At 41.4% G+C, this 144,179-nt stretch overlaps 1 protein-coding gene and 1 long non-coding RNA gene across 13 annotated transcripts; one reads left to right on the forward strand and one right to left on the reverse strand.

Moving 5' to 3' along the window:
* Window positions 1–8,620: 8,620 nt before the first annotated feature.
* On the reverse strand, window positions 8,621–15,745 carry LOC142361167 (uncharacterized). Of its 3 annotated transcripts, none has more exons than XR_012763745.1 (3): window positions 15,632–15,745; window positions 14,366–14,734; window positions 8,621–9,925 (listed from the first exon to the last, which is right to left on the reverse strand). It is a non-coding gene; the product is annotated as an uncharacterized LOC142361167 (long non-coding RNA). The 3 variants fall into 3 exon arrangements; XR_012763744.1 differs by having other exon boundaries at window positions 14,366–14,758; XR_012763743.1 differs by having other exon boundaries at window positions 14,366–14,730; window positions 15,632–15,743.
* On the forward strand, window positions 14,722–108,675 carry SATB1 (SATB homeobox 1). Of its 10 annotated transcripts, XM_075419043.1 has the most exons (13): window positions 32,775–34,423; window positions 34,516–34,585; window positions 37,287–37,522; window positions 41,317–41,493; window positions 42,291–42,417; window positions 43,145–43,268; window positions 61,163–61,274; window positions 63,917–64,371; window positions 73,069–73,281; window positions 81,674–81,829; window positions 103,599–103,802; window positions 104,299–104,394; window positions 106,962–108,675. In XM_075419043.1, the coding sequence occupies exons 3-13, from the start codon at window positions 37,312–37,314 to the stop codon at window positions 107,439–107,441; spliced, it is 2,355 nt and encodes a 784-aa protein (XP_075275158.1). In that variant the 5' UTR covers window positions 32,775–34,423; window positions 34,516–34,585; window positions 37,287–37,311; the 3' UTR covers window positions 107,442–108,675. The 10 variants fall into 10 exon arrangements, with proteins under 10 accessions (XP_075275160.1, XP_075275156.1, XP_075275161.1 ...); XM_075419045.1 differs by lacking the exons at window positions 32,775–34,423; window positions 34,516–34,585 and adding an exon at window positions 14,722–14,849; XM_075419041.1 differs by lacking the exons at window positions 32,775–34,423; window positions 34,516–34,585 and adding an exon at window positions 15,748–15,945.
* Window positions 108,676–144,179: the final 35,504 nt, after the last annotated feature.

A 144,179-nucleotide genomic window follows, 5' to 3' on the forward strand; every position in this document is an offset into this window, starting at 1 on the left:
CTGTATTTATGACCTCTCCTGCCTTTGTATTTTAACTGGCCTCGCTCTCAGGCTGTAGGTGGAGTGAAATGTGTAAAACCACCTGGCCATGATGCTGTGTTTCCATTCAGCTTCAGGAAAAAAGGTTTATTCAGTAATTAAAAACTCTTTTTTGCCTTTAGATGTGTCTAAGCGTTTCTAGCTGAAACACAAGTCATGCAAACAAATCCATTCCTCATTCATCTTCCTGGCCCGCCTTTCCCTTCTAAAGACATGTAATTCTGTTTGAAGGTGATCTTCAGGGTCCTTAGTCCTTTCATGATACGGCCTTTCATTGCCCTCCTTACCCTTTAGCATTTTCAAGGAGATCTGACAGCAAAGGCTGTTTCAGATACAGAATGTGTTCATGATACTAATAGTGTTTAACACATAGTCCAGTGGAGATATTTAAAGCATCACATGAACCATAAGGAGTTAAACTAAACTGGCTTCAATATGAATCAGCTTTATGTGCAGATAAATTGCCAGGCAAAGAGCAAACTGCAAATGTTGCTCCTGATTCTGTGTATACCAGCATTTTTAGTAATTTTTAAACATCCTATATTATCTTTTAAACAACAGATGGTGTTAATAAAATTATAAACCACACCCCATAAAATGCCAAACAGCAATAGCATTTTCCATGGAAATAATACAAGGTATATTTCCGCATTTATGAAAAGCTGAGCATGAAAAACATTCACGTTGCAAAAGATAAGACCCAAAATACTCCTTTTCATTTCTTGTTAATGCAGCTTCAGCATTTTAATTAGTATCAATTACTGCAAAGAGAGTTTTGGATGTGTTTTAACTTGTTCAAAAGTTTGAAAAAAGAAAGTTTTTGTTTGTTTTGTATTAGTCTCTCTCACTGCAAGTTCAGATGTGCAATGTGGAAAAAATGGATCTACTTTAAGAAATGGAGTTTGCTTTGAATCAGTGAAAATGGAAGAGATGGATGACATGTTAAGTTTTCTGTGAGCTCTGAGTATTAAATTACCTAATAAAGAAAAGTTAAATTTGGCAATGCTGGGTAAGTAATCAGAAAATAATGAAAACACTCTTATATAGGTGACAAGTCAAAGCTCTAGCAAGAGCCAATTCTTATTCCAGGAAAACTCACATTAACTTTGATCAAAGTGAGAACTTTTGGTACTTCCACAGATGGAAAAGAATGCAGACTAGTTAACGTAGAGATCTTTATTCTACTGACGTTTTTCGAAAGTTTATTAACTAGATGGAAACAGACTGGCTTTCCCCTTCAGACTGAACTCGCAGTGTGAATATCACTCCAGGAGAACACTACAGTATCTTCTCAGCTACAGTATGGAGACATATGGACAAAACAAGTGTCTTCTGCACATGCAGGAGAATGCCACCAAGCCTGTCATCACTTGGGTCATTCAGCACTTCCTCTGCCTATTTTGAGCCCAGCCTGCTGCCTTAATCACATTATGCTGGAGGGAGAATCTGTTTCTTCTCCATCTATCTTTTTGATATTCACAAGGCAATCCTCTTTCCCTGGAGAAGCCCAACAATCATGGCAGCTCAGCTACTTCTCTTAAAGAAATTAAAGTGAAGTGTGTTTGTTAGAGAGCCGGGCAAGAAGTCCGGTATTGAGAATCTGAGACCAGCTAGACTACAGCACAATGAAGTGCGAACCCAGTCAGACTCTGCACTTAATTATGGAAAATAGTGATTATGCGGGATGAAAGTCCCGTCTCAGCCAACTGCTGCCAGGTCTACCTGTCTTAAGGTGTTCCAGCAAGGTGTGTGGTAAATCTTCATAGCTCCACCCTCCTTTTGCAGTCTCCCGTGGCATATGTGTGTGTCTTCATTTTGTAGTCTTCAGGGCTAGTCCTCTGAGTGCAGTTTGTATGAGTCAAGAGACTCACACTGGCGTTACCGAGATCAGAATCTAGCCATTTGTATGTCTGAGCACATATTCTCCTTGAAACAAGTTTGTGGTAGTATATTCAGGAATGTTTCGCACTCGGGTTCAGATCTGGTTCCAGCTGGAGTTCCCTTGCAATGTTCCAAATCTCATTAAGTTAATGAGAGGTTTTTTTCCAGCGATTTCAACGGGATTCCCTGTTTCTGTGCCCACATCCTCGGCTCAGCCCTGCACATGGGAAGCCATGTCGAGTGTCGTGTCGGGAACAAGAGGTCAGGCTCCATCCCTGCCGCTCCCTTCACAGCAGGACGGGAATGGGGGCGGTCAGGGCAGATGTGCCAGAGGTGACTGGGAACCACTCTCACCAGTCTCCCTGATGCCTTGCCTTTCATTCTCGCCTGCCTCCCTCGTGCTTTACCTTTCCCTGTTCCCCAGTTTTCTCTGTGTTCTGGTGTGGTCAGAGAGTTGGATTTAGGAACTGGACAAGGAAAGCTGCGCAAGTAAAGAAAGGAAAATTAAACAGGAATTGTGTGTGTTACCAAGCTTGGGGAGTGCATGCTGACATTACAGTGACGGGCAACGGTGTGACCCCCACCTACAGGGCAAGTTCAATCATGTAACACGTGCTCTTTTCCTTTCCAAGTGTATTATCAAATTGACCTGCCACGTCTGGCTACCTTGCTGACCATCCCCAAAAAAGAGATTGCAGACAAAAGAGCTTGCCCTCAGATGAACTGAGGGATGGCTGGAAACCTTGCACAGCTGGTAACAAAGCTAACTTATTTTCATGGAAAGAAGACTGCAGCAATCAGGACAGTCAAACCAGTACCTTTAATGAGAACTAGATTCACCCACACCAACAAGTTGCATGGACTCTGAGATACGTATCTTCTCATATCCAAATCATATACTTCCTATTAGCACTACAATTATTGTACAGACTCACTAAGAGAAGACAATCTTCCTAAATATTTATTTAGTGTTGATAGAATTGCTTACAAAACCTCTCTCTCATTCTGAGAATCTCTTACAAGACTCCCTTGTTCCCAAGTTCATTATAGCTACTTATATTATTACTGTAAATCTTTTTAATGCCTCAAATGTTTGGCTCTGAAGAACATTTTTATAATGAGGGTGGGGCAATGCAAAACTTTTCCTCTCCTAATTCATTGCTAAATTGTATTTGCAAGTTCAAATGCCAGAGTGATGAAATCACAATATTATTCATTGGATTTTGTTTGATTATTTCATAGTGTTGTAGGGAACGTATCTATAAAACAACATGAAAAGCAAAGCAACAGAGCTGTAGGGGTTTTCCGGAACTTCTCTTCCGCACACATCAATTTTACTGTATGACTGTCCTGAAAGATTTATGCTTTGTGTTTTGAGGGCCAGGTTTTAAATGGCTTCACAGAATAAAAATATTAAAATTTAAATGCAACTTTAAAAATGTGTGTTGGACCTTTGGGCCTTCTGAAGAGGTCAAGTTCAAGACACTTCTAAAAAGACCATTCCCAGAGAGACTGCATGGGAAAGCCTATTAACATTACTACTTTCCCTTTATTTCCCCTTTGATCATAAAATAAGGTTACGGGTGGCAAAAGCTGTAATGGTGGGAAGATCCCAAATAGGATAGTATGATTTAATCTACTGAATACAAAAAAACCCAAACCACCAAGAACAATATGGTGGGTTACCAAGCAAGACTATGACTACAAAGTGCCTTTCTAAGGAGAAACAAAAACAAAACTAAAAAAACAAACTAAAAAAGCCCTGTACAAGTCCACAATAGGAATTACATTAAAAAAAAAAGGGAAGAAGAAAGACCGTTTTCATTCTGCTTCTTCTTTAATTAAATCTCATTTTGTTCATATGAAAAAAAACATAACACCTATTATTTAAAGAGTTCCTAAATCCTGAGTAAAAAGGAACAAGTTCTGCATCTAGCATAAGAAATAACAAAGGAGAATTATCTGTTCATGCCACGGACGTGCCTCAAAATCTCCATATTCTATACAGACAATGTCGAAGCCCTCCTTTTCCTACTTTTGCAGGCCTAATAGTGACAGTGACTGATTTAAGGGTAGAGAGGGAGAATATACAAGTCTGCATGAGCACTTCTGGGCTCATTTTCATGCAAAGAAACTGGCTTTTGTCTTGTTATATTTATTTTATTCTAAAAGCTGGGGTCTTTCTCTCAATTTTACTGTATGAGGTAAAATTTGGAAAATATACTGTATGAACTCTCTTCCATTCCTGCTAAGGCTATTTTTTGCCATGTGGGTATCAAAAGGTCCCTAGCACAAAACAGACTCAAGCTCATTGATTTTAAACAGTTCCATATAAATAAAAGCAAAATTTGGCTCTGAACACTTCTAGCAGAAAACTCTGTTATTGTCATGAATATCTTACGTGTAATCATTTTTCTTTTAATTAACATTCTAAAGAGAAGAGGAAGTTGGAAATCCAGATAAATCTGTTATGAGTCAATCAAGAAGCCAGGATTAGCATATGCAATCAAGATGGGTGCAGCAAGATTCCATGGAAGAGTTCATGAGGAAGCAACCAGGATGTATCATTTGCATGGGCAACCTCTTTGGTTTGTGTTCTTCTCAACCTCAGTATGGTTGACTTGACTCACTGCATAAGTATTGCCAAGCAGTAGCAAACCACGATTTCATTTTCCTGCTTGCATGGATACAACTTAGCTTGACACGCAGTTTTAAAAAAGACAGATCTTCTGAACTGTGGCAAGCAGTAGTGGTCCTTTTCTTCTTTCTATAGATATCCTTTCTTATAAAATCTCTTTCTAAACCCCAGTTGCATAAATATTATGAGTAGATACTGCAGACTGTCCTACTCTTCCTTGATCAGATAGATCGTATTGAATACCCCTCAGGGATTAGAAGTGGGATACTTCACGCATAGGTCACCTGAGCAAGTGAAGCCTTTATCAGGGGTTGACTGATTAATGGAAGATATAAACGGAGCTGATGAACTCACCTAGTTACTATCAGATGAGTATTTATATTCTAAAGCAAATGCAAAATTTACAAGAGAAGGCAGGGTTTTTTGTAGTAAAACAAAAAAATACATGAGCTTTATGGGTACAAAGCCTGAAACCTTCAACATTTTTGAGCTGATTATTATAGAGTCAGGTCATCATGGAGAATCTTAGAAGTCCATTATCTGTGGTGTATCTTTTCTACAAATAAACCGAAGGCGTAAGTCTCCTGGGATAAAAAGCCAATGTTTTCCTAAATTCACATTTCACAGAAGGAAGAATTCAAGGCTTTTTAAATATGACACTCAATGGAAATCAAAATAATTTAATATATATCTGTGATCTCAATTGTCCTAAAAAAAAGCTGTCCATGGCACTGCAGAACAATGCAAATTTAGCATAGCTGCTGAAGGACAGTCACGACTAGAACTCATTTCCAAAACACAGCAATGATTTTGCTTAGCTTTAAAGATTGAGGGAGTTTCATGAAAACTAAACAATCATTCATGTATCTTAAGCCTCAGTTACCATGGTTCATGGGAAGCCATACACCTAATGCCAGTTAAGAAGACCATTTGTTTTTTAATTACTAGAACAAGAGTATAGAACATGAAGACATAAGAAAAACTGAATTTTCAGCCACCAGAGATAAAGCTGCGTTAGGAGACGCTCGTGTCTGTTTTTGCTGAACTTCTTATTTGGTAGTTATGATAGACTGCGCACAACACCACTTTTCCTCACATTGACCAAGATTTGTATTGATATTAGTTTAACACAAGACACCATCCCTTCAAATTCAGCCAAGAAAGGTAATACTACTTCACAAATGTACTTTCCTAATTTGAAGTTTCCTAAAATAAAATACAATACTGTTTGTTTGGTTGTTTTTACAAGATGCTGCACAACTGGAACTATTTCAAGGAATACGAAAGATGGCATGGCCCTGACCTTGCAGTAAAGGCTGAGCACTGTAATCACGGCAATGATAAGCCCTTATTTTAAGACAGAAACTTCAAAGTATCAAAAGAAACAAGTCTACTGGACCTTTTATTCTCTTACCGAATCTTCCTCCATTATATTTCTCTACATCATAGTCAACCTAAAAGGAAAAAAAGAGTGAGGAACCCTGCACGTCAGAATTGCTTTACATGGACTACATTTTTAGAAGGTGTAAATACATTAAAATATATCAATGTGTATGAACAAATTAGGGTAGAAGGGTGTGTTTCTGTGGCTTTTCAATGTGTGCACACTATTAAAATCTGTCTGAGATCTGTTTGGAGAAAGCAACAATTATATTTCTTATTAAAGAATATGCAATTACAGCCCTCTCTACACTTCCTGCTTCCTTCAACAATGAAGACCTGTCTGCACTGAAGATTATGAAGTCCTGCACTGTTTCACTAGGTCACCAGGCTAAACAGGCCAATCCACTTTCACGGGAATTTATTCCAGATTTTCTCTTTCGGGCCAACTTATTTTATAATAAAGCTGGGCCTATCTGGAGATCTACAGCATTGTCACTGCAGGAGAGCTAGCCCCTGTAAAATTACACAGAATGCTTTTTGAACTTAAAAACCCAAAACTTCTGTGAGGTCCCTAATGTATTATTCTCACATCTATTATCTTTAAAACCTTCACCAGACACTGAAAAATATGATCTTCAGAATTCCCAGTTTTCCACAAAAGTTACCACAGCCATAGCTGGTGCAAACGTTTTGTGTACTAAATCATTATTTTAGTTCCATTTTGTTTATGGTGTTTGTCTGTCATCAGAAAAACCAGAAAGTCCACAGTTCAGATTTCTCAGGATCATAAATGGTTTGATTAAACTACAGATGTTAATTAAGACCCAAATCTGTATCTTCATGCATAGCCAGAATAACCAGCTTGTTAGCTAAGGAAAGGCCATGATATTTAGAATATTCCATATTGTAGGATGCAGATCACAAGTGGAAAGGTTCCAGGGCAGCTTTGTAACCTCCTCTTCAGCTGTATCAAGCAGGTTTGGAAAAGGAAACATGCATGGGACAGACTGTCTGAACTGTGCCCATACATCTTACGCGTGGCAAAAGCAGTCAGTTACACTGTGGCAGGGGAAATCTGTGCACTGGACTGCTGTCATGTTGATGCATTTTTTTGGAGGAATATATCGTCCCCTGATTTTGGAAGTTTGCAAGTAGGTAAAAGGAAATTAGTTTTAAAGGAGAAATAAGCACCTTTGAATATCATTACATTTTTTCCTAAAAACGCTCAAAATTTTAGTATATATTTCCATTTTTCTGTAAAAATGGAAAATTAAATTCCATTAAAAAATAATTCTAACCTTGTATCCCACAGGACTCAAACCAATATGAGTCTAGCCATGCTAGCCATTACAGCTTCTAATGGGAAACACTTACAGTGAGAATTTTCATTATAAATAATATGCAGTCCAGCAGTTTCCTGTGCTGTCGTTTGTGATACAAAGAAAAAAAAACAGGACCAGAAACTCTAATGAGAGAACTGTTACCAGCAGATACTAAGTGTGAATAAACAGATACTTATTTATATGGCTTATAGCCTAATCCTATAAAGGATTCTGGTACTCCAAAACCTTTGGTGCTCCAACATCAAATTTTTCAGCCCATGGTCCCCTACCAGGTGTCCAGAATCATGTTTTAAAAGTGCAGCTTTCCTGCAGTGTACATGGAGAGACACTTGGGTGGCCTGGAAAACAGCCAGCACAGCATGCCTTGACCTCAATATAAGCTGACTGGAATTAACCAGGAAAAAAATGTTTCAAATCTAAAATCCTGCCTCCCTCTAAAGCTGGGGCTCTACCTGAGGGTTACCTGTAAAGACAGGGCTCTACCCAGGGCTGTCTGAGAGATGCCTCCATCCACTCAATATCTACACCCTGATTCTTTTTATGAAAATAGGTTCCTGTGATCTTTCCTTCAAAACTTATGTTTTATTAAAACGTAGCTGGAGGAGAAGCTGGCTTCCCATCTCCCTCTATATAACAACTCTGTGATTAGAGCACTCACGCAATCATGGGATTCATCTCTCCTGCCCTGAAAGGCCCCAATTCACAACTTCTCTCACCCCAGGGAGGACTCTGACCATCAGGCTGATGGCTATTTTAGAAAAGGCAGTCTTGACCCTTCTGCTGAAATAGTGCCCTTGAGCACAAACAAATTCAAGATTCCTTAGATCATAATCTAATATTTAGGTTATTCCCAGGGCTGGGGCATACACTGAGTTTTCTTGGGATTATTTCTGTCTTCACTATGTTAAATTGTTGTGCAGTACCCACAACACACCCATAAAACAAAAAAATGTAAAAAGTCCTGGGAGTAAGTACCATGATTACCATTGCAAGCCTGCTGCATTTTGTCAAGAAGCCAGCGGTGTCAGGGAGTCTGGGGCGTGATCCGGCAGTGGCCAGGAGGTCAAGCTGACCAGGACACTTGGGTGTAGGAATGTTGTGGTCCTGGGACCAGAGGACTTGGGCATGAGCATGCCTGAAAGGCCACTCGGGAGTCCCAGGTGGAAAAGGAACTAACTCCAAGGATGAACCACGAGAGGCAACGTAGTACTTTCAGGTTGAGGCAACTGCTTAGCAGAGGTTTTCTGAGTCACACCTGCTTGTTCACATGCTTAAATTCCACCCAAGTCCCACATTTCACACCGCCCAGACCCACTCATTGACCGAAACACAAGTATTGACAGAGACATCTTTGTGCTCAGCAGAACACCTTTTTATTTAGGAAAAAAACCAGCAGCAGTTGCCAAGGACAGTTAACATTGAAAGCATTGAGTTGTTACCTTAACAGCATAATCCTTGTCACAGCTCAGCTGACAGATTGATTATTTAAAGTATGGTGCACCTATAGCTGGGAATCATATTGCAAGGATTAGGGCTTTACAGTACAACTGCCCTGTCTGCAGATAAACCCCAAAGGAAGAATTGTGCTACATCCTATTTTCACTTCACAATATTCCTAAAGTGAAAATATAATTTGGCCAAAGTAAAACATTTATTTTTGCCATTGTGACTAATGTCTTCCGCTCTGTGACAGGAGTATTAGCGGAAGGCCGTACCAACTAGATGCGGTAAACTCCAGACCAAAGACACATTGCTTTAAAACTTCCTTATTTTAGGCATGTTCTGTTTAGGCCTTTACAAAGTCTCCACATTTTTAATAACAAGATGTACTTGTGTCTCTAAACAGCTCAGTGGTGAGGTGTTTATATTATTGCCTATACCAGGAAAAGCCTTGCCACTGGACTTACCAGGAAGACAAGAAAAAAAGGCGATTGTCTCCTATTTCTCCTGTTTTCATAAGCTTATTTACTAAGATCTATTGGCACACCTTGTAACTCCTAGTTAGGTATTCAGAATAGCAACATGACTATAAGTTAAATATAATTTGTGAAATATATGCCATATTTGATAAAAAATGCATGTAGTCAGAATCATATGATGATTTAATTTGCATAGATGTAAAACCTGAATTTATTATACACAACCTATATTTGTAAAAGTAGACAGTCACCTGGTTTCTCTTCACTGGTATAATCTGGCAGTCCCTCACTAGAGGCAACAGAATTTTTAAAAGCAGCCTAGACGAACCAGACACCAAGGGGAAGGAGAAAAGAAGAGCCAGCAATATGCAGGAAAAGTAGTTCACACAAATATTTGTACAACTCCTTCAGTACTTTCAAAAATGATGATTTTAGACTGACAGAAGATGGAGAGGGCAGTCAGGCAAAACAGAAGTGAGTTTGATGTCATTGATGCACCTGCACCAAGTGGATCTTCTCTTCCATAAAGCAGAAGTTTTAAGGGGAAACCTACAGGAAGCAGTTCACTTTTTTAGGTAATCAAAAGATCTCCTGTAACAGAGGTGTGGAGCAGAAAGTAGTTACTGTCTTGGAGAGAAGCTGAATGGACCGAGGTACTGCATTAGCATCAGGGCCTGGAAACATGGACCTTCAATGAATGATTCGAGGAACCTTAAGCCAGCCTGCAGACGGACAGATTAATTAATTATTATTGACATGACGCCCATTTCAGTCAACACATTTTTGGGAGGGACATTCAGGTAGTGAGGTAGCATAGACCTAAGCTCAGGAGATTGGTGTCTAACCAACAAAGAGCAGAATAACCAAAAGACTGCAGAGATACACTGAAAGCAGCAGCCACATTCAGAAAAAGTCACCTGAGTGTCTTCCACTGAGACACCAGCGAGATGAAACATCAGACAAGGTTATGGTACAGCTGATAATCACAGAATCACAGAATCACAGAATAGTAGGGGTTGGAAGGGACCTCTGTGGGTCATCTAGTCCAACCCTCCTGCCGAAGCAGGGTCACCTACAGCAGGCTGCACAGGACCTTGTCCAGGCGGGTCTTGAATATCTCCAGAGAAGGAGACTCCACAACCTCCCTGGGCAGCCTGTTCCAGTGCTCCGTCACCCTCACAGGGAAGAAGTTCTTCCTCATGTTCAGACGGAACTTCCTGTGCCTCAGTTTGTGCCCATTGCCCCTTGTGCTGTCACTGGGCACCACTGAAAAGAGCTTGGCCCCATCCTCCTGACACCCACCCTTCAGATATTTGTAGGCATTTATAAGGTCCCCTCACAGCCTTCTCTTCTTCAGGCTGAACAAGCCCAGTTCCCTCAACCTCTCCTCGTAGGGGAGATGCTCCAGTCCCCTCACCATCCTCGTAGCCCTCCGCTGGACTCTCTGCAGTAGCTCTTCATCTTTCTTGAAGTGGGGAGCCCAGAACTGGACACAGTACTCCAAATGAGGCCTCACCAGGGCAGTGTAGAGGGGAATGAGAACCTCCCTCGTCCTGCTGGCCACACTCTTCTTGATGCACCCCAGGATCCCATTGGCTTTCTTGGCAGCCAGGGCACACTGCTGGCTCATGGTTAACCTGTCGTCCACCAGGACGCCCAGGTCCCTCTCTGCAGAGCTGCTCTCCAGCAGGTCCACCCCAAGCCTGTACTGGTGCATGAGGTTGTTCCTCCCCAGGTGCAGGACCCTGCATTTGCCTTTGTTGAACCTCATCAGGTTCCTCTCTGCCCAGCTTTCCAGCCTATCCAGGTCACGCTGAATGGCAGCACAGCCTTCTGGTGTATCTACCACACCTCCCAGTTTGGTGTCATCAGCAAACTTGTTGAGGGTACATTCTAACTCTTCATCCAGGTCGTTGATGAAGAAGTTAAACAAGACTGGGCCCAGTACTGACCCCTGAGGGACACCACTTGTTACCAGCCTCCAACTAGACTCAGCGCCGCTGATGACAACCCTCTGAGTTCTGCCATTCAGCCAGTTCTCTATCCACTTCACCGACCACTCATCCAGCCCACACTTCCTCAGCTTCCCTAGGAGGATATCATGGGAGACTGTGTCGAAAGCCTTGCTGAAGTCAAGGTAGACAACATCCACGGCTCTCCCTTCGTCTACCCAGCCAGTCATGTCATCGTAGAAAGCTATCAGATTGGTCAGGCATGATTTCCCCTTGGTGAATCCATGCTGACTACTCCTGATAACCTTCTTTTCTTCCACTTGCAATGGCCAATTGTATTTAAAATACGCACAGAAGGCCACTCCAGCATGGTTGTATGTGTTCACTGCCATTTTCACTGACAACAGATAACGCTAATACTGGTTGGAACACAGTTACTCAAACCAAGTCTTAACATTTCATCAACCTGCTGAGACAGCTATGTGAAGACCATGCTAGTAATCAGGTTTTTTTGCTATGTTTCACAGTTACTAACATATAAATAGATGACAAAACTTAGGCTGCTGGTTTTGTATGTTAAGAGGGGAAAAATGACTCAAACACTATATTCAGTTTCTGATGTGCTTAGCTTAAAGAAAACCGTGAAGAAAGCAAGCAATTGTAAGAAGTGCTGGGTGGCATGTAGTGTTTTTCACTGTTACAGCATTAGCCATATACTACAAACTGGAAATAAATCATACTTGATAAGGTACATATTACTTAGGAATGACAGAAGTGTCTGAGCATTACTGAGAGTTCTGTTGATCATCTGTAATTTCAGGCGGAAGATGGCCTTCTCTGTCAACCGTGGGTCAAAATAACTCTCACATGTTCATGCAGCGTTTCTTCTTAATAATGAACATTCCATTTCAAGACCCAGCTAACATCAGATACAGAAGAATAACGTACATATATTTGTTTTGATCCTGTATCTACGTGGATGCTTTTAACCCCACTCCACTCCTTGCTCTGTTTTGCTTCCCACCCCTTTCTACTCATGTCTAAACATAAAAATATTTATGCATCTGAAAGGAACTGGAAAGCATCTGTGATATTTGCCAGAGGATCTGATAGCTTTTCTCACACAAAAGTGTATTTCCACATCATTATGTCAAAGTAGCACTTCAGTAAGGGGCACCTCAGGAAGGGCCTCTGACATAGTTTTGGTTTGCAGATTCGCCACTTTCACTACCTCACTTGAAAGAGAAAGATGTGGACAGAAATATTTTCAGTTAATATTGTCCTTAACTTGAATCAGGTATGTCTGTAATCCTTGTAGGGTGGGTCATCAGTAAGATGGTATTTGGATAAATGTACTTTTACGCATTGTTCGAAGTCCCTAAAACTCATGGGACTTTGAAATCTTGTGGATTTCTGGTGTTCCTTGGCAGGCTCTAAATCCACAAATTCATGCGTGGCATATTGTGATTCATATGCCACTTTCATTTTTGGCAGGTAATGCTAATGGTATGGGAGAATGATTATTTGAATGAGATCTGCACCCACTTCTCTCAAATCAGGACTCTAAAAAAGCTCAGAGTGGAGCTGTTGGCATAAATACATAAAAATTTGTGTGAACACACTCTGTGTAGGGTTTTGACTGTACAATTCCAGCCATCAGGGATGAGCAGGATGAGCAGGACTTTCTATTGTTCTTGCAGAAGGCTGGGCAAGCAAACATCTGGGGGTGGACATTGAGGAAGAGGAAATACTACGTGTCAGTAATAGGAAAGTTGCATTGTACACCTGCTTTTTAGGCATGCCATCTGCGCTCAGTCATACCCTAATGCTGCTTTGATGACACGCCGCAGCTGAAGGGCAGGCAATACACTTCTTGCTTCATCGTCGTGAATGACACCACTTGGTAAAACTCACTGCTTAATGGTATAAATCCTAACTCTCAAACAGAGTATATAGTTGCCCCGCGTGTTTTTCAGCGTTTAGACCCACCCGAAGTATTTTGGTGCTGAAAGCGCTGAAGGAGCACCATGGTGAAAACCGGTGCACAGGAGGTAAGCAACAGCACCTCATCCACCCTAATGCCGGGCTTCGCATTACATTTTGTTGGCGTGTAACTACACCATAACATCCACTGCACATTGTTTACAGTAACCTAATAACGAGCAATTCTGTTCCCATTACAGCTCACAACCTCAGATTAAATGTTTCTTGTTTCCAAAGTAAACTGCCCTATGTAGTTGAAAGATATCACCACATTTTTTAAAGAGGTGGATAAATCTTGTATTTCGAAAAAGAAATGGGATCTAAAAAAAAAGGTGTGTATTTTGAATAAGATACTAAATTGATGGAAAATAAGGTTTATATTAAATTTGTTTTCTAAAGAAGCATTTTCCATAATGCATTTGAGGATCATGAAGACAGAGCTTGGTCTAAATTCAGTTCCAGTCCTGGAACTACTCTTAAATCTGTGTCTGGCCTCAGGCAAATGTGTTCATTTTCCTGTTTCAGTTTCCCTGCCTTTAAAGTGGGGATAACGCGACTAACCCAAATAACTTAGCTGCAATTTATAAGAATGAGTAACTCGATTATTAGATTTCTGAGACATGAAACGTGATTATTATTAGGATACACTGACCAGCCAGCCAGAAGAGTGATACAAATAAAGGAGACCGGTCTTTGACGACAGAAGGACGCCGGTTAGTCAGTCAGCTACTCTGAGTAGCTGAGCAAGGGGGCAGCTCTAGGCAGCAGGTAGTTGGAATTGTAAAAGTGAGAATGCCCCCTTTGTACTAACTTTCTAGTTATTACCCCCTGGTACCTAAAGACCATAAAAAGCTAAGTCCTCTCTGAGAAATGAATAGGTCCAAAGCACTACAACAAATCAGCTGCAGGCAAATAAATTTTTATCTATGTAAGACAGCTAGATGTTATTTTCTAGTGGAAATGTCAGAATTGATTAAAGACTTAGCATTTCTATTTAAAATGAGACAGTAGTAGATGATACGTTTTAAAGGGAGCAAAAGTCAGAGGCCTGATAACATGGAGATAATGGGCCAAATTAATTTCTGGTGTTGCTGCAGTAATTTGCTACTCCACATATCGGGTCCAAATTTACACCACTGTGCATAGGAGCGCCTTTTAATAACCATGACAAAAAAAATCTCCCCACCGGCAAGGTCAATATTATTAATTGTTATTCCTATTATTAACCTTTGGGCTTGCGTATCCTCCACGGATTAATGATTATTCAATAACTGTGCTACGAGGTTGCACTTTCTCACAGCAATTTGAAGAAGGGCGTACTGTACCACTGGTTAACTAGGAAAAGCGGTGACATATCATATTCGTGGTCTTGGTCTTGTTTCCGAGACGTGCAAAGATGCCCACAGGAATTGTAGCTGTCAGTCCCCGGACCTAAACGCGGAAACCTGCCTCAGAGTCAAAACAAATAAAAAAAAGGGAGACGGGGCTGACATCCAGGGTCCCCTCTCTTCTCGGTCTTCTGGGGAAGAAGAAACAGCCTCGGCTTTCAGGGAAACCTGCGCTCATCGTCAGGTTTACTCCGCGTCCAGGTCCTGCCTCCGCGAAGATGGGAGAGAAGATCTTAAAAACAAAAGGAGAGAGAACACGTCCCTCCCCGCGGAGAAGTTACAGGAATAAAGGCAGCCCTCAGACAGCGTTACCGCCGAGCCAGGTGAAGCACCGGGCGGGAGGACCGGGGCGATGCGCGGCGGGACCCGGCCGCGCTCCGGCCCCGACGGGCGGCGGCAGGCAGCGACCCCCGGGGGATGCCCCCGGAGCCGCGGCCCCAGCTGCCGGAGCTCGCCGCTGGCCCGGGAGGGGCGGGGGGGGTAAAGGAGCGGGGAAAGGACGGAGGGAAGGGGGGGGAGGGAGCGGGGAGGCGGCCGCGGTGCCCGCCGAACGCAAGGCGGGGGCGGAGGGGGGTGCTGGCCCCTCTCGCAGGGCGGGGGGGGCGGAGGGCAGGGATGGCTACCACCCCCCCACCCCCCCCCCTTGGTCCCCCGGCACTGCCACCGGGTCAGCCCCGCCGCCGCGCGGGGCCGGGAGCGGGCGGAGCGGAGCGGAGGAGACGCCGCGCACACACGCGCAGCCGCCGCGCTCCCGCCGCCGCTCGGTGCCCCCCCCCCCCCCCACGTCCCCCCCCTTCAGCCGCCGCTCGGTGCCCCCCCCAACCCCCCTTCAGCCGCCGCTCGGTCCCCGTCCCCCCCCCCCCCCCCCTCCGCCGCCGCACGCACAGGCAGGAGGCAGCGGGCGCGGAGATGCCCCCGCGCAGCCCCCCCCGCCGCAGCCACCGCGCTGCCCCGACGGCCCCGCCGCCCTCTCCCCGGGGGCAGCGCGCAGCTCCCCGCCCGCAGGGGCCGTACGAGGCGGCGGGCGCGGGCACAGGCAGACAGACAGACGGACGGACGGACAGGCAGACGGACAGACAGCGGCAGGGCTGCCCCACGCCGGTACCTCGCTGCCGCCCGGGTGTTTTCCGTGCGGGCTCCTCCTTGCTGAGGCAGCTCGGGAGCGGGGCGGGCGTGTGCGTGTGTGTGTGCGTGTGCGCGCGTGCACGCGTGTGCGTGTGTGTGTGTGCGCGAGCGAGCGAGCGAGAGCGAGAAAGGCTCTCCCCCCTCCCCCTCCCCCCCCCTCCTCCTCCTCGCTCTCCTTCCTTTAAACGCCCACTCCTGATGGGTGAAAAGACAACTTGAACTTCGGCGCAATTAACTTCGCCGGCGCCTCGGAAGCCGGAGGTGTCGCCGGCCTCGCCCGCCGCGCTCCCATGAGTGAGTCGGTCCCGCTCCTTCGGCGTCGCCCCTCGGGGACGGGGACGGGGACGGGGAGGGGGGGGGACGCGGGGCCGGGACGGGGGCGCCCGCCGCGGGGGTTTGCCGAGGGGCCGGGCCGGGCGGGGGTGCGGGGAGGGGGGCTCAGCTCGGCGCTGGCGGAGCCTCCCGGCTGGGGCGGGCTCGCACCTGCCGCCGCGCCGCTGCCCTGCCCGCCGCCGCTGAGGCGGGGGGGAGCGGGGTGGGGGCAGAGGGGGAGGGGGGGAAAAAAACCCCAAACCCTCAAAGTTTGGCAAACTTCTTCCCCGTCCCCGCGCGCCTCCCGGCAGCGGCGGGCGCGGGGCGGCCGCAGCCCCGACGGCGGGGGTCGGAGCGGGCGCGGGGGGCGCGGGAGGAGGGGCGGGGGTTGCCGGGGGCGGTGGGTGGCACGTCCCCGTCCGCGACCCCCCCGTCCCGCCGGTCCGCGGCGCGACCGCGTCCGCGCCGCCGCTGTCACGGGGAGTGGTGCCGGGAGCTCGCCCCTGCGCTCCGGGATTTTGGGGCGGGGGTGGGGGGGTATTGGTTTTTCCGCTCCGTCTCCGAAGCCGCCACCCGAGGTTTCTGCTCACTCCGTCGCCTTTTTTGTCGCCGTCTCCGCTCGGTGCCCGGGGGAGCGATCCTGCCCGGGCACCTGCCCGCCCCGGAGTTTCCCCCCGCCCGTCCCCAGGCTTCGCTCACGGCGGGAGAAACTTCGTAAAAACCCAAGTTTGATGAAATACTTTGCACCGGCTCCGAAGCTGAGATGAGTTTAAACCGACGAGAGCTCTCGGCTGGCTTTAGTCAGTCCAGCCGAGCGCAGCGCTTCTGCGAAAATAATTGACAAATGGAGATCCGGAGAGTCCGGGGCGTGAGACCCCTTCATCCCGGCCCGAGCTGCTGGGGCGGGAGTTAGCGGCAGTCCCTCATTTCTACTTGGTATCATTTTGGTACGGTGCATTCGTATATTTGTCTGCTGTAGACTGCTGGCAAACATTAGCATTCAAGCTTACATTTTTGACAAATGTGCAGACAGGAATAGCATGAATAGGCATCTTAAATATTAACAACCTAAGCATCTGTTGTGAAACAAATTTAATATATTTACTCTGTTTTTCTCACATTGTTAGAAAAGGTTACAATAAGTGCAAAATTTCAGCTGTAGTTAGCACAAGGAGTGCCTGGATATTTCACTATCTCTTCAAGCGTTTAACACAATCACCGGATAGAAATGTGTCAAATCAGGCGCACTATTCAAAAACAACTTGAAACAGTAAGCGTAGAGTGTAAAGACGTGAATGTAGGATGTTCTCTGCAATTTGTATCTTCTAATTACTCTGCAGCACTATTTGTAGAATTTTAGAGTGCTCTTTTTAGTCCCATATTCCTGTATGCTCTTTAAAATATTTGTACACGCACATATTTTCTAGTTCATTTTCTATGTGAGATTGTTATTGGCAGTACCTTGCTTTTCAAGTCATTTTCAAGAAATGTGTAAGAACGTAGAGTAGGTAACAAAACAAGCAGGCAAGGAAATGTAACGTGTTCACGTATAAGCATGCATCTAAACAGAGAGCACACACACATAGTAAGGCAATAGAAGATAAATTAAAATCACTGGCTAGTATGCTATGTGTGCCCACTCCTGAATACAAGCAGCTAGTGGAAAAGAAACAACTGACTCCGAGGAATTCCTCCGTCCCTGGAATAAAACTGTTCTGAGCAGAACAAGTGCACAGAAGAGCGAAGTCTCCAAAAAGACCATGGAGTTATTTCAGGAATCGGTGCATTCCTTCCCTTTTTCCCACAAGTTCAAATATGTAATAAATAAGTCCTTTGTATGCAAAAGAGTTTACTGCAACAAAAAGCATTTAAATGGAATGCTTTTTGTGCATGCACTTTGAAAAACTGGCCGTTTCCTTTTTATATTCTTTGTTCTTCATACTTTGACTAGGCGAGTAACTCCCGCAGTTTCTCCCCTCCTGCTATTTCAGCGATACGCATGAATCCTGTCCTGCTGCTGCTGCGCGCTCCCGAGGAAGGACTGTAAAGCAGAGAGGGCCGGTGTGTGGCTCGCTGATGGGACGCACCACTTCGGCACAACGAGGGGCAGAGAGGGTCAGCCACCCTGGCCCCGGGGTTGGACAGGAGCGGGGCACCTTTTCGGTTTGCAGCATAGGCCCAGTGAGCGGGTCAGCTGGTGAGCACCTGCCCTCGGCTGCTGTGCTTCCCAAGGCAGGGCAGGCAGCGCCAGCCCTGCCTGCAGCCCTGCCTGCAGTCCTGCCAGCACCCCAGGGGCATCACCACCACCTCCCCTCCTGTCGGGAACGCGGCCACGTCCGCCCCTTCAGCGCAGGAGCCTCTTCAGAGTAGGAAAGTCCTGGATAAGCACGAACCCATCCCACATTTCAGGTTTGGGGTGGAGAGGGGTTTAGACGCCTGCGACTGCGGTTGAGAAGATGATGTTCTGGTGTTCTTGGAAATAAAACCCCAAAGCTTTTAATTGTATCAGCTACTCAATTTTTTGAAGCATTGTCACCTTTTTATAGTCACCTATTTTTCAGTCTAAGCATTGCCAGACAAATTTAAAGTCCTTCTTAAGGTTTCCAGCTGTTTTTTGGGGAAAAAAAAAATCATTGAGACTATTTTATTAATAAAATAGTTCACAATATATAGAAAAAATATATTAAAGGTAGATTTCTGAATTAAAACTGGGGGAAATATGGCTTCTGAAATGTTTTAGTCATATTTCTAGGAACTACGCTATTTTAACATAGATAGTACTGAAGGGTTTTATTGCCTGCTTGTATATAACTACCACTGCGCTCTCTCGATATATTTAACATATATCCAAAGAAGCCACAAACTTTCCTTCTACAACAGTTTAAACACATCTGGAACATTTTACTTTCTTATAATTTATGTTAATAGATGTAGAGTGTATATACAATCTTCTTAGAAATCATTGCTTTTTCCAAAGGGGATTTTTTTTACTTTCAGTCAGGGAATATATTTATAAGAACAAAATAACTCAAAGTATAGGCAATTCTATATATCATTTTATTTTCTGTTGTATTAGGTTGATTATATAAAGCTTTCATTTAGAGCAATGGGATGATGAAATTACAGAGGAGTGACTGGCTTTTGTTTTTTCAAATGGTTCAAGTTGAGGGCTGCAAAAATGAATGTTTTTGGTTAAGCTCTTTGAGTACATAATATTTTTTGTAGAATTCTGACAAATTAATTTAGTAGAAAAGCCACAAGTCTCTTAGCACAGGAGGCTATATTTTCAGGTAAAATGGAAGTTCTGCTTTTGCCATTATAGGCATCAGGCTTCAGTAATCTGCTCCTCTTGTGGAATGAACACTTTCTACTTAAAGCTATCATGCACCTACTGTTTATTTACGCTGCATTAAACTGACAGCACAGCAATCAGAGGAAAAATATGACTTACTTTCCTGAAGTAAACACCAGTTTATAGGTTAGTGCATGTATTTATATTCCTGTCGCCACTAAATAATGGCTGTCTCCATTTTAATATCTACCTGTGGTGTTATCCAGGGCAGCTGGCTCTTCCTTGTTTAAAAAGAGAAAAAAAGGAAGGGGGAGGGAGGGTGAGCAAGAAAACAAAGTTTTGTTATCATTCCACTGTGAGAGGAACTTCGTAGAAAAGTGACTCGGTATTCCTTTCTGTGGCATGCAGAAGCCAGTTTTAAAGACATAGTATTCAGTTTTACTTGGTGTATTTGAATTGCATCTTGAACAGGGAAAACAGAATTCCTTAACAGTATTTGCTTATCCAAGTCACTGAAATTGTATATTCAGGCAACGGCAGATTAAGGGCAGAAGCATTTTATTAATAACTGAAAGCACATATGTGTGTGTGATGAAAAATGTTCTGCAAATCTGTCACTATGCAATCAAGTGCATTTTTTAAACTTTAGTTGTCACAAAGTTGCTACTGATTCTAAAAAAAAAAAAAAAAAGTACAACAGTTTGTCGGTTAAAGAGTAACTTACAGTTCTTATTGCTTGTTATACTGAAATTTTGCAACTTGATAAAGTCCATGTCAGAAAACCCTGTTATGGTACTTTTCATCTTGGGCTAATGCGTCCGAGTAGCTGGCATTTGAACTGAAGACGACCGTGGTCGGAATAACTCACAGTTTGCAGAAAGCTTCCCTAAATCCTCTGCTGGAGAGTTCCGTGAACAACCTCTGCCTGAGAGGTCCGTTTTTAACTGATTCTGAAATTACTACAGTTGACGTTAAGTTAGCCTGTATGTCAGTTCCCATGTGAGCGGTATCAAGAACTCTCAACAGCCCCAACCACAACTTGTAACTGTTACTTCAAAAAGGATATACTATAATGTTCCCTTCAAAAATGTAGGTGTTTGCGAACATTTGCCATCCCGTGGCATCTAAGCTTACCACAGTTATCACCAACACTTCATGACTTACTTGATACCCGTTTTGTTTTGCAAATGTCGGCTTCCTAATGGTTTCTGCACTGCAATGGTCTCGGTAGGTATAAATCTTGACAGAGATTAATTTGAAGAGACTTGCCAGCACTGATCTTGTTCTTATGCTCTGAACTGGTCCCCGTGCCCTGTACCAGCTGTAATTTACCCTTAATCTCTGTAGTCTGGTGCAGTGTAGTAGGAATGGCACAGTAATAGTAGAGTACTGTAGTAGAGCATAGTAACATACCTCAGGCACCATCTGAATTTTAAACTTGCTGGGCCTGACTTTCCTCCCATGCACGCTGCTGTAATCCTGCAGAGGTTGGTAGACCTTTGCTTTTACCGTTCTGGTAGGGGGTCAGTGTTAGGTGTTCAGACGGGCCGAGGGACACGCTAACACTTGGTATTTATGCCAAGGTCACCTTTTAGCTACTTACTTAGAATACCGATACACAGCGATCTCTTTGGAGATCAATTTTCCTGTGAGATTGTGTGTGTTTGTGTACACTGGGATCAGGACGGGCTGTAAAGCGGCTTCCTTTCACCGGAGCGTAGGCCAGCTCCTCTCTCTGAGCTGTTGTAAAGCATCATTGGAAACACGTCTCTGCAGCTGCAGGTTGACAAGAGTTAGCCCTCGCCACCTCATGCTCTTGTGTTATGAACTGCAGGGTGGACGGGCAGAAGAGTCTGCTCGCCTGCAGGTGGACCTCCATCACCCCAGCTGCACCTGGGTGCAGAACATCAGGACGAGCCACATCTATCAGCTGTGCTGGCCTTGCATAACTCCCAGAGACTATCTGCTCGATCTCTTTCCCTTGGCACATTATGACATGATATGACCTGAGGAGATGAGGGAGGTGCTTTAAACCTCGAGTGCATCTCATCTTCCCAGGATCCTGCTCTGACAGGATTTATTTGCCCAGCAGCAATCATTTGTGTGTCGTTCCACTTGCCGCTCGCTAGAAGAAGTGGTGATGCACTCAGATCATTTTTACCTGGAGGATTGTCCCATAAACTTTTCTGGTGTCTGGAGTCCCAGTTCTGATTTCAGCCCTGACAAAAACGTGTGATAGCGGGTAAATAACTGACCGTGCCGTGTTTGCAATCCTTAATGCCGCAAGCCCAATTCTGAAAATGCTCAGCACTCGCAACTTCATATGAAAGAGGAGGAAGCTGCAGCACACGATCCCTCTATAAACGCGGCCTTAATATGCCCCTGATTTATTTACCCAGCTATAAAATTAGTAATATATATGTTTCATAGAACATTGAAGGATTAATTAATTCTTTATATTTGCAAATCAGTCCTAGAGTGGAAAAACATTGTACAGCACAAGTGCAAAGAATTGCTGCTCTGAACTCAAACCCACATGCAAAGGCATGACAAAGGTATTTCCTTTTCAGTAACTGCACTTAGAATATATGTCTGTTTGTAACAGCCAGGTAATTAAAAACATTTGCAATGAACAGGATAAAAATTCTAAGTATCACACACGCCCTGTATTCCCAATTCTAATGCGTTAAATAAGAGACAGAAAGAAAGGAGGGGAGAGATTGAGCAAGAGAGTGAGTGTGCATGCAAACTCACAGAAGAACCAAAGGCAAAAAATGAAGTGGAGAGAAATTGCACAGTGAGTTTTAAAATGTTTATAATCAAAGATGAAATTAATATTTTTATGGAGAGCTGTATCAGAAAGATTTTAAATCCTTAACTCTTTTCATCATAGGTGGGCTTCCTTGTAAGAAATCTCAAGAATAATTAAAGGCATCTTAAAATTTAAAAAATGACAGTTTCAGCTTCTAAGGATTCATTGTAATATAATAATACTGTATGCTTTTTAGCGTTACTTCTGCACTAGACATTTAATTACAGTCTTTGTGAGACATGTTATCTGTATAGTAACCAGTGCATAAAAAGAAAGATATATACTTTATCACACAAGCTCTTGCTTGCCAGCTTTCTTTCTAAGGTTACAGATTAAGATCTCCCATCCAGAAGGTTCATGTCTGCAATGAAAACAACTTAATTTTACACAATTTTCGTGAGGAATGGGGCATTTATTCTAACAGTATTTCTTCTGTAGTTACACTTCTTTTTGCAGTAATACTTGAATTGTTGTTTAGCAGCAGGTTTTCTGCTGTGCAAGGGCCCAAACTCAGCATATCTTTGCCTGTTTAAAGGATGGATTTTAGAATACCAAAAAAAAAAGCGTGTTGAAGTTGTACATTGAGAAGTAAGATTAAAAAAATCTAAGAGTAGTTTGGTAGGTTTTTCACACGTACAGCTTAATGGTCAGAGGAAATTTGGAGCTTGGCTTTCCCATGTCAGATATCGAATATTGTCTGAAACATGTTCTGGATAATGTAAATTTACAGGATTCGTAACTTAGCCCACACGCTGCCACGGAAAAGTGAGTACCTTTGCAGGAAAGATCAGGTGCATAGGTCAGAGTTTTTCTTTTGGTACCTTTGCAGATTCCTGTAATCATGCAGCTTGTGAAAGGTGCTCCTTCACATACCGAACTTCCCACAGTTCCCCATCTTTTGCACTGTGGTCATTGCTGGACGAGGCACAATGAGAACTGCATCCAACCGTTTTAGAGCAGAGCTTGTCAAACGATCATCTGTATGTCCTGTCTCGGTTTTGTTTTTCCTTTCTTAACTAGCAGTATTGTGCAGGAATGGTACAATATTGGTGTTGAGCCCCTAGTTTCAGTATGCTTTGTAAGAAAATCGCACAGTAAAATTAATCAATCAAAATCAATCTCTGTTCCATTGACTGTTTTATTGACTTTCTTCTTTTTTTTTTCTGCACTTGACTTGCTGAATACCGTAATCCTTTTGGGCCATTCCTGAAGAATTTTGCTATAATCTTTTTAAGATAAAGGATGTAATAAGTTTATAATAACATTTTTATATTTGAACCTTGTGGTTCCACTCCTTGCTTTCCTGGACTGTATGTCCTACGGGAAACTGACTTCTGCATTGCCACTTAAAATGACATTTAGGGTACTGGTGTATCCTAACAGGTGTAGTTTTTATTTTCTAAGCATTCCAGAAAAAATTTTATAAGATACCATGCAAGAAAATTGAACCAGTAGAATTTTTAATGTGTGGCATGATGACAGACATGCCTTGAGAGGCATTATATTGTCTGATAAATTGCATTTTCAAGCAGTATTTCATATAGGTTCTGTCTCTTTAAAAATGCAGTCTCCTCTATTTGCCCTATTAATTGTTGATATGTTGCCATCCATGAGACAAAAATTAGAGCTGTAATTAAATAATCATGTGATGCTCCTTAGTGCCAGTGAGAGCAAACTCATTTTTCCAGGCCCTGATGGTCACTGATTATTGTATTACTACTGGCTTGCTTTATTTTTTTTTTAATGGCTTTATATTGCTGGGTTACCTAACCACTGCCCTTCTTTTCAAAATTAAAGGAATTGAAGAACATTAAGTCACTTAATTGGCCAGTGGTCTACGGGGACACAAAGTAGTCATACCTTCTCTGCTTTTTGGTCACTCAGTTGGTTCTACTGGGAGAACTACATCAGTGGTGTGGTTGCGTGCCATTTAATTTACACTGGTGTTTTGGCTGGGATGGATGCATATAGGGAATGCCAGGAGAATTACAAAAGGAGCAGGGTATTAAAATTCAGAAATGATTAAAATTGAAATAAAAGGATGCTGCTTCTTTGCCAGTACTCTGGCAGTCATAATGACACATAGAGATTAGTTTCCACCTTCATCTTTTCCTTCTTTCTCATTTCCTCTTGTTTATTGTTGACACATTTTCCTTATGTCTCTGCTTCTCAGCGCTTTTTTTCACTGTTACATATTCCTACTTTTTCTCTTTCTTAAGCATGGAGAAGCTTACTTAACCTTATTATAACAATAACAGAATAGGTTATTAATATTTAATATGCACATGATTAAAATTTCCCTCTTAAACATAGGTCAGCTCTATTATTAACTGACATGTTATTTTCCATTAAAAAATTTTTATTCTGCCCTTACGGTTTCTCAAACACCCTTTACTTTGGTGGTGATTTAACACATAATGTTTAGAAAACTGTGTTAGGCTAGTGAAAAAAAAGAACTTACCAGTCATGGATAATCAATTATGCATGAATTCAGATATAACAGATGGAAACTGGTGAGTTAAAGTTTCTCTTTAGCTTGGTGGTTTTTTTGTTTTGTTTTTGTGACACCTGTCTCTTATGTATAGATAAACATCTAACATAGCATACTGCTTTTCATGCATCTTTGTGTTTTTTGCTTCTTGGGTTTGGGTTTTTTTGTTTGCTTTTGGTATTTTCAGTGTGGCACAAACTCATTTTCCCGTGTTTCTAACTTACTATTTTTAATTTGTTTGTTTGCTGGCGTTTCTATATTGCCTGCCTTTTCTAGGGCTAAATTGTCCTGTGATAAAGCCAGCATTTAATCTTCTAAGAAATTACACAATGTCATTTAACCTTAAAATTGTGTCGGCACAGTATTTTAAATTGTATGAGTTCACTTCTGCCTTCAGCTGCTCATGGCCTGTAGTGTTACGACATTAAAGCAACAGGGTGGACTGTGGCTGCGCGTGTGTATTCATATATGCATAGACGCACGTTCTTGTGATCGTGATACTTATATAAGCGTTCCCTCCAAAGGCAGTAATTAAATTTCTTTCAATCATTTGACAATGAAGCAGATTGCTTTACTGCTTCTTATTAAAAAGTTCAGTATGGACTGGGCATAATATTTCTTTTGGTCATGGAAAGATTTTCACAGACCTAAATCAGGCAAGAAAAGACGACAACCCGTTGTGATACGCCCACAGCAACAGCCCATTGGTATTAAGAAGAGCTCAGTATGTTTTCTCCCTCTTTGCACACACACACAAAAAAAAATCTGAAAGCGCTTTAAGCATGGTCTTGGATATGAGATGACAGTTTTTTTGTGTCGTTCATTCATGGCAGTATACTGGGAGATGCTTATATTTGAAGGTGTCCCTAGTTTCAGAAACACGGGGGTAAGTTGATGCGGACATTACTTTTCTATGACCGGATTAATTTGGAGCATTTCTTCACCTGGCTCCACCCACCTTTGAAGCTGCACATTTTCAGATGTGGCACAGAGAGATTTTCCATCTATACCTATAAAAGAAAAATGAGTTGAGAGAATGCACTGCATCTTTTTCATGAGCAGAATATTTCAGAATTTCTCGTGAGCATCTTACCGTCATTTCTGAAGAAAAAATATAATACAGGAAGGAGTTTGTAGTATAACCTGCCAGAAACCAATGATATAGAAAAGAGTGCCTAAGGAAATGAACACAGAGGCTGTGAAAATAATTTGTTTGAAATGTTTTTTCGTTTATCACAGCTGAAGCTCTGCTAGGAAACTTCATGTGCATGCCTCAGTTTCTTCTTACTCAGCTATTATTATCTCAACATAAAATACAAACTTCTCCCCAAAATTTTTGTGTTTAATGCAGGAAATAATTTTTACACACTTATTGTGACATTTCCTACTAGTGCTTGCATGAGTATAAATGAGCTATCATAAACATTAACCTCATTTTTCCCTAAAAATATCTTATGCCAGTGGGTTCCCAGCCGCTGCTCTCCATCTCAGTTCGTTTCCAGTGTAGCCACTTAGCCGGAAATCTAGAAGTGTAGTTGGTTTAGGAAATAAATACGTTAAATACTTGAATACATTTTTGTTAGTTTCTCCCTTTTTTTCCCCCCTTTTTTCTACATCAGGACAAGTATTTTGAACATTTACAGGGTACTTGGAGTAACATTTTGAAGTTACTTGGTTTTGCCTTACGTTTTGTGTTTAAACTAAACATACTGTGACAACTGTATAAATGACCTTTATCTTAGTGACACCGCATATGCTAAACCTTTTTTGTTTTAGTGCCTGAATATTAACAGGTACCTTGTTCCTTAAAAGAACTGTGAAGATTAACAGCTAATTGTTCCTGAAAAGAACTGTGAAATGCTCATTCATTTAGTGTTTCTTATTGTGGAATCATCTGAGTTGGAGGCTGGAACCAGCCCTAGAAGACAAAGCGAATTCGGCCAAAACCACCAACTTTCAATTTGTTTTACACCAAAACCACACATTTTGCATGTATTTTATGCACAACGAATATTGACTCCTACCAAATTTGGCCATATTTAGATGCAGAGTTTTACTTAAAAGGTTTTGAACCTTAGAAAACGTGTAGCAGAACCTGGGCAGGGTTCTGAGTTAACAGTGAAACTGGAAACAGGACATTTCATGTGGTTTTGGGTTTCATAATGAAAGTTTGACATAGTTCAAGTCATCAATCAGTTCTAACCATTTCCTTAGACTTAAACTCTTCCATGTTTTCAGTTTTCATCAGTAGATTTTATTCATACTAACAGGTCAAAGAAAAAGACGATTGTCCCATTGATGAAGTATTCCTGTGTAACAAGTCACTGCAGTTTGAGCTCAACTGCGCCAGCATCTAAACTCTAGCTAATAATGCTTGAATAATCCTTCTGTAGTGCTAACCACAAAGGTTCAGACTGTTTTCTGCCATAATGTGCAGCTTTGCCTGGGCTATGTGAAATTCATCTTCACCCAGAACTGTTGGATTAAACGACTGTATTCCTAAAAGCATCTTTTTTTTTTTTTTTTTTTTTTTAATTTGGAAGGAAATGCACTGGTTGGAAGGAGTCAGGAAAGGGAAGAGAAGTGGAATCAGTCAACGCTGCAAAACACTTTGGAGATAACTTGGTGTTACTTTTCTTTTAAGAAGTAAAAATAGCTGAAACTCTACTGATTTCTGTGTCCAGGGATCATGCTTTACATACTATTAAATTAATAGAGCTTCTAATCAGAAAAAACGCTAAAATATCTGCGCATCAACTGACTCTTCTCTCAGGTAGCGATTATATACCCGTCTTATGCCTAGGAGTTATCTAATGCTGTCACCATCAGGGCTTCATCAGGAAATCTTTTTTCATCTCCCCATGTCCCACATTTAAAATCTTCACGATAGGCCTAAAAATTATACCTCTGGGGAGAGAACTGTGAAATTAGTGACCTGCTGAACTTACACTTGGGACATAGATAACTTGGCTGATCCTAAGATGCCAGATTTCCTCCTTTCTTCCAGCTGCCTAACTGCATTAAATACTATTATATAGAGTTCTATTACGTTTTTTAGTTTGTTTGTTCTTTTTTGTGGAAGCAGTTGGCTGTAGCTGCCACTTGGATATTACGAGCATGACTCATCAAGGATCTAGTCTACTGTTACGGATGGAAGAGGATATGGTCCACAAAATGCTTTTCTTTTTTTAAGTTGAATCTTTTTATCTGAAGTAGTTCTGAAATCCATAGTCATAAAAATATAGGCTTATATTAAATAACATATACATAGTGTTTGTGGAAGTTCGCAATGCTGATACACTTGGGAAGTGAACTCTTCTTGTCCACGTAGCACATAGAGATTGTGCAACTACAGAGTAAGATTTATGTGATTAATCCGTTAATATTCATCGCTGGTATCTTTTATGGGAAAGTGGACACCTGTCTATTACAGTTTCAACCAGCTAGGATTTCTCATGGCAGCCAGAGGTGAAAGGCTCTCTATTCTCCTGAGCAGTCATGTTCACCCTTCACTTCATCATGCCAAACACTTTTGTTGGGTGTTACTCCATAATTTTCTCCCAGCATTTTGCCTCTCTGTGACTCATTTGGCACCAAGGGGCGAACCAAAACAACTGCTAGGGCCACATCAGCAAATGTACGTTTTTACTTCAGTTGTACAAGCATCTTCTTCAAAACAGGCATACAGCTATGAAAGGGACTTAGGCAAAATGGTGCAGTAGTTTGACTAAAAGTAACTTGTTTTATCCAAAATCATATTTTGCATATTCTTGTTCTTTTAAAAGAAGATTCTGTGATTGAAATACACTGCAGAAAATGTTTGCAGGAGTAAACGAGCCTCGTCAGAGAGGCAATCAATAGGGAGATGTCTGTTTGTATATGATTTTACATATCTGCAAGCTAGCTGAGACATCCAACTACAAAATGCTGCGCCATGGGAGACCGTGTAGATATCTGATACTTTCCAAGGGATTTGGGGTCCGTAAACTAATAAATGCACTACATGTAGTCATATATGTAGGTTTTTCACCTCTGACGAATAAGGTAAGGATAATTTACTTCACTTAATAAGCAATTAAGTGCAGTTCAATACAGCTGACTATTGCAAGTTAAATATTCATTTTACGTAACTGTTTCAGGACATCGTGTGTGAGAGAACACAACCGAGCAGAAATTGCTCATGCAAAATGTGAGAGGGGACGACAGCTTGTGTGCGATGCCTCTCAGTGCTATGAATTTCATTTCATAGCACTTTTGCTTTTTGACAGGCATCCTATCCAGGCTGGGGCAGGTTGCAGTCAAAAAAATCTAGGTTGGTATGTAACTTTTGAGTTCAGCGTGGGGGATGTCGCAGAATGCTGTGATTCACATCAGTGCGCTTCAGATTCTTGGGTCGTATGTAAATTGAGATCGCCGCAGTCAGGTCGGTTAAAGTGTTTGAGTGGCGTCAGGCGACTGTTGTTGTTCAGGGCAAGACGGAGGGGAAGTCAGTCTGAGGAGACTGGAAAACACCTTCAATCAGAGGTGCAGAACTTGTAGGGCTGCAGGACTGCCTCCGCAGCGCAGCGGTGGCTGTGCCGAGGCTTGCACGGCGAGATGTGGGGAAGGACAGCAGGGCCCATCCTTCCCCTTAACCCACCCTTCTGTCTAACCCATGCAGCAATTAGGCAGGAGCCCGCCAGGAGCCATCCACCTTTTTGGCCCTAGATGTCTAGCTTCAGAAAGCCACGGGCTGGTATTTTCATCGCCTTTCTGCCCAGCAGTTACCACTATCCCTAAATGTGCACCCATCACCCCTTGCAGCGGGGAAAACACACTGAATTCCCCACCCAAGTGAGCTTCCCGGCAGTCCCGCTGCCGCCGCACAGCTCTGCATCACCTCCAGCCCGGGCTGGTGCTCACGAGTTACCCAAATGGCCGCAGAGTTGCCAGAAGTACGTACGTGTAAAACCCAATCAGCCTGACCTCCCCAAAGAAATCTGATAAAAGAGAATACGCAGCCATGCTGGTTTTGCTCTGCTGCCAGGTCATTTCTGTTTGTGTTGCACAAGAGCCAAGCCTCAAGATTTGGGCCCGTATTTCCTAATTTATTTTGAACAAGAAAAGATTGGAATAGAGACCTTAGGAGGCACCAAGGCAGCGCGCTACACTGGAGAATTCGTTTTGTTTTGCAGCTACTGAGAGTGCTGCTCGAGAGTTAATTCACCGTGGGGTTGAAAAAATGCAGTCCAACTTTTAAAGTATTTGTCTTATTTCAACACAACCTAGTGCAAAATACGTTTATATAAACACAGTGCAACAACTTTATTAAGGATTAGTAAGCTTTATTAAGCATATATTTGTCTGCTGTATGTTGACTAGCAGCTATGACAAATGTGATGTTACTATTGCCTTATGTTTAAATGATTGCCTGCATATGTATCCATGACAATATCTATTCATCTTCTGTTGTTTATATATGCTTTTATTATAAATATCTTTATTCTAGTGGAACATTTTAATATCAAAGTTGACACAGTGAAGTGCAAATTGGAATAGGTCAAATGAATATCAGATATCTTTATCTTGAATTTATTCCAAGTAGTTTGGTATTGATAAGAGAAATCTGATTGTTGTCTCTACGTCAGGACGTAGCAGCCTTCAGTAATTCACGCTTTCTAGTCAAAGCGAGTTCCACGCTCAGCCTTCCAAGTCTGTAGTAAATACTTTACCAGGCATAAGTGATGTACAGGAATTAGATTAATCCATGTTGCAGGGAGTTTATAAGGTTTACTACATATATGCAGCTTCAAGAAGAGAGTTATTTTCCACAATCGTTTACCTCAAGCATAGGAAGCGTATGCATGATTATATAATTAACAGAATATTTGTTTGTCAGTGTTTGGTTAGTGCGCATAATAATATCATTATTAGGCCTTCTGTGCTCTTGTATTATCAGATTGTTATCTCCCTGCTCCTTTAATTCACTGTCTCTGCTTTTCAGATTAATCACTTTGTTTTAACCTGAATATTTTAAGGGTTTTTTGACCATGAAGGGAATGGCTTGTGAACACCAAAGCAAAAGTTGTTTTAGCACAGATTTTAATCTTCTTTTTTTGTTGTTATTGTTGTATCTAGTAATCATTTTTACTAGGTGGTGTTTTAGTCCCACATCTTGTTCCAAATCATATTGTAAGATATCTGCTCTGCATCTCTCAAATTATCTTCACTGTCCTGTTCCTCCATCGCGCTGCAGGCAGCTTTCTGCCAGCTGCAACTCCCTCATCCTTCACGATTTTCTGCTTTAGCGGTCAGTCTTGCCCACTGCTAAAGTTTACTGTGTCAGGCTTTCCTGAGAAGGGTGAAAAATGATACAATATTGATATTTTCCATTGTGCCTGCAAAGTTTGAAATCAACTAGCTAACACGATTTTTCCTCCAACTATTAAAACGTATGGGGAAATAATAATTCTTTTTTTCTCTATTTTTTTTAGAGGGAAAAAGACTGGTTTCTAAATAAACAACCTGCTAGACAGTTATCCCTTGATCATATGTTATGGAAGATGTCATCTACATTTTCCCTTGTTTTTCTTCGCGAAACGTGTTTCTTGGGTTTGTTTTTTTTACTTTTCAGCACTCTCGGTAACAATCTTAGTAACCTTTTTCAGGACATGCAACTCAGGTACAACTTTTCATGTTTCCTATGCGTTCCACCTCCACTTGCTCCCCTCTGAAAAAACGGTGTTATGTAACCGCGTGCTCATTTTCCAGCGTCGCGTTTCTTTGCTTTCTGAGATTATAATCTGTTTTGTGCGTTGCTGAATAGGATAAATATTTCATATCTTTCGCCCTATGACCATTTGCTTTTTTCCTGCATGCCCTGTATGCTGTTTGCACTTATTTCGGTAAAACTTCAGCTTGTTTCTTTACCCAGTCGTGACGCGTTCCCCTTCTTTTATTGTAAGTAACATATGCGTAGCGAGAATTCTGCTCTTCGCAGATGTACTGATTCGCCTTTTCTCTGTTCAGAGGCCGCGCTATGTTGCGTACCGCGGAACAGGCGCTGGCCTCCCCGCTTGCCCACTCTCGCTGCTGCTTCGAGTTTGTGTGCGTGGTTTGGTGCGGGGTTCTTGGTGCCTTTAAAAGTTTCTACCCTCAATATCCTGGCTCTGTGTCTGCCTGCCCAGTAATTCACCTTTTCTTTGGCTGGCGGTGCCACTTGCCTTTCAGACACGGCGTATTCACACGCTACGCATTTTATCAATCGAGAGCTTTAATTTTTCCTCTTATCTCGTAGCTTGTACAAACTTGTTGCTTTCAAGTTTGTCTCGTTGGGTGACTTCTCTCCCCCCCCCCCCCCCCCCCCCGAGTGCATTGTGGGAAAAAGCTCTGCCCGCCTGGTAGCAGCCGTTTATTCTGCCGCTGCGGTACCACCTTTCGCCTCTTCCGGGCCCCGCCAGTCCCGCTCCGCCGCCACCGCTCCGCGACGCCCCGCACCGGGCCGGGCCCCGCCGCCGCCAGCACGGAGCCGTCCGCCACCGTTACCTGCGGTGCGCGGCGCCCACCGCCTCACCCCTGCCAGGGACCCTGCCACGGACCCAGCCGCCCCCCGCTCCGCCGCCCTGCACCTGCCCGACCCGCGCTACCTCCGCGCGGAGGGGCGGGGGCGCCGGCAGGATGTTGCTCAGCCTTCACCCCCGCCCCTCCTCCTCCTCCTCCTCCTCTTCCTCCTCCCGGTGCCCCCCCCCCCCGCCACAGGCCCCATCTGCGCGGGCGGCGCTGCCTGCGCGGGGCGGCGCGGCGGGCATTGTGCGCGGCGCAGGCAGAGCCGCCTCACCCGCACCCAGCTGCCTGCAAATTCGTGCGCGCCCGGAAGCCGCACGCCCTCTTCCCCCGGCCCCCCCCTACCCCCCCCCCCCCTCACCTACCGCCGGCAGCCGCCCCCCGGCCCGGCTCGGCGCCCCCTCCCCGCTGCCGTCCCCCTCTGCCACCTCTCCTCTCCCGAACCCCCCCGCCCTGGCCTCCCCTCCCCCACGCCTCTCTCCTTCACCACCTCCTCCTCCACCTCCTCTGCCACTTTCCCTCTCTCCCTCCCAGGACGCGTCGGATGATCCGGGGCCGCCGGGGAAGGGCTCCGGGCAGCAGCAGGCGGGCTGCGTACTCCTCCTGTCTCGGGCTGTAAAAAAAAAAAAAAAAAAAAAAAAAAAAAGAAAAAAAAGGCAAAAAAAAAAAAAGCCGGTGGCCTCGGTGTTATTTTGTATTAAAATGAGGAGGAGGAAGAAGAAGCGGCGGCAGCGGCGGCGGCGGCAGCGGAGAGGAGGCTGCGAGCGGGGACGGCGGCGGCGGCAGCAGCAGGAGGAGGAGTAGTGATGAGTCAACTAATAATTTAATGGGGACAGAAACGGGGGGGGGGAGAGCAGAGCAAGGCAGCTCCGTCCGGGGACACACACACACACACACACACACACAGATATCCATGTAACATCCAGCAACAACCACCAAACCGGCCTAAATAACGACCATACTCAGACAGCCAGGGGAAACGAGAATTTAAAAAAAAAAAAAAGAGACAAAAAACCAGAGCCGACCATTACTATTCTTTTTCAGTTATTATCGTGTTTTTTGCTGGCTTGGTTTTTGTTGTTGTTGGCTTTTTGCTACCTTTCTATTTTATATTTTTTACCCCTTCTTGCGAGTAACTCTTCTCGGAGTTCCCAGATTTTCTTTTTTTTTTTTTTTCTTTTTCCTTTCCAGAAGCAGAACGAGGGTTTTGTTGATTTTTTTCTTCTTCCCCTTTTTTTTTTTTTTTTTTAATAGAGAGGGTTGGGTTTTTTAAAGAAAAAAAAAATTACAATTTCTCCAGGTTTTGGACTCGGAGGGAGTGAAACCTCGTCACTTTTTGTAGTGGTGGTAGTGTGCCTTGTTGTGTGTGTTTCCTTCCTCCCCTCTGTTCTTTTTTCTCCCTCCCCTCCTCTCGCTCGCTCTCCCCCCCTCACTGGCACCGCAGCCCCCGGTAAATGAGAGGAGACAGGTCCTCTCTGCCGTCTTTTTTTTTTTTTTTCCCCTCCCCGGACCGCACAGGCGAGATTAAAAGTGGCGTTTTAGTGCCTTTTCCTGCAATTTTCTCTGAACTTTTTTTTTTTTTTTTTTTTTTTTTTTAGTCTCCAGTAGCGATCGCTGGGGCTGAGCTTTCCTCAGAAAGTTTGGGGGCTGTTACGGTGTGTATTTTTGCGGAGGGGGAGGGGAGCGGGCTCCTTCTGTGTGTGCTGCTCCTCTGGGTGCCTATTGGAGAATAATAGTGTAAGTGACAACCTAGAAGTAGACTTTCTGCTCTTCACACTGGATAGAAAAGCTGCCTTTTTTTTTTCGCTTTGCTTTTTTTTTTTTTAATAACCCCCTTTCTCACTTGCTCCTGTACTCATGGGCTTTATTTTTGAAAGGATAGCTAGACTTAAGTCACCCTCCACCTCAATTTAAACCTGCTACTTTTTTTTTTTTAAATTATTATTCTGAATTCTTCGTTTTGAGCGTTACACTTGTCTGGTCAATTTGATCTTCAGCTCCTTCCGTTGATAAACCTCGAAAACTGCCTCTCAAAAGATATTTAATCTGTATTTTTTGTCCATTGCCATTTTTGCTCATGGCCACTCTGTTTCTCGCTATCTATTTTTGCCCCTCCCCGCCTAGAGGAAAATAGCAACGAGAAAAAAAGACAAAAATAAGAGAGTATTAGGGGAAGTAGTCCTCAGGTCTGCTGCCCCCCCCCCCCCCCAAAAGGGGGGGGCCGAGAAAACATCAGTGTTGAACTTCTTCCTCTTCAAGAGCTCGGGCTGCAAAGGAAACCTCCTTTGTTTTTGTTATTTATGTGCTGTCAAGTTTTGAAGTGGTGAGTTTCGGGTCGGTTTTGCTAATTTCACTCAGAAAACTGCAGTGTTTCTCTTTCTAGATAAGTACTTTGCTTCTTTGTCTCTTTAAAAGGTCACAGGGAAAGCTTGGCCTGGATTGCGAGAGCCATATGGAACGGATAAGTGCGGAGCCTCTCTCAAATGTGATTATGGGTTTTTATGGGGGAGGGAGGGAAGAGGAGGGGAAAGGCATGGGGAGGGGGCTGATTCAGGAGGAGAGAAAGAAATAATATAATACCGGCGGCGTTACATCGCGACAAAAGGAGATACCGCACCGACTCTCATTCAGAAATTGCGCGGTGTGCCCGTACGTGTACGCCGTCTCTGGGAAACGGTGCCTGGAAATTGTGCTCTTCTCTCGGTGCCTGTGATGAAAACTTGTAGTTGTGAAAAGATGCCTAAATGCGAAACCCGGGGCAACTCTCGGCCTGGAAGCGGCGGAGAGGGTGGCTCTTCCCTGCAACCCTCTCCCTGGGCAGGCCACGCTGGGTGTTGCTCATCACTATTCCAAACTGAGGTTTCAGTGAACTTTAGCCTTGGGCATGGAGTTTAAATGAGTAAATTAGGTGTTTTATGTGCATGTAATTTTGCTTTGTAGCATAAAGCCTTTTACAAGATGACTAAGCGGTGAAAGGATGCCGATGGGTGGGTATTCTCAGGCCAAGCGAAAATGACCGGTTTGGTGTTTGGGTTGTAGTCAGCGTATTAACTAAACTACGATCTATCACTTTTATTCACTATACATGATGTAGTGCGATTCTGACTCATGATGACTAGATACTTTTTGTAGCAAAGAACCTCAGTGCCTTAGAGTACTTCTGAAGTTGCTAAAGTGACAGGGATTTTCTTGTTTGAGGCTTTTTTTGTTTTGTTTTACCCACCCCCCCCGCCTTATTTTTTCTTTTTTTTGTTAATCCTCTTATTCTTGAGAGAGACAAGTCTCAGAAAAGCAGCCTTATAGTGTGTTAGCATCATCAGGAACATCAGAAGATGTTAACGGTTTGAGTCTGTAATTCTTTGCTTAGGCTGCAGTTAACACATTAAAAAAAAAATATCTTTTGAAAAAGTGGCTAAAATAGACACGTTTACTGTTAGTGAGGCACACGACCTAAAACAGATGGGATCAAGATGAATGGTAAACCTTAGCCTGTCAACTTACAGCATAATGAAAAATAACATTTTTCTGAACTTCAGTTTTTCAGTGGCATTCTTGAGGCTGCTTGTAAACGCTCAGATTAATATATATCACCTCTTTCTTCATCGTATCGGGAAAAGCAGCGTGGTGTTCAAACAAGAAAAAAATAGTTTTCAGGTTTGTCATTGGCGTACATACCAGCGACATAGAAGTATATAAAAAAATCCCGAGATGTTTAGGCTTCAGTAGCTTTCCTGTGAAATGTGCAGAAAATGTACTGAATTACTAGGCAACTGAAAGAAAGTAGCAATTATCAGATTCACACCGGTCTTTCTAAATATGACTTGCCCGGTATTAGTATTTGTACTTGCTGATAATGTAAATACTAGCTGGTAAATTAATGTCTAGTCACCTGTCCTCAGTGATTCTATTATATACATAACGTTATTGTCAGTGTAGTCTACCTTCTCAGTCAGAGAAAGGTAGGATAAAATACCTAACAATCACAACAGTATTGATGAATGAAGTCATAACCAGAAAGAAGTCTCTGTTCTCAACAACTGATATTTTTATTTTATATATGGTTGGTAAAACAGATTTGAGGATTTTTGTCACTCATCGAAACTTACTCCGTTATGTTCTAGGCTTGGGAGATTTTTAGTGACTGAACTGGAATTGTTATTCATGGACAGATGTTTCAAAAGTTTATAAAAAAGGAAATACAACCATGATAACATATACCTTTTCTTAATCTGCTGTTGAAATTACTTCTGTTTTTTGGTTTCAAATACCTGTGTCAGCACGTAACTTAGCATCACCTTTTTTTTTTCTGTTAATATTTAAGGCCTTCAAAAGTACTAGAGAAATTGTGGGTTTTTTTCCCAGAATTATGTTTTGTGAGATGCTACCTTCTCTTCTCAGTTATTTTTCTTAATTCAGTAAATTACTCCATTTAACACTTCAAGCTTAACATCTGAAAAATTTCATATGCATATTTTGAACTTTGCAAAAGTTGATAAAGTCTGTATAATACTGGTCAGGAAACTCAAAAGTAGCTATCTCCCACCACTGCTTTGCAAAGTTAAATGTTAAATTCTCTTCTAACTTTTGTTTTTAAGAGGGGGAGGAATTGTAAATGGGTAATATTCTACATCTCTAGTAAATCTTTTGCTCCCTCAACTGAAGTTTTAACAATCTCTCTATTGTTCATCTCCATTTTTTAATCAAGTAGATTGAGAAGTGTTTCACTAGAATCTTTTTCTTTCTCTGTCTCTCTCTTTCTCTCTCTTAACGCAATAAAAACACCCAGGATTAAGAACAAACCTTTCTGTGAGATTTGTAACAATAGCTGTGTTGGAGCACATACCTTGACAAGCATCATCATTTATATGAGTCTTAGTCTCTCTCAGATTTAGTAGAATATCTCTGAAGATTTTTTTTTTAAAGGGGTACTTTGGTAGTTGGCTTTTAAAAAATAATTCCAGCATATTATGATGCGATCTCTCTGTAAACTGGGGTATGAGGTCACTTTTGAAGAAGGTTTCTTTTAAAGAAGGCATCTTCTTTCCAGTTAAAATAGTTTTTTTTATTCTTCTTTATGAGCTTACGATACATATGTATCTCTCTCTTCGTACATGTGCAGGCTGTGTACGTATACATATGCGCACACGTGTACAACATATATATATTTTTTTTTTTAATCATGGCAGGTGATCTTTAGAGGCGGGACTGAGTATGGATCATTTGAACGAGGCAACTCAGGGGAAAGAACATTCAGAAATGTCTAACAATGTAAGCGATCCGAAGGGTCCACCAGCCAAAATTGCGCGCTTGGAACAGAATGGGAGCCCATTAGGAAGAGGAAGACTTGGAAGTACAGGAACTAAAATGCAAGGAGTGCCTTTAAAACACTCTGGACACCTGATGAAAACTAATATTAGAAAAGGTAACACTTTTGATAATTCTGCATTAGAGAAATACGATTTATAATATTTGGGGGGGGGAAGCATACTTTTGCAGACTCTACTTCATTTATATTTCAGGATTAAATCTCCATTCTAAAATACTATATATTACCAACTCCGATATAAATCACATTTGGGAAAAGTAAGCTTCATGCTTGGGTGGAGCATCTTGCTTTACAGGGTGGAGTCTGATTTTTGTTAAGGTAAAGGCTAGCTGCCTTGATTGAAGCAAATTCCTACATTGAAATAGAAGTAATGTAATGTATTAATTCTTTGAGCAAGTGTTGGGCTAAGAAATGCAAAACTGTGTAAGAGTAAATACCGAACCCCCAAAACAAATTCTCGCCTTTCCACTTAATGATGGTCCAAGCTTGGAAGGGCAACAGTATTTCCATAACAGTTGCAAGTTGGTTTAGAGGAGAGAGTGTAAATCTTTAGGTATCACATTGGAAAAGTCATTTATGATGTCAATCTTCGCAGTTTATTTTCTTAAGTACAATTCATTATTGAACAATGAACAACTTGGGTGTCATATTTTTCAGTGGCTGGTTTGCTGTAATTAGACATTTACACAAGGAAAAGGCACATTTAGAATCATTGATGTTTGTATATGGATGGCTTTTGTTTGCATTGAAAATACTTCTAATGGACAATAATCTGTAAATTTTGCTTATCTAAATCTGTCTTTTCGACCATGTCCTGCAGGCTTGCTAATTTAAATCAAAATACGCTGCATGAAATTTGGCATTTGTGCTAAAACAGCCTCTACTTTTCTCAGTATAATCGGTGTATGTTTATAATCCAGATTTTTCTTGCATTTGCTAAGCAAAGTGCAAAATGCAACCAAGACTATTAAACGCACAAAGTTAGAAGGCAGAGGAATTTCATTGTGTCTGATGCATAACATTTATCGTACAATCATTTATTTTTTCCTCGGTTTGGCGAAAACAAAGAATATATTGATCCTGAAATGAACAGACACAGCAGTCCGTATTGTTAGATCTTTATCTATTAAAAATGGAAAAACAGCACTTCAGCAAATTCTTTGGCCTCTGCTCATGATTACCCTATTTATTGATTGTTTGCCAAGAATGTATGCATCTTAAGAAAGCCAGGGTAAGAGCATTAAAAATATAATTTATTACGGCTTTTCAAGCAGAGTGCATTAATATTGTACAGTGAAGCAGTGGGGCTACATAAAAAGGACTTTCTGACGCCTGCAAACATATAAGTTCCATAAATTCCTAAATAGGAGATTTCAGCTGTCTCTGGTATTATGTGATATTTGCACAGCAAACTTTAATGCCAGGACAGTTTTAGACAAGGATTCTACAGACTTCGCTGCTCCTTATGGCAGACGTGCTGTTTACACAGACTCGTAAACCTTCAGCAAAAGCTCTAACATTGCCTTCAGGTTTAAATCATGCTGTATTTTTAGCAGCGAGCACTGACCAATGCTCTCCCCTTTAATACTAGAAGGTTATGGAGTGGCTGCACTTGGAGGTCTTGCCAAGTACTAGCAGGAGTAATCAGCCAGCTGAGATTGTGCTCTCCTGTATAACATTTTTCACATTAACGGAAGGACACCAGTGACACTTTGCTAAAAGATTTAGTGGCTTGATCTGTAGTCAGATGATACCCTGTGTCGCACTACCAGGATCCACCTCTGATAATCTACACTGAACTTCAGAATTTGGCCAGGAGCTTCTCCCATGTTGTTTGAAGTACCACATTTTTCAGAATGCTGCAACTCATGAGACTGTGTACCTGGCAAAAAGTGTGCTGACGTGCAGCGAAGTACCTGCGCGTTGCTAGTTTTGTGTCTGATCATAGCTTAATTTTTAGGAACTGACAAGGGGAAAACCGTGTACGATTTAGCTGGATTTGAATGTATCTGCACCGTTTGTTAAATTGAAGCTTTGTTTACATTTTGTCTTCAGGTATTAACGGTGAAACTACTTAAGAATTTTGAGCCCTTACTCGGAGTCAGATGGTAGTAGGTCAAACATCAGTTGTGAGAGCCTGGAAGGGAAGAATAAAAAAAACCCCACCACCTTTTTGCAGATGAAGTGTGTGTGTGGTTTAGAAAGCTCTCCACAGCTGAATTAAAACCGATGAAGAAATCATCAATTTGCATGTGCTACTTTTGCTTTGGTCTTCTCTCCCTTCCTGACCAGTCTCACTTAGATTAAAAAAAAAAAAGACAAAAAAAAGTTCCTTCCTGCACTACATAAATATTGGCAAGCTTTTAGTCTTGTCTTTCATGCTGAGCCTATTGGTCAAACCGGAGTGAGTTTGTGAGCTTTTCCAAGCGAGCCTGAAGGGGTTTGTTTGCCAGAGAATGACTCTCTGGTGAACAGATGTAGTTCAAATATACGTGCTTAAGAGGTATCTTTTTTTATCGTGATTTCTTGCTATATGTTAAAGCACAAATCAACAGACGCGGTCTTAAAGCGATTATGTATTGTCAAGAGTAAATCTTCTTTTTAGAGTACAGCATGCCTGGTGCACCTTAGCAGGTTAGGAGGTTTCCGTAAGTCTAGAGGGCAGTGGTTATAGAGGCATTAACATTGTAGGACTAATTGGAGTTCCTGGGTGCCCTGTTAAAATAACCCTTGTCATCATTTATGCTAAAGATGATACCCTTCTGGCAGGCTGCCATAAGACAGTTCTGTACATCTGCTTTTAACCCTTTTGCTTTCTGTCATTAAGAGCTCCCAACCTGCGCCGCTGGAGACAGCGGAACAGGGCCAGGGCCCTGAACCGTGGGTCCGAATCATCATGTCATCACATCAGTCTGGGAGGCCGGGAGGGATTTTCACAAAGTCTAGAAATCTGGTTGCCAGGAGAGACTTTGTCCCTAAAACAGCTTGGGCCATTTGTTACTTCTCTGTTGTCAGAAGGGAGGAAATAAACAAAAATAAAAAGCCAAAGGAAAAGGAAAAAGATTTGGCTTTTTTTAAGCAATATTAAGAATATTGCATAATATTCTGTGCAGCGTAGGGGAGGGTTTGTCGTATTATGCTACACGACTAGAAATTAGTAATTACTTTCAGGCATACCAAAATAGCAAGGAATACCAGAAATGTGGAATGTAAAGTGCAGGAGCCAACAACAAAAAAAGCCCGAACTGCAGGTACACTTCTGAAAATGATAGTGAAATCATGATTTGTTTCTTAAAGATGCAAGTGAAAGTAGAGCTCAAGTGCACTCAGTGAACGAGGCACGAATTAGTGTTAACTTTTGCCTTGTTTCCTTGTGTACTCTTTCCAGAGCGAATGTGTAACTCACAAGGTGATTTGTTGTTTATGTTGAAGGCAATTAAATATTTTTGGCAGGACTAAGGAAGTTTTAATGTTAACAAACAAAATTATGTAGCTGCTACTAAAATGGCTTACAAGTGAAGACATCTGCAGTATGTATTTAGGTTCTCGTGCTGCCTGCTACTCACAACAAATCAGGCAGGACAGAGAGAATCAACTTCTCTTCAGTCAACCTTGTTGTTTCTATAGAAGGTAATTCTTTAATCTGTATCCGATCAAGCGAGATAAATTTGCATTTCTGCTTTTCAGAGAGATGTATGTTTTGTAGAACTTTCTCTTTTTTGGGGAGGGTGAGGGGAAAGGGCTCAGGGAATATGTTTATCAAATATTTGTGATGATTCTTGATGCCTCCTCTGCCTGTTTGTACAGGTTTTATTTACATAACACTGTGTAGACCCACGTACTCTACTATAACTCAAGTTTAATACGTTAAATTTAATTTTTTTTAATAGGAAGTATGCTTCCAGTTTTCTGTGTAGTGGAACATTATGAAAATGCCATTGAGTATGATTCTAAGGAGGAGCATGCAGAATTTGTGTTGGTGAGGAAGGATATGCTTTTCAACCAACTGATTGAAATGGCATTGCTATCACTTGGATATTCTCACAGCTCTGCTGCCCAGGCAAAAGGTAAATAAGATAGCGAAACTGTACGATGAATTATGTTTGTTTGTGGGGTCTTGGGGGAGGGGCAGGATTTCTTTCAGGAAAGCGATGAAGGTTTTACTTCTTAAACTTCTTGCAGATTCTGTCTCTGAGTTTTTTATTTTTTTTCCTTAGCATATTTTTGTTTAGTTAGTGCACGTTTTGTTCGTGGGGAATGTGGAGGTAGATTCTTTTTTTTTTTTTAAAGAAAAAAAGAGACTTCAACTGAATCATTAGTATGCTTATTGACCTTAATAATCTGCTCCACTGAGGATCCACAAGGAAGTGTAAAGCATATTTGAGCAGATGGACTGTTGAGAGTCAACTTGCGTTTATGACTGAATATCCAGCTCTGTTTCTTTTATTTTGTTCCTGATGGTTTTATAGACTGCAAAGTATTTTTTTTTCTTTTTTGTACTCAGCCCTTGCATTGCAAAATCCTTTCTGATTTAAGAGGAATGCTAACTGTTATGTCCTGCTGAATTCATGGGAACTTAGGAAAATACACTTCTATACATATTAAAAAAATCTCTGCTGTAATGCATTTGTATGATTTCATAATACAGATAAAGCATATCCCTGGTGGTGTGTGGGTGGGGTTTTTTTGAGGGGTGTTCTTTTGTTTTGCCAGATTTAAGCAGCTAGATACAAAGGTGGTGATCTTGTTAAAATCAGGTATTTCTTTTGCCCCTAGGAATTAACAGGTAAATTAAGGTTTTTTTTCAATTTTTCCTGCCCTTCTTGCCCACTCTCCCTCCCCTCAAAAAATAAAAATCCCACAGGGCTTATCCAGGTTGGGAAGTGGAATCCAGTTCCACTCTCCTATGTGACAGATGCCCCTGATGCTACAGTAGCAGACATGCTGCAAGATGTGTATCATGTGGTCACACTGAAAATCCAGTTACACAGGTAAGTTGCATACCAGTTCTGGGATGTGAACTGTTACTTCTCTGCTCTTACTGTTAATATTGCTTGTATTTAATTCCCACTGTGCTGTGTGCTCGAAGTACAAAGGCTTATCTAAATTCCTTTTTAGTTACTCTAATTCTTTTTAACTTACAGTATACTGTTGCAGAAAACTTTTATAGCTCTGATACATAGATTTTCTTTGGATATCTCATTAAAAGTATATTGCATTTTAGTCAATTAAATGATGCATTGCAAGAAGGCATTTTACATAAAGTTTACTTAAGAGAAAAATATTTTTGCATATCATGAACAGTACCATCTGTGTGCATTTTGTAAAAGAATGACTTGCTCACACTTATTGTTGCTGTCTAGGTTCTTAAATTTCACAGTAACAAAAAAGAAAAAAACTAGTTAATATATTAATGCTTTTCATGATCAGTCGTGAGAAAGCATTACACCTTAAATTGTTTTACCAAGCGCATCAGAGCAGGAAGGTAGAAGTAACATGAAAAAATAGTCGCCACATGCAGCTGATGTATAATTCATGCATCAATACAGCAGATGTGTTGTATAAAGTAATTAACTAATCGGAACAATCAGGAGACCGAGAGCAATCTCCAGATGCATCTGCTTGATGCGCAAAATGAAATCTGTCTGTCTTAAAGGAATGTTCTGCAGCAGGATGCAATCTTGTAATAATCCCTTTTCTAATCTGTGTTTCAAATAGTTGCCCTAAACTAGAAGACTTGCCTCCTGAACAATGGTCTCACACAACAGTAAGAAATGCTCTGAAGGACTTACTGAAGGATATGAACCAGAGTTCATTGGCCAAGGAATGTCCCCTTTCACAGGTACTTAGCATAACATGTAATAAATAATAAAGCACTATAGGCAATGCTGATGTGAGATTTGAGATTTCTACAGACTGTAGCAAGTAGTACCCGTGGAGTGAATCTGCCAAAAATGCAAATTCATTTGACCACTTCATGATCTTTATAAATACGTCTGATTCATTTTGAACATAGTCTCACAACGTTTCCCATGGGGAGTCGTGAAAGGTTGTTTACACCACACTAAAATTGTCTCACAGCAAACTGGATTTTAACTGGTTTTTTTCTTCAGTCTTTGAACTGCTTTGATGTAACTACTTTTTTCAAGAACATGTGTTCAAGATGTTAAAAGGCTCTTTACTTACTGCTGTCAGAAGTACTATTGAATCTGAATGCTTGTTAGATAACCTACAGTAGTTTTAAATGCTAATTCATAAAGTGAGACAGTCTTTGGCATGCTATATGAGAAGGGAATAAAGAATAAAGCTCTCTGGATAATGTGTTGTTGTTGCAAACAACCAAAGGAAAATCAGCCATTTATTAGTTCTAATCAAAATACACCTAAACAAAAATGAAACCTCATTTTATGCATTGCTAAATATTGAACGGATGCTTTTCTCAAGCCTTAGCTGTATTGTTCGTTTTCGCCGTTCTTTTTGTCATTCTTTTGTCAAATTACTGTGAAGGCGCAATTTATTCTTCTATGCAGTACGGCGTCCAATGAAGCTGTGGTGGGAACATCGTATTTATTTTTACCTTGTAAATTTTAAAATGTGTTTTGTTGTGGTGCAGTGGAGACAAATTCAGTATACAAATAAATGATGCTAGTTGTGGTAGAGAGGGGAAAAGGGAAATTAAGGAAGTCAAGGTATTTTTATGGGGATTTTATTTCTCTCGCTGAGAATATTGGAGTCTTTGTCTCTGAAAGACTTCAGCAAATCTATAGCGCACTACTCTCTTCCTCTGCCTGTCTTTCCAGCGGCTATATTAGCAGGCAGTTTTCCCATCACTTTTTTTTCCCCTATGGTTAGATTGTTTTCCGTGATGTGGCTCCAATATAGGAAGTTTTGAAGTGGAAATAATCAAAATTGTCTTCACTGGTTGCAAACCATTCCAGTAATATGCCTGTAAAGTTATCTTGTACGTACCTACTACAAAAACATGTGAGCTTTTGCACTGCTGGCTTATGGAGGCTGCAGATAATTTGGGATTTTTCTCCATTTTAATCTAATAGTGCTGGTTTTTACTTGGTACTGATGGAAAGCAAGTAAATTCTATCGAGATAGGATATTTCATTTCTGTTTTGGCATCGTGTTTCACATAGCAGCTTCTGTATATATGTAGATGATGCAATCATAAAGGAGAAAAAAGTTTTTAAAAGGAATACTGCACTAGAGACAGTATCATGGTACTTGGAGAGAAGTCAATAATTACACTATTTTAAAATGTTTTTAAACTATGCTGATTTTTCAATAATAATTTTCATGGAGAAGAAAACATCTTGCCTAATAACAGAGCCTGAAATTAGCACTTGAGATGACCAAAACCCCAGATTACAGAATACTGATTAGGTGTTGTTTGTTTACTGTTTTGCACTTCTTTATCTGTAAAACAATATACTTAAAGCTGTGAGCTTCTTGCTGTTGTGAAAAGCATGCTTGCTCGTTTTTTCATCTATTTCTTCACCAGTGCTGCGGTAGTTGGGTTGCAGGAATTTAAATAGCTTCTCCTCTTCCTTTTTCTTTTAAATACCAAATCATATTAAGCTTAAAATACATTTATTTATTTGTGACTTTTGGAAAAACAAGCTGTTACAGTGGTTAATCGAGAGCCCATCAGTCAGGCTAAATCTTCCCATTTCCATCTGGGAGCTTGAGGGAGGACACATTGATCTGACTGCGTCCTTTTCAGATGACTAGATTGATCCGAATGCTTCCCACATTTGCCAAACTGATAACTACTCGTATATCGCTCCTATGGCAAGGACACTGATTTAAGAGTGTCTGTGTTTTGTTAAACATATTAAATCTGGAGGATTGCCCCTCAGTGGTGCGCTTCAGCAACAGAGGTGAGAAGTAAGAGCAAGTTGGAGGTCGGGAGGCAATGTTTTCTTAGAGGGTCAGTCAAAATGCCAGCGTGGGAGACTCTTCTGAGAGCAGAGAAGTGGTCTCTCCCGTTATGTACCTCCACGGGCACAGGTAATGCCCTATGAAGTGCTTCATCACAAATGCAAACTAATGCAATGACACCGTGCCATAACTTATTAACACTGTTATGGATATAATTTATTAACCACAGAAAAATGACTCAAAGTGGAAACGAGAGTAGTTATCGTTTTCTGTCAATGTCATTAGCAGTGCTCTATTTGTGTAGGTATGGAAGGCTTTGTTGTAAAGCATTTAAGTTGCTGTGCTCAATGTGTGGCATCTCCAAAGCCTCATCTAAACATGGAAGACTGAGAATCATCATCCTCACTTAGAATTTACTGTATTTTCTTAATTAATCTTGCATTTCATGCAGTAAAAAATTGGTCATATTTATTCAGAATACTGACATTCTGTGTACTGCAAAAAACCCCAAACAAACTATTTTTATAGTGCAGATATATTTAATAGCTTGAAAATGCGTGAGCAAATAAACTCTGATATCCAGTTTGTCTTAATTATAGAGTCTTGGAAACTTAACAGCATCATGTACTTGAATGGGTTTTCTTTTTTTTATTTTTTTTTTTTGCCATTTGCTTTCTTCTCCAACTAAAACCTTGGGGTGCACAGGTATGAACTCTGCATGCCTTCCTCACTAGAATACCACTGTGGCTCTTGCTCTCATTAGGAGAGCTGAATACACGGTCTCTTTTGACACTGCTGTAATTGCCTCACTCTGTGACTGCTGTGGCCACCCCTGAAGGCCAGGTCTATCAGTTGCTGTATGAGCCCGCATCACGGGGCATCCCTGTTAACATGGCTTGGAGTCCTCGGGACGGACTGGAACAAATGCATGGCTCTGAATTGCCATGGAATTGCAAGCATCCGTCCAGAGGGTTAGCCTCAAATTTTTTGGTATCAAGCAGGCAAGGTAAAAGGACACTGCAAATTTCACATGGAAAAGCCAGATCTTTTCTGAATTGTGTGCTGTAGTGTGTATTTTCATGCTTTACCTCAGGTTTGCAGATTTTATTGCTAGAGACTAGCAGCATACATAGATGCTGGGTGAAAGACTTCTTGCGTTTGACACGCACGGCTCGCTTCATTCCTGCTTCCTCTCCAGCCCTCCTTTGATGGGGAAGGTAACTTAGAATTTAGTCTAGGGCTCAATTTTGGGCCGTCTTGTGCATTCCATTAAATTGATGCATCTCACTAGTGGCCTAGATCTTGGTTTCCCCCTGTTTTGGCTCTTTAGTCTCCAAAAGGTTGTAAAGAAATTGTTCTACCATCAATTTTTATTTCCAGCCCCTTGCACAGAAGCTCTACTCTGCCTCACTCTGTTGGAAGCTGCTCAAAAGTGATCAGACAGGAAGGCCTGTTGCATTTATTTCTTTAATCTTAGTCCTTCCGTCTCTCTACTCAGGCTTAGTTGTAGCGTTTTCATACTTCACTTTCACAGTTTTGCTCTGTTTTGGTTTTTAGTGTAGAAGTCTCTATTACTTCCACAGTTAAAATAACTGAAATATTACAGACTGTATTTATATTAATATATATTTACATTAAATTGTATTAATATACATTTAGGTAAGCTTTTATGAGGGAGAGGAGAGCAACAAGGGCTTTTAGCCTCAGAAAAAGCTGGAAATTCTTTCGATAATTCTGGAACAAACTCACTGTGTGCTTTTGAACATTTAGATGTGTTCCTTATCTTGAGTTCCTGTAACCTTTTCCATGAAATGAAGATAGCAAGTCACCTACCAAACGAAGAGATTGTAGAGATTAATTAGTATCTGGGCACTGCTTTGAAAATATGGCAGTGATCAAATGACATTGACTTTTCTACTGGTATTATCTCACATGATTTTTTTTCTCCAAAAAGATTTTCTAAATGATTGTTGTTAGTATTCACAAACAGTCTTGAGGGTTTTTGTTTTTTTGGGGTTTTTTTTGCACTTTATCAAACCACTGCAAAAGCACTCTGAAGCGAGGTATTCATTCTTTTCTCTTCCCCCATAGTATAGCCAGCATAACTCTCAGGACAGCCAATAGCCAGTGCATTATAGATGAGAAAATCCAGGCCTGATGTATAGTAGGATCTTGAATCTCATGTTTTATTATATCTTAAAATACTTTGTAGGGCACATGCAATATTTTCATGGAATACATCCAGAGTCTGTGATACTTACGGACATAGCCATTTACGTGCATCGTGTTACTATTTTGAATTTTTTTGAAGATATTTGTATGCACCCCACCCCCCACCCTGTCTGTAATGTCTTTTACATAATTTTGCTCTTGATGATGAGGAAATTGTATTTTTTCAGTTAGAGGGATACACATACGCATTCCACGAAACATATGCACACACAGAACGAGTGCTGATACGGTACTGAAATCTGAATAGTATTATGCTTGTGATATATATAGCTATCCTGACTGTATTTTGATCAAACTTCTGTGCTGTAGTGAATCAGTGTCTGCATCTGACATGGGCACAATATAGATCATATACTTTCTTTTTTGTTCAAAGATCCTTCCCTGAATTTGCATGCTGTTTTATGCAGACATCGTGCAGGCTTTATGTGATCTGGCAGAGACTCCAGACAGAAAGCTTGCTCGGAACATCAGTGTTTCTCAGTTCACCTGATCTGAAGGCACCTGGCCGTCATAGCAAATAAGCGGCCTAATGGAAATCGTCTTGTGTTTCCCTGCTGATGTCCTGACCCCCCGCTCCTCCAAAATGCCAACAAAAAAAAGTTGCATTTGCTAAAATCAAAATTTCCAGATCTATAAATAACCAAGGAATTAGCTATTAAGAGTTGCCAAAATGCATAATTTTTATGAGCAATTTTTAATTCATGCTTTACAAAACTGAAAGATGGTTTTTTGCCCTCCTCTTTCAATTTTACCTGCCTAGACCTGAGATCAAGCCCTTGGATTTCTTTGTTACTTGTGATTCTCTTCTCTCCTTTCCTCCTTCTCCTCCCCCTCCCTTCCCCTCCCCCAATAACTAATAACCTGAGTAAGGAATGCAGCTCCTTTTTCTACTTTAGAAGTTACTTTACTTTAGATTTTAAAGATGTCATTAATTATTTCAGGGAAGTAAATCCTTGCGGGCCTGGGCTTAGGTTTTGGCAGGCAGGGCCTTTCAACCCACCCCTCAGTTGCTCAAGAGCATTCACTCTGATGTCTTTTCAAGCTGACATGCTATCTGTTTTTTTAAAACATTTTCAATTAACTGTTAAAGTTTGTGCCCATGATTTTTAGTCGTCCAGATAGAATGGGCAGTACAGAGCCTGTTGCTGGCGGAACGGGAAGGATGGGATACGCATGTTGGTAGAGCTATGTGAGGACATTCCCAGAATGCTCAACTTTTCAATTGCTTCATATTTTGATCCCTGATGTGTGTTCTTCAGATGCATCTAAACACTCTCAGTGTTGAAGCTATGTCAGTCTACAGCTGTTTCATCTAGGCAGCACCCTATTGAAAATTTATAGGTTTTTTTTCTGCCTCTTCGTTACAATTAACTATAATGAGGAAGTCAAAATCTCTATACAAAAAACCATTGTGGGGACTGGACTTCCTGTGAGAAGGAGGGGAATGTATGTAGTTTCTCAGATAAATGCAGTTTCTGACCTCCGAGTACTTTCTAAGGTGTCAGCGTGTCCCGTAGCATCTGTGCTGTCATGCGGTCTTATGTTTCTGCTTCTGAAAAAGTGGACAAGAGTCCAATAGAGGGATGGTGCTAGCAGGTTTTTTTGTTGAGTGTCCCCCCCCCCCCCCCCCCAGCTCCGGTCAACTGTGTGGAGATATAAGCAGCTGTCTTCCGCCAGGCTCTTCTGTGAACAAAGTACAAAATACATGGTTTGTAAGGGAATAGCTTTTTTGGGACTGTGCTCCCCGCTTTGTGTGTTAACCACTTGGCATTGCGTCTCTACAATTTTGAGAACTGTGTCATGTGAATGATTATCTGCATCATATGGACTTCAAGTTTTAGGGAAGTGACAGAATAAAAAAGGAACACAGTACACTTTCTTCTGATACGTTTTCCTTCTAAAATGTGCGTGTGTTGTAGAACTGAGCCCTGCTCGACTTCTGTTTTCACTCAGTGGTCCTGAGAATGGTATAAAGAATAACTCGCATTTTAAATATTTGCAGTGATGTTCTTTTATATATATATATATGTATGTATAACGCCATGCTTTTCTTCTTTTTACATTTAGTGGGTTAAGAGGCAAGTCAAGTAATGCTCTGCTACAAAATTCTGTATTCATTCATTCATGTTTCTCGCATAATTCTTAATGCAGTCACGGCTGAGTGCGAACCCTGATTTGTTTTTTTTTTTTTTCCATAACTTTATTAGAGGGTTAACAAGCCACTCCTCCAGCGTTCTTTAAAGCAAGATTGCAAATAAGTCTTTTTCTTCGTCTTATTGGCAAATTGTTAGCTGTATAGTACTGCACAAGTATAAACAACATGAGAGATCCTTTAACATAACATGAGAGAGCCTTTAGTCGCTTTGCTCCCTAGCTTCGGAACTCATTGCCAATTGAAGTAAGGAAAGCTCTGGCTGTTGGGACTTTTAAATCTAGACTTAAAAGTTATTTGTTCTGTTTAGCATTTTTAAAATGATTCTATTAGGAATTGTATGTGCTTCAGTTTTAATTTTAACTCATAATGATTGTAAAGCACCCTGGGATGCTTGCATGAAGGGCGCTACAGAAACCCAAGATTGTATTGTACTGTGTTGTAATGTATTGTGTTATTACATGGTGCTGGAGTTGGACCACGGACAATTCATATAGAAAGCATTTGAATACTTAGCTAAAGATAAGGAGTGCGGGGGGGACACACTGTCTCTTCTTGCTTCTTTTCCCCCTTTTCTGTCAGTTATTTTATTAAACTAAATTAACATGGCAGTTATTCCCTAAGAAATGCCAGCATAATTTACTGCTGCAAAGGGGCTCAAAATGTAAACCAGATGATAAACTAAAAATAAAAAAGTCCACATTAAGATTTAATTGCACTTCCCTTTCTATATTACGTTCTTATGTAAAATACATTACAAAACAGTACTTTCTTTATCACTTCCTTCACTTTTAACTGAATTTCATTAACAATAAACAAATATATTGTCTCTGTTTCAGTAACGTCACTTGACAGTTAATCCCTTAACTTGATGTACGTGTCTTTAAGATTTTTTTGTTAATTTTTTTTATTTTTTTTATAAAGAACATGATAGCACTGACTGGAGCCAAGTATTGCACAACCATGTGATTTGCAAGTTTCCCAGCTCGCAGCTTTGCCAGTGCAGGTCAATTCACACCTGCCACACTTATGCCATTCTGGTCCTCATGTTGCTTTTCCTTGGTGATTGTCAGAGGTAGAGTGAGTTGTGCGTGCGGCTGCTTCCTTCCCCCCTCCCTCCCCACTCCAAATGCGTGGTAAACCTTGTGCATTGGAAGTGTCTGCTCAGGAATTAAATGGAGTTTAATTTCTGTCCATTAGGAAGCTGCTATCCACATCGCCATTTAAGCCTTCTATTTAAAGGGCAAGGAGATACACGTATGTCTACATCTTAATCACTGCTGCGACTGGTTTGCAGAGACCTTCTTTGACTGGTTCAGTTATTACTAGCAGTGGTGGGAGACTCAGAAATCAGTGTGGTTATAAAACCTACCCAAAAGCTGACCAAATTCTCTAGGTGCTGTAGCGTCACTGTCAGCAGATTTGAAGCTGAGGTACGTGTGTTAGGGGACACAGGGGTGTAGGCATAAGGATACGTCTGGAGAGAATTACTTGAATTGGTAATAGTCTTTTACCTGACAGGAATGAAAGCAAAGCAGGACCCACTTATTGAGAGGCAATGCTAAGAGATGAGCAACTCTCACCTTGTCAGACCAGACTGCTTACAGTGCTTGGCTCTGATCATCACAGAAGAAAAGATGTGTTTCTCAGACAGTCCCTAAGCAAAACTCTCAAAGCTTGCTCCATCCCCGCCTTTTTTTTTTTTTCATTCTTTTTAAATTAATAATTAGCTTTTTCCTTTTTATTTCCAAGAAACGTGGTAGGAAAACCTAATATGAGGGTGAGCTTTGTCTCTCTTTCCTTGGACACGTCTTTAAGAACAGCACAAATAGTATCAGATTCCCCTGGTGCCTTGCAGCAGTGATCAAAGGACAGGTTTTTCAGGACAGCAGCAACCTCCGACCTGCCTCACTCCAAGCCATGGAATAAACTACTCAAAGGAAAAAACTTTTGTTCCCCGGGGGTGGAAACACATGAAAGGTTCTTCTCATATGCACCTGTCTTTTAATTATTTTAATTTTATTTTTTAAGTACTAAGATTTCCTACACTGAGAGTTGCAGTTCTTTTGTAAGCTTGTGCCAGAAGAAGGGGAAAACTGCACTAAAGCATAACCTGTGCCTGGTGGCTGTGCCACCTTTCCAAAGGATTTGATACTTCCTAGCAAACTGTTGTGGAAAAGAAGAAGTTTTGTGATGATGAACAACTGAGGCACATGCGAAGGACTTTATTGCCAATAGCCTTTCTAGGGATGGAAAGATTTCAGCTCCTGAAGTTTACCTAGAGTGTTTGTATATGAATCAGTATGTCTACGCTCTCAGAATTGTGGAGGTTTGTTTATATATACGTATATATGTATCACAATAAAATCACACCAAAATATACTTGCCAACTAGTATGTCCCCAAGCTCTTAAAGCTGTGTTCTTTATTATTCACTTTTTGTAAGGAGAAGTTTTGTGTGCTAAACCTAATCTAGATACATTTTTTAATTTATATATTTTAATATAAATGGTAACTAAGAAATTTTTTTTTAATAAATAGACCCTCAAAGTGCATGTGCGTATTCCACGTGGAAAGCTAGCTGGAACATTTCTCTGTCAAGATATGTTCACTGAATCTTGCATCTTTTTATGAATTCTTCAGAGCATCTATACTTTTCACAAACTCTTGTCAGTGAAAGGCAGCAACACAGAGGCGAAACTAGCATCTTGGCTAACATAGCTGCCTAAAATGTCAGCTTCGTATGATTTTATTCAGGAGAAGTTAAGAATCCATAGCAAATTTCATACTATAAATAATTTTTCTCCTGACAAATTTTTACATTTTTCTCAGGACAAAAATAATTTTTTCATGTGCTTTTAGCAGCATAGATGTCCTCATAGAATTTGGGTCTATATGATTAAGAATAATCAGATGTACAGGTGGCTCATAAAGAGGCACATGGCCTGAAACAGTAGATCTGACACTTAACCATTTAAACAAAGGATAGGCAAGGGATGTTACATTTGGCACTAGAAGAGTATTTAAGCAAGCAATCAGAGGCATGAGAGATGCACGGACTAGGAGCGGAAATCAATGAAGTTCAAACTAAAAGCTAGTCATACATCTTTAAAAAAAAAAAAAAGGTACGTATCTAGTGAAAGAGATTACCATGGGATGTGGTGAAAGATCCAGCACAAGAAGTCTTCAGATCAATATCAGATGTTTGCTCTAGCTCAGCCACAGGTAATTGGCTGAATTCAGAAATTGCTAGATGAACTTCTAGGGTCTCTTTTTATGCAGAGTCCAAATAGATGCTCAAAATGGTCCCTTTTGGCTTTAAAAATCTGTAAAAACTTGTGTAGAAAACTGAAAAGAGATCAAAGAAAAGGCTTATCCTAAACAGCAAAAGAAATTCAGCAAGACAACTGTTAGTGCTACTGAGTCTGATGACTTCTTGTCTGGACATTGTGCCTTAGGGCTCAGCTTCATGCCAGATATCTGATGCTTTGCCTAGCAGAACAGTGGAATCCGAGAAGAGACTTGCTGAAAATCATGTCCTATTTCCCAGCAAGGAGATTTTCCTTAACGTGGTGGATAATGCTAAGCAATTTTGAAGAGCCTTTTACGAAAACTGTAGTGAAAATAATCATTGTGGCTGGTTGAAGATAGAGCAGTTATCAACATCTCTGTCAGGAGAATGTATATACTTCATATTTGTGGAGAAGTTTTATGTACCCAAAGATGAATTTAATGCATTAATAGATCTAAAATGTTCCCTATCACACAAAGCATTTACATTAGGACAGCATTTGGCAGCATGTGCGTTAGGATTAGCATTTCCAGATAAGAAACAAGTCGGAAGCATTCTGACCTGCCTGGAACAGAGTGGTTGAAATTAAAAGCAATCCACCTGAGAGGAAGGCTGAAGGTGTCTCTTACTCCAGATTTTCACCATTCTGTGAGATCTCCAAGGTCCCACCTACCCCAACCTTTATTCCTGTACAAGAAATGCTGGTTTGCCCTGTCCGGATCCATTGCGTGCAATCTGCATTGTCCTCCTGGCCTCCAGGTTCCTCTGGTCTCATTCCTTGCATCCCGAGGAGAAGAGGTGAGCGTGGGCGCGCAGACTTCACGTAGTGCGTTGCCCAGCATAGGAACAGCAGCAGCCTGGAGAGGGAAGTGGTTGGGGCTGAGGACCCTCTCTCTGCATTACAGGACTGGGAAGGAGGGATGGAGCATTCCCTGGAGTAGCTCAGCTCTCGTCCTGTGGCATTGAAGTCCTGCCACAGGTGGAGCACGGCTTCTGGGTTTGGCTTCATCCAGCAGAAATTCTGCCTGTGCGCCTCAAGATGGCTTTGTAATGGGCACCAAAGTAGGAGCAGTGGGGAGAACCCTTGAAAATGGACATTCTCAATTCACACTAAAAGAGCAGTTTAAAGCAGTCCAGTTAGTTCATAATAGCTTTTTTGAGCAGATCCTGGCTAAAATGGATAGTGCTTTTGTTACCCATCGAGTCTTGGGTTTCAGAGCTCTTCTGGCAAGGGGACTTGCAGAATGAAAATCTTAAGGTGTAATAAATAACCTCTTAAAATATAGGACCATTTTCATTCCATGAATAAATCAGGAATTAACTTACTAAATGCTGATTATTTTGCACTTTAGGTTTTATCCAGGTTGATTTTAGGAAGGATTTAGCCAGGAATTCTACGAAAGTACCTGTCATTTACAAATGCTGTGCAATAAAGATCAGGATTCTTAAAAAGATTCATGTTGGACATCTGACAATGAAGGCAAAAATGTGTTATGTCTCCTTATCTTTTATAGGTTGAGGTTGTGACTTATTGTTCTTTGGGTGGTTTTTTTTTGTTTTTTTTTATGTCTCAGGCATAATGCCATAAAGCTGGTAAAACAGTTACGAAGTTCTTCAAATCTGACTTAACATTTCCCACCTACCTGTCTTTCTTTCTTTTAAGCTTTTAACCTTTGTAGATAGAAGACTAGTATCTTGGGAAGCAGCTTTTTATTTGAGATTTATTTATATCTGTCAGTGGGAGATGCTCGGAAAACATTGGGAGAATGCTGCTCTGTCATGCAGCAACTGGGAATTTACATTACAAAATGGCAAAGATAGTACAAGGATCAGTTCCTTCAGATGCTGAATCTTCATTTCTGATTTGAAAAATCTTCTGGTGTGGGGGTATATTTTTATACATATATAAATATATGTGTATATGTAGGTATGTATGATTGAGGTTCTTTTTGTTTTGTATCTTCCCTTGTTACATTTGATGTAGCTTTATGTTTAATATGTACATTTCTAATATTTAAAGACAACATAAGGCAGAAAAGGAGGAGGAGATAACGTCGACTTTATGAGGGTAGGAGGAAAGACATGCTCATGTATTGGAAGAAAAGCTCGTGCCATCATTTTAAATCTGCCTTTAGGCAGTTTTAACGTAAATGACCATCATTTGCCATGCAGATCCTTACTTCTCCTGACCCTGGCAACAGTGTGGAGGTCAGATAGCCATCCAAGTGCAATGCCAAAGGCACAAACAAAAGTTTTTTTCTTCTCTGTCCATCTGTGGGTTTTTCCCTTGTCCTATGTGTTTATAGGGCATATGACAACAAATTCCATTGCGTTACTTGCTATAGTTCAAGGTAATGGACCAAGGAATTAAATGTAATTCTTCATATGCAATTAAACTGTCCATTTTGTGATTCCTTGTCCGAAAAACAGCTAGTGGCCCGATATATTTGGTCTGCTTTTATTCAGAGTGGTGGATGATAATTCTCTGCCATACCAGAATGCTAGGAACAGCATTTTGCCCTGGTTCGATTTTTGCAGTACATGGGCTGGCGTAGGCTCAGGCAGGCCAAAATCTTTGATTTGGGGATAATGGTGTGTTATCTGGTTGGGGCTTGAGTGTTCCCTCCTCATTTGAAAAATGTTAACGTAGAGTCACCTGAGAAATAAGCACTACTAAGAGTTTGGCTCCTATTAAAACTGGTGCTTGCGACTTCTGTGCAAACAAAAGCCACTGATAGTGGCTAGGATCAAGGAAACAAAGTTTCTCTGTCCTTTTTGAAAAGATCTCTCCTCCCCCCCAAATCTTTAAGTTCTGTTCTGCAACTTTATCCTATTCAAGCTAGGTCTAGGGAGAAGGGCTCATAGATTTTCTCTTTTTTTTTCTTTGTCTTTTTTTTTCTTTAAAGGCATTTTAGGATTGCAGCATTGGAACATGCTACCCTGCTGGTGTCTAGGGATGTAAAGTGGAGGATTTACGGAAGAGGAAATAGAATAGAGCCTTAAAAGTTTGGCTTTAAAAAATGGAGCCAGTAGTTTGACAGATTGTTCAGTAAATGTTCATTTTATTGAGAATTATAAAAAAGGTGCTTAACGCCTCTGTGCCATTAATATAATACATTAAAAGGTTACTGTCAAGATTAGTGTTTCAGCTCTGAAAATTGACTAGGGTTTATGGGCAGCACTGTTCATATTCTGCTTGGAAGACGAGGTATCTTCTACTTACCACTTGACAAAACCATTATGTAGTTACAAGGCTTTATGCTGAAAAACTTGATAAATAGTAAAACATAAATCAAATCTCATTTGAAAAGCGGGAGAATAGTTCCTCTCTGTCTTATACCCAGATTTAGCAGATGCGGGTTTGAATGTAAAACAGTTGTGAAAATAGCCAGTGTCAAACTAGTGCAAAATTAAACTTGTGGGGTGTTCTGTTTTCAGTGTCTGTTATTGTTGAAGTACTCCATTTCAAAAGCATGCATTCCTTCCTACAGAAAAAAAAATCAGATTCCTTAGTTGAAATTAATTAGCATTCAGAAACCAGATAGCATGTTTTTGGGTATTCATGAGATCTCTGTTTGAAAAAATGTTTTTAACTTGTAGAAATGTGTTGCAACACACAGATGGGAAGAAAAAGAAAAAAAAAATCTCTTTAGCAAGCACTGTGTGTAAAAGGAATATTACATTTTGCACGCTCCTGATTACCCTGTGTAAACAGTTTTTGACATCTGTCTTTATAGTTTTCGAGGAGAGGAAGACTTTGTTAAAAGAACCATTTTTATACAGCAGTCACCATTTCAGTCTTGCTTTACCTGTATTATGAAAGCAGATGGTCTGCATGTCTTTTGAATATTTATAACTATCAAAAACAATCTCTTGCTATTCACCCTTAGGCTTATGAGATGTCAGGACTGTTCTGGTTGAAAAAAAAATCATCTTGGGTGTTTACAAAAAGAGGATTACATTAAGCTGAAATGACTATACATTTTCCAGTTTAATATTTGTCCATCAGCTGTTTAATCGTATTTAGATAATTGTGTAAATAAGTTGTTGCAGCCCTTGCCCCTTCCACTGAGCAGGCTTGAAGCTTTAAACACCGATGAATGAGTTGCAAAAAAGCTTGGATTTTTTTTTTTCCTGGTTAAACAACCTGGAAGGCCTAAATAAGTTTTGGTTACAATGCTCCTTTTGAGGGAAATGTTTCATTTGCAAAGGAATCCCCAATATCTAATTCAGCTGAGTTGTTTTGGGAAGCTGCTGTGTCTGTTACTCTCTGCTAAGTCTGTTAGCAAGTATTTGTTCTGTGTAAATACTGCAGCCCAACTACCCCTTCATGAGGCATGAAAACAACCTCATTCTGCCCATATAAAAATAATTTTAAGGTTATTTAGGGGAAGTTTTGGGACTGTGGGGGTTAAAAGCTTTTTTGACTGGAAGCTGAGCAATCACTGATAACAGATTTTGCTGTGGTTGGTTGATTTGGCAGAAAAGCATGAACAGTTTTGGTTTAGATGATTGAATTAACCTGATTAACATTGTTTTTGTTGTTTTGCAAAAAGGACAACAGTATACTTTTAGTGATGATCGAACAACACTTCACCTGGTTGGAGAGCAGTGTTAGAGGCAATGGCTCAGAAATGTCTCCCTTGTAGCACCTGCAGCGGTGGCTGCAGCGACCAGCCGGCGTGAAGGGCTCGGGTCCTTCCCGCAGGACTCACCTCGCGTTAGATGCCGGCACGATACAAAAAGTGTCTGATGCTACCATTTTGTCGGGTTTTATTTGATGGGCATGCGAAAAGAGCTCTGTTTGAGATTCGAGATGTTCCCCCAGAGAGTTCTCCAACTTCTTTGAGAAATGATGGTGCCTGGTTTTCAAATCTCTGGTATTTAATCTTCCTGAGAGAATGGGATTTGATTCAAACTGTGCTGGGTGAACCTCAGCTGAACTTCACAACGATTTCTATCCCTACCTCCACACAGTTGTTGGATGCCTAATTATAATTAACTTATTTGGCTAAAAAAGAGCACTTGGGCTGCAGCAGATGGTATCATTCCAGAATAGTGGGATTTCTGTGAAGGTGGCACCATTTCAGATGACATCTCCTGATTCTCGGAACAGGACTGCAAGTGATGTGGTTTGGGGGGGAAAGGGGGGTAGAGAAGGGGGAAAGAAGGAAATTTGGGATCTTGAAGTCTCGCAACTTACTTTCAAGGATAAACTTCTAGGAGATAGGTGAAGATTGCGGATCTGGGACCAGTTTTTGCCTTCTATCAATTTTCTTTGCAACGTGTGAAAAAGAAATCAGATCATGAGATAAACGTAACACATTTTAATATGTGTGATATATTTATATTTGTCATGCTTGTACATGGAAAGCATCTGCTTCTGTGCCTCACAAATAAGGAGTGCCCATGTACAGTAGTACCTGAATAAGACGTGCTTCAAATACAACCATTTTCATTTTGATTATTGATAAGTATAAGACAAGACATGGGGAGCTCCTCATGTGTAATGACCCGAGAAATAAGAAAAATGTCAGTATGCCTCCAGTCTAGGTTGTGGATCTCTGAAGACCACTAACTAATAGGGTTAATCTTCAGTTTTAGGCCCTAGGCATAGTGGGCATTCTTATATGTAGATCACCATTAAAACATAGGAAATCTACAGCAATAGAAATTATATAGGAATTTCTATAGCAAAGTGCATCTCTCTGCTCTGACATGACTTCAGGTTTGATGACAAGATAATAAATAAAGCATAGAAACAATGAAATTCAGTGTTGTCAAGTTATTTTCTGAGTTAACAAGGTAGTAATATTTTATCTGGCTTGTAAAATTTTGCCTTCAGTGAATTAGTAAATAAATCATTGATTCCTCCTGATGAGGATTCTTAGCGTAGGTAATATCACTTGAATGTTTGCATGAAGTGTTCTCGAAGAAAAAGCAGGATAATTTTCATTTTAAAATCTGTTGATAATGTCTGTGGGTTTTTTTTTAATCTACTTTGAAGAACTGGAGAAAAATCCCAATATTAGCCATCAGATCCTGAACTTCACATTGTGTCAAAGAAGCTAAAATACCTAGCAGTGTTATTTAAACAGATCGGTCCCCTATTTGGTTGTAAAATAGTGCAACTGCATTAAATTTATTCCTGAAGAACCAGAGGATGTCACAAACTGCCATGTCATTGGCATATCTTCTTTGATATGACATGGAAATGAGGACTAGGAAATCCTAGACAAACATCTTCATCAATAGTAGGTAATTTACTAAAATTATTATTAATTTACATGTTTTCATACTTACTGTTGGGCAGCAGAAGACATCTGAAAGGGGCAAAGTAAAATGAGAGAAAACCACCTTGAAGTCTAAATGACATCCACAAAATACGCACAAGTTAATATGGGATGGTGGCCCATTATACGTGCAGTTCCCCACTTTGCACAGGCAGATCTGCAGGTTTTGCATGTGCAGTAACTGTGCGTTCATATAATTCACCAGTCCAGATCCAAAGGACTTTTTAAATCATGCCTTACATATCATGTGCCCATTTTTAAATGGTTTAGTCTGTAAAAGAGCTTAAACAATAATTTTGTGAGTATTAGACATTAATGGTACTGTTATTATATTGGAAATTGAAATTAGGTTAAGCTGAACTTGGTTCAGGTCATTCAGGCTAGAGCTGCAGTAGTCTATTTTTATACCACTGACAAAAGGCTTCTATCTAATTTCAGAAATGCCAGATTAATATCAAGGAATGGTAAGAATTTTGGTGATTCAGAGAAATATTAAAATAGCTGCCTGGTGAGTAGAGGCTGTCCATGTTTGGCGTAAATAATACCGCCTCACTAGCAGTTCTGAGCCTCCACAAATACCATGTTACTGAGTAATACATTAGCAAATGGTTATAATGAACTTCACTAAGATCAATAATCAAGATACTTTCACTAAGAAGCTGAACTAGCCTTATAAAAGAAGACTTATAGTAATATCTATTGCATTTTTACTCCAAAATTTCTTCTAGTGGTTATTGCAGTTTGTGTAACAAAGGGTTGATGCTGTACATCGATTTTACGACAGCACAAATATAGCTAAATGTTACATGCTGAATAGTGAAGAAACGTAATAATCACAGCTTTGTCTTCTCGACTGTCATTGTTTTCTCAATATGCTGGACAATTGCTGTAGTTAAGCTAAAAGTAACTACTTTCCACATAGAAATCCAAGAGTGGCAAAGTTCAGTCTGTTGAAATTACATTTGCTAATTTTGTTGTTCGTACATCATATGCTGAGTATAATTTTCAAGTTGGAGCATTATCTCATTTTGCAAGGCTTAGTCTTAATTGATTTTGTAAAAGAATGTACTGGAACTGAAAGTTTTATGCATTGTAAATTCCACTGTTTTAAAATTGGTCAAAACTGAGCAGAAGGTAAATTTCTCACTGTAGCTATCTGATATCTCGAGAACCTTTGAGAAAAAATTGTCTCTATCATCTTTTGGTCTATTTTACAGCTGATATTCAGATACAAAATTAGACATGACAATAAGAGCTTTTCATAAGCCTGTATTTGCAAATCACTTATAATACCCTCTTCAGGAAAAGCATCTCTGGGCTCATTTTGGCTTGTTGCATACATATTTTATTCTGCTGTAACCCCCCTTATTTTATCCTACTAATGGGTCATTCAGATAAACTTTCATCCTTCGATTTTCTGGGGTCTGCCCTGTGATAAGTGGCATAAAGGGATTGGGCAAGGATAACTTGGGGCATTGCTTGCATTTTTGGAGTCAGTGCAGGATTTGTATGCCTGTAACCTTGTGTGGGCACGTGAAGGGTCAATCAAATTTTAAAACAGAAATAGTACAAAGGAAATGCACTTTCAAGATTAGCATCATCTGTCCAGAGCCCATCCCATTGCCTGATGTTTCTTGGTCGATAACTTTTGTTCTTCCCTTAGTACATCTGCTTTTTTTCTCCCATTTACAATATACCTTGGTTTGTTTTTATACTCAATTAATGAGTTTTTTAAAAGGCTTTGGATGATAGGATTAAAAATGCAATATGGTTCTCAAATTCTAAAAATATAATGGTTTCAACAATTGAAATAATTTGTGCTGTGACTTGTACTGCTCTGTATTACAGATTTTTTTTTCTTCTCCCCTTTTCACACAGAGTATGATTTCTTCCATTGTGAACAGCACTTACTATGCAAATGTCTCAGCAGCAAAATGTCAGGAATTTGGAAGGTGGTATAAACATTTCAAGAAGGCAAAAGATATGATGGGTAAGCAAAAAAAAACCCAGAAATTTGCTATGATGGTGGATACATACCATTATGTGTCACATTGAGGTCTGTCACAGTCATATGAGAAGCCAGGTCCTTTCACGATAAGTTTAGGATGCTTTTGATGAGTAGATATAGAAAGTACATATATAGTGAAAGAATTCATTTAAATAAATATTTGCTATTGAAACAGCCAAACTGACTTGGGTTGCCAAAGATGTAAAGCTGTCATTCTGTAAATCTAGAGATCTTCTACTGCCCAGAATAATTGTTTAAAAAACCTGTTTCTGGAACTGTGATGGACTGATTTTTTTTAATGTGTGTATTTTTTTTTATTGCTCTGACTAATGTATATTTAAAGAAACAGGCTTCTATAACTTTCACTGCCTTCCAACAAGAATGCTATAATTTTATAAATTCATATCTTTCTCTAACTTTGGGACTCTTGATTTCAATTCATTATAATAAATAGTTGTGACAATTTTCTGCGTGTAGTAAGCATGAGTAAATTACTGGAGAAAAGAATCCGTCAGTGGGACATACTAATTCTGTAATACCTTTCATCTTTCTGTATTGTCCCTTTTTAAAACTATTTCTTAAACCTGTTAACATAATTTTGAACACTTCGTGTCAGAAAATTTTTACGTAGTTTTTACTGAATGAAGAAATGAGACCTCAATTTGGATTGAATTTTGAGCTTGACTTAGCTTTCAGTATTTGAAGCAAAATCATTCATCTACCAAAACGGGTTCCTTGCCTGTGATAGCTTAAGGCTGTAATGAAGACAATGCATCACTTTTGTGATAATTGCTTGAATTACTATTCCAAGTGAATGGCCCACTTGGGTTGATCTCTACTTTCCGCTAGTGAAAAAAGGCAGCTTCTTTCCTTTATCTACTTTGTACCTTCTGTGCAACATTGAACCCTTCTTCCCAGACCACCGAAGTCAGTGGTGAGAATTCACTTGGCTTCAGGTGGTCTGTGGGCAAGGCAGCAGAGCTCCTTCATGGGGGGGGTGACTTTTCCACAGCCTCCTCTCCCACCTCCATTGCTGCTCCTGCATGGGGCAACCCCTGCAAAATTTGCGTTACGTGACCTGCAAAGGCAGGTTCGCCATCCATTAATTTGGGGACAGTGAAGCCAGTGCACAGGACACACACGTGTCTGTGTGCATGTTTTCCTAATGCTGGGGGGACAGGCCATGCCACATGGACGAGGAGCAGCGAGTGCTCTGCTGGGGCGTTGATCCAAGCTATGGGCACCAGACCTCTCTGCAGAACAGCCCTCTTTCTTTGCTTTTTTTTTTTAAATTTCTGCCTATGATAGGACAGAGGGGGAAGGCAGGGCTGCGAATGGAAATCCAGGTGCTGATTGCTTCTTCCAGCTCTCGTCCCTCTGTAGGAAAGGGTGGTCTTGCACTGAATGCCTGTTAGTGAAGATCATAATTACTATGAAAAGATCAGACACTGCCTTTTTTAAAAAAAATATTATGTTTTACTAGTGTAAGAAAAAAATTGCTTCGACACTTTTGTGAAGATACTGGAGTTTTGGTTTTTAAATAAAGCATATTTTCTCAAAGCTATTTCCAGACCAGCGTTCCTAAAGCTCTAGAACTGAGATTGCTTAAAATGAAAAAGTGGCATACATTGATAAAAAGGAGACTCCTTTACATCAGCCTAGATATATTTTATATTGTCTTATCATGCACAAGAGGGGAGCTGGAAGCACTCTTGTAGTGTAAAAAACTGTGTTGTTAATTAAAAAGGAGGGTGTGTCAAGGCAGATGAGTTAATATAAGAAAAAAAATCAACCATGTTGCAAGTCACTGAAAAAAACCATGCATACATGGTTGCAAGATAAAGCAGCCCATCTGTGTAATTTACATAAATTATACTAGTTCCTAGCAGTCCCATACAATTGGTGCAACATCTAGAAATTAGCAGAGCATGGGGAGGTCCACACCCCACCCTGCTTGTTACAGATTTCCAGTGCCTGGGAACTGCAGATGTCACAGCAGGGACACCACAGGAGGAGCAAAACCGGTCACCGGGGGCTTCTCTCTCTCTGGTCAGGGTGTGCCTTCCCATACAAGCCCTCCTTAGCCGTTGTGTGGATGCACTTGCCATTTCACCCGCATCTTCTGCAGTGCACAGAGTGGTTTCCCATCTCTTGTCTTTGCCCTCTCTCCAGTTACTTGCTGCCTTGTCTGCAGTCCCTCGCATCCATCGCTGTGGGGATGCGCTCTGCAGCCGCATGCTTGTGGTTTGGTTGCGTTGCGACTTTGCGAAGCTCTCAGGAAGTTACTGCTTTGCCATATGTGGTTTCAGCACATGGTTTTGCCTCTGATGTTCTTCTGCTGGTTCCTCCAAGGGCCCAGTGATGATGGTGGGCAGTTTGTTGGATGTTTTTAAAAAACAGTATTCACTACGCCATTATTTGTGGGTAAATTTTGAAGGCAAATAGCCGCAACAGTGATGTTATGAGCCTGCTGATCTAGGCTGGAGAGTACAGTAAGCTTGAACCCGAATGTGCTGTTTTATATTTATTTTTGTTAGCACGAAACAAAACATTTTAGTGAGGAGCGTGAAGTTCGTGATTTTCAGTCTTATGTTGGCTTTTTCAATGTTTCTTTTCCACCGTAGTTGAGATGGATAGCCTTTCTGAACTATCCCAGCAAGGTGCCAACCATGTCAACTTTGGTCAGCAGCCAGTCCCAGGGAACACAGCCGAACAGCCTCCGTCCCCTGTTCAGCTTTCTCATGGTAGTCAACCATCAGTTCGGACCCCGCTTCCAAACCTGCACCCTGGACTTGTATCTACTCCCATTAGCCCTCAGCTGGTTAATCAGCAGCTGGTAATGGCCCAGTTGCTGAACCAGCAGTATGCAGTGAACAGACTTCTAGCCCAGCAGTCCTTAAACCAACAGTACTTGAACCACCCTCCTCCTGTCAGTAGATCCATGAACAAGCCGTTGGAGCAGCAGGTCTCAACAAACACAGAGGTGTCTTCCGAAATCTACCAGTGGGTCCGTGATGAACTGAAACGAGCAGGAATCTCACAGGCAGTATTTGCACGTGTGGCTTTTAACCGAACTCAGGTCAGTCTTCTTTTTTTCTTCTTTTTTTTTTCAGTCTAAGAGTCCCTCCTTTCTCTCTGTTTAGTACTTGTCACCTTTTAAAAGTCCCCATTTCTGCCTTGTCGCTCAACTCCTATGAAGGAACCACGCTTCCTTGCAGGACCGGCGTCCATGTTGATACAGTACAGAAATCTTCAATGATTGCTTTGTGGCAGTACCCACTGTTCTGACATACACCTTGGTTTCTCTCCAGTTATGATGGCTTATGAATAACTTAAACTTCCTGGGAAAGGACATGAACAGCTCTGTGCTGAACCATTCACAAAGTCACCCAACAGATTGCCTTTTGTGTTGCACAGGTATACCCATACTGACCACGTGCATGCACTGAACAACCTGTCTTCTTTCACAGGTGTACCTGAGGATGGTCTTTTTGCATTTATTTTTATTATTTTCTATTGTAAGTCTTAATAATAACATCTTTTCAGGCTTCTGAAAAGATTAAAACAAAAAAAATATTTTTAGATTATCTACTCTTTTCGTGTGTTTCTATAGTTTGGTGCAAAAACAGTAGCTGCTGAGATTGCCAATGTCCACGTCAGAACATATACTTCAGCTCTGCATTGCAGAAAAAACTAGCCTTAGCAAAGCTGATAAGTAACACTAAAATGTGTTATTTTTTACACCTGTTTTAGAAGCTAACCCTGTTATAATTTATTCTGCTCTATGAATTTAACTTAATACCATGTTGCATGGAATTTAATCAAGCAGAAATTATGGAAGAAATGTCAGTATATCTAATGCAAATAATAAGATCTCAAAATTTTAGAAGTCTGTTTTAACAGAAAATAAAATAGTTGTGGTTTTTTTTTAATAGGGTGTATTTTTAAAAGATGTAGATAAATTTGCTTTGGATTCCACATTTTTAAACTTAACGAACAAGTATTTGTCTGTTGTAGAATATAGTAAAAAAATAACAATGTGAGCTTCTCTTGAAATGTTGATGTTTCTCCCTGCATAGCTTAGAGAATAAAAATTCTGTTTCAAATGCACAGGTACCAAGTTTGAATCCATATGTCATTTCTAATTGTTCTGAATTATTATTGCCTTAAGCTAGAAGAAAGTAGAATCATTGTGTGAATTCTCTGCGAACTCTCTGTGAATGTGTCTTTCCTCTTAGCAGCAGAGGAGGTTTTCAAGATCTGGGTCTTTCAGACCAAATTTCATGGGATACATGAACTTATTCAAGGATTACTTATGTCAGTTGGGTTCAGGCAGTGTCAGCTGTTATATTTACAAATAAGTGAGATAGAGTTTCCTTTAATATTTTAACTATGATACTGTAAAGTATTGAAATATTAACAGTAGCCTCAAGTTACCATGATTTGTAGCTTTCATCTTACCTGGACAAAAAGCTAAGCAAATATTTCAGAAAAGAAATAGTTTATTAGATATTTACTTATTTGTCAGACTTGCCTAAAAGCAGCTTGTTTTCTCTCAGCTTTCTTCCGCCTCTGAAGTTGTTTGTTCAGCTTTTGTCAGCTAGTTTTCCATACAGCTTTTGGTCTGTCATTTGTTCAAGGGCAGTATTTGTTACCTGAAGTACAAGGACGATTGGTTCTGACTGGATGTTGAATTTATATGACACAGTATGAGAAGATGCTCTTGAGATGTGATGAATGCAACGGTAGAACTAGATTTCTAGTGCAAAAATAGATTCCTGATTACTATAAATTTTTCTTACTACAAATGTTATTAAATACTTGTTTAAAGTTCAATTCTTCCACAGACGTTGTGGTTAACCAGCTTGGTAAAATGTGTTCAAAGTGACCCAAAACTGGGAGGAAACCCCAAAATGAGTGTTGAAAACAAATCACGTGAAGAGATAGGAAATATGTATGTAATATATTCTGGCAATTTGCAACCAGATCTACTTGATTGAACACAGAGTTGTATCCCTATATCCTACAAGTTGTGTTAGTGAATCAAATTAGTATTTGCAGTTAGCTACATAAGATTTTGCAGCATTTGTTATGTAGCGAACAGAAAGGAAAGATACTAGGAGCCTAGGCGATGTTAGCCTCAGTGTCACCAAGAAATATCTCAGCATACTTTTAATATGAAGTGAAGCCCCATTGAAATCCAGAGGAGTTTGTTGTGGGCACATTTCACCTTTGCAAAACTGAAAATTGTTAATTGTACCCACAGTAACAGCTAATGTCCAAGTATAAATACATGCAGAGATACCTGTGATTCTTGTATGAAAGCACTTAAATTTGTTTTGCTTGCTGTACTTTGGTGTTTATCTCGGGTTCTTCAAGGATACATCACATTTAACTAAAATTAGGGCAGCACTTAAATGACTGATGCTACTTAGAAGTTATTTTCTAATATTGATGTAATATCTTTTGTCTTTTTTTTTTTTTTTTTGGCTAGAGCAAGTGAAAATGCTTGTTTAAATTAATCTACTGTTTTCAGAGATAAAAAGCTAACTCAGGCTTGCCACTGACATTTTTGAAACTGTCATAGGCATGTTTGAGCCGTGTCCAGGGACCATATCATGCCATCAATATCTGAAGGCAGCAGATCTCACTGAAATCAGTTGGGAGTTCTGCACAAAAGACCCCTGATGTCGAGATTTGGTCTCAGATGAGGGGAGAGATAAGCTCTCAGCGTAAAAGTTAACGAAGGAAGTGAACTATAAACTAAGAGTAATTTAGCTTAATGTTTTGGCAATAAGAATGGACTTTGGTGGAACTAGCTGAAGATACTCTTGTTTTATAGACTAGTGCTCTGCAATATGAATACAGAATTTAGTGGAGGTTTTTGGGTGGGAAGAGGGAGTTCTACCAGCTTAATGTGGTAATTCAACACTTGGCTCTAATTTCCAGGAATTTTATATTTTGGGAAAAAATGTTGACTAGAAATATTTCAGCTTCCTCCCAGCCCAAAAGAAAGAATTTGGTAAAATTACTTCTAAGAACTAGGTTATCTTTTTTTAAAATTATTGTCTATTTATAAGGCAGAGAAAAACCCTCCGCCACACCTCAGAAAATTGAAAGGGTGTTCTTAATATCTTCTTGCATAACTTCTCCCCTACTCTTAACTTCAAAATAGTAGTTTCAAAAATGTGTAGTTCTCAGCAATGTGTCTTGCAAAGTGTAATCAAAGAGAAGTCCAGATAGCTATGACTTGAATGAAAATTAACGTCTATGCAGGCACAACAGAACAATTGTTGTGGGGAGCAGAAGTGGTTTCGGAGGGTGAAGCACTCTCCCCGCAAGAGATTTCACTGTAGTCCTTCTAGGAAGGCTTCAGAGCCCAGTGGGGTCTGAAGCGTCGTTTGTTGCTCAGCAGTTGCGATTCCAGCTCACTGGCTGCGAAGAAACAGATTGAATCCTGTTAGCCCCTCTTCGCAGCGCACCGTGGAAAAGTATGTTGAGTCAGGATTTGTGATAGCAGATCCGAGTTTTGCCTCAAGCACGGCTACCAAATGTGTCTACCGGTCTCTCTGTTCACTAGGGTAATTTCGGTAGTGTTTCAGTTGCCGTTTTAACGAATTAATAAATGGAATATATTTTCCAGCTGATGTCAGTGTGCTGTGCAGACACCTCTGCTCTCTTGAAAGAGCAAGTTCATTTTTTTCCTGCGCTTTCTTGGCCAGAAAATGGCATTTCTGAGCAGCTCGCTGGCCTGGGTGGCATGGAGCGGTGGTGAGGGGACATTGCCGATGCATCAGGGCAGCCCCCCAAAGCGTGGTGCCCTCCGCCAGCCCCCACCACAGTCTCCCAGCACAGAGAGGCTCAGCCTGCCCCTGCAAATCCGCAGTTGAACTGGGAGGCCCTCCGCTCTGCTCTGTTCTTCGAGAGAGAGCTACAGCAGAGCGTCGGCATTTGTTCCGCTGAACCACCTTTGGAGCCCTAAACAAATAAACAAACTCCTCTTACCATTTCTGCCTGGCGTTTGTAAATGTAAATATGAGTCAGGAAACGGAAAGCTTGGGTTCCCACAAGTGAGTCTGACATTTGACTGGAAGGCGTAGCTTAACCTGGTGCGTGGCGGGGTGACATGTACGTACTGCGCGAGCAAGGAATCGTGTTAGTCATGGTTGTGGTTGGAACTGTAACTCGGGGCTGCCTGTCGCTGCTTGTGTACACTTTCAGCCATAACATTTGCTGCATGAACTCGGGCGCTGCTGTACGGAGGTGACCTCTTGGCTCCATGTTCGCAAAAGCAGGGGGAGTGCTTTTTGCTGCTTTTGCCATGTCTGACTATTGTCAATTTTTCTTCTTCCCACCAGTGACAGTTTTTCATCTCAAGGTTTTTTGAGCACTTCTCAGTGTTTCTGCCAGATACCTTTTCTCTCCACCTCCTTTCTGCTTCACCCCCATGCTTGTTTAAAATATTAGCTGCCAGGATACATTGCCTTTCGTTCATGTATAGCGCCCTTTCTCATATGTGAAAACTTCTGTGTATTTACGGCTGTGCTCATGCTAATTCTGGGCAATTGCTATTTCGAGGGAGAATGCTTGGATGCAGTAAACGGCTCCATGTAATTTTAAAACAAAATCTAAGTTTACACAAACCACCTTCTCAGGCATGTTTTTTTTTTCTTCCACTTTGTCTTTGGCACACTTTATTTTCCAGTAAAATGAAAAATGAAGATGGATTATTCAAAATTGATAACAGTAATGGACCATCATGTAATGTTTTATTGAATTTGAGTTCTGTAAATTATGTGGTAGAGAGAAATTTGCCTGCTTAAGTATAACAGAAATTGCCACTGTATTCATATAATTCTTCGTAGTGTAATTTAAGAAAAAGCACACTATCCATATCACTATTGAATAAAAGGTAAAAAGGTGCTATTACACTATCATGACAGCTCTCCTCTTGCTACTAAGCGACGTAGATAAATGTGTCTGCTTATAACTTACTTGGCAGTGATCCAGGCTTGTGGGTGGAGCTTGTGAATAATCCTCCACCTGGACATGGGATGGGAGCACCCTGCAACGGAGAGGGATAGGATTCGAGGGTGTTCTGTGTGTTTTGGGGAGGTTTGGGCAAATTGCATTTTTCTTCTAGGAGCTTTGAAGTTCTATCAGGCTGATAAAATCTATTCGAATCAGTGATTATGTTCAAAGAGGAGACAAACTGGGGGCCAGACAGACAGTGTTTTTGTTCATATTGGCAGACACTTGAGTTTATCTCCAGTTTTAAAAAATTCATAATTAGCTTTTGAAAGCCCTGATAATATTTATTGAACATTTTTGTGCAATTAGTAATGAATTATACTTGTGATGACGTGTAAACTTTCTTTTTTTCAATGAGACCTGGTAACATTTTAAGAAAGTACATTTCCAGTGCAAAAAGGATACAAAGGAGGAACAGAGAGGAGGACTCTGAGCCTGGCATCGTTTATAATCTGTGCAAAACAGCATTTAGCTTTATGCAACCTGAGGTACAATATCAGGGAGTCACACCAAGACTTGTATCTTGGCAAACCAGTTCAAGCCTGGTAAAATGAACAGTAAATCTCTGCACGTCAGCATGGGGCAGGATGTGAGAGCTGATCTTTTCTTTCTAGGGTTTTCCCATTTTACATCTTGTCCAACAATGTTTAGCTGAAGTTCAATGCTTAGAAAATTGAAGCAGTAGCAATAGAGCTTCATATTTGAAGCAGGCAAACTGTATTACAAGACTTTGCCTGCATCTGGTACCACACTGTTTTTTTCCATGTTTTTTCCTTATATATTGTATATTCTGACCCTCAGGTTCAAAGCTCCTAGAAGTAAACACCGCCTCCTTGTCTTCTCCCCAGTCTCATCTCCCCTGCTCTCTTCACATCTGTATCCTCTGCTCTGTTCCCAGCTCATGCAAAGAGTCATGGCAGTGCTGGGAGAAGGAGAGGGGAATGAATACTTAATGGCATTTCTAATCACCAAGAGGTGTCCTGCAGCAATGGTTATACTGACAAACACAGGAAAAATACAAAAAAACAATTTTCATTGTTTACTCATTTCACTAAGGGGGAAAAAGCTGTACAAGAAAAACAACCTCTTCTGCCTTTTTTTAGTTGCCCACTATGTGGCAAAGGCTTATATGAGCAATATTTTCTATTACGGGCTAAAGTGTTTTTCAAGGACATTTCCTGTGGCTGACAGTGGGCTGGCTGTTAGTACGGAGTCTCCTCTCCTGCCAGTGATCAGTCCACTTCAGTGTGTGTTTCTTCTTTTTAATCCTGGTGCGGTTGTTTTCAGCACCGTAGCAGTCAGAAATCACATGTTTTCACACCTTGATCATACATCCTGTGCTCTGCAGACAGCTTTGCATTATGCTCCAGTGGCACAAAATCATTTGTGCCTGCCTTGGAGGATGGGTCATGTAAGCCTACCACTGACAAACAATAATAACTGCGGGTTTGAGTACTTAGAAGTAGAAAAAAATGGTAGACAAGAATTTAATTTCCATATTTGCTAATAAGTAAATTTATTGTTAGACTAATCATTAAGAAAAATTTTGAAACTTATACTCTACCCAAATGCCACTTATGTCTGTAACTCGTTTATTTACCTTCTGAGTAGTTTCTACCTGGATACCAGGAAAGAGGAGGGATGAAGAATAAGTGGTAAGAAAGTATCTCCCAGGATTACTTTTGTTTTTTAATCCTCTTACAAGTTATTTTTCATGCTTAGTCCTGGAAAGACTGTTTGTGTTTTCTGTCCCATTTCCCTCTTACATGTGCAGGCACAGGCAGGGCCATGGGGACCACTGTGGCCCCAGGGTAGTGGTTAGCACCTCTGCCCTCATCGCCCTGAGAGATGGAGAGGCGATGGGGCAAATGCAGAGCTCAGAGCTGCAGCTTTCTGTACCACTCCCTTAGGAAGGGATATCTTCAGTCAGGATTGCCACTCTCAGTTTTAGCTCTTTTATTGCCCCTAGCCATTATCCCAAATAACTTACAACAGTTTTTTAGGAAAAGAAACATTGGGTTGTGTTATTTCTTTAAAATCACATTGATGCTCCCTTGTTACACTAGCAATAAAAGCCTGTCATGTCAACGCTCTTCTTATCCCAGCATGGCAACAGCATTCATTCTAAAAAGAAGTTCATGTTTGGTTTTGCAAAAGTTAGTTTTCTTATCACTGCCTTTTTACTTCAAGACAGTAGAGTGTTTTGTATGCCTGACATACTTAAAAGGAGAATTTGGCAAGGGGGGGAGATTTCAAGAACCTGTTGACATTAAAGTTCTAGTTGCGCTCACAGGTTCATATATATTTCATCTTTTAGAGTAATTAGGTGTCCCAGACTGCCAGGCCTGCTCCACTCTGAGAACCGAGATGAAATGATTACGTAGGAAACCTGGTGTGGTCTGTACAAGCAGCTGGCGGCATGCTATCGGCTGCAGCCTGCCCATCTCTGGCTCGCTGCTACTGATGCCCTGGGTGCTGTTTTCCTTTCATGCCCCTGTGCTCACTTTTCTCTGTCGTTGCTGGACTCTGAAAGTGGTCAAAGGACAGGAATGGTAAATGGACTTAGGAAATGGGACCAGCATGGCAGGTGCTCAGATAGCCCAGGCAATCACAGAATCACAGAATGTTCGGGGCTGGAAGGGACCTCTGTGGGTCATCCAGTCCATCCCCTCTGCCGAAGCAGGGTCACCTACAGCAGGCTGCACAGGACCTTGTCCAGGCGGGTTCTGAATATCTCCAGAGAAGGAGACTCCACAGCCTCCCTGGGCAGCCTGTTCCAGTGCTCCGTCACCCTCAGAGGGAAGAAGTTCTTCCTCATGTTCAGACGGAACTTCCTGTGCCTCAGCTTGTGCCCATTGCCCCTTGTCCTGTCGCTGGGCATACTGAAAAGAGTCTGGCCCCATCCTCCTGACACCCACCTTTGAGATATTTATAAGGTCCCCTCGCAGCCTTCTCTTCTTCAGGCTGAACAAGCCCAGTTCCCTCAACCTCTCCTCATAGGAGAGATGCTCCAGTCCCCTCACCATCCTTGTAGCCCTCCGCTGGACTCTCTCCAGTAGTTGCTCATTTTTCTTGAAGTATGGACTGAGTGAGGATTAGGGTTGTCCTGGTGAGGAGAGAGGGAGTGAAGGAGGGGAACCATCCAACAGAGAGTTTCCTAGCTTGTTGTTAAACTCCAATATACAAATCTCAAAAGAAAATATTGACTTATAAAATGACGGACCTTAGTCAGTTAAGCAGTGTTTTAGCAACGTTGGGAGTTTATTGTCTCAGATTAGTTGTGAAATATCACTTCCTTTCAAAGAGCTGTTTATGTTGCTAGAAATGTGGAAAACCATTTTTTTAGGTTGGCTACACATTTTGTCTGGGAAGCCTGAGAACACCCCAGTGTCATTCCTCTGGACTGTCTGTATTTCACTTATTCTTAACATCTTGTGATTGTCTGTCGACTGTGAAAGAATTTCATGGCAAGTTAAGCCAGTAAAAGGAAAGAGACTTATTAGGCAGATTCAGTTTATGTGGTGTGTAAAACAGATGCTTAATAAAATTAAGGGTACAATTGAGGCTCTCTTTTCTGCTACCTAAATTGCCATTAATATATTCCTGTGTTGAGTGAATAGTGCATTTGCTGCTCTCGTTCTCAGCCCAGTGGAAGGAAGAACGAGGACTGGTATGCGGTGGCATGGTTTTACAGGTGCTCACCTAAGCTAACTCTCCAGGGTATTTTTTTCTTCCCTCCCTACAGGGCTTGCTCTCAGAAATCCTCAGAAAGGAAGAGGATCCCAAGACTGCCTCGCAGTCCTTACTGGTAAACCTTCGGGCTATGCAGAACTTCTTGCAACTGCCAGAAGCCGAACGAGATCGAATTTACCAGGACGAAAGGGAAAGGAGCTTGAATGCAGCCTCTGCCATGGGCCCCGCGCCTCTCATAAGCACACCGCCTAGCCGGCCTCCACAAGTAAACCGCTCTCGCTGTCTTTGAGATGTGCTTGTTGTGTTTCCTCCCTGTCCTGCTGGGCGATGCCTGTCTTAAAAAGAAGAAAACTTTTACTGTTGCATGTTTTAAACTCTCGTAGAATCATTATTTGCAGTCTGTATTACAAATTAAATTTAAGAAATATGATGGATGATAGTAGCAGTTTATTACTACCTATTTTCTAGTTTTAAGATAAATTCTATCCATTATGGCCCCTACAGAGTTTTTTTAGTCATTTTTTTGAGATACAAGCTTTACTGGGGAAGATGCTGTCTTTTAGCTGTCTTTTTCTCCTGTATTTCTCAGGTGGGGTTTTTAATGTTAGAGATTCAAATAGAGATTTTGAAAGATTTGGACCACTAAACTGAGTGGGAATGGAAGCAGAAGTATGAGTGCGTTGTATTGCCTAAAAAAATTGTCTTCCAGAAAACAAACAAGTAAAAGGAAAGGGATGGGAGAAAGAGGACTCCATCCCAAAATGCTGGGCACACTTTCTACAGGTCAAGCTACTGACAACAGGATAACGTAACAGACTTACTATATCCATTGCTCTGAAAAATTTGGATATGTTCATTTAAGATTCATTTAGTATTTGTTCAAATGAAACTCCTATTGATTTCTGTAAAATCTAGTGGGACTATTGGTTTAGTTCTTTCAAAATTACGAAGTTATGAAGTGGGATCGAGAAATTCAGTGGTATAGTCCTTGTGCCTATCAAGGAAACGCTGATGCTGATTTTAGGGTACATGAAATATACAGGTGTGAGCCATAGAAGTGCATGGGATTTCCACAAAGAAGCATCATGGTTGTGAATTAAACACTCAAAAACCCTATTTTTTTCTGAAATACCCTGCATTGCTGTGGCTCGAGGTTGTACCTATGCAAGGACAAAAGAAACTGATGTGCAGTTATGTGGGAATCATGTTGTATATGCAGTCTAGATTTGCAAGGCTTTGGGATTGTGGGAATTTTGTGATGGATGAGTATATAAACATAGCAGTTTTTCACTAACCAGACTTAGGCTTGTGCTTATGACTATATTCTGTGCCCATTCTGAATGCTATAAGTTCCTCGAGATTATTTTTTCTAGTTTTCCTGCATCTAATGGATACTAAGGACCACATTAAAGAAACGAATAACAAAATGGTAGGAAAAGGGAGGACAGAAGATCACTGTGACCTTCTGCAGTACTTTTCACAAGAAGAGAAAAATTTCTTAAGAGAAAGAACAAACTGTGCTAACGGTCTAGTTTGGTTATCATTGAGTTTAGTCTGTGAAATCCACTACAGGTACTCTTCAAGATAAAGGATGAGAATCTATTTACACAGTAATGCTTTAGTGGGAAATAGTTAAATATAGGTAACTGTGTTTAAAATAACATTTAAGTTGTTTTAATATCTGTACCTGTTCCCACAGCTGAAGTAATTCAGAGCAAAGGCTAACTCTCCTTCTTAACTTATCTGTTTTTGCCAAGGTAATGTCTCACTCTGTCTCAAGTGGTCTTGGGCAATTTCACAGCTAAAGAACAGAGTTAATTACAGGACCTTCCAGAAGGATGTCAAGTCAGAGGTAGTCCTTGTGTTGGTTTAAATTCGCACTTTAAACTGCATAAATCCCTTGCAGCCAGAAAGAAAGTGAGACTTAGGGGTTTTCTTAGCTGACAAAACATACTGTAAGTCCAAATTTAGGGGTCGGGGGCAGGGGGGAGGATAAATCTGTCTCTACTCTGCTCTAGTTTATAATTACATTTCATTTTTTTAGTGGGAGTCAGGAGTATAGCTAACCTAATTGCGACAGTTCAAAGTGGAAACAGCATACGGTTTTGTTTTGATCCTTTCTGAAAGGAAAACAGGTCAACAAAGAAACCTTATAGACTAATACTTGAGGTCTACAGGAAAAAACAATTATTTTTCTAGTTGTTATATTGTTCTCTGTCATTCAGCGAAACATATGCGCTTTACCAAGTGGATGGACCAAGGATGTAGAAACCTCTGAGTTGGGATTGTGTGCGACCTTTTTATGTGTTGCCAGAATTACCCACCTATAAACATGCGTAGCAATTGCTACGTGCTACCAAGTGTTCAGAGCCCTAAGTTTAAAAATTGAAATGTTTGTGTTGGCAACGTAAGTACAATACTTAATGCTAGAAATAATAATGAAATTATTCTATTTGTTGCACTGGCAAGTATAACTTTACAAATCATAGCAGAAATAAATTATAGTCAGGATACTGCAAAATTATTAATGCAAACAACTACTGGTCTGATACCCCACCAAATGTCCACAGTTTATTGAATATTTGATACTAAGGAAATAAAACTACTAGCGTCCTTACTACTATATTTATTATAAGCAATTATTTAAAGTTCACTATACAGGAATACAGCATAATATTTTTCTAGCTTAGCTATGAGCTTCTTGGATAACTATTGAAAGACAAAACAGACCATTTATCCCGACAACAGAATTTACACAAGAGCCAAGATATTTAATATTAAATCTTTAGACCAGTGTAACATTTGAAACAATTAAACTATGAAACCATGAAAAATAGGAGCTAATATGCCACACATGAAGGTTTATTTTGCAATTGCAAGTTATCAGTTTCGGAAGGATGTGAAAATAAACATCCTGAAAAGGATCTATTTTGCATTTTTGTGTTGCCAACTGGTGGCCAGACAGTAGAGCGGACTTAACCATTTAGCAGCTGAGCTTGTTCTGTATGAATTTTGCATACTGTTGCATACAAAAACCAGAACACGTGACCTTGGAGGTCTGACAGGGTGGTAGGAACTCACCAAGCATAAACCCTGGTGCCTGAGTTAGAAGGATCTGTGTTGAATTTATCTCATTTTTACAGCATTCTTACTAGTTGCTACTTGAGCTAATGTATCTGGATTGTTTCCAATTCTTTTTTGAAATCCTTTAAGAAGCTCTTTGTCCCCCTTTCTTCTCCCTTTCTCTCTGACTTAAACAAAAAAGCAAAATCTTACTTTTTTTTTTTTAATTGAAATCATTAGCTTCTAATGTATGAGCTTTTGGAATATGCGTATAGCCCTCTAAGCTGGTCAAGTTGTAAAAGTCTGCTACTGTCTTCCACGCTGGCGGACTGAGCGTGGGGAGACGGCATACACAGGAATTTTTCCCTTGGATGTTGTCCATCTTGCCGTCTCCTGGGGCAGAAGCCTGTCTGTCAGGCTCTTTCCTGGGGCAGCAGAGCTTATAAATGTTAGCATCTCCATCAGGTAGGTACTGCATGGAGACATAGTTGAACCTCTCCAACCTAGAACGAATTAAAAAAGATCCTTTCTTGTTCTATTTCTTCTATTAACTTTTTTTTTCCCTCTTCAACACCTTCATCTTGCAGATCGCCCCACAGAGTTCTTTTCTGGGTATCCCTAAGTCAGGTTCAGAGGATGAGTCTATTACACGTTGTGTGGGAACAAGATAATATGGGGATACTTCAGAGGATGCTGAGAGTGGAACTATGTTCAGGGTGGATGGAGTTCCCAGGGAGGTGCTAGGCATGGCCTCTCCCTCTCATCGGCGCAGTTCAGGGTGTGGGGAGAAGTGGATTACCTCCTCCATAGTATATCTTGGGAGGAGGATGGAGACAGGTGACCAAGTCACAGGTTTTCTTTTCCAAAATATTCTGGTTGAAGCTTGTTAGCCATCCTGCAGTTATGAACACTTGCTTCTCAAGGCAAATAATCTCCATTCCAGCAGAGCTGAGGAGGAAATCCTTCTTGCCCCTCTCATTCCCCAAAGAAAATTTGTGGTAACTCTTGGGGTCCATCATCATTCTGTGTAAAAACAGAGTACGTGTAATGTCAAGAGCAGCATATCATTTTTACAAGGCAACATTTTAAGAAGTAGCCACAAATCTTGCATGAGTCGTGGTTCTGGGTACTCAGTTGACAGATTTCCTGGCCTTCCTCCGACTACAGATAAATTACAGTTTCTTCATGCTAAAGCAGTTTCAGCTTGGGTCCTAGAGATAGGATGTCACTCTTGAAAGACTGGTCTTGAGGAGGACACTGCTTTGCTGATGTTTGAGGACCAGTGAACCTCCATTGCAAGGAACTCCGGATAACACCAGCTCCCATGAAATTTGATGGTGGAGCCCTGGAGTTCAAACGTATGCACACCCCATACATCAGCAGCAAAATTTTTATTTGTAAGTCTGAAAAATTTGAGATTTAGGTTGATAGTGTTTGTGCCAAGCTGCATTTTAATGAAAGTAAAAAATGAAGAAAATAATAAATGCAACCCTCTCACCCCCCTGCAAAAACCACCATGGAGAAGAGTTAATAGAAACCCTGACACTTAACTATAACTGCGCTTCCAGGCGCCACTGTAATAATGGAGTAGTAAACCTTGTCCTGATAAAAGCTGTTCTGAAAGCAACAGCATTTATTGTACCTCCTGTGCTATTTGCAGAGCAGAACTGAAAAGTAGTTTGTTTTGCCTGGAATGAACTACTTTATGAATTTTAATGTACGATGTATTACTAAAAGCTAAACCAGGATTAAAGAAGATTTTTGTTCCCAAGCTAAAACAGTACTTATAAGAATGTGTTATAAAAGATTTTTTTGTTTCAGTTTCAGTGGGGAGGGAATGGGTTTCCATGTTTGTGAAAACCTCTTCAGATTGGTTATTCTTTCTATAACAACCTCTCCTTTGTTTAGCAAATTGAATTAATCCAGAACTTCTTGCTACTGTAATCAGTCTTATTTGATAAGATATATCTGGGCAGGCCAGAAGGGGGTGGACATGTTGGGGTTTTTTTTCAAGTATTTTTAAAAGACTAAATTGATTGGTGGTAGGACGATGGCCAAACAAATTTCTGATTCTCAGTGTGTTACATTTGTAAAAGAATGCTCCCCTGTTCACTAGTATTTGCAAAATTTAGTTACTGTCAAAAAAAAAAGAAAATGTAGCTGATCTATAGCTTCTTTCCTAAACAGAAAATGTGGCTGTAAGTGTGGGCGGGGTGGGAGGTTTTGCTTAAGTGTGGATGAGATGAGAGATTATGTTTTGTTTTGGTTTTCTCTCCAAAGTGAATACTTTTTCCACCTCCTCTCGCAAGTCCTGAAGTTGCACCATTGAGGGCTTTTTTGTTTTCTGTTGGGTTTTTCAGAGGAGGAGGGTGTTTTTTCAACCCGGCTTCAAACAGCGTCTGTCTTGAACTCAATTCTAAATTCAACACAACAGCCTGGATGCTAGCTATGGATAAATTATGAAACAGTTTTATGTATGGATATTCTCCAAGAGGTTAATTAGCATTATTGCATGGAATTCATCAGACCAGAGCAGATCAATGGTCCATCTAGTCCAGCCACAGTCTATACCTGATCTTTGAAGAGAAATTAGTAAGAGGTGGGGGAAGAATTTTTATACTTGGCCAATGATGTAAATTGGAGAGGGAGAGGGCATGGCAGTGAACAACAACTCTTGATAATCCCCAAACCCATCATATTATAACTTTAAGACTTTTATTCTCCTGGAGCTCTTTGGGTTAATATGGCTTTTTGATGCCCATATTAGTGTTTTCTGCTGTTCAGTTCCTAATTCAATCTCAGCAGAAGGCAAAAGGAGTTTGTTTGTTTAGTTTTTTGTTTTAACTTCAGTGACATACTAGATGCTGCTGAGTTTGTTGTACCTGTATAAAGATGGAAGCAATTTGCCAACCAGAATGAGGATGTTCAGTAATTCCCCTGGGTTAAATGCATATCAGTATTAAACTGGGCATTGAAAAGTGTGGACCAAGATGCAGTTTAAATTATGTCTGCAGTGTGGTGTGTGAGTCTTAGTTTCTGATGATCTGGGTGTTCACAGCTCAGTTAAGTGGTCTGTGAAGTACTGCTACAACGTGAAGCTGTCTTTTGAAGCTGAGTAGCAATCAAACAGGCGGTGTGCTTTCAGACAAGAGACATTTTGATCAGGATCACAAGAGCAAACTGCTTCCTTTCCAGACGATGCATGGACTTGTGTATGCTAGCTCAATAACCTTCATCTTCTCGCCTTCCCCTCAGGACCCTCAAAGATTAGTTACAAGTTAGAAATACTTCTTTGGGAAGGACTGAAATAACTTTGCCAAAATTTAAACCCGAGGTGCAAGAAGGTGTATTGCCAAAGCCGTCACTTTTTCATTTTCTAATTTAGCTTAGCCTGATTTTTACACACAAGCAGAGGCTGTCTCCATTTGTATATTCAACAACCCCATTAATTGTCAGTTATCTTTTAGAGAGTCCTTTCCATTTCAAGGTTACAAAATTGCTGCTGACTTTGTAATTTTCAAATGATTTCACTGTATGGCGCTCAGGAGATGCGCCTGCTCTTGCAGCCCCATGCTGATGTGCCCAGTGCGAGGCATGCGTTTTCCTGCTCTGTGATGGGAAGAAGGGACATTTGTGGTGCTGCTCCTCACACTGCCCACTGCCAGGTGCCTCAAATGTTTCTGAGCAGCCGTTGGCCCAGGCTTGGCCATCCTCTACTGCAGTGTCGCCTGTGAAATGTCACACTGCAGGAGAGGATAAGCCTCACTCTCTGGGTCTCAGCTGCGAAGTACCAGTTGTCTTCAAATGAAAGCAAATCACCCGATAAACTGTATGCCACATTCTGGGGTTTGTCTCCTTTTCCTTTTTCATTTAGGACTCCTGTTTCCGGACACCAGAAAGTGCTAATGCCTGCCAGAAGGAGGCAGGCGGAAGTATGTGTGGACACCTTGTTCTTGCTGGGGTTTCGCCCCTTGCAGCTAGTGGGCATGTGTTAGCACAGATCCTGAAAAGCCCGACAGACAAATCAGGCTTAGCAAAAGTGGCATGCACTCTCAGTTGCTGGGCGAGATTATTTTATCTTAAAAGCACTAGAGAGGATAGTTAACACAAATTGAGCGTGACATTTCTAGGAAAAAACGGGCTGATGATTTGCCTAAGTATGTCTCTTGCCCAAACCCTTTGACTCTCATATCATGAGACCTGTGACATATGAAAGCTCACAGAGAGTGAGATTAGAAGGTGAATTATCATGTTGTCATAATTTCCCTTTGAACCTTGAGGGATTTTAGAGCGGAGGAAAGTGCTGACTTGCACTGGGTTAAACTGATAGTGAAAGTGTGGTTTTAGACACATACTTCAGAGTAGGCTGAATCACCCTCTGGAAGTGCCAAGCTGTGTCCATTAGATTTAGAGGTAGCCTGAATGACTAACTTAGGCTAGACGTGTAACTTCTGAATGGCTAAATTAATTGAGCTCTCAACAACGTCAGCGTTAACCAGTAGGTTTGAGTTGAAATCTAAAGGTTTGATTTTGCATCATACCTTGTGGGTTCTTGGCAGAAATCAGTCTTTCCCTTCCTCTGGTCCACTTTAGGAGTAGTGGTCCATTAGGTCCACTAATCTTGGGCAAGCATTGCCAGAGTAGCTGCTGAAGAAAGGCGTTAACATCAACTATTGAGAATATTGTAGGACAAGCTGAGTACCTGCTGATTTTTTGCACCTCTCAACTGACATTGCAGAAACTGCACTGTAACCTTGGTGAGAAGATTCTTGGTGTTGAACCCTGACTTCCATCATTTCCAGAGGATGGAGGAAAGGATAGTCTTCTGCACACCATGGCACAACTGATCTGGTTTTTGTTGTTTTCCTTAATGCTGCAGATGCAGCATACAGGTGGTAGTGTAATCATTCTGTCTTGTTTTCATATGTTGTGTTTTTTTTAACCTGAGCTGCAAGAAGAATAAATATTTGATGTACAGAAGTGAAATACAACTAGAATTAATAGTGTTAAGAAAGCCCTGTCTTGATTGCATGAGCGAGTGGTTAAAATGTGCCTTATTCTGAAGTATTGTTTTCTTAAAAACAGCTTAAGAATTAAAGTAATAGTATTTTAGAAAGTTAAATCTAAAGCCACAACTTTTCTACATTATCATACATTTGAGAGTACTGAACACAAGGCATGAATCAAGATATATCTGTCAGTTTTTTGTTACGTTAGAGATTCTTTTACGCTGCAGTTACAGTTTTGACTTAATTTACATGGAGCAAAGAAATCACGTAAAGATTCACAAGTCTCTACAAGAATGTTTGACAGGTTTCCACCTAATTTGTGTTATGACATTGAAATTCACAGTGGTCAGTTAACAATAACTCATATTTCAGATGCACTCACTTGTTACAATGTGCTAGATTTTCTTGTTTCCCAGTTGCCTAAACCATGGATAACTTACAATGCCAAGTCTCTGAAAAGCTGAAAGAATATCAGAGCAAGATTTAATAAAAGGAATAAAATGGAAAGGGGAACTACTTGGGGAGGGAAGAAGAGGAAAATAACTTTTTCATAATGAAAAATGTCTCATAAAATATATTTTCTAGGTCAAAACTGCTACTATTGCTACAGAGAGGAATGGAAAACCAGAAAATAATTCCATGAACATTAATGCTTCCATTTACGATGAGATTCAGCAGGAAATGAAGAGAGCTAAGGTGTCTCAAGCACTGTTTGCAAAGGTTGCGGCAACCAAGAGCCAGGTAAAGTTCCCGGGGCGCAATGGCCTCCCTGTCCTGCGTGCTTTTCCCCCGCTTTTGATCTGTTTCTGTGTGAGTTACAACGAGTGGCCAGGTTAGCTCACCAGCCTGGTACCACAACTGAGAGCTCCTTGCTGAGTCCAAAGGTAATGCCTGGTTACCCTAGACCGGGCAGGGTTGAGAAGCAGCTTCCCGAGATGCATCCCTCCCTCTTTCCCACCAGCGAGGTGCCTTCGCCGTGCACCCGTGGGTCTTGCGCGGCTCAGAAAGCATCAGGTTCATCAGTTCCTAGCTGGCGTGGACATGGCAAAAGCTGTGTGCGAGCTATATGTACTGCTGCTAAATTCATCTCGAGGTTTTGGTCTTTTGCAATTATACATGCTGTAGCGAGGAGTGCTGGGGTTCATTTCTTTGCGAAAATATTTAGTTGGGAACGGGCTTGGGTGCAGCAGACCAGCTGGTGAGGCTGTGCATGGCAGGTGGGGCAGCAGTGTCCACGTTAAAACCAAAAAGAATCCCCCAAAATTCAGTTAAACAAGTTACATCTGAGAAAACATGTATAATCTTTGTGGAATACAATGGCTGCTTGGTTACCTGCGCGTATGCTTACATATATATTGCATATTAAGTTTTAAGCCTTTGTTGTGTGGTTTCCTGTTCTGTTTTCTTCGACTGAAGAATTTCTGTCAAGTTTAGTGGCAGGAGAGGGAAATCAGCAAGCATTTGTTAGGTATGATTATCATAAGTGACATGTCTTCTGAGAAAGATCACCGGAGTATGCAAAAGCATGGATTTAAGTGAGAATGTACTCAAGAAGTAAGGGAAAAACTTATAGAAAAATGGGAAAGACTAGAACCATGGTTGTACCAATGCTTGAAAGAAATGGTAAAGGCACCAATTCTTGTAATGTTGAATCTTCACAGTAGATTAAATGCTAAGTTCACTTAGTCACTATTCCTTTACTTTTCTAAAATTGCTTCACAGAAAAATACAGCGTCTTCCAGGGAAAGCTGATAATGATCTGTTAGACCAACGTTTCTTGGGCCGTCAGCATTTTAGTGCTGGTTTTCTTTTTAACAGTCCTTAACTTTTGACTTCTGCGTTGTTCACATTTTGGAGTTTACTCCATTTCATTGTACAGAAAGGATGTTGTCTCTTAAGTTATATGCTGTAAGGAGCATTTAAAGGGATATTTTGGAAATGTTATATCAAAATGATTAAACTCAAGCTGTGGACTGTAAAAATTAGAGCTTTATAGGCCACATGCCTGCCTACCCTTCAATCACTGTCAAAGTGATAATTTCTACAATAATATGTTTCTTTTATTGTGGGATTCTAAACACCAAGTGCTGTTTAAACATTAAACTGAATTGTTTATGTTAGTGCTGTACTCAGTGTGTCATACATCAGGCCACTATAATCTCCCATGGAATGTAAAAATTCTGTCATGAATCATGGCTTGTATATCGGAAATTACTGTAATTTTGATTGGAAATTACAGGGCTCTTGAAATGTTTCTAATTATGATAGAATGTTACCGCAGCTTCCAACCTGTGTGCTCCTCAGATGTCTTTATTTACCTGTCAAGACTTGGGGTTAGAGAACTGTCCGTTTTCTCCACCTTCCCCTTTCCATTGCAGTTCTCCGCAAAACTAAGGTATGAAGCCTATCTGTCGGTCCATATAATTTTGATCTGATCTGATTTCTGTGATAGTATATTTATTGAAGTGCGTAGTCTTAAAGTTTCTAGGCAGGACAGTTCTTCCTTTAAAAGGCACAGGTAATAAAAGTGAAGCACAAAAACTTCCGTAGGATGTGGTGCAGGTTTTTTAGAGTACTGGTATAAAATTTAGGTTCTTGTACAAACTTTGCTACCAAGTATAGAAAACAAAAAAACGCCAAATGTGTAGCTCTTTTCCTTTTTATTGTGGAGAGTATGCCTGTATTCTCAGAGGTTATTTTTCTTCCCAGTTCAAGTAATGCAATGTTAATTTATGTGTTAAGCAAGCTTTCAGGTCTGTAGTTAGCCAAAGTGCCGTTTGTAGTGGAAAGCTGCTTTACAGAAGTAACCTCTTCGGTAACCTGGATATGTTGGGTATTTTCTAACCAGTTGACTACTAGTCAGCCAATTCATAACATTTAAATATGTAGCAAAGCCACGTATATTAAAGGAGATACCTGTATTGTAAAAAGATCTGCACTGGAGCTTGTCAACATTATAGAGGAATATTTTGTGGGGGGGCAAAGAAGTCTCCCTTGCACAAAAAAGAGGCTTGCTCAAACATGTTCTGTAAGAGAAGCTTTCTTGAGAGAAGTCCGTTGTGGGTTTGTTTTTTTTTAATTTGGGGTTTCCTGCTCAGAACTGGAAATCCTGGCATAATGACTTCCAGTTATAGTGAAAATTCTGGAGGACACTTATTAGAAAATGATGCGTTGGTTAACAATTCTTTTTTTTTAAATCAGCAAAAATGAACGTTGCTGCTCTTACCTTATTTTGGATATAAAAATTTGCTTAACTCCTGACTGTAGTCTGGAGTTCTGGTATAAAGCTGTATGTGACCTAAAACAGCTCTGCCAGTGGACAAAGATAGTTGTTTGCTGGAGGGCCTTTTTGTTTATATTTTTTATTTTAAAGACCTGATTTGGGTCAATGTTAGATTGGGCGTCTAAGCAGCCAGCATCTGCAAGGTGCCTGGGCTTGCCTGAGCTGGTAGACTGCAGATAATGTTCTGCTGACTAGAGCACTTTGTACAGAAAAGCTATTAAATGATGTGCTACAGAAGTTTCTATTTAGGTAGCACCGAGGTAGAAAAGGAGCATCTTCCCTTGCGCTATGTTAATGTCTTTGGCGAGAGTTACCTGATTGATGGAGGACCACATACGGACCTGATGCTGAACAAACCACCTGGCTCTAGGGTCTCGGAGTGGCAAAGGTCATAGCACAGGGCAAGGAAGGGGTGACAGGAGCAGGAGAAGGTCACAATGAGATTAGTGAGACTGTGCTCCGGCTTAGGTGAGTGATGATTTGCGTACTTGTAGCTTCACTTTGCTGGTGGCTTGTTGGCTTTCCCAAAGAGAAGGGACTATCTGGCACATCGGTTTGAATGAGTTTGGGGACTTGGCTAGAAGAGTCCTTCAAATGTTGAATTCTATTCCTGTATAGAAGTGTATGCATTCTGTCGTTAAGGATCTATGTATTATCTGCAGAATAGGTCCAAATTCTGTTAAATTCAAAATATATGCTTTAAAAGTTACTATGGTTATAATGAGGAGTTAAGGAAGACCTTAGAATTCAAATTGCTCGGATACATCATATCTCTGGGGAATTTTAGAATTGTAATTGGCAAAACACCTAACATCAGTATTTAAAATCTTAAATACTATTTTAAATACTATTTAATCTTAATACTTATTTATAATAGGCCTACGCATTTTTTTGTTAGGTTATGTTGAAAAGAGAGCTTTAGAAAAATACATGCAAACAGAAGACAGAAAGGTTTGCCAAATGCTCTGTGTCTGTTCCCAGGTTGTTGTTTTTTAGTGGTAAAACAGCTATACTAACAATATTGTTTACTAAAATTTAATTAGTGCACCTGAATGAGTCAGAATGAAAAGAATCCACACATATACAGCTTTGTGTGGTATACATTACTTTTGCAATTTAATCATACTGGGTTTTTATTAAATTTATAACCTGACAGTCTGATTCAAGTAATTATGAAAGCACATTCTTAATTTCGTTATTTCAAACAAAAAAAGTTGATTTGTATAATGATCATTAAGGCATCATGGTTCAGTAACTGTGCATTGGTTACAATGTTTTCATGTGGGAGCCAGGGATGAGTTTTTTCTTGATGGTGACAGATGCTGAAATCTAATTCTATTCCACAAAAACAAACTAACACACAAACAAAAAAACCCCAAAAGTAAGAGCCCTGAGAGATAAGGCAAGTAGAGACTTGTCATGTTTCTGTATGTTTGCTGTGTTTTGAGAAGTTACATTTATGTTAATGGCTTATCCTGAGAAGCTGTGGCCTGCACGTGCTAGTATGAAGCAGGGAAGAAAGCAAAACTTTGCTGAAAATCAGCTTACATTGCTAAAGCTTTCTTAAATTTAGGAAATTACAGTTTGCAAAAACCGAAGTAATATCAACTTCCGTACCTCTGAGAGTCTCGTGTGCTACGGTGTAAGGCCGTTAGCCTACATTATTATACCTAAATAAGTTTGTTTTATAGTAGAATGCATAGATAAAATCGATACTTTTCTGCAGCGTCAATCCTGTCGATTGCTGAATTTGGCCGGATAGGTGCCAAATGCCCTCCCTTCTCACTGAATCAAGACGCCTGTATGTTGAAGGCGAGACACTTGGCTCTCACAGAACCATGCTCCAGTTTTAACTTTAGTATAAATCTAATGGAGTACTGCCCATACCTCCAGAAACCTCATCTAATTACGGAGAGTTTTGACCCGTTACTTCTGAGCTGTTGCACCATGTTGCCCAATTTCCGGTCCTTCCGTCCCTGTCTTTCATTTCAATTAGGCAGTTAGCCCCTTCGAAATGAGTAGTTTCGCATGCTGAGCACGGCGGTGAAATCAGTGGTTCAGACCATGTTAGAGACTCCATCCTAAGCCATCACGAAAGTATTTTGTGTGGTGGAATTTTATTAGAAGCGTTCAACTTTTTGCCTTAGGATGCACCTGGAGCGTCCTTCTCCGAGAGGCTGCACAGGGAGGCGTGCTGGATGGGCGTTAGGCAGAGCACCTACCACTCTCGAGGAGATGGGAAGGGGTTAAATGGGAAGGGAATGCTAAGCATTGGCACTAAAACTGCTTTTGGCATGCAAATACCATGCTTTTCCTGACATAAATATTTTCAGAATAGGCCATTAGAGTTCAGGTATATAAAACCTTGCTTTTACTGGAAATTTTAATGTTGTAGTAAACCCAGAGATTTATAGTGAAAAACTGATGTCTGTTATCTCACTTTTATCTTTTTAACCAGCAGTTTTATAAATGCTATATCTTTGATCTGGCTTTTTCCATCTAGAGACTAAGCTATATACTCTAATAGGAAAGTATTTTTAAACAGCTTCCCACACCGAACAAGCATGGTATTGTGGATCTGGCATGAAGATGTAACATGCCATTACCGCAGATATAAAACGATCAATTCAACCGTTTTCCAGTGGGGGGAAAAGAAACCTTTTTATCACCAAGCGTAACCCTTTGGTAACAATGTGGCTTCAAGAGTGGAGTCTTGAAATTTATCTCCAAAGCTGTTTCCTCAGGGCACTGAACCTCGAGCTGCCCCAGCGGGGTCCAGCCTGGTGGGCAGGCGTGGGCTCGGTCCTTCGCCCGTCACCTCACTTCTCCTCCATGTCGTCTCCCACCTTTGTCTCCCTCAGACCAGCTGAGTCACTTCCTGGGTTTAAATCTTGACTTAAAACCCTTGTTTTTCACCCCCCTTGGCATACAATGGATTCTCTGTGGAGCAGGGAGGGACACTGCATGAGGAGATGCGAGGTGGAAACAAAACGTGCTCTGAGGTCTGCTGTCATTTCACGGGTCCACCTGGAAATAAACCCTTCGCCCTCATGGGAAGGCAAGATACTGTAGTTAAAAAAACACTAGCTGCAGAAGTACACCACACAGCAGCCTCTATTTATTTTATTTTATGTTATTTTATTTTATTTTATTTGTTTTGTTTTGTTTTGTTTTGTTTTTTAATTTTCCTCCCCCCTCCACTACCCGGGTATGCTTGCTCTGGCAGTTGAAGAGGTGCCTTGAGCAGCCGGAGTCGGGACGGGATCGGGTGTCAGCGGGGATGGGAGAGGAAGAGTGTGAACTGAGAAAGCAAGATGGGCTTCTGCACGCGATCAAGAATTGCCCCATAAAGCGGCATGTCATTCAGTGAAACTGTGAAACTTGGCAGATAGAGCCGATTTGTTTCTTTCACAAAATATCACGTTGCAGAGTCATAGTGTGTTCTGTCTCGCCTGGGTGGGAGGGAACGAGATTTTCATGTTTCTATTGCGGGAACAAAATGAACCCTTGGAGCACTCCAGGTCCGTCCTCTGCCCCCATATCTTAATTTATTTTACGACATCTCATTGCAGAAATAAAGGTTAAAGCCTCAGGAAATTTCTTTAGGATTTTTTTTTCTTTAATTTTTTCTCAGAAAGAGGGTAGAGGAATTGAGTTAACTCGCTTGTCGCTCTATCTGGATAGACCTGGAGAAGGGCGAGCATTGATCCTGGCTGTATCCCACATTGTTGGTATGACCTTGGTGGAGTGGGTTGACTTCAGGGAGTCTTGGGTTCCCGCTAGTAAAAAGTAGGCAGCAACTTCTTGAATCAACAAAAACGCACTGAAGAGAAACCGCCTTAAAACCTCCGAGGTGGTTCATATCAGTGTGCAATAGCCCATGGAAATCTGCATAGAGGGGGGAAAAAAAACCCATTAAAACATGAAATAGTTCAAGCCAAAAAAAAGGTACAAAATGAAAAATACTTCACTGGTAAGAGGATTATATTGACCTCTTCAAACAGCTCCTTGGGGCCAGACAGCCCTTGCAACAAGTAAGGCAAGGGCTGGATGTGTTGACACACCGATGAAGAAGTGTGCTGCCTGAGCGTGCTTCACACCTGGGGTGAGATCGGCTCCGGCTGGAGGTTCCCGGCCGGGCGGGCTTGCAAGCGCTGCTTACAACCTGCGTAGCGGCCCCTTACAGGACCGGTAGTGTCTGTGTACGGGAGCCCTAAGTAGAGCTTCCCCGGGGGGACGCGGAGCGTGCCTGCCCGGCGTTCCGCTGGCCCAGAGCGAATGCTGAACGCAGTCATGGCCTCGGCCAGCGGACCGCCGAGCACCTGGCGGGATGCAGCCCCGCAGGGGGCCAGAAACAGCAGCGGGGGTCTTGGTTGGGTGGGGGCTTATCTGGTGGAAGGAGCACGAATGGGTGGGAGGACCTAGGAGGAGTACAAGCTGAAGTCATCAAATGTACAAATGAAAAAAGAGAGCCAAGTGGAGAAGGCTCTTTACAAAATACAAAATTCTGTTCAAGCAGCAAGACGGCACAACATAAGGAATGTTTGCTACATGTTATCGAAACTGAAAAATCAGAGTATGGAATGAATTATGATTTAGCATAATCCATAATTTTACAGTTTTCATTTTGAATTATTTATCTTATATGATTTGATTAAAGATAAAGCTGACTGACAAGATCTTGCACATCTCTGCATGTCTTAATGACAGATGAAAAAAGCCCTCATTATAACGTCACCATTTTTAAATTTTTATTTGTATTGTTTCTATGTATCTCCCTTTTATTTTTAAAGCATATTTCAGAGACGCATTGTGTACACGCGATTCCATAGCCCATCAGGCTTCAGTGTTGCCTCAGTACCTCTGATTCAGTAAATCAGATCATAGGCAGCATGCTGTCATATAATAAGGTGTCTGATCCTTATTACCAGTTTGTTGATGCACAGACTCCTTCAAATTGACCATTGCAACACATGGTTTCCCCTGAAACTAGCTGTGATAATTAGCGTGGCTCTAATGAGACAGAATGTCACTGATCTTGTGCTGAACTGTCGAGTATCGACGCTACGGATGGGAACTGTCAAAGCTTGCCATCTGTGACAGAGCTTGGCATATTCCATTTGCAAGGTAGAGCATGCTCAATAGACTGTTTTTAAACAAATGGTCCATTTCTTGATTAGGGCTCTGTGTTCTGTTACCGTGGAAGACTTTATGTCATAGTTAAACTTTTTTCTTTTTTTTTCCTCTTTTTTAGCTGGGGTAAGCTTGTTAGGAAATGAAAATGTTACTAACTCTCAAACCGCTGCCCTCGATCTTCTGTTAGCTTTTTGGGGAGACGTGGGGGGTTGCTGGTCACATACGTGTTCTTCTTCCTTCCCCCGGTTATCTTAATGTAGTTCTTCTAAGGCTGGCGCTTCCGCAAGGCTCTTATCTGATTTTTTTTAAGCAGCGAGGGATAGGGACGGCGTAGTTTTGAAGGACAGAGGAACGAAAATTAAAAAGTCTGGTGTGACACACAGCGGGAGCACGTGCGCCTAGGATGAAAGAGTGAATCGGTCAGGAGAGCCGGGCGCCCAGGCTCCCGAGACCGGCCCTGCAAAATGCCGTGCAAAAAGTCCAGCGCTGCTTATCATTCCAAAATATGCTTTGTTGCTTTTTATTTCCTCCTTCTCTGGCAGACCACACAGGGCTTGTTCTGAAGAACATTTTCACTAATCTGATCAGGCAGCCAAATACGCCGGGAAAACTGCTTTAATGATCCCACTAATTACCTCAAGTCAATATGAACTGTATTATTAGACTGAGGGAAAATATTCCATTAGGTCTCCCCCTTGGGAGTTTCTCCGCTTTGTGATGTCACTGAAGCCTTCGCCCTCTCGCTTGTAATTAATTTTATTTACACACGCAGGCACGCACAAGGTCACACCTGCACAACCGGAGCTGGCCAGGGAGCTAGTGGCACTCAGGCTTAATCAGATCTGTCATAATTACCATTCTGCATGTTTCTGACACACGCTGTGAAATATTTCAATTTAACTGCCGCTACCAGCACAACCAGATGTAGTGTGAGTGTGGCTGCATTGGAAATATTATTCCTCAGGATAAACTCTCTCCTCCTCCTTTTTCCTCCCACCCCCTCTCCCTTTTACAGCTAATGTGGCACAGAAGCTGATGTATCCTGTAAATCTTGAATGCAGCGCTAGATTGATAACAGCAGATTAGACAGTTTAACCACAAACAGCTTGTTCATTTTTCACAAATGAAAACCACATGTGGTGTAACTAAAATTTCAGGCTCCTTTCCCCCCCCCCCCCCCCCTTCTCTTTGGTTGTTGTTTCCTTTTGTGTGTGCATGTGTGCGCGCGCATGTTGAGGTCTGCCTTTCACTGTAGAGGAGCGAAAGAAAAGAGTAAACATATAGGGGGAAAGAGACACTGCCGTCTTTGGAGATTATTTCTCCACGACCTTTATTAAAAACCCTCCTTGCTTTGGCAAAGAAATCAGATACCACGCGGGGATTTTGTCTCTCGCTCTGAGACTTTCTAATCTCTGGGTTTTATGCCCACTTATTAAAGAAGTCATCCTACTGTGCTGTTTTTCAAAATAACAGGCCAGCAAACACCTCGTTTAAGAACAGCTTCTAACCAAAAATGTAGTCTTCACTGCTACCTGAATTTAGAAGAAATAAAATTTTCTGCCAAAGTTTTTCACCATGAATTTTGCGTCTTCGCTAACTCTTCCCTTTACCTTTTCCTTTGGGAAAAGATTCTCTTTAAAAAAGAATCCTCAAAGTGTCTAGAATTTGGGCAAATGGAAAATTGATTTTTTTATGAAAACATTCTGGTATTTCTTACGAAAACAGATTATGGTTAGTTTTTAGGAAACTAAATGTAAATTGTTTTGCTTTTTTTATAAATCCATTGTTTTAGTTAAAGGGTTCAGCTTGCCCTGATTAAATAGCCTTCAATACTTAGTAAGGTTTTTCTTTGAAATCATCTACTCTTCAGTAGATCATCGTTGGCTACTTTTCCTACACAATGAAAAAATTAATGCAATTTTGATAGAAAGTTTTAATTATAAGGTTTTATAGCAATTCTTACAGCCAGGAAAAAAATGTAGGTGTGTGGAATGCAACTGAGCAGGTTTCCCAAAAGCTGTTGTGGATATTGTCAGGCGAGAGGAGTGGGGCAGCACATCTGATTGATAGAAATTCATCCAATCTCATCTGTAATAAGACTTCCAGGGAAGGTTTAAAAAAAAGTAGCTTTAGTAGGAGATTGTTTTATCCATTGCTAGTGATTTGTGATGCAGTGGCAATACTGGAAGTGCAGGAGACAGGGAACTAAGACTCGGTGTTCAAAGTCAGTCAGAAGAAGGTAAGCAGGAGAGTTTTTGAAAGCCACTAAAGGCGCGATTTGTAGCAGAAAATTTGACCTCACAGATGGCCCCCCAGACTGCTGCAGAGACGGTTGAAGACCCACGCTCGTAGCACTCGGCCAGCAGTTAGTGACTGCTTACTAGTCCCCCGGAGCTGGGCTGCAGTAGGTCAGCGTGGCTGTGCCATCAGTGTCCCTCACTCCACGCCAGTGCCACCTGCATTACTGACTCGCCCGGGGTCCGTGCAGACCCCGAGCAAAGAGGAAATCTCGTGCTGGAGGTGCAGCCGAAGCCCTGGAGGTGCTGTGGCTGCAGATATCTCAAAAATGAGTCTGGAGTAAGGCGAAGAGGAGGGCAGGACAGGCTCGCATTGGAAGAGATAACGCTGAAGGGAACCGTGAGGATTCTTCAAGGCTCCGGAAATCCAGCTCTCGTTTCTTCACAAAACTATTCGAAAAATGTCATGCAATCAGGAAGCACCGGGTTGCCAAAAGAAAGGAAGCACGACACCCTCTCCCACCTCCTTTGAGTCTTTTATTTTTAGTGTTTCTTTCTTAGGTAGAGGTGTTCTGGTTCCTACCCTCCAGATGCGTGAATCAGCTCTTCCTCAGGCAGCACCTGCTGTCTGCCTGACAAGAGGTGCTGTTTCTGGCAGGATGGATTTGCTTAATCTCTCTTCCCGCTTTCTGTATCCTCACCTTCTGTTTTGTTTTCCCCTCACTGCCTTCGCTAATTCCTCTCGTTACAGCTCTCCTCTTAGCCCTTCTTTGACTTTTTCCCACCCAGTTCCTCTCCCATGTGCACCCTCACTGTCTGCTCTGGCTCCATCTGCCCCATTCTCCTGTCCTACTGCTGTGCCCTGCATGCCAGAGATGTGCCTAGGAACATCACCCTGCACACCGTCATGTTACACCAGCATCCCCCTGCGTGCGGGGCACGGCATGGGCACCCCGCGCCCTCGGGCTTCGCCGGGTGGTGGGGAGCTGGGGGCTGGCTTCGGGGGTGAGACATCGCTCCCTTCCCCGCCTGGCAGCATGGGGCTGTCTGGGAAAGGAGCTGCGTTCTTGATTTCTCAGGTTTCTTGTGCGTGCTGTGGGCAGATCGCTGATTTGGGAGGCTTTTGAAGATTCAGTGTATCGGTGTTTTAACACGAAGAAACTAAAGCACTATTTAAAAAAAAAGGGGGGCGGGGGGGAGTGAGGCTGAGCAAGCCATAGGAGAGTTAATGATGTACGGAGATGAAAACAAAGCTGTAGTGCCAGAGCCGAGAGGGAGGGTGAGGAGGCAGCGAGCAGCCCGTGGTTCCCAGCGACGGGGGAAGCAGGGTACCAAGTAAACAGCACAGAAAACAAAAGCGAGCTCAACCCATAACTAAACAGGAAATGACAGGGCAAAATTCCTCCTGAAAAACCCAGAGCCGCTAAACATGTTACTGCAAAGAAGAAAGGCGTCTTGTGCAAACACAGATATACAGTAACGGTCCGAGAGGCGGATGGTTAAAGGAGTGACCGATCACGATCCAGGTGCAGCCTTGTTGGAGTAAGAAAGAATAGAGAAGTGTTTTCTCCCATAATGTTAAACTGGATAATTCAAAACACACAACACCTGAAAGAAGGTTTCAGGATTTCTAGGTGCAAGGTGAGAAAGGAGACAATATTTTGTTCCGGATATTTTTTAATTTCACTGTTATTAATAATTTCTCATTGTGTCCATTTTTTTTATTTTCCTCAAAATTAACCTCTAAGTCAAACTTCAGATTTTTGGTCATGAATTGCCCCAAACTGTTGGCAAGTAACAAATAGGGCTAGGGCAAGGACACAACCAGCTAAGTGGGGAAAAATTCCAATTTGCAAATATTTATCTAATTCAAAATCTGCCAAGTTTTATCTGAAAACACATTGTTATTCAGTGTTCATAGCATTTTCATTCCCGTGCAGTGTCATGTTCCCTTACTTCAGGATGGCATTTCAGAAGCATATCAAAATAGTTTTCAGGATCTTTGTAAAGCGAAGATGTTTGGACTGAGTGGTTCTTAGCAGAATTCCCTGAAGTTTTGGACCGCAACTGAGCAAGATTTGCACACGTAGCAGTTACATCTGTGGGTTTGCTGAGGTGACTGGGTACTTTGCTGAGCCAGGTGCTTAGCACCGCTAGTGTATGTAACAAGCAAGAGAAAGCTATACAGATATAGGAACTTTCCACTGTTTATATAAAACCTGTTATTTTTTTAAAAAAAGCTATGAAGGGTTTAAATGAGATTCTTTTTATTTTTGCTTTCAGGCAGCCAGTTTGGTTTACCTTTAAGAAACCATTTACTACTCATATTTAGTACAAGGAGAGAGCCTAACTAACGGGCTTGATGCCTTTCGAGCCGGAGGGATCAGGGCAGGAAGAACTTGGCAACACCCTTGGCATTATCTGAGCATGAAGTGTTTTTCACTATGAAACAGAGAGCCACAGAAGCCAGCTGAACCGCAAGAGAAAAGTCAAAAGAAATTTCCTCAGAATATTTAAATGTCCAGTTCAAATCTCAATGAAAACATTTATTTAGGCCGTAAAAATGTGAGGGGATGTCTGAGAATGGATTGGAGCTGTGTATGTTTTGGAATAATGTCGCTTGTTGGAACATCTAGTCAGCTGAACTGAATTTACAGTGAAGTCCGTGTATCTGTGAGCCTGTGATTCCTCGGTGTGTGGCAGAACTTCCTCTGATCCAAAATGAATTCTGGGAAGAAAAAGCAGATTACAAGAAGCTATGGATTTAAATTACTCCCTCTGGGAAATTATAATCTTTTCTAAAAAAATAAATCTAACAACGTGATATACACACATAGAAGTAATTACGGAAGTGACACTTTGGCCCTATGGGCTCTTTACTAGAGGTCTTTGCCCCAAAGCAAATGTTAGATCTCTGTAAGCAACATCATAATAAACATTTGCTCTTCACTTGTAAAATGACGGTAGTAAAAAAGATATTTAAAATTGCCAGGCTCTTTCAGTTAAAGACTTTTCTCTAACTAAACTGCAGTTACAGCTGCCATACAAAAATTGATTGCGTGTTTAAGAATAAACAAATACGGGATATTAAGGGTCATGGTTGGATTCGGGGTTGTATTTACTTTTAAGGGAAGCCTTGGTATCGCAGTGAAATCAGTACTTCTCTCTACTTAAATAAAAGATAAAGGGCCATATATTACTAGTCACCCTCTGTGAAACCCACTGACCCATTTTATATGCCTGTATTATAAAAAGTAATGTACCAAAGGCTGACTTATTTCATAATTAGCAGTTGTTTTTTCTTGTTTAGGTTTTTTTTTTTTAAGTCCATTTTCATCATGCACATCTTGTGGTTACATTGCCAATTGAATCGTGTGTGTGGAAGAGGAATGATCTGGAGTAGAGGAAGACAGGATAAAGCTTCAGCCACTTTTTTTTTACATCTATTACTTTTTCCCTTCTTTTTACATGTGAATGCTGTTGCATTTTGTGTAGGATTTTCAAAGGCATGCATATTATGTTTTTGTTTAGGGCTTGTGCCTATCTATCATTGCTAGGCAATCGAAGGCAATACTGTAAAAAAGGTACGTTTGAGCAAGGGAGAGGAAAGGTGGAGGAGGCTGAGAACAGAGGAACCAAGCTGGAGAGAAACCCTTCGTTTAGATTATTCAGCTCCCTCTGTACTCAGCTAGAAAGTAATGATGCTTGTGTTCCCAGTCAGTTTTGGAGTTACAGGTTAGGTTTTTTCTTTCTGTGAGCTGGTGGTACATCTCAAGTGCTCACACCCAGGCAACACACCTACCAGTTTGGATCCGCCTTCAGACCTGAACCTGTCAAGTGTTGGGTAGTGCTGGCTCCCAGCCGCTCCCCGTGGCTCCGGGCAGAGGGAGAGGGCCGACACGACAGACGAGACTGCAGGAGCAGGGCCACAGCTCTCCAGGTCATTGCGGTTTTGTGCTTGTTTGCTGCTTGTCATTGGATTTGAGAGGTTGCTTCAGCAAGTTTCCTTTTCCTATTTATTTGTTTGGATGTTTACAAGAATAGAAATAAGTATTTAATTTTTAAGTGCTGCAGCTAGAGAGGGGAAAAAGCAGAGGGAAGAGGAGATGTTAGGAATCCTTTCCCCCTACAATACCACCAAAAAATTGCAATGAAATACCACCAGTACCACTGTTAGCTGTTTGGTCATTGTTTTGGGGTCTTTTTCCTTCACAATCCGGAGAAGAGGTGGACGTAACATCCAGGCAGATGGTGCAGCTGAATAATAGTTTGGATAAGAAATTTAAGGAAAAGGCATAATCCATTTCACTATTCTTCAAAGGAAGATTTCCTGCTAGTGAAGCTTACCTTTCTTCTGAAAAGCCCTATGAGGTTGTGGGGTTTTCTGTTTGTTTGTTTCGCTAAATCTCATCTATTATGATGGCAGATACAGATTTACTTAAAATTCACATCTGGCTTCCCCTTTCAATGTTCTAGTAATGAAAGCCAGTGAAATAGATAAACCAGAAATACCTGGAGATGAAGGACAGCTTCAGGTTTCAAACTTTCTCTGATTTAGGGGAACGCTCAAAGGTAAAGCCTGAAACTTAAGGCTGATTAGTGTAAATAAAATACTAAGGCAACTGTCTTTCTGGGAACATCTATTAGCACTTTAGGCCACGTCTCGAGAAGAGGCATTCGTGTTCTGGTATCTCTACTCATCTTCTGGAATAGGCTGAAAACCAGCTTTTGCTTCTGAATTAAAGATGCACAGTTTTGTGAGAAGAACTGGGAAATCCCAAAATATTGAACATTCACAGCAGTCTTGAAAATTACTCAAAAGTATGTGCCTTGCAGAAGCCAGTTCTTAAAATTACTTGAAAATATAAGCTACATTGAAAAGATTTTCACTAACAAATGTGGTGTTCAGTATCAAAAACTACTAAGCCAGGTAATTACTAGTTTTCCTGAAATTTAATAAAAAATGTCCAGCGGCCCTTCTTTTAATAGACTTCAGTTCTTCTGTGAAGCATTTAGGTTCGTTCAGCTTTGCATAGGAGATAACCAGGACAATTTATGTATTTTAGAAAAGATAAACCTGCAGTCAGAATAATTTTTCCTGTAGTCATGAAATTCCAAAAGAACATTTAAGGCTAAAAAGGACTGCTCTCATCATTTAGGCTTGCTCCCGTGCCTGTACTCATAGGTATTTCACCCAGAAAAAAGTCAGTTTTAAGAATCTCAGCCTTAAAATGAATTTTGTATTAAATGCTCAGTTCTTACCCTGCAGTGGGTGTTCTCTGCTGTATTTTTACAGATGATATAAATGTAATGCAAACTGCGTTTCCCAGATAAATTAAAGCAGCGTCCATTGTTACTTATTTGTCGTATTTGTTTGTGCTGAAGTGACATTTGTTTATTTTGCTTCTCAGTGCCATATGCATGAACTTACTGATTCAGAACTCCCTGAATTTTCAGTCCTGTTGAATGCTGTGAGAAATCTCAGTTGAAGGGTTTAATGCGTTTTCCAATCAATGTGTAGGGGAAATTTGGCTTTATCAGTTTAAATGCTGGAGATCCTTTCATTGCATTATGGAAGAATCTTCTCTAAGCAGAGATTATTCTTAAGAACTTCATAACATTTAAAGGTTAATATGTTAGGTAAAGAACAATATCTTAAGACAAACATTTTTATTACAGGACATGAAGGGATAGTTCTGATTAAATTACATGATTATTTGAATGGGAAAGAAGACAAAGTGCATCATTTCTTGCCCTCAACTTTAATGCCTTTAATCAAATAATGACCTTCTGGAAATAGTTAATTTTAAGCATTTGGAAAGATCAATACCACTTTGCCACCAAAAAATGGCCCAGATGATGAAATTTGATGTATTTAAAGTACCATTTCACCCTTTTAACCTAGTAAATAATTTAAAATGCTTTCAGTACTCCTTTGCTACCATTATGTATCTCGTTCAAAGTGTTATGACTTTTTCAAAAGCAACCTTTCTGTGCAATGAGCAGCTTACAAGTTTAATACTAAAGACTAAGACTATATGCATGTACTGTGGTGGTGATGGCGGCCTTTTTTCTTCTCTTCTGTACGTGGATTGTGTTTTGAAAAGAATGGAAATATCTGTGATGAACGCAGCCATTTGGAACAAAAATGAGATTTGTAAAGCAAGTTGGATGGCTTTTGAAGGGGAAAAAGTCAATATTTAAAGTTTAGTTCGTGAGTTCTTTTCCTTTGTTTTGTCTATAAGCTTTTGTGTTAAAGGCGAAGGATTTGGGTTACTCAGATAATTAAGAGCCCATTTTACCAAGTGTAATTTTGTATCTGTGTTCTATAAACTGGAGTGCCTTCAGCATTGTAAATAAAAAAAAATTGCCCTCTATTAGCATGTTTGTGGGCAGATTAAAAACAGTCTTCATTAGCATAAGTAACACTTACAGATTCTTTTAAAAGTAGAAAATTATTTGGTGAATGATAAATTGCTAGCTTTATAGTTAGTTGCTGAAAATGTGCTCATTCAAAATGCCTACTTTAGTTTAGTCTACAATACTCAATTTTTTTGAGTTAGAAGTACTGTTTAATGGATTATGTACTTAGTCTTTGTTCACAGTAGATGCTGAAATGCAATTCACACTTTCTGCTAAAATGTTTGTATCAAATACCTCCCTATATAGACTGATTTCTTTTAACATTATGTATTTTTATTATTCTATATGTGCCAGAGAATGATACAAAATAATCTTCGATATACTATACTAACAAAAAAACATTCATATCTTAGCATTGATACTCGGAAACGTTTTGCCTTTTTAGATTCAATTTACAGCTGTTTTGAAAAATATTGGAGTCCTTGTGAGTTAGTCGGTAAGAAATATTCATCTGGCAAATTATCATCACTATGACAAATTCACCGAACAAGAGAGTTCAGTTGTTCCACCTTGAAGCCCTTGCTTCCCAGACTAGATGTGTTTGTTGCTGATTTGGAAAGCCTTGCCCAGAAAACGTCTTTAATGATTGTAATGCTACTCTCTTTGATCTAGTTAGGATTGGTATTTACACCTTAAGTGCAGATTTCAATTATCTTTTTTTTTTTTCTTTTAGTAAGAAAGATACCAGAATGCAAGAATAGTTTGTTAGAAAATCTATGTGAAAGAGCAGAAGATAGTATTTAAATATAGCCCAGGCCAGAGAGAATAAAATAGCATTTAGATAAGTAGATAAAATGCATAGATGCTTTCTTTAAAATAGGCATGCTCATGGGTCTTGCAGAGTCTAATGTTTGGCAGTTATCCTCTTTGCGCTTTTCCTGCAATAGTTTGGCAGTTCGGCTTTCACAGGTTTTTTTCCTCTAATGTCTTATGTTTCTTTACTAAATCCCTATCAGAAAACCAGACAGAAGACTCTTATTTATTTTAAATATCTTAGGTTTAGCATCTTTTTTTTTTTTCACCATTTTCTTGCTTACTGTAGCAAGACCTTTGCAGATGGTACTTGGTTACTTGAAAGTGCATAACAGTATTTTCTTTGTAGCAGATGGATTTAAGACTTTTAGTTCCCAATAAATGTAGGTTTACAATACATAACTTTACAGGATTTGTGTTGTATATAACAGGTTTGAACATATTATCTCAGAATTCATCTGCATGGCATTTTCAGCTTATCCAGGGCCCATGCCAGTATTTTAAGTAATAGGGAGAGCATAGTGATTGATAGCAGCTAAAGGCGTGATTCTGAATAGAAACAAAGGTTTTAGAACAGAAGGTGTCAAATTAAACTTTGTCAGTTTGAAAAGTAGTAACATCCTGAAAGTTCTCCAAACATATTTACATGTGGCTAATGTTTATATTTTGCTTTGTGCTCTCTTTATATTCAGTGTAATTTTGCCTGGCAAATTGACTCTGTTTTAAAATCAAGGTTGTTCCCAATGTCGTTGCAGAGTTTTGGGGGGTTTGCCTTGCTGCATAGATGTATCGTCTCTATTATTTTAAGGCTGTCTTTTTCACAATCTGCTATATATGCTGTATAAATCAGTTGTGATCTGATCTGAGTCGTAAATATTTCCTTATTATTTTGTGGTCCTTTCTGAACTAGAAGAGGCTAGATTTAGGCTGGATATAAGGAAGAAATTTTTTACAGCGAGGATGGTGAAACAATGGAACAGGTTGTGCAGAGAGGTGGTAGATGCCCCATCCCTGGAAACATTCAAGGCCAGGTTGTACGGGGCTCCGAGCAACCTGGTCTAGTTGAAGGTGTCCCTGCTTACTGCAGGGGGCTTGGGCTAAATGACCTCTAAAGGTCCCTTCCAACCCAAACCCTTCTATGTTTTTTTCCACTTCTTGTAAGACTATAAAGAGATGAAAAAACAGTGGTCCAAGCCCTCCTGCGGAATAAATTGTTTGAACTAGACAGAAATTGATCTAGACTTAAATTTGAGTGTAAGAGGAGAAAAATCAGCCTTGTTAGGTTCACTTGTAAATTCAACTGCATTAACTGCAGTACTTCATACTTCTTTAGATCAAGTGGAAACAAAACTTACAAATTTTACAGAACTTAAAATTCACCATTAGATCAGTCTGTATGATTATTTTTCCTAAAATTTGTAAAAACATTTCATACATTCTTATTTAGCTGACTTCCGTGAATGAGCTTTGTGTCGTATACAGAATCATGAACCTGAAACTAAGCAAAATACTTATGGTTGTTTTCTTGTTCTGAACCAAAAGAAAGCATACTGGTATAAAGTTTTTAGTCTCCTAACAAAGTAAACCCTTACAGCCTCTGTTACTGCCCATTCACTATCTCTTCAGAAAATATTTGTGAGATCAACTTTCATAAATATTTTCAAAAATAAACCATGAAGACCAAAAAATTATTTCTGTCTTTGTAATTTTAGAAGAATTGAGTTGATTGTTTCCATGTTGCTCATCATATTTTTCATCAGAGTACATCTACTTCTTTAAAAATGTGACAAGCCCAGTGGAAAAGAGACATTTTGGTAGAATAGCAGTGTATTCTGTGTACCGTGTCAGAAGCATCTGATTTCAGTATCTGGAAATCACAGCTTCCCTGAAAGGCTAGCAGAGACATGCTTCAGGTTGCAGTTCGTCAAATCATTTTTAGATATGGAATTAGAAGTATTATTTCAGTGCAAAACTTGATAGATAAATACTGGAAATATGTTAATCAGGAATTAATAAAAATAATGTCTGATCTAGTAAATATAGAAACAGAAAAGACAGTAAGGGGAAAAGGAATTTCTTAGTTAACAAAAACTGTTGTTGTGAAAGGTATTTAATCAGCATAAAATGTGATTGCTTAGGAATTATTTGTACTACTGGACATTTAAAAAGAGTTTCTACTGTCTTTTTTCCAAAATAATCTGTGATTCACATGGTCACCAGGCAAAAGATGTGCAGCTTCTGAATGCGTGGTTTAATTTCTTTTCCAGTCTGTCTGTACACCTTAGAGAGCTGTCTTGGGAGGGGACAGGTTGTCTTTTCTTTACTTTTACCGACTGCCATGATAGTCAGCTCTGCTCTCTGTTTTGCCACCGTTAGAAAGAGGACCAACAGTTTCAAAGTGAAGCAGTGCAGACTCCAGACAACCAAAGGAAAATTTTTATGCTTTGGGGCAGGGTAGGCTGTTTTTTTGTTTGGGGTTTGTTTGTTTGTTTGTTTTTTGGGTTTTTTTTTTTGTTGTGTTTTTTTTTTAATTAAAAATTGCATTTTGATTTAAAAAATTTTTAAAATCTAGATTTGCTTCGCTTCATTTTCTCCCCTCCATCCCCAACAAGCTGCCTATGTTTTCTGACTGCACCTCTTTTAACTTGCTGTAGAAAACTAATACTGCTGTTGAGCATAATCCAGCACGTATCCCCATGGAAGCGAGGCAGGCAGAGCACCACAAGCAACGTGTTGATTTTGTTAGGGGCAGGGAGAGTTCGTACATTAACCTGCTAATGCGTCCCAGGGCACCTTACAGTGAGGAGGGAGAATTCACAGATCCTTGCTGCTGTGTTAGAAAGATGCCACACGATTCCAGCTGGGGCAGGCTGTACCTTACGTTCTCTGTATGAAGGCGTTTGGCCCAGCTTGCTAAGCCCTGGGGCAACACCCGGCATCCTCCCTTAGCGTGGGGTCAAGGACCGGGGTGCGCTCCCCGGGGTGCAGGGGAGCTCTTCTGCTGCCACCGCTCTCCTCCGTCTGCCCCCTCCCTCCCTAGCACACCTAGTGAGCACTCAGCAGATTTTTGGCCATGTTTAAATTTTTGCTTTCTCGGCTCCACTACCACCATCTCTCTAACATGTGTCATTTCGGTTATTTCTGTTTCTCAGGGACATTTTCTTATTTTTACTTTTTATACACACCTCACTAAATATTTTCTTATACAATCTGAATGCATTAAAATTATTTGTTTACTTTCACCTCTTCCTATCACGGCAATGTTTTTATACTGCGTTTATTAACTGTTAGCTAAAGATATGAGTGTCATCAAGAAAATACATATCTACATTGTATCTGTGTATCCACTGTATCTAGTAGTAAACTAGTCTAGATAAACCATTTTTCAACTACCAGTACATATAAAAAGGATCTAAAAGCTTCTGTACATTTATATTGTTTGTTGATTCAATAAAATGTCACATTATCTTTCCTACAGCATTAAGAAATAAAATTGCATGGACCTAGTTTTGAAAACAGATCCTTGAAGCTAAAAGAAAGGAAGTATGCAGGTTTTATACATGTAATATTTTGTTTCTAAATTTTAATATACCGAAAAATTGCTGCTGATGCATGCTGTGCTAGCAGAGCATTTGCACGCTTCTGCTAAAACTACCAGTGCACAATGAAGAAAAAAATCCTCAGTTAAATTTTAAGAAGACCTAAGAAAACAACAGTTAAATTTTCAAGATGAACTTGTGTGTCTCTTTAGAAGCAAATCAGCGTACACTGCAGTTCTTGCAGGGGATTCTGTAGCTGACTTCATGGTATGTGTGTATCCCAAAACCACTGGGATCTGTCTGAATCAGAGTAGGTAAACTCTTAGGCAACTTGCCATCCTGTGATATGGAAATGGTATAAAGCATGTATCAGAAGCTCGAGCATATCTTGCTCCCACCCCCTGCCAAGCCCTAACAGTGTACATACAACTGAGAGACTGTTTTTTTTCTGGGTCTGTGAGAAAAATCCTGAGACAAATAATCCTCTGTCACTTGAAGTAAGTTCACCTGCCAAGGCACCTCTGCTTGTAGCAGATAGGAAGAAGATACTGCTTCACTGCATCTGGTCGAAGGATTCCCGTCTTTTGAAAGGACTTTGGGGAGCTCCTCTACCACTACGATGTATATTAGGCAGCCCTGCAACCAAGGCAGATCTTTGAAGTACTTTCTTGTTTAGAGTAGTAGTACCAGGATTTTAAAAATTGCTCAGCAGGCAGTCTGCTGGCTCCTGAAACACGGTGTCGATGCTCTCGGATGGGTGTAGCCTTGCATAAAAGAAAATAGGCGGCAGCAAGAATGTACTGGTGTCAGCGAAACCCCTGTCCTGCGGAGGGGAGCGGGTGAGGGATTCTGCCTTCACCAACCGGTTTGTTTCTCAGCAAACACACAGTGCTGTGGTGTGGGACCAAGGGGATGGTGCTTTCGAAAACACTCGTGGCTGGCGAGGGTCTGTGAAGTAGCACGGCAGCCTCTCGGTGCGTCGGTGTTTGCTTTGAGCCCAGCCTGTGCAGTGAAAGCCCTTTCCTACCGGGGGAGAGCATGAGAGAATGCGGTGCCACTAAAGTACACGTTTCACCCTCGTTTTTGCCCCTCATGAAGTGAGGAAAAAAAACTAATGTTTTGCTGGTGTTATCTTCAAGGGGTGGCTTTGTGAGCTGTTACGTTGGAAAGAAGATCCCTCACCAGAGAACAGGACCCTCTGGGAGAATCTCTCCATGATCCGAAGGTTCCTCAGTCTTCCTCAGCCTGAACGCGATGCCATTTATGAACAAGAAAGCAATGCAGTTCATCACCATGGTGACAGGCCTTCCCACATTATCCATGTGCCAGCAGAACAGATTCAGGTTAGTTTACCTTGGCCAATCCCGCAGAGCGCTAAGTAAATAAGGCTTTAAACGGAGCAAAGGAAATTAGTGTTTCTTTCCTCCCGGCCAGGCTAAACGCAGGTCTCCCGGTGTGAGATAAGAGTGCGCTGCCACCCGCCACCGGAGTTCAGAGGAGAGCGTGGGACCACCCACGGTTTTTGTTTCGGTTCGGTGGTTTCTTGCGAACATGCGTGGACGCGGAGGCAGCGGCGTGCCGGGCAGGGCAAGCCCCTGTGCCGGCTGTGCCCGGCTCGGCAGGCGTCAGGATGGAGAGGCAGAGGTGTCTGGCACCCGTTGTCAAATGCCTTTACCAGCAAAGTGGGGAGACCTCGCTGTGCTGCGGTGCGAGAGCCAAGCTCGAACCCTGGGCAACGGCGTCTCAGCCCGGGTATCAGTGAAGGGAAGGGGATTTCTCACCCCGCTTTAACCCCAGTTGAGGCTGGGGTGAGTCAATGTGTGTTTGTTTCTCCTTCAGAGCCCCTCTCCCACCACCCTTGGGAAAGCAGAGCATAGAGGCGCTTTCTTACCAGGCCTGCTGACCGCTGGACCTTGGCTGGGTGCTGCTCCGCAGGTGAGCTGGCACAAGGGCACCATGTCAGGGAGAGAAGAGGAGGGGATGCAGGACCCACGCCACGGGGCTTGGAAACAGCCACCCATCGCACGGGAGCGTGGCTGGCTGGTTTGCTTAATGTTGTAGCCCGGGTCGGCAGCGCACACCGCTGTCTCTCTGAGCTGGGGACTCTTTAATCCCTTCTCGTGAAAGACCTGAGGTCGCCTTTTATCTGCTCCCTCTTAAAGGGCAGACATTACCCCATGCTTTCCCAACCTCAGCCGAGACCCAGTGTATCGTTTGTATTACCTATACAGAAAAATATTTACAAAGCTAGGAAGGATAGAGTTATCTCGCAGCCAGAAACAACATGAGTGTATATTAAAGATAAAGCAAACTGAGTAAGACAATCCCTTAGGATATCAAGTACTAAAATAATTGTGCAAGCCTGGAAACTTGCTGTTTGATTTAGCAAAAAGAGGGGGAAAGATCTATATTAAGTAATAAAACAGCACTTGTTTGAAACTGTACATTGTTTTTAATAAAATCTCTTCTTAAGGGGATAAAAGGAGAAGCTTATGCACAGTATAAACATTCAACCACTATGCCACTTACTTAGATTTTCTTGCCTTGAAAATAAAAGTTGTGTGTTTGATCTTGCAAGTATTATTCACATAAGCAGTTGCATTGTAATCTCTTAATATGACTTGTAAGAGTAAGGATTGGGAGACGGGGCCTGTGTTTTGTCTCTGCTCTTCTACACGGTAATTGTTGTAGATGTGTAAATACGTAGCTAAGACACAAGTTTTCAAACTGCGTATACAAATCCTCCAGTCTTGTAAGAATTTAATGTGCTGGGAGTAGTCTTGAATCTCTTCAGGACTGAAGCCTTGAAGGGCACTGCTCACAGACCACAAAACACGAAAGTCTGTGAACAGGGATGAGGCAGGAGCCCTAATTCCACTAGCGTTTGTGTCAGATCTTACAATAAGAAGATCACTTAAAGCAGTGACTTCTAAACCGGTGGTGGAGACCTAGGCCAAGTCTCCCCAGCCCCGAGTGGCACTGCGAAATGGACAGAATTAGAATTCCTCCAATATTTGTCCTATTTGTATGGTATTTTGTGCTTCTTAGGGTCTGCAAGCGAGCTGTGACTGGAAGCTTGGGAACCACTACTGCCACACAAAAAATTGTCGAGGGGAGACTCGCAAAGGGAAAAGAAATGCAGTGATAGCAACTTCTTGTTTTGCTGCTGTTGTTTTTTAATAATAACTGGTGGTTTGTACCATATGACAAGAAATTTGCTGATCCAAAATATCTTACTAACCAGTGCTTCCTGTGCTGTGAAGCCAAAGAGTTGTCAACAAAAACAGTAGCTGATAAATTTACTTTTGATTTTAAACATGATCTTACAATGTACTGTACTCCGGTGGTGGATGAGAAAAACATTTCTGTCCCTAGGGCTCAGTGCCTCACCTTTTAATAATGTTTCTGAATCCATGCTTGCAAAACTTCATTTTAAGCTCTTGTTAATTATTTACAACATGATTTGCTTTATCTTATTCTTCTGATGTGCACACTGGCTCATTTTTGTTGCCTGAGTTTTTGGAATGCAGCATGTTCCCTTCTAATAACAATAGTGCAACTTACTTGGAGCTTTGCATCTTACTGCTTTATAAATATTAACTAAATAATCCCCAGCACAAACACAGAAGCGGGTAAATGGGTTCGTTCCCTGTTTATACGTTGGGATACTTGAACACAAGCAAGACAGACCCTCTCCGAGACCACGGGCAGGAGAGGTCAGAGCCAGAAGGGAAAATACAGATTTCCTACCGCCAGGTCTCTTTGTGCTTGCCGAGGCTGGGTTTGACAGCGTGACGTTAGGCACTTCCAGCTAACACGTTCTGTCGTAACGCTCACAAGTGTGACGAGGCTTCAGTGCACGCAAAGGTCAGGTCAGCGGTGGGATATTTCCGCACATAGCTAAAATGCTCTCCTTCTCCCTGATCCCCCCAGTCCCTTAGTTGTAGCTGTTGCTAGAGATTTGCAGCCCTTGTTTTTTGGCGGCGGCAGCATCTGCTGCCGCTGGCAGAGCTCCTGCGTGTTTGCCCTCATCTGGCACTTTCCTCACTTTGCCCTTGCTACAGTTCTGGCTAAGCTGGTCAAGTTAATCCTATCCTATGTCACCCACTTAGCGTTTTGTCTTGTCTGCACTTGACTCGTGGAGCATGTTCATTAAAATTTGTCAGCTAAACCACACCGATGTCACGTCGTCAGTGCTTTCAGTCAGACAAAGCCAGTGTTTTCCTTCCACCTCTCTGTCCGTATCCCACTGTCCCCTTATCCATCTTCTCTGCTCACATGCATACGGAAACACAGGAGGTATGCAGAGAGCTACTAACTCATATTTTGATTCTGGTTTACCAGTAATGGCCCTTTTGGTTTGGTTTTTTTTTTCCTTTTTATTGTTTAAACTTCCTAAACCTTTGTTTATAGCTTTACAATTTTCCCCCTGGATTTTCTTGGTAGCACAAAATATGAGCAAGAATACACATACAAAAAAACCGCTGTGCTTTGTCTTGCAGCAGCAGCAGCAACAACAGCAGCAGCAGCAGCAACAGCAGCAGCAACCAGGTCCCAGACTACCCCCAAGGCAACCGACAGTAGCATCACCAGCTGAATCTGAGGATGAGAATCGTCAGAAACCCCGACCGCGAACAAAGATTTCTGTTGAAGCCCTAGGGATCCTACAGAGCTTCATACAAGACGTAGGCCTGTATCCAGATGAAGAAGCAATCCAGACTCTCTCTGCTCAGCTTGACCTGCCCAAGTACACCATTATCAAGTTCTTTCAGAACCAGCGATATTATCTCAAGCACCATGGGAAGCTGAAGGACAATTCTGGTTTGGAGGTGGATGTTGCAGAGTACAAGGAGGAAGAGTTGCTCAAGGATTTAGAAGACAGCATCCAAGACAAAAATGCAAACACGCTTTTTTCAGTTAAACTAGAAGAAGAGTTGTCAGTAGAAGGGAACACAGAGATTAATGCTGAATTGAAAGACTGATCTAAAAGTATTATTTTCTTTCAACAGTGCCACTGGTATTTACTAATGAAATGAAAATTCCATCTTGCGTTCTGTCAAAAACCTTTATTATTCATTGTTTGGCCAATGAATCTTCCAAAACTTGCACAAAAGTTGAAAAAAGGATAATGCCGACTGCACTAGATGTTTTACTCTGTTTTACAAACTGCTTCACAGCAACAGATGAAGCGTTGAGGATTGTTTGATATTAATTTGTGTTCACTGGGTACACTGTGAGTGTACCCAATAAGCATGATACCGGTGATTTTGATTCTGGAGCCTTCAGACAAGCATTACAACTTTTGTGATTTACTGTTTTTCGTTTCTGTTTTGTTCTTGTTTTTTAATTATTACTGTAGCACTCCACACTTGATCTTTGGAAACTCACGTTTATTTAAAAAAATAAAATAAAAAGAGTTTGTTACTCTTGTTCTATTGTATGTTACAAAAGAACTATAGACTGTGGAATGCAGTTTAAAGATAACATATGCCAACAAATGCCTTGTATTATATGGCACTGCCGTAATTCAGATTTGTTTTCTTTTGGAAATAAAGGTCACTGTATTTTTTTTTCCATTCTCATTGTTACATGGTTTTAAAGAAAATGAAAAAGAAAATGTGAAACACAATTTAGTCCTCATTATTTATTTGTAGATCCTGCAGCATCATGTTGTAATTAATTTTTTTGGAAGTTTCCGTTAAATGTAATATTGCTTCTCTTGTTATCATACTGATTTTTTTTTCCTATTTATAAATGTATTTTGATGGGCAGTAAAACAAAGTGTCTTAAAAGTTTTAAATAGAGAAAATGTGCTTTACACAGTTGCCTATAAAAAGTGCTCTATGTTATCCAAGCAATTCATACTATAAGCTTCACTCTTATTGTTGTATGCAATTTTTACTATCATGCAAATAAGCTTAGGTAAATAAAACTAATAGATCACCTTAGAAACTTATGCAATTAATGTGAAAATAATTGATGTTTGCAATGTGTCTTCCTTTGGTTTACAATCAATTTTAAAGCTACAGCTGTATAAATTTTCTGTATAAAGGTGTATTTCTTTTTTATGAGTTTATTGCTATGAAAACACCAGTTATTTTGTTACAGCTGGCTGTTTTTATAAGTGTATCACAATTTTCTTTATGCAGAAATGTTCTGACTAGGAGTGGTTATTGACTGTAACTACACAATTAAAATTGTTTGTATGGTATGATATGGCAGGATTTGTCTGCGTATGTGTATATCTGGGAGGAAGAACTTGTTCTTAGTGCACATTGTACCTTCTTGCCACCACTTTGAAGATGACATTTCAATTGTTCTCCTTTAAAATCACAGGCAGATTTTTTTAACAACCTTCTTGAAATTTGAATTTAGATAACATACTTCAGAAGGAAACACAGTTTGGTTATGAAAATCATAACCTGTCTTTTCTTGGTTTAAAAACTTGCCTGCCCAACAGAGATAGCAGGATATTATTGAGTCAAAAGGCTATCAGGCATAAACATATTTACAGTTCCTGGCAGTAATGCACTTATAATGGATACAGCTGGTTTTATTTTACACTAGAATTATGCTAACACTATTCCTTGCACTAATGTATAAACATTAAAAAAAACATTAATAGACACAAAGTAAATAGAAAAGATGGGATTTGCACGTAGCAGTCCCCTTCTAAGCAAGATTATTTTTAATGATCACTAATAAGGTTCTTGATCAAGCCACAGTAATTGGTGAGCTCTGAATTTATGGAAGCCTGATGTCTAGGCTGGAGAGAAATCTGCAGCTGAAAGCTGTGAAGTACACACCGTTGTTCACTTTTCCTAGGAGAGAAACAACTTACACCCGGTGCGATTCGGGATTTGAATTCAGCATGGCTCTTCTAAAACGACTAAAAGTTTGCGAAACTCAGGATGAGTTTCAAAGGCACAAATGACTCTTAGGTTCCAGTGCATTTCTCCTTTTAGCTCCATTAAGTTCTTTAGGAGGATACATAGGAGGCAACAAAGCAGGCTTTCATTCCACACGTTTAAAACTGCTGCAGGTTGCCCAGGTCCTCTGTCGCAGCGCCCTTGGGGTTCATTGAGCAGCTCCCCACTGTGGCACCGCTTGGCTGCTGCCAGGTCTCTGCTGGGGCTGCACCGTGATTTGGGCTTGGGATCCAGTCCAGTTAAAAGAAAAGAGCCTGAGTACAACTGTGGGAGGGAAATGAGCCTTGAGGGACACAGATGTGTAATTTGGCGATTGCAGTCCAAGGGAAGGGCAGTCAGACTGTGCCCTCGGCTGAGGGACTTCTAGTAGCTATAGAGCTATTGATAGCCCCAAGCTATGCTCGTTGCAAAAGGGCAAAACCTAAGCCTAGTCCAGGGAAGTCACTGCTGGATTTCTTCACTTCCTTCACGTGGGATCATTGCTTTGTACAGCTGCACAGCTGCTTGGAGCTAGGACACATCCCTGCTCACAGCCGTGGGACGGGATGAAATGTAGCCCAGGCAATGCAAGCTGATTTGGTGTGCGGGACAATACCACTGGCACCCTCGGGCTGGCTGAAATGCCAAGGCACCATTGCAATAGGGCTGCCTAAGAAAAATAATACACTTTTGAAGTAATATGCACGCATACACAGGGTAGAAGGGAAAATTAAGCAAGGACTTTCCTGGAATATACCTCTCTTCACACTAAAAGCTAATACATGCGGCACTACTAATACCAGAAACAGGCCAATAAGTCCAACACCCTATAAAAGCATAAGAAGAAATGTTTGTAAAATTATCTTTGCTATTTTGAAAGCAATTTCCTTTTCTTTTATCCTTTTAAGTTTTATGGGTGCTGAAGCAGAGGCCGTGTGTGGTTGCAGATGGTTATTATAGCTGTTTCTTTTCCATTATCTTCATTTTGCTTTCTGCTAGCCTAGCTAAGGTCATCTGCCAAGTAGTTCAGCCACTACAGTCACTTATCACCTGCACAGAAGTTTGAATTAGTGCATTTTTGTGTCTCAGTGGGTGGGTTGCAAGTACAGTCTTTTAACTTGGCCAGAGTGACCAAAAGCGTCTTTGTTAAATCCCTGGCAGCATTTTCAAAGGTGATATGGGTATGAAGAACCCAAACTTTATGTGGATGCAAGAGATCTATACTGTTAGGAGTTACGGTATTACAAGCTTATGCCAACTTGACTCATGGACTAGTTAGACTACCTAGAAAATTACCTTACGTCCTTTTCTGTCCCTTTTTCTCACCATCTGGTGTAATCCTACCAAAAGAAAAAAACCAAAACAAAATACAAACCCTTTCGATTTCTGCAAAGATTAAGAAATCAGACTGGATTTCTGTAACACAAATTGAGGCACTAAAACACTATTAATTGGGAAGTTGTTAGTAACTCACTGAGTAGGATTTCACGGAGAGTGTGTGAAAGAAGTATTTCATATATACTTAGGGAAGTATGGGGAGAGAACATTGCTTACTAGGGATAAAATTTAGGATGCAAAGAAAGCCAAATGCCTAAAAAAGAGGGATCTGGGTACTAGGTGGGGATAGAAGGGCTTAGTTTTTGCTAAAACTGAAGTTAAGTGTTTACTATGTTTTATAGTGTTTACCGTAAAAAGTGGAGTATTTTTACTCCCTGCTGATTCTCATCAATCTATATTTAACTGACAAGATTTCTATGTATACGCTACAGTCCTCAGTGTGTGGTTTTCAGGCCTGAAAGAAAACCAAAGAGGTCCCAGATTTCAAGATGTCCAAGGCCTGGGGACAGTCTCCAGTCCCAGTCACACATACAAAGGTTGGTTAATATGACAAAGATGCTCTACCCTACAATGCAGGATTTTAGATTTGTGTTTTATGTAGCTACTTTAAATTGGTCAGATGATGCAGAAAAAAATCTCCAGGTTTTAAAGTAAAATCCACTTAATTTATTGTTTAAGTTGCGAAGGAGCAGCAAACGGAGAAAGAAGGGAAGTTTTCCCCCAAACCAGTGATTCTGTTTCAGCGATTTACTGAGTCAGTACTTTGGTTGTACGCTGGGAAAGCACCAAACATTGCTACGTTCATTTGCCAAAGCAAATGCCCCATACATTAAGAGCAATATAAATTAGATACCACAGAAGATCTACTTGAGCATCAAGTATTAGCAATTCTGGTTAACTTATTGAACCTGTGCTTTGATGTCAGGTATATTGGAGAAACCGAAGGTATTTTGATTTTTACATAATGATTTATATTGTGCTTTGAATAACAGTCCCATGGCAAAGCACAGATATAAATATACTCCCAGGCCTTTTTTTGCTCACAGAAGTAATTTTAGCTTGGTCTCCTCACAGTGCCTTGCGTCCACAGTCTTTTACTACAACAAATGAGCTAATAATTCAAACTGCAATAAGTGATACTCCTTGGAGCAGGAGTAGCATTACTTGGCAGCGAGCTTGTTTGCTTTCAGGTTCATACAGGAGCCTTCCCGAGCACTCGGCTGCTGGCAGTCCTCCTGCTGTCCCATGCCACATTGTTCTGCGCTGACCTGGCCCAGGCACCCTTCCTGCTCTGGGTCATCTCGCCCAAATGTCATCTCTCCTGGTTACAGAATCACAGAATCACAGAATGGTAGGGGTTGGAAGGGACCTCTGTGGGTCATCTAGTCCAACTGCCCTGCCGAAGCAGGGTCACCTACAGCAGGCTGCACAGGACTGTGTCCAGGTGGGTCTTGAATATCTCCAGAGAAGGAGAGTCCACAACCTCCCTGGGCAGCCCGTTCCAGTGCTCTGTCACCCTCAGAGGGAAGAAATTCTTCCTCATGTTCAGACGGAACTTCCTGTGCCTCAGTTTGTGCCCATTGCCCCTTGTCTTGTCACTGGGCACCACTGAAAAGAGCTTGGCCCCATCCTCCTGACACCCACCCTTCAGATATTTATAAGCATTTATTAGGTCCCCTCGCAGCCTTCTCTTCTTCAGGCTGAACAAGCCCAGCTCCCTCAGCCTCTCCTCATAGGGGAGATGTTCCAGTCCCCTCATCATCCTTGTAGCCCTATTACGTGCCAGCACTCAGGTATATGTGCTACAGACTAATGTGAGGCAGCAAGGACTGGGTGTATCTGATGTCACCTACCCTTTATCATCACCATTCATGCTGTGAGCCCTGCAGAGTTGCAGGAATAGGCCACTTGCATTGGAAAGAGAGTGAGAACTGGAGCATATCCACCAGCAGGCAAGTAGTTTCTGAGCTGATGGGGTAGAGTGGGCAAGGGTACCTGCAGCCCAGAGAGGAGCAGGAGAAGGAGAGAGGAAGGTGCCAGAGAAAGATGGGAGCATCAATAAAGTCACAATAGCTACCCTTGCATGGAGAAACAGGCTCCTTTTGCAAGCTGTGCTACAGTGATACCCAGAAATACTTCAAGGTACTGCCAGGACTCCATAGAAAATGTTCCTGACCTGAAATCTACCATGGTCTCCAATTATTGGATTTGCCTTGGCAGGCAATATCTGGGATAACACAAAAGCCTCCTCAGCTGTTCGTGGCAAAAGACGTCCCCTAACAGTTCATCCTCTGGTACTGTCCCTGCATATAGGACATGCAGGATTCTTTTCATCAGCTACAAACTGACAGCTTCCATGGCAGATGCAGTTAGGACTCTCTTTCCAGATTACTTGCTTACCCACACAATATGCTAAAGCAACATCCAAGCTGTAAAACCTCTCATCTTCCTCGAGGATCACATCCAACCACAAGCAGCATATTTGCAGCCTCAGACCTACTTTTCTGAGCTGTCTTCTACAGCCCTGCTCGTCCTTGGACCAGAAGTGCCACAGGACTTAAAAAAAAAACCCAAATGTATTGTATGGCCCAGATGTTTATCGTAGTGCAAAAGAATAGAAAAAAACATTACCTCTGGGGGCACACAGAGCTGTATGAACACACACAGTTATGAAGTCTTGGGGCAAATAAGTTGCCCCAAGAGGCTTCAGAAACAGATTTCATACTGCTGTAGTCGTCTCAAAGCGTCAGTTGTAATGATATGGAGTTGTCTGGGTCAGAAAAACTCAGACAGTCCTGTTAACCTTGCAGGGCAGTCTCTCCCAGAACAGAATTTAAAGCAAAGAGGGCTTTGTCTTGTTGTTTAGATTATAAAATAAACAGCCTTTGCAGGACCAGCCTTACAGATGTTGTTACCCTTCCACATCCACATTAAAGCAGGACACCGTCCTGACAGCTAGCATCACTGCCCACAGCTGTGCATCCCTTCTTGCCTCATCTCAAAGGGGCTCCCCCCCATGCAACATACCCCAAAATGGCTTAACTCTTCTTTACTCTGCCCTCGTCAATCTAAACACGGCCCTTCATCCGCAGCCAATGTTTTTACCTGGGGAAAGCAATTGAGAACACAACTTACCTTAGAGCAAACCACATCAGGGAAAGGTAGACAAAGATGTACTTTCAAAAGTGTAGGGAAAGTGATTCTTTATCATTATCAACACGACAGCTTGGACTGAGAAATAAGTACAGGTGGTGGTGTTGGCTTGCCTTAGAAGGCAAAATGCTATATCCCCAGCCTAAGAAGGATTTAATATCAGCTGAGAGGCTGAAGGAGACAGAAAAGGAGGACAGGTGAGAAGAAATATCTAGACAAAAACTTATTGGGGGCAGTCATGCCTAGAGATGACTGGAGAATTGCAACACTTGCTTAAACGGAAGGAGATCCAAGTTAGCCACCAGGACAAACTACGTGAGGAGCACTTGTGGTTCACATACTGGATGTCCTGCAAAAATGCAGAAAGAGTGAACAGAGTAAAGGAGTTGTTTCAGAGGAAAGATTAAATAGAGAAGGCTTGCAAAAAGGTAGTGGCATCTTGCTTCTTCAGCAAATATCTGCAAAATCCTAAGCGGTGCATGGAACATGAAAGAAAATTCAGAATTTCTTGTAACACAGCTAGAGGCAATGTTTGAAATTATCAGCTAGCAGGATTAAACAAACAGAAAAAGAGAGCAGTTTTCCACACATTTGACTGCAGAACTCACTTCTATACACACCCCTTCATACCAAAAGCACAAGTGTTTAAAAAAAATTTCAAAGATTTAGTGAAAGCGGAGGGTTGATCTGACCTTCTCTTAAAGACGCCTAGGACAGCTTTCCACTCTGTAGTGCCGGACATGTGAAGATTGCACTACACTGTTTTTTCTGTGACCCAGTGATGGTATCCATGCTGACGGTGCCCAGCATCCAGCTAGGAACATGGTTGCTTTGAGATGTCTATAGTCGTAAGTGAGACAAATTGGAGTGGGCTGAAATTTGCACTGCATTCTTGGTCAGGTTTGTGTGCTTTATTCTCTATCTTGTTCATAACCAGACTTTAAAACAACTGATCTGAATAATTTACTTGAGGAGTAGCTCACCTCGTATTTGCAAAACATTCTCTCCCACACAAGCCAGCATAAGAATTTACACCCAATGCATTTGGTCATTGGTACCAGTGCAGTCACTATTCAAAACTATGCTCTAACATCAACAAGAGCTAAGTAAGGCTCCTTTGACCCCGTTCACCTACAAAACTGGGCCATTTTTTATCATGTGGTACCACCTTTATTTCAGCCTCCCTTGTGCACATCCCACTTTCATTCAGGTTTCGCTGACCTGTTCCTTTCTCTTCTTCAAAAGCCTACTGGAAAGGTTCACACTGGGGAAAGATAAGTAAGGGCTTCCAGGATGAGTGGAAAACAATTAGATGTATATATTTGCATCATCCCCCCATGAGACATTGCTCCCAAGCTTTTTAAGATGTATTACAGTCTGAACTGTAACTGGCTGGGAGAAGAATCACTGCAATGTACAAGTTTGGTCCCAGGTCTCCTCCAGTTATCTCTGGGCTGTCTGCAACACGCTCTTGGGAGCCATGAGCAGGGGGACGGTCACGGCAGCCAGGCATACCTCCGCAGGGCTCTGCATAGCACATGAGCACGACACCGCTTGCAAGCGTGCTGTTGGACAACAAAAGCACCGTGGGAAAGCAGATCAAAGCAATGTGATTGCATTTCACATTTGTTACAGCTCATTCCTGAAGCCAGGGTGAATAGCCTAATCCAATGTATCATTCCTGTGCAGGCAGACCCTCGGGCTGGCATCGTGTCCCGTGAAGCACTGCTCCAGCGTGCAGCATCTGCCACCGTCTGCCCTAGGGCTTGGCTTCAGATTGCCCTCCTCCTTTCCACCTCCTTTTGGGAGATGCTTTGCACAAACTTTGAAGGCCAAAACTCAGGCTGTTGCAGGCCCTTTGGGGCATTTACTCCCCTGCTGTTTCCTGCACTGCTTGATCTTTGATCCACACTCCTGACCTTTAAAGATCCAAAGGGGCAGATTTCCAGTGATTTAGCTTCAATTTCGCTTGCTCTTATTTTTGCAAATGTAAGTCTGTCTGCTTACCCATTGTGTCCCCTGTTTAATCAATACATCAGCTGTTGATTACAACCACTGCCAGACAACTAGTAGATGGGGCAATTATTCTCACAAGGACTTTTAAGTCCAGACTTTTAACCCACTGGGTCCAGCATGGAGCAGCTGCAAGAGCTCTGAGTAGCAGCTGCCCCTTTCCTACTGCAGCTGCTGAGCTGCTCTCCTGATGGTCTCTGGCTACTTTGCTAGGGCAAGAGGAAAAACTACTTTCTTTTCTAGAGATGACAGTACAGAAGCTTAACTCACTGCTGCTGCAAGAAAGGTGAAACGCCACAGCCAGCTCCCACCCAGTGTGGTCACAAGGTAGAGTAGCCTGGGGCAGCTCCGCCTTGCACCCAGCCAGCAAATGAGTAAGAGGCACAAGACCCAACAGGAAAGCTCTGCCTGCCTTAGACAGCTTGGTGTTAAAGAGGCATTGGGGCAGATATTCCTGCAACCCAAAGATACCTGGAGCAGTCTCAGGCTCAGGATCCTACAGCTCCTGGCTTCCAACTCCTCTGCTGAGCAAGGGTTAAACTTCACTGGCTGCCTTGGGGCATGGCTTCACCAAACCCATTGGAGTAATGTCAAGAAGAACACAAAGGAGCAAACAAGCCATATGTCATTAATAGTTCTTCTGCTAAGGAGGATCAAACCATCCAACACTAGCCTTCACCTTTTCCAAGACAAACTCACGGCCACTGGACTGTACCTCTTCACCTCACTTCCCAAGGGTAAGATTGTGTTTGGGAAAAAAGCGTGTGGCCAGCGCATTGGCTTAGCCACCTGAGCCCTCAGTTCTGCTGTGACCCTGCAAAGCTCACAGGCCACCAAGCAAAACTTGAAACAGCTTTGTGTTGCTCTGACTTATGGTAGGAATTGGTCTTATATTCACCTGCCACTGAGGGTGGGACTAAACAAATTTGATTTAAAGCCATGTTACCCCACACCTTTTTGGTTTTGCTGCAAGCATTGTTCACCATTATCATACCATCTGTATCACCATAGTTTAGGGCATGAAGTTGTATCTGCAAAGTGTTACCACTGCTAGTAAGAAGTTGTTTGCAACATGCAAGATGAACAGCTGTAACTGCAGTTTTCTGTCTGTCCATGTGGTCTTCCCAACATCAAGGAAATTCCCTCCTTCTGCTCATTTCTCCATCCTGGGCTCTGCCAGAGCCTGACTCATGTGATTCATTAAGGCAAAGCAAGATGGAAAGTGAATTCCTATCTGCACCCCTAAGTCCTTTCACAACACCCGAGTGTGAGGTATAGGGCTGGCTACAGGAGCAAGAAATTGTTTCAGAAGATTTGTGCTGTCTTCTCTCAAATATTCGTATCCAGTTGTGTCAGTTATATCAAGGCACTTTGCTGCTCTGTGGAGGAATCTCCTCCACGGGGCAGATAAGAGGGGTCCTTCAGTGCAGCCTTACCATCCGGTCCGCTGGGGCTCCGTAACAGCGTGTTAGTGGCCCACCAGTGAAGGTGTGCTAGGGCAACAGCACCACAGACAAGTAAGGAGCAGCACAGGGGAGAAAAAGTGAATGGAAAGGATTGTCTTCATACTGAAGAAAGGGAAGAAATAATAAAGAGAGGAGGGCAAAAAGGAAATAAAAGACAAATAGATGACTGAAATATATACTGACAGTGGTAAAAAGTCCCACCTCCCCATCTATACTCCTTTTATTTCAGTATTTCCTCCCATGTCTCACAAAAATTTGCCAGGTTTTCACTCAGCTGGTAGAAACCAAGCAGAAGCTATTTCATCCCCAGTGAAGGGAGTGTTTTAAACTTTGATGGACTCGGATTCTTCTAAGTCCTTTTTTATCATTATTCTTTCTTTTGGGCTCATAGGCATGATGTTTATCTCATCCACGCATGGGAAGAGGGGGAGGAATGGGTATCACAGAATCACAGAATCACAGAATAGTAGGGGTTGGAAGGGACCTCTGTGGGTAGGCTTGACTTGTGCTTACTGTTGGCAACAGTTGTTTAATTTTTTGCAACATGCACCCAAGTATCATGAGACTAAGTAAAACATAAATAAATATGCTCTTTGGAAACCCCATACATCTTTATGGCCTACGATACCTTCAAATCAGGGAAAAACACATGTTTGTTTGTTTGTTTTTTAAAAAAAGTCTTTGGTGGCAATGCTACCACCCATTGCTGTAAACAAGGTCAGGAGGCCAAAATTAGTCTGTCCTATTTTGCACAAAATAGTCAACAACTTAAGATGTTTTTGCAATAATCAGAAAATTATTGACCGGTGTCAACACCCCCTTTCTGATAAACTGTTGAAATGTTAATATTCTTGGCAAAATTGTTTTTGCTCTAATTACTGTATCCATCTGCTCTATAAGATTGATTATACTGTGAGAATGTTTGTTCTCTTGTCTCCTGCAATGATGGGCCTCTCCTTGGCGCAGAAATAGTCCTGCCTCATCTTTACACAAAGACGAATGTGCACAGAAATCAAACCAACACTCAGCCCCAATAAAGCTGAATAAAAATTCCTTGAAGGAGTTAATACAATAGGTATTAGCTGACTCTTGAGTGGACCATTCCTTGGAAAACTATTGCCCTGGTCCGGATGAAAATAGCTGGCCTTCATCCAGCACAGGATATCAGTGACCAGGAAGGCCACCAAAAAGCTGGAAGCCCGCAAATACTGGCATATCAGCAGTGTTACTGATTCAGCTGAGGAGAAGTTTGGCTAGTTGGCAAGGCCAGCCTCCCTCTGCACTAGCTCCTTGGCAAGGAGCAGCTGAGTTGTCCAAGAAGCGGAGAGTTTCCTGTCCTACCTTCCATCAGCACCTGCTAAAGCTAATGTTACCTGGATTGCACTGGTTATTTTTAGAGCCAACATATAATATATGTGCTATCTGTGGCATGTGCCAAAAAAGACTCAGTATAAAGTGATGTCTGGTATTAATCATTATTAAAGCTGATCAAAACAAAAAAAAAAAAAACCCATACATTTTGCTCTTAAAAAAATTTCAGTGGAAAAGCAATAGTTTTATTAGAAAAATTTTGTTTTCCCATGGCAAGTCTGGAAGAAATGCAAAATTGCATTTCATTTTGAACTGATATTTCAAAATACATGCGCAAAAAAAGTCATACAAATTGAAAAAAAAAAATCGTTTTCTTTGAGCAGTCTTGCACAGCAGCTGAACTTTTTTTTGGAAAATGATGCTTTTATCACACACACCAGGTCAAATTCATCAAAAGCATTTATTTCAGAAATACAATTTTCACATTAAAAAAAAAAAAGCGGCTATTCTTTTCCAGATACTGAACTGTGTAGTTGTGTCTAAAGCATTCAAAAGCCACTGAGACTTAGGCTGAGATTGCTTTCAGGTTTTTCATTTTAAAAAAGATTTAAAGTCTTTGTAAAAATCTTCCAAGTTCTCGACTCCATAGGGTGCACTCAATGCATATGCTTATCCTTGCCAAAGGAAGCTGAAAGGCTAGAAACTTCCAAAAAGGAAGAAGTACATTCTAGATCTTGAAGGGATGGCTTTTTCATGGTTTTAAATTCAGAACGTGAGTACATACAACTTTTCCTGAACTGTAATGCAGCCTAAAAAGCATCTGCTGGATATTCATTCACACCTTTGTGTCAACCCTTTATTTGTGCCAGCAGGGAGTATTAAGTTGTACTCAGTTAACACAGACTGCTTCCAATTCCTCAGCTAATGTATCATGCAGGAACATTTTCAGAAGAGCTTAAGAAAGAAGAGAGAGAAGCCTAACAAAATTATTGTTACTAGATTTATTGCAGATAGCGTGGGAGAATAAGGTTTTTAACAGAAATTCCTCCTCAGAAAAAGATTTTGTATGCTCACGTGCTTATTGCATTATTACATTACTTAGTGATTTTTTTTTTTTTTACACATGGAGAAACTTTCAGTGGGGAGAGGGTGACTGCAGTCTGGTGTCAGCATAATACATCTCTCTTGTCTTCTTCTGGGCTTATCTTCTCCTCCCATTTCTCGCAGCAGTTCCCAACCTTAAGAAGAGCCAGCACAACACCATAGTGCTGCTACCATTGCCCAGAGCAGGAGAAATGCCGGAGGGCTTTCTAAAGGAGAAATGTAGTAGAAGTTTCTGTAGACTTCTAGATTCAAATAGAGTTTCTCAGGCCTGGGCATCAAGCACCAAAGACATCCATTCTGCCAGCACTCCCACAAGGCCCTTTTATCCTTGTGTCTGGTGACCAGCATTCAAAGGACTTTCCACCTGGATAAGACAGAGTTGGGCTGTTGCCAAAGATAGGGAGTTACACGATCCCTTTCAAAATGAGCAAAGCTGTAGTTAGGTACCTGGGAGATGTAAGCCCCAGGTAACTTCTGCTGAAATCAGCAGGAATTTCCAATCAGATTTTGAGCTGACAACTACTTTTAAATTGTTTTTCAAAATATTTTTCAAACTGTTTTTCATCATACATTTGCTTAGTCATGCCAGCCCTAAAAGGCCAAGTAGGATTCTAGCAAACATCATGGGAAATGTATCATGGAAAGAAAGTGTCAACATTAAGATCTCTAAATCTCAGAAAGGAGAAGGACTGAAAGTTACAGTCTTTACCTAGGACAAATACAAATACCTCAGAAAAGGACACTGACAACATTGAAGCCCCACGGTCCACAAAGAGCCACTAGGAAATCCAGAAGTCCCAAGAGAAATTAGGGTTTTTCTAAACTTTAACTACTACGGTTACTCCTTGTGTAGGGACCTGAGCACTTTCTTGTTGTCCCCTGCACAAAATACATGGAGGACTGCAGCGACTAAATTAGCCTTGATAATTTCCTGTCTGCCTACAGACCCAGACTGACATCCTGACGCTGTCCTACACTGGAGGACTATTTTAAAAGCTGCCTTTACAGGCACACTGGATGTAATGCAGTTTTATTTTTAAATGAAATCTTTGATTATGGAGAACAATCCCACAGCTAGGAATGCATGCTACAGAACCACAGAGTCTGTGGGGGACCATGCTTATCGCAGCAAAATCACCTTCTCAACTGTTCAGCTTGCTGCTGTGTCATGTAACAGTAATAACTGCAGATGAAGAGCTTTTAATTCATTGATAAAAGCAGAAGGCTGGAGTAGCTGGCTAGCTGTAATGAAGCTTATTATTCTGCAGCTAATTTGCCGATTATATTAGAGTTTTATTTTGGAGCACTTGTACCAGAAGACCGCATTATCAACACAACATCTAAACATAGAAGGTCCTGGGAAGAATGTTAATGAGCTATCACCTACCTCTGCAAAGGTCCCCGTTATTAATAGTGAGTATCCTAAGTATAGATCAAAAACTGTCCCTGAAGAGTGTGCAACCTGTGTAAAATATGATTACTCATTTGGAACATAACCAGAAAGTAATGGCTAAGTCATGTCTCATTTAAAAGATTGTGGTTTCTTTAATGATGGTAAGTAGACGAGGGCTCTGAAGCACCCTGGTCTGGCAGCAGGCTTCTCACACACCCCCAGCAGCCCCAGCCACTGACTGGAACCTGATCCTGGGAGAAAAGCCACGCATTAAGGAGCACTGTTGCTCTCTGTCCACTGCCTTCTTTAACTCCCCACTTCCTTTTTCTGCTGTCTGGGGGCCGGGAGCCCCTGAAGACTACTAAAACATGGGATCTGCTCCTTCCTTCTACCCCTAGCACTGAGATACCTCAAAAGCCTGAAAGAGGATACTGACACATCTCCTTCTGTGCCAGGGAAAAAAAGCAATGTCATGATAGACACATGGGTAAAGAGGAATGGAAGATATGACATCTGGATACCCATGCACCGCTAATATCCAAGCAGACCTTCAGTCAGTCACATACCCTGTCAGCTTCCAGGCAATATTGAGCCTGTTTTTTGTTTTCCTAAATTTCCTTCAAAATGTCATTAGGAAAAGGAATTCTTCATGTTGTTTTGCTTTGCTCTCACCAGTCTCCTGCCATTCCCAGACTCAGGCCCGGCTCCTTCTGGGTGCTCATGAGAACAGAGCATCATGCTAAAGCAGTGTCTCCTTGCACCCTTTGCAGGAAAAAATAGCACCACCAAGCTTTCTCGTGCCTTAGGAGAGAGGAAGAGCAAGCATTGCTTTAGTTGCTTCAAAATTTTGTAAATATGTCTACCTATTGCGAAGCTTATGAGAAAGTCACATATTGAGTTAGTCATTGGCAGGTTCAAGCTAGACCAAAGCACAGCAGAGATTGCTGTAAGATATACTTCGGTTTTGTATATAGCAACACCTTAGTTCAGAGAGGTTATTTATCCTAATCCACAGAAGCCCATAATTGCTTTGCAAGCTCACTGCTTGTTTGAGCGAATTACAGGCCTGAGAGTTTCTCTTCTGTGTTGTGTCCAGCCAGAAAAATTGATCTTCTACCACTAAGAAAAAAGAAAAAGAGAGAAAATGCAATAAAACTCTTGTTTTCTTTAAAACACGATACAAAGTACTCAACAGCAGGTACAGCAGGCACAAACTCTTTCTCTCTCCTATTCACTAAAATATTGCTGTCAAAAAACTTGCTTCATTTCCTAGTGGCAGTGTACTCTGGTTGTTAAAATCAGTTTAAAACTGCAGTTCACGACTGATTTGTAGAAGCACTAATTGCTGGAGATATTAATGTCAAACTGATGTAGCTGACATCAGATAAACTTCCGCTGTCCCCAGAGATGAAGCTGTGGCAGGCCGAGGGATGAGCATGGTTATCCCATGGGCTTGTCAGCCCACCAGCTAGCCCAGAGAGGCTGTGGACAAGGCTGGTGTGGCCATGGGGGCTGTCTGCCAGGAGCATCCAAAGCCAGTCTTGCCCTGCTCTTTGGGCAGTCTCTCAGTTGGCCTTTGCCAGGCTAGGGGCCACCTGGAGCCAGGAGCAAGACTAAAGAGTGCTTCCAGCCTAGCGACCTCAGTTGCGAGATTTACTTTAATCTGACCCTTGCCTTTTTCCAAACAGGGACATTTGGGGGTCAATTCCACTCTAAACTGTGCTGCCTGTGCTCCAGCACATGCTGATTAGCCACAAACCACTGGGCTGCCAAACACAGCAGCCACACTGCATGCCAAGCAGCTTTCCGGGGTGATGCCTGAGCCTCATCAGCCCCGATCCCACGCCGGGGTGCAGAGTTCCTGCATCCCAGGACAGGACAGTGCCTGCACACCCACAGAGGGGAGAGGCAAACCTCTGTGGGAGGCAGGGGGCTAACTTGTGGGATCCACAGCCTTTCCAGAAGGGACAGAAGTGGCCTGCAAAACAGCTGAGGAGATGAACAGCGATGGCAAATTCCCCTCCTGAAGCAAATGTCAATGCACCAGCACGACCTCCTCTGCATATAGGATATTTTGTCTATTAGAGACCAACCCACGTAGCCACAGGCAATCTAGACTCCTTAGGGAAACAGAAGGTTGCCTACTTAGACTTATTAGGATGGTAAATGGCTGAGCAGCTGGATGAACAGGTGAAAATAAACTACCTGATATTCTTCCAAGTGCTATACAGAAACCATCCCCATTTCTCTTCAGTCCTCTTATCTTTGCAAGGCCAAAGGGATTTAGATGCTTAACATTCAGGACTTAGAAATCCAAATCATCAAAACGTAAACAGGCAGCTTGGAAAATCTGTATCTTAGGAGTCCCAATCCGACTGAATTTCCATCAGGCTTTTAAAAACAGGAGTGCCAAGATCTGGCAAGTTTAAGTGGAATTACCAAGACATCTTGAAGAAAGTCACATTCACTATGACCTGGCATGTAAAGAGCAATGGAGAACACAGGACTCACCCCCAAAACTTGGTAAAGATCCAGGCAGATTCCAAAACACTGTCTAACAAGGTCTACTTCAGTAAGGAAAAAAAGCCCCTCTGCTCATATCACAGAAATCTAAACAGGACAGGGCATTAGATATCAAACCACAGCTAACAGAAGAATCACCATTGTGTCATGTGCCATCCACCTAACCGTGACAAAAGTTTAAGACGGACTTACCCATATACAATAGGACCAGCTCACATTACAGTATAGTTCATTTTTCTGTGGTTTTTTTCATTTCAAAAATGTTTCAAGAAATCATTTTTTCTGGTATTGGTAGCTTTGTGTAGAGCTTTTCTCCAGAGCAATTGCAAATGTTTTGTAACAGAGCATTATGTATGAATAGTTGAAATAGTTTATTCTTGTAATTGTGCATTACCTTGAACTCATGTGCCACAAATTCATTCTGTACTGTGGAACCAGTCACTGTACTGTGGAACCAGTCACTATGGATTTCCTTTTCTATCATTTCAATACATCTTTTTTTTGTCCTTTAAAGAAAGAAATTCTACCCAGCTGTATACACTGTAGTTTACTGTGCATCTTTATATGGGTAGGAGGCTGAGAAAGGCCCTATTTGATTGTCAGGTCATCTCTGAAGTCTCTTACTTTGTGGTCCTTGAGCATGGAGGCCAACATTTTCCAACAGACTGTGTAATGTTAGGCATTTGAATCCATATCTATACACGTAAATAAAGTTAGCCCTGCTTTTCACCGGACTCTCAGATCCCATCAGTGGGAGTTTTTATGGACAGAAGACTGAATAAGCATTGCAGGATTTAATTAGTACTATTACCCAAAGGAGTGCTTTAAAGATAGCTATATCAAAGGGCGCTGATACAGTTCAGCAGATAACTGTTCTTTTTTCTGTGTATAAGCTTTCAGTGGTGCTTAAGAAAGGAGAATATTCTTCCTTAAAAATTAAGTTCAGCTATGCGCTGCTTGAAGTAGTATTTATTTGATTAAAATATCATGCATTAACTGTGTCAATATTAAAAAAACCCACGGAAAACTATAGTCAGAGTAAGAAAACTGTCTCTTCAGAGCTGTGCTTAACTGCTGACAGAGTAGAAGAACAATCAAGGACAGTTAAAAACACCTTTAGGAGTTGCATGTAGCACAAACCCACACAGCTTCTCTAAAGGAAAGGCATAGTGCACTTGTCCATGGTCTACATGAGAGATCTCATCACACATATCTTTGAAAAAGGAGGAAATCTGAAGTCAAAATCCACCACAAAATTTATGACCATCTTCATCTGGTGCCTCAGCTGGTGTAAATCAGTATAGCTCTGCTTATTTGGATGGAGTGACACTGATTTACACAAGCTGTATTGGACTGCTGTGCAAATGTGCTTCTTGCATACCTAAAGAAAAAAAATACATGAAAAAATAAGGAGGGGGGAAGGTTTCTAGATGTATAGCAGAAAATTAGCTAGGAAATCTGTACCTATGTTTCCTATAGGAACACATAGGTATTTTATCACTAAACAGCCCCAAAATAAAAGACTGACATTTCCATTTAGAAACTGCCAGAACATTTAAAAATATTTGTGTAAGAAAGAGAATTAAATTGCATGCACATATATTGCTGTAATGGTTTGGGTTTCTGTCTTCATACAACTAATGTGTTCAGCTGGACATTATGAACTCTGCTTACACTCTTGATATTGCTACATTCTTAGATTTTACTGTATTATATATTTACTTGTAGCAAGGCTATAAAGCCTGATGCCTGGATGTCTGTCTGTGAATGCGTCAGGTACTACATTGCTCATAAACTGAATAAAATAAATACTCTGAACAGATCAGCCCTAACAAATAGTAGGATGGCTCCAGCCCAGCTTTCTGTAGAGTAAGGTTTGGTGCAGTGGGTTTTCTTCTCTCAGAAGAAAAGACAAAGACAAGAGATGTAGAACAAGCATTTGAAAAGAATTCATGTAAGGATAAAGAACTAAAAAGGAAAGAATATGTGTAGTTTCATGTTTAAAAAAATAAATTTGAGTTTGTAAAGGTTAAGAAGTTACAAAAAGTTATCTTTCAGGGTCCCAAAAGGACATGACTCAAAGTCCAAAGACCTATCAGGAGAAATGCAAGAAACACTGAAAACCAGCTGAATTAATTTTGCACTGAATTCAGTATTTCTTGTCCTGAGCACAGTAAAGAGATCTGTACTTGGGAAGCATCCTGCAAAGCATACAGTTTATTTATATAGGCCAGTATTTCTTCATGAAAGGTTACACCAGAAGAAACATCTCAGCAACAGTCTTTGGAGGAGGCACTTGGTCTTTATGGTGAGCCCATTGGAAGATGGGCTCTTGCAGGGGATGGTGGCAGAGCAGGGCAGTGAGCATCCCTGCCGGGATGAAGCAGAGACAGGGGGTGGGGAAGGTGGGGGACTTCTCACCACAGCAGCTGCTCACCTTACGGTGCGGAGCACGTGTCCAGGACCCAAATCTGTGCGGCCACCTGCAAAAACCAGGTATGGTCTGAGGACCCTCAGAGCTGCTTCTCTCTGTGACCTCCAGCCACTTTCAGAGGGCTTGAGCTGGTTTAAAGTAATTTTCTAATTATGCTAAAACTCGCACCTTGCTGATAGCTCACCCACTGGGATCATTTCTCAGTTCCTACAGATTTAGTCATTTACCCATACTCACTTCACTCTCACATTACAGCCCTGCTTGTTCATCAGGTCTGGATTTGTTTGGATGTACAAGGCAGTCGCCATGCACTGAGTTCGTAACAGAAAAATACAGCAAGAAAACAGCCAACAGAAGAATACACAGAGGTTTACACTGAAAAATTTGATCAGTCCTACTTATGTTTTCAACTTTTTCTACGTTTTTGGAAGTTGGACTAGACTGAAGTACCTCACAAGTGATGAACTGTGAGAGTCTGGCAATGAGAGTCTGGTTAAGAACGAGGAAATTGACTCAAGTAGCAGGCGATTGATGGGGAGTCATTTGATAGAAATCTTCCTGACTCGGGCATAAACACAGTGGTGTGGAAAACTGCTGTGAAAGTGAAGCCAGTAAATATTGCAGCCACCACTAGTGACTGCAGCGTGTGTGCATGTGTGTAAGAGACAGATGAAAGATTTAGTAGATAGATGGCAAAACAGGTGACACGACTTCTGATTCTGACTTACGGAAATTGATACCTCTGCTGAAGTACAACCTGTTCTCTGCATCCTGACATTAAGACGAATAGCAGCCAAACAGCAAGCTCTTGCATCTGATATTTGCAAGAGCTCACATATTGATTGCACTACTTATTAATGAGTTTCATTCATAATAAATACATGGTATGTTTGCACAGAGGAGGTGTTTTCTAGGGGAGGCATTACATGCTGTATTAAACAATGAATAATTTCTTAATCTTAAATATGAGTAAACAGCAGAATAGTAAGTGTCATGGTTCTAGGCAATTTCAGGAAGGTGCAAGTGTAGCAAGTGCTCCAGCACACCTGATGAGGCATGTCTCACTCCAAATGAGGATTTTCTTGATAGCAATGGCTATGTGAGGTGTTATAAGCTATGAATTACTGTCATAATTAATAATAGATAAAAGGTTTGCCTTTTGAAGTAATAAATTCTATGTTGTTTCATTGAAACTCTGTGACTGAATATATCATGATAACTTTCTGTGTTGCCCTTTTAAGGCTCCTCCTATTTGAAATATAATTACTTTGACAATGTCTGGTCTTGGCTAGAAATCCATTTTTTCATCCTCCATGTAGATCTATTTCAAATAAAGTGTTTCCTTCATAAGTCAGCTGACACATTTGAAATTCAGAGAAAATAATGTATCATAAAAATTGCACAGAATGGACTTTTTAAAAATGGATGTTTAACATTGCATTTCATAAGGACTGTATTTCCCAAATTGCTGGTCAAGTTGTCATTTACCGTAATGAAACAGACGATGAGGTCTTGTGTTTAGGAACTGAAACTTCAGAGTCCTCAGCACCCACTCTCTTTTTCCCTAGTTTATTTCACTGCAGTTGCTAGGTGTTTAATTTCTATGATCAGCTTTTGATATGAGGCAAAAACAGTCAGTATGGATAAGGAGAACATCCAACCAACAATAAAAATGGTCACTGTTTTCTATCGAATATGCAATTTTTCTTGCAGAAGTGTTCTCTTAGAATACAGATTGTTGCAACTGGGCTACTCGAAAAATCTAGCGTAATACAGCTGTGGAATACTTTCTTTCCTTTACAGCTAATACCCATGGGCCTCTGTTTGGCCAGGGGTCCATTCCAAGATTCACTGAAAGAAAAAGGAATTCAGCCAACGTGGACATACCTGCACTGTCCTACCAGCTTGATGCTCCTGCTCAGACTCTCACCTGCCCAGCCTGCCGAACTCCTTGGCTCAGACAAGCCATCCTTGTGCCTGGGGAAACCTCACCCCGGGAGCGGGCAGAAGACTGGGCTGAGCTGAAACATCAGCCATAACCCTGCAGAGGGGCAGGTACAACTGTTTCAAACTACACGGAGGAGCAACTCCTGCCTGCAGACAGGCACAGCTAAGACTACAGAGCACAACAGAGCTGATCCACTCCCTGCTGCTGCAGGAAGAAGACACATATCCCAAATATTCGTGCATAATAGAATAAACAGTTAAAACTCTTCCAAGGTTTGATTGGTGATGTGATTCACAGAGCAAACGATGGACTGTTAAAGTATTTGCAGAATACCTGTAATAACATAACATTTTACTGTTACCATAAGAATGCTATTTCCCTACCAAATTACCCATCAAACACTAGCTAGAAGGATTGTTCTGAAGAGGAACAGACAGCAGCTCTCACACTTGTGTCTGGAGTACTACTGTCTAAGTCTCGGGCACACAAAACATCAGACTGTATCTGTGAAGTTTCAGCTTCAAAGTTACATCGTTGGCTCCAGTACAGATCCACTGAGACCCCAAACTCTTTTATTAGCTTCTTGATGGTGGTGGCAGGCTCATGGACAGGAGCAGCATAATTTTTGAGAAACAACATATGCTACTTAGAATCCAGTGGTTGCCAGCTTTTGGTGTAATTAGCCATGATCCCTGAACATCTGCACTCATCTGTTAGCCTTTAAGTTGGTGATCTATTGTTCTGCATTGGAACTGAGATTACTCTTTCTTTGGCCATGCTTCCTTCAAGAATGCTTAATAACTTTAGTTAAAGTTATTAGCTTCAAAACCCTATGAGTACTCTGTAGGCAGAAATCCTATTATAGATTATCACCTCGTCACACTTGAAAAGTTCTTCTGAGACTGGAAAAAGGCAACTGCTTAAAAGGCACTGTAGGACAGTGAAGGACCACAATACATGATAATACTGTGAAGACAGAAATGCCGTCCTCAGAATAACCACGTGTACTAAATCATATTTGTAGCCTGATATTGTCAGACTTGTCATGCGTACACATTAGGTAGATCCAGTAGATTTATAATAAGGAAAATGAAGTTTAAAAATCCTAGTCAGAAGGGCCGAGAAGATGAAAATATTTTCAAATTTTTCTAGAGATTTTAATCAGAATTTTGAGTAGTCAGAGAGTGATAGCCTTAAAAGGTGAACAAAGAAGAACGATTTATTCAGTGATTTTTTTTTTTAATTGCATAAACAAATTAACAAAGTACTGGTGACCAATTATAACCTTGAATTACCATATGGATTAAAAGAGTCAGTAAGGCAAGAGAGAGAAACCATTAGTTAAACAAGTAATCTCATGGAAGCCATATGGACTGTTTAAGCAATTAGGATTATTCATAAAAGAAGGGACTTGAAGAATCTTTCAGAAAGTCCATTATCTTTGATAGCAAGGTTACACTGGGCCATGTGAACTACCTAGAAGACAAATGATGTTGGAAGAAAAATTGAAAAGAAAAAATCCCAGGAATAACAATTACATCGGGATTTGCAAAATCAAACAATAAATGAACTGATAGTTTCCCTGGCCACAGAGGTCTAGAAAATACTATTAATTAAACCTGGGGCAGTAGAAAGAGAAAGAAAAAAGTTAGTGTCCTGAATACTGGGTATTCAGCAAGAAACCACTCATTTTTCTAGTTCTATATTTCTAGTACTCATGCACATAAGTATAGGACATCTGACAGAGGTTGAGGAGACTGTTCATACTTGAGATTATCAAGCTCAGTGGAAACAACAGTCCAGCTCCTCACTAAATATAAGAAGGCTACCATGTAGTCTATATCGTATTTTCTTAATACAAGTTGCGGGCTTCCTGCTGCGCTACACTCCCTGGCAGTGTTTCTCTGCAGCTCCTGCAAGGTAAGAACCATACACTGAATTTGGCAATGAAGCTTTATTCTCAGGCTAAACATACCACTGAAGTGTCACACTGTATAACATAGCTGGAAGATAAAAAGATGCACTGAGAACAGCCCAAAGACTCCTACAGACTGAGCTTGCTGAAGAAGCAACTAGTCAGTCCTGCTGGTTTGCCCAACAGTCGTTAGGTCTTTTTAGGGAACTCCAAGCAGGATTACCTTTCATTGACACATTACACCACCCCTAACAGGTTTAAAGTCCCATCCTGATTCACAGTGGAAGCTCATTATGAAGCCTGAACCCTGCACACTCTCTACTATCAAGATTAAAATCCTTCCATGCATGAGGGATGAAAACTTCTTCCTCTCTGAGAAGTTTTTCAGGAGAAGGCAAGTTCCTTCAGGTGAAGAAATAGTTGGGCTGTGTCATGAGACCCTGCAAAGTGACGTTCAGCTAAAATCAAGTTAAGAAAACCTCAAATGACAAGCAAGAAGAGAATGTTTATTTTCCCTAATTTGCAGTGGCTTTGCTATACTTGGCTGCGACACAAAGAACTGAGCTCTGATGAGCATTGCAAGAAGAGAAAATGATTGTTTTACCAGCTTGAAAGAGAGGGGAATCTGGGGAATTCATTCTTATTTATATTGTTACGAAGATCTTTTATTTTTTGGCCTGGGAGTAAAAAGACCAAAGGACATTTAAAGCCTGCACTTTTTCCTGCAGCTTTTTCATCAGCTGACACAAAGCTGGCCAATTTATTGCTCTGACTGACAGCAGCTGATCAAGTGTTCCCACAGCCACTATCACAGTGTGAAACATTGCGTTCAAAATGGTGATGCGTTCATTTGCTGTAATTCTAAATGGGACAGAGCCCAAAACCAGGATCCCAGTTCCCTTGAACTCTAGCTGTTCAAAACTCAGATCCACAGCAAAATCTTACTGCTTAGGCCCATCACTACTTAATTTACAAAGGCTGTTATTGGCACAGCACTTCATTCTGGCTGTCTTCACTAACCATCATGTGGCAGCCACAATAAATTATGCACCTGGGAATGCACTAGCATCTGAAGCGATTGACCCATCCAAGGATAGTGAGATCGCTCACGTCGCTGTGATGCAGCCCCATACTGGGCAGAGCAGTGCTGCCCTCCACAAAGGGGACCAGAGGTTGGTCCCCTGCTCTCCTGCATGAGCATAATCTGGCCTGTTTGGCAAATGCTGCCTCCCTCCTGCTATATAGCAATAGCACTGGATACCGTTGACTATGTCCTGATAAGATTTCCCTTGGCCAGTCTGCTTCCACCTTTCTTAAAGAACTCAGTGAACAGCGCTACAGCCCACAGGAGGACTTCTCATATAGGGGCTGAAGTCCCTCTAGGGAAGCTTTCACTTTAGCCTGCTTGTGTACTTGTTGGAGAACTGGATGCAGATTCAATAGCTAATGTCATCAGCATTTCTATTTCTAAAACAGGCAGTGTAGTGAAATGTGACTCTGACTACCTGAACCTAACCCAGAGAATGGCTGGTTTGGCTGAGACTCAGGAGATCAATATGGCAAAAGTGACTTAGAAATGGGAGCCAAAGGAGTCAGCAGAGTGTGTATCATGGCTGTTGGATATGTAGCAGTGAAGGAATTTCCCTAAGCACTAAGCAGCCCCTGAACTGTTTCTTTATCCTGGCTTTTACGAGAGTGGACCCCCACTGCAATGATCCAGATGCCACACTGTGCTGTGTGCTCTGCAGCCTCAGTTCCTCAGCAGCTGAAGCCAGCATGGGATCTCCCTGCCCTGGGACTAACCTGAGCTTCTTTCCATGCAGGCACCACATGGCTTCAGCAACCACAATCACACATAGTTACTGGTGGTGTTTCCAGCTGAAAGAACCCTCCACCGCTGGGGACTCCTCCACCCTCCTCACCAGGACCCTGCAGTTAAGTGCTCTCAAGCCACTGTTCATACTTTTTCAAGCATAAAAACTTTCCAAAGGAGCAGAGAGGGACAAACTACAAGTTCCTGCCTTAGCTCCAGAGCCTGCACAGAGCTGCTGGCTTACAGATAAGAAAATGACCTTCTCCCTGCAAAGGGAGTATTGGAGGAACTGGGTTACCTATGAGATTGGGAGCTTTCCCTCCTTCAGACGGAAGTACTTCACACCCTGCCCTCAGATCTGGTTGCCTCTGTGCAGAGCTTCCCCAGGGACTGATGCTGAACAGTGTGGCCTGTGCTAATGCATCCTGCTTTCTGTCTGAAGCATCAAGTATTCACCATGAGTGCTGAGCTACATATGGTGCAAGGTATACATTATTCCACTGGCAGCCATTATATGACACTGTAAGTAAAATAAAGTAACAGGTAGATATATTTTTCTTGTTAATCACAAACCTAATTTTCTATTAAAATGTATGAGATGACAAAATCTCAACAAACTCTTTAAAGCTATTATGAGAGGATAAAGTATTCCACCAAAGTATTAATATTAACATCATTAAAAGAGTTTTATCAAGTGTGCCTTTATCTCCAGATTGCAAACAATAGCAGCCTGAAGGAGAGATATGCCCTTGAGTATTGTGGTATGAAAACCAACAGCAGTTTTAGAGCCACATAAAGTCTTCTTGTGGCTTCAAAATTAGGGAAAAAATTTCTTGAAGCCACAATTATAAGAAGTAATAGAGTAAATGAATCTATTTTTCATCACCTTGGGCTCTGAAAAGAAAACATTTGAGAATTATATTGATAAGAGAAAGAGCTGAGATATTCAAATGCATTTAATGTTGTTTTAATTGATTAAACTAGATCAGGAACATTTGAAAATGCATAAAGGAGCTGTTTCTGCATAAATATTAAAAATATATCTGGTTCAGAACATGGGTGCTGCTTTGTACATGTAAGTGATACAAGGTATCTTATCTTCCATAAATCCGATACAGTCTTACAGCCCAGAAGATTAAGAGTCTTCAGTTTTTAGGGTGCATTTTTCGACCAGTCATTTGTTAACATTGCAGATCTGTCTCTCCCTCCTTTGAAGAGTGAGAGCTTCTGTCAGTCCAGCGCTTTAGAAAAGGGACTTGAGAGAAGGGAAGATGAGGAAAAGTTTGGTTCTACTGTGGCAACCCATGTCAGGTTTGTCCAAAAGTCTAGTGGTGTCAGTGAGTTACACATGAAATCCTGGACAAATCCCCCAGCCTCTATTTGAGAAAAATGTGTCTTCTTCCTAGCATCTGATTTTGAAGAGAGACCAATGCCATTTCACCTTTGAGGATAAGGGCTCAGTTTTTGAAAATGCTAAGCCATTGACTCACTGATGTCAGGAGCACACCGTTCGGTATTCCCTAGCCCTCAGATCCCACAACATGTGTAGAGCCTATGATGCCTGTGGCTCCTTCCCAGGCCCTGGCGGTCCTGTCCTAACTGCCCAGAAGCAGTTCTTCTCCCTTTTGCTGTGATCATTTTTTTTATAAATCCCGACAGTGGATTATTTCAACAGATTTACAGAAGGGGTCTGGTGGGGTGGAGGACATGGTATGGGGGAGAGGACAGAGGTAACAAAAAGCCAGTCCGTTGGAGGGCCTGTACCAATATCAGAACTCCCAATCTTGACAAGGTCCCTTTAAAATGTTTCTTTGTTTCGTGATCATAAACTCAAAATAGTCCCCTTTGCCACATCACTGTAACACTGCTCTGAGATGAGGAAAATACAAGAATATTGTACTGTAGATGTCTGTCTCCCAGCTGCATTGAGTGATGAGGCTCTCTCTTCCCTGTATGTTCATAAGAGGTAATTTCTTCCAGAGACTCTCCATAAAAAACTCCTTACAGGGAGCCCACCATTAATCTTGAGCATAGTAAGTATTAGCCAACATGGTAAAAAGAACATTAAAAAAAATCTTGTCCCTAAGCTGCGGAAGCCTAAATAATGACAGTAATAGCATAATCTCACTCTCACACACAAAGTTGTTAACTGACAAAAATAGAGTTCATGCAAAGCAGAGTACACAATCAGAGCAGAAAAGCACAACTTTCTTCACTAATTCCCAAATAAATAACACCAAATATATTTCTTTTAAGTGCTTCATTTAATTTAAAGAAATACTTCTATAAGAAGTGTTCCAGTGACAGACCATGAAGAGCACTTTATAAAAGGAGATTAATTATATCCTGAAAGTTATAAGTGTCATTGAGTAAGAGGACTGCTGTATAAAATACCAATATACCATCCTACTTAGCCACCCGTTTGGGCTAGGCCTGATCCTGAATTTCCAGATGAGAACTGGAATTATTTAGCAATTATTTAGCTAAGCATAAATATTTAGAGACAGTTTCTACTAACAAATCTTGCCTCTAGGAGCCAGACCCATAACAATATTCTTGGCACTAGTTTTCCACATATAAGTCAACCCCCTAACTTCACACCTTCCTCATTTCATTTTTACTGTTTTGTAGAATACCCAGTCTGGTTTATTTATGTGATGCTGCATCTAGGATTCTCTATATGATGGCTGTTATTAGATCTAATTCTGGCTACATTGCCACCATTAAAAGCAGCCCTACAATATTAAAACAAGAGACAGGGGAAATAGGATTCTTAGTAGCAGTGGTAAAAAAAAAATATTTTTCTAGCTGAGGAAAGCATAGACAAACAAAATATCCTCCTTCCCCTGGAGTCCGCCACAAATTTCTGCATCGCTTCCCTCTATTCTATACATAGACAGAAACCAGTCAGTCAACAGATTCCCCTCGGGGGACCAGCAAAGCGTAGGGGGAACTAAATCTGGTAATATAGGTACGTGTCAAGCATGTGGACTGGGAAAGCCTGACTCTGGCTGGAGCAAGCAGAAGGCAGCTGGGGCCCGGCAGCTACCCCTGCCCTCTGAGATTTGCCTTTTCAGAAAGAAAGCGCGGTGAAAACAGCTCAACATTTGCAGTGCCAGATGAACCACGTTGTAAGGAAACCAGTAACCAAAGGAGTCTCTTAGGTCAGGACAAAGAGTTCATTCCTGAAGAGGCCCAGGGGGACCTGCTGGATGTGAGGGTGCAGGGTCGGTGTGGTCTGCAACGAATGCACAACCAGCTTGCCACCCCCCCCACCCCGCAGCTGAGATGGGTTTACCAGAGCAAAATTACAGCAGTTCAGCTAAGAAGGGACATGACAATATTGCCCACTACTTAAGCTCACTTTAAATGCATCATTGATGGCACGGCTCTTTTTCTATTAAGCTATACAGAACAAAAATTCAGGGCATCCTGCAGGTTATTCCTTGCATCTGCTGCAACGTGGACACTTTCTTCCTCTGTGGAAAAGCACCTTTTTTGACAGCAGGCCCACAGTGCTCCAAAGAAAATCAGGTATTCGTCTAGCTGTATTTGTTTTGCACTTTTTAGACACAAATCGAGCATGTCACAAGTTCACTGCTGCAGTCTTCTAGAGGGGGATCTGAAGCCCTCGAGAGGAAATGACCTCTGAGGAGGAGTTGTTCAAGTTCAAGTGGTGAGCGTTGCACAGGCAGGGAGGGCAGTGTCCCCAAGCAACAGCCCTCGGACACAGGTGATCTGCCTGTTGCTCGTGTGGGAACAGCACTACCTTCCTGAACACAAAAGCAGGTCATGTTTAACGACGTGACTCTTCAGGCCTTCCCGAGGTTACGTTGTGCATCAGGGAGAGAAAGCAGCAAAAAAGACCCCAAGCCAGCCTCTTCTGCACGTGCTTTGCTGAAACAAGTGTTTCACCCTGCTGTAGCTTGAACCTTGCAGTTCCAGCACACTTTAATTTGATGGAAACGTGCCCCAGCAAAGAGCTTACCAGTTTTCAACTGTAAATGCAGAGGGAGAAGTAGCAATAGCAGCAGCACCACAGCTGAGTTCTCTATAGATGGTAAATAAATCATGGGAACAACAATCCCCAATTTCACATTAATTGTTTGGAAATCTCTACAACATCAAACATTTTGTTAAAAATCTAGAAAAAAATCAGCATGGCTCTTTTGTTGTTTTTGTTGTTGTTTTGCTTTAAAATGATTTGCTCTAAATACAGCTTAACATGCAGATGACTGGTTTGAGACTAGTGTATTTCTTCAAGACAGAAAAAAACCCTCAGTAATGGTTTGTATGGGGATGACAGCAGAGAGGCTATTTAATAACAGACGTACCTGGAAGAACACTCCGTGCTTGCATGTGCACGGGGAGAGTCAGGCCTTGGGGTAGTCCAGCAAATTTGCCTCTACCGGACTAAATATGGGCAAAAGCATTTTTCAAATCAGAGTGGAATAGTCCCTCACTGACTGTAAGGCGTTGGAGGATAAGATAGAACAAATCTGAAGTTCCTCACAAAAGCCTCAAAGAAGTTAATGACTTGCTAGGATTTTTTTTTTTCCTTTGCTAGTGTGACATTCAGAAAGGAAAAGTCAACTCAAACAGTTTCTGAAGAACGACTGTCTCTGCTCATGTTGCACTTTGACATATACAGCCTGATATTGCACTTGTCCTCTTCTTTTTTTTTGTTTGGCTGATTTATTTGCAATTCAAACCCATATCTAATTACTGCCCAGTAACAACATTTCCTTTTTTTACAGAGCAATTGCTTTCCATATTTTTGCTTTCCATTGAATTTCAATGTTCTGGATCACTTGCCTCTATTGTTCTATCTGAGCTACTATTTTTCCCCACACTGAATCCCTTTATGCTGTTTTTGCCGATGCTTCTAGCCTCTCTCTATAGCCTATTGTAATTTTTCTATCTTCACTCAAATTTGTAACTTCTTTTGACTTTGTATCATCTGACCATGAATTGCATTAGCATACTGTTTCTTTCCTCTTCCAAATTTGATGCCTAACACCAGCTCCTTTGTGTTGAAAACAAAGAAGTAGTTAAAATATAACTCTTCAACATGTTGATAAAATCTGTCACAGGATTTCCCTAATTTATTCCTAGCAACTACCTGGCCCATCTTAATTGGTTCACCTGAAAGGTGGGCTGTTATGGTCCTTCCCCAATGCTTTGCAAAAGAAAAACCCCAGGAAAATAAGTAAACAAAAAAAATCATTGATTTTCTTTACAGTTTTGAATTCTGCCCTGACTCTTGCCATGTTCCTCATTTTAACCTTTCTGGCTGAATTCTTAACGGTGAAGTGGAAATAAAAAGAAAGAAAATTGCACTACAGTTTGTAGTGCTGAGTCACTGCTCTCCTCCCACTCTTTTCAGCTGTGCCTGTTCCAGGGAGATGGCTTCAAAATCAGCCTCTGGGGGTTGGTAATTACAGGAGATGTAGCAATGGGGCTTGGGGACGGAAGAGATAGTAAGGGGTATTTTTTGGGGGTGGGGGAGGTTTTCTGTAGTTATTGAACCGTGTGTTCTTTTGAAGTGATGAATTCTGGCCAAATTTTCTTCCAATATGTAGTGTTTTAGGTATCTAGTAAGATGAGAAGGGATTGTGGGTTACTTAAATCCCAGAAGAAAAATGCCGAGAACAAAGTTGCTACATCTGGGAAATACTTTTTCAGCGAAATTGAGCATAAAACAAATGATTTACTAGTGATCCTTAGCTTAAGTTGCTTTTAGTGGAAGCAGCCATACTGTATTAAGGGAGCTTTTGGTATGACTGTAAGATGTGAGTTTATAACTGTGCTGAAATTGAACTGCATTTTAAAACTTTATGAGATAGTATTAAAGATTCACTGATATCAGAATATCTACCATCTGGGCTAGTCTCTAGTAGTTGGGAAATGGCTATTTCTTAGAGCCTCCAGGTCTTTTTTAACCCGCCATCGGCTGTAACACCTGTTCCCCAGACCATTTTGTGGGCACTAATGTCCTTTCCTACTCTTGCGGTGTCACACAGGCAGAAATGAATGAAATTCAGACAGCATGTTCTCCTGGAGGTTTAACATGCTCCTCAACGCTACTTGCTTCTACTCTAACAGTAATTCCCAAAGTTAATGCAGCCAACTCTGCAATACCAACACTTGCTTCAGGATGTATTCCCGTAAGTAACAAAGGTGTTTAGAAAAAATACTTCTGATTAATAAAATCTTTTCCTTCACTACCAGTCTGCCTGAAAACCAGTTGGTGACATAAGCCAACTGTGTCTTGGCTGCCCATTGCATCCAGTAATGTACGGCCCCAGTGTGGGTAGGGGACTGTAATTCACTTGCGGGACTCTGCCGATGTCAGACAGAGCCTGAGCAGTTTATGAACAGCAGCAGAGCCTTGAGAGTGAATTACTGCCCTGTATTCACTCCTAGGACATCTGTTGTTGTTCAATATAGAGAATACTTTCTGTAAATTAAAAAAAAAACAACACAACACTGCACTACTTCTTCATCTAGTCTTCAGTTTCCAAAAAATCTTTTTCTTTTCCCTTTATTTGAAACCAAGCTGATCCACAAGAAACCTGAGCTTTCCTGTGGCATTTTCTTGCCAAAGTTGCCATTACCATTTTAATCTTCGTATGCAAGGCCATCTTTTCAAGATATGGTAGCCTTGTAACACAGGTGAAAGGATGGTTTGTCTTTCATGCTTATGTATGTATAGCCATTGACTCTACAAAACCATATTTTAACTAAATCAGTTTAAAGCCTTTGTGGTTTGAGAATTATCACTTTTGATCAATTTTCTTGTATTTTACCTAATCTGAACAGAAAAGCCCCTTGTGATGTCACTTTAATTGTATTTCCATGGTAGGTTCAGTTGCACTGGGGCAAATCTAAAGTAATGTGGTACACTTCGTTTCCTTGCCAATACAAGTGACTCAAGCCCTTGGAGTTATTTCAGTCTTCAGAATTTGGCCCAGAGAAACCAGTTACAGCATGTGACATCAAAGAGGCGTTTGTGAAAAACTTTGTTGAATGCTCTATTTATGAACATTTCTGGCCACGTGTCATGTTTTCTGTAGGTTTCCCCCCTCCTCCTATTTTATTACTAGGGACATTTGCCTGAAAACAGACTATTTGTTACTTAGCAAGTTCATTTGCTCCTGCTGCTTATTCCTCACTTGAAGTCACTCCTGTGATTGTGGCATCATAATTAGTTGCTCTGGAGATGATTATGATGTCACAGAGGACTGTGTGTTATATGGCTGCAAGTGATGAATAAGCAGCAGGAGCAGATGATCTCTCAAGCAATAAAGACCACATCTTTATGAAAATATCCCTGGAAACAGAAATGCTGAAATTCTGTATTAAAGCAATGGAATAGTTTTTAGCATGTCAGTGCTTTCCACAAAATAGCAGTGTTTGTTTTGGGGAGTTTTTCTGGAGGGGAGGGGTTACGCTGTTTTTGTCAGCTACCTGCACCACTTTAAAAATACTTTTGAAATATTTGGTCTTTGCTTGTCCTTAGTGAATTACAGAGAGAGTGAGCCAGATATATTTATCAGTAAATGGATGATGGACCATACATGAAATAGCACATTCACTTCTGATGGTGACCCCCGTTTCCACCTCTCAGTCATCACAGAAAATAGTAAATTAAGTGGGCACTGACACACATCCTAAGTCCCACTGCTGTCCTGCTCCAGCAAGGAAGGTCTTTGCCAAAGGGGTGTCCTGCAGGCCAGGGGAGGCAGGATCCACACACACATTGCCCTGTGCCTGCAGCAGAGGCTCCCCGCTTCCTCGCCCAGAAAACTGTCTCCCTACCAGGCATTTCTTGGCATGTCAATCCTCTCCTGAAATCTCCCTGCTGGCACAGTGCCCTCACCTTCAGAACTCTTCTTGGGTCTGCTCTGGGTCGAGGATATAGTTAATCTTTCTCCTTTCCCTTTTTAACCTGTTTTATTCTCACCTCTACCTTCTTCCCAACTGCCTGCAATGGACAGGAGGCAGAACCAAGGAAAACTGTGTGCAGGTCACTTACATAACAATAACTTGCGTAAGGTCTAAAAAAAGAGCGATTTCTAAGAGACATAGTCGAAGGTAACGTGCCACCTTGCTTGCTTTCTATTCACTTGTTTTTGACCCACCTGCATGCTACAGTTACCCTCTCTAATCCTCTAAGACCCATAGGTATAATTGCCAGATAAGACCTTATCTCTGTCCCACCTCCACAGCATTTCAGTCTTTCCAAAAATCAAAGCTAATGCATTAAGCATTCCAAAAAAATGCAGCTTTAATTTATTGTTTCATACATTCAGCGTTGCTCTTTTTATCTGATTGGTTAATCTAACTTAGTCTAGTGGGACAAAAAAAATCTGCTTGGCACCACGAAATACAAGAGAATGCTTTTCCTACTCTGACTACAAAGCTTGCTGTTTAATTGTACAAATATTTGTGGGTTTGGCTGAGGTGAGCACTAATTTGTTATTTTAGCAAAAAGCTTCAAATAATTTAGAATGTGCTAAGAAAATATTCGCTGCCTTTTTGCAAACAGTGACATGCTAAATGTTTAAGAGAAACTACCACGCTACTGAAAGGACTTTGCAAGTAGACACTTGCAAAAAAAAAAAAAAGGGGCAAAATTTTCAGTGGTTGTTTTCTGGAATGTTGAAAAATACAGCCTGCAAGAACTTGCCTTGTGGGCATACATTCTCACTATGTCCCTAGCTATTTATTTTAATTAGTGTTTTGGGCTTTTTTAACCTCTGATGAGGGTCTTTGTTTCGGAGGGCTTTGCCCTTCTAGTCTTCAAGAAGAAAAGAGTTTGCTGCAGCTAAAATAAAAAGGCAGTGATTGAGGATCTGCACAGTCCTGTTGCCAGGCAAATGGGGACCCACTGAATTCAGATAAATACCCCTGGCCCTTGAGGAAGGGAACTTCAATAAATCTCAGCCTCATCCTGATTACAGACCACTCCATAAGTGATCATTTACAGCAACGCTTGGCAAGATCGATAGCTGGAGGCAAGGAGAGTTTCTCTGGGAGCACTGCCCTTGCAGGGCAGGGTGGGCCCAGCAGCATGGCCGCTGCTGAAGAGCAGCGTCAGCGCGGGGATGCGTCAGGGCCACGACATGCCGAGCAGCCATGTCCTCCTGCTCGCTCGCATCAAGGCATGGAGTTGCAACCCATCTGCCGGGATGCTTTTTGGCTGCTGCGAGGGGCCTCTAGGGAATTTTCCCTGAATAACCCTGGCACAAACTCCAGACACAGAAATCTAAGAAAACCTGTGGCTTGGGTGCACACTGAGCGCTCTTTCTCCCCCTCACACGCAATGAGTTAAGCTCATGGACTTAAACGGCAGAACATGTATTGCAAAAGGGAGAGGGAAACAAAAAATAGAAAGAATATGAGAGTGTATTAATAATTCCTTATGGCTAACTACCAGCCCCCAGAGCACACTGGCCACGGTCCAAGCCTCCCCTCGGTGAGGATGAGTGACAACATGGGTGACAAGCCTCTGCTTTCCTCCTCTGGCCTGCTGACCCTCATGGAGGTGCAACATTTCCACAGCTACCGCAGCGCTGGGTGTCAGGCTGCACCACCTCAGGCAAGAAACCGCTGGTCACGACCCTGCTGCTCACCCCGCTATGGCTGCTCGCCTTATCTGCTACCTGTTGGTCTCACTCCGATGTCTGCCACACAGCTCCCGGGGAGCCCGGTGCTGCCAGTGTGTCCTCCGCTGGGCATTCACCCCAGAGAAAGCGATTCCCCGCTTTACTGCTTTGTGATTCCCCGCTTTACTGCTTTAATGGCCACGAGCTCGGTCTCAGGGCTGCCTTCGCCTCTCCGCTCCTCGCGGCTGCACGCGTGTGGCATGAGGCTGTGGTGGCATCTCCTCTCGGGGGCTCTGGGGGAGAGAAGTTGCCCAAGCTTTTCATGGAGCCACCCCTACCTCTACTGTCTCCTAAGCCTTAATACAACCAACCTGCCTGGAGATGAAATCCATTGTCCTTTCCTTTTCAAGTCTCCAAGAAACGCTGAAAGCGCGCTCCCACCCCTGGGGCCTCTGGGCTTTTTCTGAAGCTCTTTGCCAGGAGCTGCTGCCTTCCTGTGGGCCACGGGCCCCACCTTTCCACGGTAGCTGTTTTGTCTGCTTGTTGGCTTGCTTTTGCCAAAAGCAGATAAAATACAAATCAATTTCTTTCTCGAGGCGGGGGGGGGGGGGGAAATAAAAGCCAAGATAATCAGACACTGTCACGGCTCCAGTGCCACATTCATTGTGGCCTGTGTCAGCCATATTCGGAAGGCAGCATAAGGTTAAGCCTTTAGCTGGCTGGAGGAAGCTGCTGAAAATGTGAGCATGAAGGAGATATTTCTAACATCTCTGTGTGGTGCTGGAGGGAAAAGCAGAGTCCGTGAACTGCTTTCTGGGCGTAAAACTGGCTGTTTGCTCAGCTCGGCAGCAAGATTTTAGGTTAAGCAATGGCTGGTTAACATAAGGCTAAAACATATAAACTTCACCCAGCTAAAAAGGGCATGGAGAGAAAGAGCTGGTGGATAAAGCAGAAAAAGAGCAGTTGAGAATGACAAGCTTCCTCACAGGGGTGACACAATCACAGATCAAACCGTCCCAGGCGTTGGAACATCCCCTTGATTGATCCTGTTCAGCAAATGCCTGTCAAATGGATCATCTGTCACCCAGAGCTGAAAGAACAGGACCATCATCTTCACGTCTAGAGCCATAACCTTTGCCTTTGCTCAGCTCCAGTTCATACCCACGTGCCTTGTGTCTTGCTGTACGCCACAGAGGTGTGGGTGTACCTGCAAACCCTTCAAAACCATCACCCACCCTCGACTGCAGTGGGGATGGTTGCTGCTCTGCATGCAGTAACCCACACAGATATCCACATGGCTTTGAAATCTGTTTATTCACTAACTAGTACTTGTCTCAGGGCATGGCAAGACATTCCACCTGAAACAAATGCCCTATCCTCAAGAAAAGCGTTTTTTTTGTTGCACCAAGGAAAAGAGAGGAAATCAAGGATAACGCAGGTCCCGTCGATCCCCACAACTGATGTTTTGCCTCCCGGAGGACACTGTAACTGCTGAGACTGCGGGAGTATTATCTTGCTTTCAGAGAGCTCTCTGATGAGGAATTCAGTACTGTAGCTGTGGCACGGCACGAGACACGTGGTTGGGATGTAAAAAAAGTGAAAAATAGGGCCCGAAGAGCTAGAATGTCTATGATGAAGCTCCTCCTTCAGTAAAATGGGAAGTGTTAAAGCTCTGAATATCAATCAGCACTTCCCACAGGCAGTGGGATTCACTGGCAGGATCTGCCAGTGTCTCTGAGACATCAAATCCCTTCCTTAAATTAAAATTGTGACAAACTAGAGGCAGAGCAAATTACTAAGGTAATCAAAAATGAGTGACATTACTATTTTAAAACAAATCTACAAAGTGAAATTCACTGTAGGATGCACGAAAACTCCGTCCGTTCTGCATTTTATGTAAATGATCCCCCCAAACACTTGCAAATCACAGAAAATTGTAAAAATGCACCACAGAGTTCAAGTTTACAATTCAATAATAGTAGGGTACAGTATAATAATAATAATGTAATAGCAATAATAATAAACATCCATTGCTTTATTACAACTACAGATTGTCTCTGAAAGTCATTAAAAACATACGTAAAAGTCTGGAGAAAGAAAGCAGTTTTTGCTGTACCTGTTTAGGTTCAGTACACTTAGCTTCTCTGAAGCCAATCAGTGGAGAGAGGGAGGAACAACAGGAAAAACCCCACATAATAAATAGACCAATTTTAAGACATGTTGTAAAACTCCTGAAATTCAAGTGTAAGGGCACTCTCTCCTAGATTAGCTTTCTGCAAAGAACAGGAGAAAAACAGGGATACTCTCCTGCAGTTCAAAATATTAGTTGTAATTTTCAGTCTTCCCTTTTCTCAAGAAGCTCAGCTTAAGCAAGCGGCCTGCACTACCCAGGTACCACCAGAGGAAAAGCTACACAAATAATCCAGTCTTGTCTAACACTAGTGACACAGGCCAAAGGCCCATGGTCATTAAAAGGACATTTCAAATAATGTTTTTGCCTGTGATTCACCTGGACACCCTTGTTCACAGTCTGGGGCAGATCGGAGCCTGCAAGCTCCTGAACACATTGAAGGGATGATTGCAGATGCTGTGGGAAGCCCTCAGAAATGTTCAGACAGGTCAGTGGATTGCTAAGTTTACTGGTGGGCTGGGCTCTGGAGGCACTGAAGCACTTACCTGAGCTACCATGGTACTGCTCCTGTAACTCCTCTCTACTTGTACCTAATGCAGCTGGAAGAGCTTCTGCTTATGTCTGTGCTTCTGGCTGAGCAAGATGCTAGATGGCATGCC

This window comes from Opisthocomus hoazin, chromosome 4, assembly GCF_030867145.1.
Source record: "Opisthocomus hoazin isolate bOpiHoa1 chromosome 4, bOpiHoa1.hap1, whole genome shotgun sequence".
Lineage (NCBI taxonomy): Eukaryota > Metazoa > Chordata > Aves > Opisthocomiformes > Opisthocomidae > Opisthocomus > Opisthocomus hoazin.

Coding starts and splice junctions, on each gene's coding strand:
- SATB1 (XM_075419045.1), top strand. CDS start 37,312: ATGGATCATTTGAACGAGGCAACTCAGGGGAAAGAACATTCAGAAATG. Junction 37,523..41,316: donor GAAAACTAATATTAGAAAAG/GTAACACTTTTG, acceptor TTTTTTTAATAG/GAAGTATGCTTCCAGTTTTC. Junction 42,418..43,144: donor CTGAAAATCCAGTTACACAG/GTAAGTTGCATA, acceptor TGTTTCAAATAG/TTGCCCTAAACTAGAAGACT.